Genomic DNA, 123981 nt, shown 5'->3' with positions numbered 1-123981 from the left:
TATGTAGGTTTCAGGTATACATTTCTATAGTACATCATCTGTATCGTGTGTTCACCACCCCAAGTCAAGGTGTTTTTTTTTTCAATCCCAAAGGTAATTCATGAGTCCTTAAATTCACCTTGGCTTATATAGCTTAATATAGGGAAAATGCTGCCAGGTTTTTCAGTCCTTTTGTGCATGCTTCTGTAACAAGAGGTTTGTAAATGTTGAGAGGAAATAGTGCTACTTCCTGCAACTCGACCCTCCGTAGCTAGCACCGTCCCTAACCCCGCCAGATCGAGGCTGTCCTTAAGACAGCTTGTCCTTGCTCTCCCCAGAGATGGTTTAACAAAGGACAGGCTCCGTATTCCCCTGGGGTGAGCCAAATAGCAAGTCTAGGGGTGTTAGTAGAGGCTGTGGTTTCAGCAGTGATGCATTCTCCCTGGCCCAGAGTCAAACATGCATTTGGAATTATCACTGGATCTGATATAACGAATTCCCTCTGTGTAGTTTGGTATGAGAGAGACAGTAACAATGTCCAGGACAGCACACGTGGCCAGAAATCTCTAGTTGTAGTCTCCTGAATGCCAGATGGCTAGCCAGCTCTGACTGTCTAGCAATGGATAACATTCATAGAAATATTAGTATAGTCAGTAATTTTAGCCTCTTGCCAAAGTCTTTAAAAACAATCAAAATAATGATATGATGAAGATGAGTAGCACCAAAAAGACCAGTCATTGGGGAGAATTAGGAATGATCACCATCTTTATAACCACATACCCATGTTACCTGGATGGAGCAACTAGTGTCCCTCACTTGGATAAGGACTCTTCATGTATTCTGGCTTATTGGAATGAAGAGGCTTGTTTTAAGTTCCGTGAGAACTTCACGATTGGCAGTTTACAGAAGCAAGCTCAAACCTTAGAAAAGCTCAGTGGTTGTGTGTGTGTGTGTGTGTGTGTGTGTGTGTGTGTGTGTGTTGGGGGGGGTGAAAGTCGACCGAAGTCTCTGCACCAAGAGGACAGCGAACGAGCAGCTCTTCAGGAGCAGTGCTCTGCAGGCTTGGGGACATCCTGGGCCTAGACTCCTAGACTATGAAAGATTTTTATGCTCTGAAACTATTGGGCAGATTTTGTCCTTTAAAGGACAAAGCCTCTGTGAATGAATGCATCCCAGAGAAACAATTGGTGGTGGCCGTGGGTACTGCCCTGCAAACCTTGGCTGTAGGAACAGTCCACCCCCAACGTAATTCCAGACAAGTAGATCCCCTTCTCTCCCCCCACACCTGCAGTTTCTGTTAATAAACATACTGGACGTGGAGCTTAGTGAATGATCTGTATTCTAATCAGCATTACTGTCATGCCGGGTGTGCTGTTTCTGAGAAAGAGAAATGGGCCCATTTGAAAGATTCAGTGGGGAAATAGTTAAGGATCAGAATTGCATGAAAAGAGAAACTCCTTCAGTATTTATAGTGTTATGACACCCTAGAGTACTGTGGTTACAGCTGAGCCCACCTGAAATGAACTGATTGTTAACGATGCTGCTTGGATAGGTTTCTCTGATGCTGCTCAAGTCGAGCCTTGAGTGTTTCAGGGACACAGTTGCTTGTGTCGCCTCAGCCACCTGCGTGTGTGTAGCATACGGTAAACTTGTGCTAGCCAAGTAATGTTTTCCTTCCTTCCTGAAGTAATTGTCGTGTTCCACTGCACCATCTGCCTAGCAGAAAGACTTCTACAAACTTTCTCTTATGCAATAATCCTGGTACTTCGAATTTTTTTTCTTTATTGATTTTAGAGAGAGGGAAGAAGGGGGAGGGAGAGAGAGATAGAAACATGGATGAGAGAGAACATTGACGGGCTAACTCCTGCATGCCCCCCACTGAGGATTGGGTCCACCACCTGGGCATGTGCCCTGACTGGGAATCGAACCAGCGACCTCTTCGTGCATGGGTTGACATTCAGCCGCTGAGCCACACCGGCTGGGTAGTAATAAAATATTTTTAGCAAGAGAAAATTTCCTACACTAGTATATTCCACTGCCAGAAAACAAGGTTCTCTGGAATACTGACCATCTGCTTAATAGACTATATTTCCATTGGGTTGGACATTAGATTTTTATTATAAAACTCAGCCAGTATAAACAAAAACATGTCCGAGAAGCACAATTTTAAGTAGGATGTTTAAAAATTAATGTTTTGTCAGATTTAAGGGTCTCTTTAACCTAGGTAAACTAGTTTATAAGAGTTAACTTTATTTTAACCATATTTTGGTACCCTGCATTTAAAAAAAGAATTTCCTCGCCCTGGCCGGTTTGGTTCAGCGGTTAGAGCATCGGCCTGCGGTCCAGAGAGACCTGGGATCGGTTCCCGCTAAGGGCACGTACCTCGGTTGCGGTTTGTCCCCGGCCCTGGGTGGGTTGTGCAGGTGGCAGCCACTCGATGTGTCCCTTTCACATCGATGTTTTTCTCTCTCTCTCCCTCCCACCCACACTATGTGAACGAAAAATGGAAAAATGTCCTCGGGTGAGGATAGAAAAAAAAAAAATTTCCTCAAAGAAGCAGTGGATGATAGACTTTTGCTTGAGGCACCTGTTAGGAATCTGTTTTCTCAGCAGCAGCTTAGCAAGTGCGCCATTTTATATTAAACATCGCAAAGCTGGCGCAAGGGGAGGAGAGCTGAGCTCATTTGCTGCTGAAGAGAACGCCGTGTGCTCCTGTGAGTGTTTGCTGTGACTGATGCAAACTCTGTGACATCAGCTAAATGTGGTCCTGTTGCTAATGGCCGTTATCCCTACTTCAATGGGCACTGAGTGTCTCGCTGGAGCATCGGCAGCAGGCCAAAGCTGGACGCTGAATGAAGACAAGTTTCCTAGAGCTTGTGGCTGCTTCCGACTTGGGCGTGTGACTTATTACTACTCTAGCCCTCCTGATGGCACCTTCCACGTCTAGAAAATTCATGCTCTAAAGGCAGCTTGAAAACCAGATCTCTTCTAGTTCCCGATGCACCCGAAAGCCTGTATTTTCAAGGTGGGGTCACTGACAAGACAGAACTTGCTACAAGCTCAGCTTGTGCTTCTGTGGTCTGTCCGGGGGGTTGGACAGTGTGAGTTGTTAGGGCTTTTGAGCCTTTTCATTTGAGTAGGTTTCTGGGTCTGATGTTACAGACTAAAGGAAACCCAGGAATGTTTATTTAATATTAAACTTAATTTTCAATGTAACTGGCCTAGCAACATTAAAGGGGATTTCTAAAACCAACTCTAAAGCCAACATTTTGCACTGTTTCTATACTTGTACTCATGTTTTCTTATCAACTCAGACGCAGACACAAGGCCTTTCAAATGGAGATTTAAAATTACTGCCATTTATGTAAAATAATGTGCTGTGACCAAGTTATTTAAATGGAAAATAAAGTGCTTTACTTAAGGAAAGAGTTGGTGTTTCCTGATGTGTCTCCAGAACTTCTTTGCTTCAAGAAAAACCTGCATTGTAGCTGGGCTGTCTCTCTGGCGACCTGGATGTCCCCAGCCTGTGGACCTAAAACTGTCATATTCCTGGTGGTTACTTTTCCAGTTTTGTAGGTTGGGGGTACTGCTTATTGGGCATTTTGTTAGCAGTAAACTTTAAAATCCTATCTTTAAGCTGGCCCAGCAAGGCCCTGGCCGGTGTGGCTCAGTTGGTTGGAGCATCATCCTGTACACCAAAAGGTTGCAGGTTCCATTCCCAGTCAGCTGATTGATGTTTCTCTCTCTCCCTTCCTCTCTCTCTCTCTCAAAAACAAACATGTTGCCCTGGCCGGTTTGGCTCAGCAGTTAGAGCTTCCCGAGAGACCCAGGTTCGGTTCCCGCTAAGGGCGTGTACTTCAGTTGCAGTTTGTCCCTGGCCCTGGTTGGGTTGTGCTGGTGGCAGCCACTCGATGTGTCCCTTTCACAGCGATGCTTCTCTCTCTTCCTCTCTTTCCCTCCCACTCTATCTGAACAAAAAAAATGGAAAAAATGTCCTCGGGTGAAGATTAAAACAAAACAAACAAACATGGCCTTGGGTGAGGATTAAAGATAGCCCAGCAAGAAACCTAGGTTATTTACTACATTTTTTCCCTATGTCTCCTTAGAAGGTTCTGTAAGTAGGTAAAAAGTTCTTGCTGGCTCAATCAGAATACAGCTGCTAAAGACTCAACTTCTAAATGATGCTTGGGGTGAAATAAAAATAAAAGAAAGTGTAAGAGAAAACTTAAGCTCCGTTGGTTTACTCAGGCCCCTTGCATGTTTACTTAAGGGAATCTGTACCGGCTCGGTATGCAAATAAAATTGGTATTTGATTTCTAGGTGCTAATATCAGGCAATATTCTACAACTGTACTACAGTTAAGAATAAACAATGATTTAGATGGAAAGAGATTAAATACGAGTTACTTTTAGTTCCATTTTCTTTAGTGGCCATTAGACTTAAAATGTTTTCAGATGACTGTGGGGACAGGGATATTGCAGAAGAAATAAAGTTCAATTTAGGGTGTTTTGCCATATCCGAGTAAACTACACATCTTCCATAGAAAAAGGGCGTAAGTCATTTTGCAGGTGGTATAGCTATAGCTAGATTTCGCTTCCAGGAAGTAAGAGATTATAACAATTTACCGAACACAGAATTGTACTTTACCAACTCATATTTTCAACTTACCAAATGACAGTTACCTCAGGGCTGCAGGGGACTTCCTCATTTTACTCTGCATTCATCTGCTGCTTGGATTTGTTGTAATAAACATGTTTTGTGATGAAAAATTTTTCTAGCAGATAATTCAGTTCACAGAGGGGAGTGTCTTTATAGTCTTTAGCACCTTAAAGTTTAAAACATTCTTTGAATTCAAGATAAATATCTTGACATATAGATCAAACTGAGCCGAGGCCTAGAAGCCAAATCAAGTATTACTTAGAAGTTGCAATTGGGAGCATGAACAGACATTTTAAAATATGTTTTTATTGAGTTTTTTAGAGAAAGAAGAAGGGAGAGAGAGAAACATTGATGTCAGAAGCACCGATGAGGCTGAACAGGCATTTTAAATACATTGCTGGACTTCCCTTCTTGCTTATCAAGGTGCACTGAAGAGAAGTATCTTTGGTGCCCCAGTTTCTCTGAAATTAGGATGCGCTGTTACCCTTTGCAGCAGCTGCAAAGAGGGCCTTCTGATAGCTGGTTTTCCATCAGGGGTAGGCAAAAAGGACGGAGTCTGGCAGAACGCCAGTGTGGATGCTAAGGTACTAGATGCCTGGCCACGTATGACTCCTTTTCTAAGTGCTCACTGCTTTTAATTTCTATTTAATTAAAGTCACAATTATCAGGAACTCACATTATGCTATAAGTATACATTTTCCTCCACAAGCTCAGGCAAGCAAACACCTGTCCTTTTGAAAGTTTATGATGCTAAAAATACACACGATGCATTTGAACAGTGGAACAGGAACAGTTCCTGTGGATGACCCTGCAGTGATAAATGCTTTAGTGAACTGATGAGCAACCCGAGAGATAAAAGAAGTACGAATTCAAAAATAATTCCTTTGATCCAAGAAGTATCTGTCAGAACATGACCAGGTAGAAGCATGGATATGTGGGTGGGTGGAGCTAAACATATTAGGGACCATGGACATTCCCGTCCTGAGCACGACACTGGCTGTGTCCACCGCACACCAAGGACTCGTCTTACACAGGGGCCGAGCGTCTGACTGCAGGACAGCCAGGAGTCACGGGGCCAGCGGCTGGAAGTCGGGAAGAATTTCAGCTACCTTCTTACGAAGTTGCTCTCGCCTCTCTTCTCTTACTCTTTCCTCTTTCATAAACTTTGCAAACTTCTTCCATGTCTGAAATGTGATCCAGAGAATCCTCCTTTAAGAAAAAAAAGGAAAATACATGAAATACCAAGGAAAAGTTGACTTTCCCTCTGAATTACATTACATTATAAGAGCACTCCTTATGTGAATAGAACACAGAAAAAAGGTACAGAAAGCACAACTGGAATTCAGACTGAGAAATGCTGTGAAGAACATAAAGCAGCAGAGTGGGTGGGAATGACCAGCAGGTTGTTTTGTTTTCCCACAGATGGTCAGTCGCCCTTGTGAGAAGGTGACACTCACATACGGACATAACCGTTCTGCTCACAGGGACTGACAAGACACCCAGTCACCGAGGGACGTGTGTAACAGCATTTAGAGCATTATCCTGTACAAAATGCTTGAAATGACAAAACAGGAAAAAATATTGAGCATCTTATTTCCCAACGAATCTGCATTAAATAAAATGTCACTGTATTATAGATATGAATATGGCATAGAGTATGATTTGACTTATATAAAGTTCCAAATCAGGCAAAACAAAGTTATATCTTGAAGGCTGCGTGCTTAGAAAGTAAAAGTAAAAAAAAAAAAAAAAAAAGAAGGCAAAGAAATGCTCCTCATAAAAGTCAGGAGGGTTTACCTTTAGGAGGGAAGGGCTGGGCCTTTGATTGCAAAGAAGTCAATAGAGACTTCTGGGAGCTAGCCATGTCCGACTTCTCGACTCTGGTGGTGACATGGCTGTCCCTTTACTGTAAGTCATACAGCTGTACTTGTATGATTTAACCACTTTTCTATATTTGTGTTACATTTCACAATGTTAACAAATTGAACTTACAAACCTATGTGACAAAAGAATACATACATTTGCTTAGTGCGTTTCATGTATTTCACATAACTTTATTCTCCTGCCAGTCCCGTGAGCACAGAGGACAGGCAGCGTCCTCATGTCGAAGATGGGACTCTGGGTTCCAGGCTTTACTGTCTTGCTCTCACCCACGTGGTCAGTGGGTGAGCTGGAATGCCCACCTCTGCCTGGTGTCACTGAATGCCCAGCTCTCCTAGCCCCTACCTCATCTTCCCGGACTGTCCCGGGCACTGAATGCATTGCAGGGCACTGTACATGCGTGAGTGACTGTCCCCCCAAAAGCCTCACCGGTCACTGTGCTCCACTGCAGTCCTGAGCTTGCTCTGAGAATCCGCCCCGGCCTCCCTGACCACGGCAAACCAGGCCCTGAAAATCTTCCTTCGAAGAAAGTGTATACACAGCTTTTGCACTTCTTCCTCCAGGTCAGTCACGTACTAGGGATGAGGAAAGGAACGGAAGTGAGTCAGATGTCACAAAGAATTAGAGCAAAAAAACACGACAAAAGAGAAAACTGAAACAAACACAAGACAAAGGAACAAAGGCCACGGGAGGCATAAAGAGAAAACATGGCAGCCAAGAAAAGATCCTCCGTCGTGTGGTAAGGAAATAATGGAACCAGAGGGGCAGGAACAGGTACAAGATTGAGAGGGTCGGTCTCTAGTAAAATCACCTGAGCAATTATGGGATAAGAAATGCTATAAAATTGAAAGCTGGTATAATGACACATTATAATTTATAGAGATGAACAGTGTGAAAAAAAAACATGCGTAAGATTTTATACCAACAACAATTTGACATTTTCACAGTGATTTCAAAGCAATGAATTGGATTGACGATTTTATGTTTTTCTTGAGAAAGCATAAGGACTGGACATCTGGGTTGGACCCGATCTTCTCACACAGGACAGTAGAGACCTGTTCTGAAAGCCCCCTCCCGGCGGCCTTACCTGCAGCCAGCTCCCGACGACCCTCCGAAGCAATGTTTGCGAATAACACTGGTTGGCCTGGGCCGTCCTCCCCGCCAGGCTTTCCCGACTGCGCCGGAGCCAGGCCAGCAGGCATTTCCTCTGCAGGGCCACAGAGTGATATTCTTCGGCCACCTGAACGATTTTTTAAAATAAGAAAAGGAAAGTATTCCTTACATCTTAAATCATTTAAGGAAACACACATTCCCTTGGCAAATGATGCTGCAAACCACATGGAGGCAGTTACTAGAGAGAATCATCTTAAGGACATTCAGCCTGTGTCCCCAAAGCTCTGCCGACTGACCTGCTACGTGGGGGTTTGGATTCATCTCATGCATGGCCTTTCAGCGCTGGCTCCCTAAAGACCACAGTGACTGACTGGTTATCAGGGAAGTGGAAAAACAGCCTCCAAAGCCATTATTTCTCTTGCACTGTGTTTTGAAGTGGGTGGCTGGCAGCATTCTCAGCTTGTTCTGCTGGAGCCTAGACAGCAACTCCATAACAAACCTCTTTTTTATGTACTTAGCCACTGTCTAATTGAGGAAATGCCAATACTTTCAATTAGTTCTATAGAATGAGCTGTCACCAGCACTGAAATTTAGACATTATCAATAAACCACAAAACCATCTGATAGAAAACCATCTGATGAATAATTTAATGTCTTACCAATTTAAAACACTCAGAGCATCATTCTATCAAAATAAACATACAACTCAGAGTTTATAGATTTTAAAAAAGAAGGGTTATATTCGTTCAAGAGGTAGGAGGGAAAAAAATCCTTTCCTCTTTGTCCTCTCCAATTACACCTTTCTCTAAGCCTCGTCTAGCCACCCGGCACTGTGACTGTGACTGACCACGCGAATCTCTTGGCAGTCACCTCTTGGTCAACATGATCATCACAGGAGGTCTCCGTGGCACCTGAGGGGACTGCCCTGACCCCTCCCAGTCCAGGAGCCAAAAGGCAAGGGCAGCCAGAGACTCACAGCCTCCTCCCCTCCCTTCCCGTCATCCTCTGGGAAAACAGAGGGGACCAGAAAGAAAAAGAAAGATTCTCAGAAGTTTCCTTAAAAGTTCTAAAAATGGTTGTTGGAATAAATGGACTATGGCATGAAAAAAAGAAAATTCTGAGATGCCCCAATTTAAATTACAGTGGCCGGAGAGAGAGGAGGACAGAACTGTTAGTCTGTCAATGGCTGCGCACTTCCTTCTGCTGCCTGTTGGACCTTCAGATTAACTTCCAGGTGGCTATTTCCGCAAGTGATTTCCGCTGGGCCCCATCTAACTCCAGGAGCCCACAGCCAGTCGACAAGAGTGAACATTTCTTTATGCTGGTCCCACTTCACCTTCTCCCACCCCTTTGCCTAGAGCTAATGAAAACTGCTTCAGACTATCTCTTTCTTCCCCCTTCTCCCTACTTATGTACAAAAATGCTGGCAAGCCCTGGCCAGTTTGGCTCAGCGGTTAGAGCGTTGGCCTGCTGTCCACAGAGACTGGGGTTCGGTTCCCGCTAAGGGCATGTACCTCGGTTGCAGTTTGTCCCTGGCCTTGGTTGGGTCGTGCGGGTGGCAACCACTCAATGTGTCCCTTTCACGTCGATGTTTCTCTCTCTCTCTCTCTCTCTCTCTCTCCCCCCCTTCCACTCTATCTGAACAAAAAATGGAAAAATGTCCTCGGGTGAGGATAAAAAAAAAAAATGCTGGTAAAACTCTGAGACCATGGACACACTGTCTTTTCTACCTAGCCCTGTTCCTGGTGACTTAGACTCTGTGCCCCGAGACCCAACTTCTTTTGGCTGGTATTTTGAACCAATAAAACCTTACTTCAAAAAAGAGTTTAGTCATGAAAGTTAACTTTTTTTTTTTTTTTTTTTAGCAGAGTACCATAAGTAATATTTTATTATTTTTTAAAAACTTATCTTTATTGTTGAATGTATAGATGTCCCGCTTCCCCCCCCCCCCCCCATAGCCTCCTCCCCTCTCCCCTCCTGCCTTCCCTACACTATTGTCTGTGTCCATTGATTATGCATACATGCATATAAGTTCTTTGGTTGATATCTTCCCGCCCCCCTCCCCACTTCCTTTTGAGGTTCTTCAGTGTAACAACCTATTTGTACTTAATCCCTTCACCTTTCTGTCCATCCGCCTACTCCCCCTTCCATCCAGCAACCAAATAAAAGTTCTCTGTATCTATGTTTCTATTCTGCTTTTTCATTTTGTTTACAGATTCAATTATTGATAGATATGCATTTATTGTTCATAGTTTTGATCATCTTCTTCAAGAAGACCCTTCAACATTTCATATAATACTGGTCTACTTGTGATGAACTCCTTTAGCTTTTTCTTGTCTGGGAAACTCCTTATACTTTCATCGATTCTAAATGATAGCTTTGTAGGATAGAGTAATCTTGGTTGTAGGTTCTAGCTTTTCATCACTCTGAATATTTCTTGCCACTCCCTTCTGGCTTGCAGTTTCTTTTGAGAAATCAGCTGACAGCCTTATGGGAACTCCCTTGTAGGTAACTGCTTTTCTCTTGCTGCTTTTAAGATTCTCTCTTTGTCTTTTCTTTGGGACTCTCTGTGCTTCTTGGACTTGTATATTTGTTTCCTTCACCAAGGTAGGGAAGTTTTCTGTCATTATTTTTTTCAAATCGTATTTCAATTTCTTGCTTCTTCTCCTTCTGGCACCCCCATGATATGAATGTTGGTATATTTGAATTTGTCCGAGAGGCTCCTCACATTATAATCATTTTTTAAATTTTATTATTTTTTCTTTTTGCTGTTCTGATTGGGTGTTATTTGCCTCCTTATATTCCAAATCGATGGTTTGTTTCTTGGCTTCACCTACTTTATTATTGATTCTCTGTAAATTACTCTTTCAGTTACTGTGTCCTTCTCTTCTGACGAGTCCTTTTTTATGCTCTTGAGGTCCTTACTAAGTTCCTTGAGCATCCTTATAACCAGTGTTTGGAACTCTGCATCTGTTAGATTGCTTATTTCCATTTTGTTTAGTTCTTTTCCTAGAGTTTTATTCTGTTCTTTCATTAGGGACATATTTCATTGTCTCCTCATTTTGGCTGCTTCCTTGTTTGTTTCTATGTATTAGGTAGAGTTGCTATGTCTTCTAGGTTTTGTAGGGTAGCCTGTTGTAATAGGTGTTCTGTAGGGTTCAGTGGCACAGCCTCCCTGATCACCCCAGCTGGGCCCTCGAGGTACACCCCTTGTGTGAACTGCACACCCTTCTGTTGTAATTGAGTCTTGATTGCTGTTGGCACATCAATGGGATGGATTCACTGAGGCTGATCAGCTGCAAGGACTGGCTGTGTCCACTGACCACTGACCTCGTGAGTACCTTGGAGGGTCAGCTGTGTAGGGTCCTACCACACAGAGCAAGGCTTACTTCATCAGGGCTCTCGTACTCACTGGGTCCACTCCTTGAGTGTGTCGTTTGTGGAGATGGTTGGGTGGTGGTGCTTCAACTTGGTCTGAAGCTGTCCACTGGGTGTGTTGGCTCTGGGGCAAGGTCAGCCACTGCCTGTGTTCTAACTGGGACCACCAGGCATAAGCTACAAAGCTATCTACAGATGGCTGCTTCTTGTGCTGGGCTTGGAGGTGCCCCAGCAAAGCCAAGCTGTGAATCAAGACTGGCTGCTTCCAGTGCAAGGCCTGGGTCACTTAGTAAGAGTGGGGCTCACTGAGGCCAGATGCTGTTTGCTTGAGAAAATTTAGGAAACTCTGAAGCAGGATCCAAGACAGGCCAATCCTATGGTAAAGCCACTGGGAATAACTTGGGTGGGCCCAAAATTTGGGTGATGCAGGGCCTCAGGGAATCACCAGGGTGGGACAAACAGTGTGAGCCAGGCTACTGGAATCCCACACATGGTGCCCGTCTACCTGCCTCATGGGGGAAGGGCTCACCAAAGGAACAACAGCCTCTGCCAGCACATCTGTCCAAGACAAAGCTGCCTCTCCAGCTCTTGCCCTAATGCCAAACAACTCACTTCTCTGTGTGTCTCTGATGCCTTTCAAGCTGCCACCCCAGTGCTGGAGCCTGGAGGGAGTGGGTCCGAGTAAGTCTATGTGCAGGTCCTTGAAGAGAAACTGACTGCCTGGGACTCCCTGAGCCTCAGCCTCCCTCTACCTCAATTCCCACTGGTTTTTACAATCGGAAGTTATGGGGACTCCTCTTCCTGACACTGAGACCCTGAGTTGGGGGTGGGGAGAGTCTGGTATGGGACAGGGACCTCTCACTCCTCAGGGAGGACATTCACAGCTGAGGTATCCTTCCTGACATTTTATCTGCCACACATGGGTGTGGGACCCACCCTTCTGTGACTCTGCCTCTCCTACCAGTCTCAATGTGGCTGCTTCTTTAATTTTATAGTTGTAGGACTTCCATTCAGCTTGTTTTCAGGCAATTCTGAATGATGGTTGTTCTATAGTTTAGTTGTAATTTTGATGTGGTTGGGGGAGGAGGTGAGTACTTCATTTACCTACACTACCATCTTGAGCGGAAGTGTGAATGTTAATTTTGTTTGTTTTTTTCTTTATTGATTTTAGAGAGAAAGGGAAGGAGAGGGAGCGAGATAGAAACATCGATAAGAGAGAATATGGACTGCATGCCTCCTGCATGCCCCCCACTGGGGATTGGGCCCACAACCTGGGCATGTGCCCTGACCAGGAATCAAATCGGCGACCTCTTGGTGCTCAACCACTGAGCCACACCAGCAGGGCTTTGTTTGTTTGTTTGTTTGTTTTTTATCCTCACCCGAGGACATTTTTCCTTTTTTTTTATCCAGATAGAGGAGGGAGAGAGAGGAAGAGAGAGAGAGAAACACCAATGTGAAAGGGACACATCGAGTGGCTGCCACCCCACACGACCCAACCAGGGCCAGGGACAAACTGCAACTGAAGTACATGCCCCTAGCAGGAATTGAACCCGGGTTCAATTCTCTGGACTGCGGCCGACGCTCTAACCGCTGAGCCAAACCGGCCAGGGCTTGTTTGTTTTTCTAATAAGCACATGTGAGTTTAAGGGAAAATGCTCAATAACCCTTCTGAGGAAGGTGTTATAAACAAACCAGAAATTGTGTAACTGGACCCTTCTCCTTTGTTAAGTTTTTCTATACCTTCCTTGGAAGCCAACTGTGATAGGTGAAGAAGCTATCCCTCCTTCTTACTACCCTCCCGACCTTTTCATTTTACTTTTTATTATTTCACTTTCCACTGGTGCTGGCACCTACATACGCCTGATTCCTACGTGACACAAAAACTGGGCCCGGTTCTTGGAGGAAGATGGTGCTGGGCTGCACTGCAACTTTGTAACCAATGTCCTGTGTGACTTTGAGCAAGTCAGAACTCTTCTCTAGGGCTCAGTTCCCTGATCTACAAAGTGAAAGTGATGGAGAGGATTATTAACGTTCTAAAATTATATTATCTTGTTATGATAGGCTGAAGAGTGGCCCCTCAGGGTTGGCCTTGTTATGATCCCTGGAACCTGTAAATAGGTGACCTTACAGGGTAAAAGGGATTTTGCAGATGTGATTAAGTGAAGGATCATTATCCTGGATTATATGGGAGAGTCCTAAATGTAATCACAAGGGTCCTTAGAAGAGGGAGAGGGGAGGATCAGGGCGAGATTAGCATGACTGAGGAAGAGGCTGTGAGCAATGGAATGCAGGTGACTGTGAGAAGCTAAACAAGGCAAGGAAACAGATCCTCCCCTGGGAACCCCCAGAAGGAACTGGCCCTGCTCACAGTTTGACCTTAGCCTATTAAGTCTGTTTGGACTTCTGACCTCCGGAATTTTAGGATACTTAATTTGTGTTGTTTTAAGCCACTAAGGTTGTAGTCATTTGTTAAAACAGCAATAGGACACAAATATGCTTGTATGAACTACAGAGGTGATTCTCAAAATAAGGTGCTCAGACCACATGCATCAAAATCTCACCCAAGGAAATTATTCACTGCTTTTTTAGATAGAGTGGAAGGAAGAGAAGGAGAGAGAGTGAGATATCAATGTGAGACAGACACATCAACTGGTTGCCTCCCACGCAACCCCGACTGGGACTGGGGATCAAACCTGCAACCCAGGTACATGCCCCCAACCGGGAATTGAACCCACGACCCTTCAGCCCAAAGGCCGATGCTCTACCCACTGAGCAAAACTGGTCAGGGCTCTCCTGGGCTACTTTTTAAGAATGCAGATTTCAGCCTGGCTGGTATGGCTCAGTGGACTGAGCATCGTCCCATGGACTGAGATGTCCTAGTTCAATTCCTGGTCAGGGCACATGCCCAGGTTGTGGGCTCGATCCCAAGTAGGGGGCGTACAGGAGACAGCCGACTGGTATTTCTCACATCCATGTTTCTATCTCTCTCCCTTCCCCTCCCCCCAAAAAATCAATAAAAATATTAAAAACATTTTTTAAAATGCAGATTCCCTGATACCTGTCCTCTTTCCCCATCTCCCATCACAGCTAACAATCCAGACTTACCGAAAATACTTGGAGGTGGGACCAGGAACGTGCATTTTTTTTAAGTTCTCCAGATGGTTTTGTGAACAAGAAATTTTGGAAATGTTACTTTCAGATCTGTGATTTTCTGTTTCTATTTTAATTGGGTTTTTCTATATTTAAAGCATATAATTGTTATTTTGAGCTCAAACTCCTGTTTCTATTTTTACATTCTTCTGAATAAATTTTTAAAAATTTAATTTGATTATTCAGCCATAGATTCTATTTCATTTCTAAATTTCATACCTTTCTTGATTTTACTCAATCAAAACCAAAGACCAAAAAGGAAGAGCTAATCCTTGTCTGCTTTTCCTTTGTGTATTAATAGTTAACAATAAAGAAATAGATAAAAGCCAGATAAAACTAGGAGCACTCAACTGGATAGCAAACTATCTGATATAACCAATCTTTGGGGTAATATATTATAAAAAGCAAATTTCAATTCAAATGTCAGATTTCATTTCCAGATTCATTCACTGAGAAGACTGAGGAGTCAGCCTGCCCACCTCACTACCAGGAAAAAGTCAAAGCAAACCAGCAATGGCTGGAGGCACAGATGGGTCCAGGCCTCCAAATAGGATGGATCCTCCTGCCCTCAGGCCTGATCACCACAAATGAGCCCCCTCTTCTGGAACACTCAGGAGTTCCAGAACCACTGGTAAGGAGGCTGAGGACAGACAGGGTCAGGGACATGGGAAGATAGTGGGAAAGACATTTAGGGAAGATAAAAGGGAGGAAAGAAAGTGTGAAAATAGGAAGAGAACAAAGAGAATGGTGACTAGACAGGGTAGGCAGGATAAAAAGTAGCTCAAGTCACGTTCACAGAGGTATAACCTGCAGCATTACTCGATTTAGTGGGACTCTTATGATATAAAGCATTATTGTTCATCTTTAATATTGTTTTTCACAACCAAAAATACTAGTCTTATTTTTCAGTATTAACCTGGCCAAATGTGTAAATAAGAGTAGTCATAACTGGTACACATTACTGGGCTTATTATTAACTAGAATTCTAAAGGTAACATTTGATGCATTTTGAGCTCCATGATCATTTAGTTGAATGATCTATGCACTAGATAAATTTGAATTTCAATGGTATTCAATTTCATATATCTTTTGTGGCAGAGTAGACTGCTGTTCCCTATAATAGAATTATATAACCATATTCTTTGTGTATGATTTCATAGTGCCTCCCAATGGAGTAGATGAGCCTCATTCACCCTTGAATGACTTTTAGTTTAGCCCTATGAGTGGCTCTGGCCAACAAAATGTCAGTAAACATGATACAAGCAGAGGTTTCATATGGGTTTATATACAGGGTTTGGCCTTTGTACCTCAGACATTTGTCAGGTGAAAAGCTCGCCCGGAATGACTGCTGGAGCCAGAAAGAGAGGCTGTGGAGAGGTCCGAACCCAATCTACAACTGGTCCACAGACATGAGTGAGAAATAAATGCTTGATGGGGGCTAGCAAGCATTGGGGGCTATTCGTTATGCAGCTTTACTGCAGCAGAAACCTGACTAACAAATCTTACGGTAATTTTTTTTTTCTTTATTAAACACTGCTAATAATAAGAGAGGCCTCTATTTGTCTTACCTTGGAGGTCTTAGTAAAAATTTTACTCTAGCTTTTTTCAACCTATTCAATTACAGAATTCTTTCTCTACATTGGAAGACCAAATCTAAACTCTTATCCCAAACAAATAAATACACACACTCAATTCATTTATCTTTCTGACTTTGAAATCACCAAACAATACCCAAACCCTAACTGGGTGTTTATCCTATTTGAAAAGGCCATTTTCTAATTGAGGGGTAAGAGTGTGACACTATACCTGGAGGTTTTGCTTGCTCTGCATTCTCAATCTCTTCCACGGCTCCAGACCTTTGTTCTTCAGTAACACTCTTTCATAGTGCTCTTTGGCTATTGCTTCCAGCTGCTGGTTCCTCTGAATTCTTTTCTGCTTCTCTAGTTCTTTCTGAAAAAAAAACATTAAGAAGTAAAAATGCTGAGAAGGAACCCAAATGGCAACATAGGTGACTCCAGAATTTCCCTTCTTCAGATGCACTGAATACACAGCTACACACATAGCAATTCCTTCTGGAAGAAATCCAGAAACTAGCTGAGTGACTTTCATATTGAGTGAATGAGAAAATACCCACTATAAAATAGGTAGAAAAAGCTGAGATACACACTGGCAAAAACTCATCCTTGGCACAGCACCATACAATAAGGAGGGGACCCCCAACTGCTAGCTTCTCTGAGAGGAGGCAAAGGGTTTGGATTATACATCTAGAACACCAATTTTTAAAACAACCCAAAGGATACCCTCCCCAACACTGACCTCTATAAAACAATGACACTTATGTCCAAAAGACACACAAAACTACAGCAAAGAAACAGTTCTTAATGGATGGGTGAGATTCCCCCTAGGGTTCAGCCTTAAGGGAGCAGGCAAAAATGCCCATCTCCTAGTATTCCCCTGAAAGAGGTTTGACTGCACACTTTACAAGCAGCTGCCTGAGGGTCTGGTTTCTAATTTAGCATGCATCTAGAGGCTGGCTGAGATCCTCCCCTGAGCCTGGGGGATCAGTGGGCACTTACCTCACCTTCCCTTTTAACTTGCTCCAACAATAAAAGCAGATTGCCAGCATTTCTAGAAGAGGCTTGTATAAACATCTGGCACCCCAATTTTTGTGACTGCCATCTGAGGGATGGGAGTATGAATCACCTGGCTCTGACAGCCAATGGAGCTTATATTCTTAGTCCCACAGGATTATAGCAAACAAAGAAGCAATTTTTAAATGAGTGTAGGAGTGCACCCCCTCTACCCCACACACACCAGTGGTTATCCACATGGGCTCAGTGCAGAAGGAAAAGACAAAAACACACATCTCCTGGTTTCTTCCTGAAAGGGGCTTACCTAGATACATTCCTAGCTAGTGTCTGAAGGTACAGCTTCAAATCAGCTTACATCCAAATGTTGACTGATACCCTCCCTTTTGGGACACTGAGAGATCTTGGCATTTGTTCAACTATTATTCAACTATTGGGAGCTACTAAGAACAAAGACAGCAGCTTGGATGATCACAGGGGTTTGAGAGACAACCAGGAGCCTGGGCAGAGCTGACTGACCTCCTACACAAGACCACTCCATCAAGGTGAGAAGATGTGGCTATTACATCTAATGCACAAAAACCAACACTGAGAGTCAAGAAAAAATGAAGAAATGAGGAATATATTCCAAACAAATGCACAAGATAAGTCTCCAGAAACCAATCTTAATAAAATTGAGGTATTTGATTTACCCATTAAAGAGTTCAAAATAATAGTCATAAAGATGCTCACTGAGGTCAGCAGAGCAAAGCATGAACAAAAAGAGAATTTCAACAAAGGGATAGAAAATATTTTTAAAGTACCAAACATAAACATACAGCTGAAAAATACAATAATTGCACTAAAAATTCAATAGAGGGGTTCAACAACAGACTAGATCAAGCAAAGAAAGGAGCAGCTAACTTGTAGAAAGAGCAGTAAAACATCCAATCAGCAGAACGAAAAGAAAAAGGAATGCAAAAGAGTGAAGATGGGACACCATCATTGAGGGGACAAATATATTCATTATAGAGTTCCCAAAAATGAAGAGAGAGGAAGGGGATGAAAGCTTATTTAAAGGAATACTTGCTGAAAACTTCCCTAACTGGGGAAAGAAACAGACACCTGGATCCAGAAAGCCCAAAGAATATAAAAAAAAGATGACTAAATAGACACACCATGATACATTATAATTGGACTGTCAAAAGTTAAAGACAGAGAGAATCTTAAAAGTAGCAAGAGAAAAGCTTACATATAAGGGTACTCCCATAAGACTATAAGTGTATTTTTCAGCAGAAACCTTGAAGCCAGAGGAAGTGGAGTGATATATTCAAAGTGCTGAGAGAAAAAACTGCCAACCAGAAATGCTGTACCCAGCACAGGTGTCCAGGATTGAAGGATAGCTAGAGCTTCCCAGACAAACAAAAGCTGAAAAAGTTCATCACCATTAGACCAGCCTTATATGAAATGCTAAAAGGATTTCTTCAAGTTGAAACAAAGGATGCTAATTGGTAACATGAAAACATATGGAAGTATAAAACTCGCTGGTAAAGACAAACATACATAAATTCAAAACACTCTAATGTTGTAAATGGTAGGAAAATCACTTATAACTCTAGATAAATGTTAAAAGACAAATTGTTAAAAATAACTATAATAAGTTAATATATAAACAATATAAAAATATGTATATTATTATGGCATCAAATATATAAACTGGGGAGGCGAGAATATAAAAATAGAGCTTTTGTATGCATTCAAAGTTATCAGCTTAAAACAGACTGTTATAGCTACAAGATATTTTATGTAACACTCATGGTAATCACAAAATATAAACCTATAGTAGATACCCAAAAAATAAAGAGAAAGGAATCAAAGCATAGCACTAAAAGAATAATCAAATCAAAGGAAGAAAGAGATCAAAGGAACTACAAAACAGCAAGAAAACAGTTAACCCTATGACAATAGTAAGTTCATGTCTATCAATAATTACTTTAAATGTACATAGATTAAACTCTCCAATCAAAAAATATAGAGCCCTGGCCAGTTTGGCTCAGCGGTTAGAGCGTCGGCCTGCAGACCAATAAGTCGCAGGTTCGATTCCGGTCAAGGGCACATACCCTGGTTGTGATTCGTCCCCGACCCTGGTTGGGGTCCTGCAGGAGGCAGCCACTTGATGTGTCCCTTTCACATCAATGTTTCTCTCTCTCTCTCTCTCTTCCTCTCTCTCCCTCCCACTCTATCTGAACAAAACTGGAAAAATGTCCTCAGGTGAGGATAAAAAAAAAACACATAAGAGTGGCCGAGTGTATAAAAATACAAGACCCAACTGTATGTTGACTATGAGAGGCTCACTTTAGCTTTAAAAACACACAGATTAAAGGTGAAGGGATGGAAAAAGATATTCCATGCAAATGGAAACTAAGAGAGGAGTAGCTATACTTATATCAGACAAAAAAGACATTATCCACAAACTGTAACAAGAGACAAAGAAGGTCATTGTATTAGGATAAAGGGGTCAACTCATCAAGAGGCTGTGGCAACTGTAAATATTTATGCACCCAGTATCAGAGCACCTGAATGGAGAAATGACAACAATACAATAATAGTAGAGGACTTCAGTAACACATTTTAAACAACAGATAGATCATCCAGACAGAAAATCAGTAAGGAAACATTGGACTTAAACTACATGTTAAACTAGATGAACCTAACAGATACATACAGAACATTACATCCAGCCACAGGAGAACACACATTTTCTCAAGTACACATGAAACATTCTCCAGCACAGATCATATGTTAGGTCACAAAACAAGTCAATAAATTTAAGAAAATTAAAATCATATCAAGCATCTTTCCTAACCATAATGTTATGAAATTAAACATCAATTACATATTTATTCTCTATCCAGAAAATCTCCCAAGTTGATTTCACTCACTTCCAGGGCATAAAAAACATTGACATGTTTTTGACTCCCAGACTCCTTACTACAATCTTGATGTCCAGGCTTATATGTTCACCGCCTATCTGACATATTTATTTGGATATCTAACAGGCACATTTCACATGCCTTTACTGCAGCGGTTCTCAACCTGTGGGTCGCGACCCCTTTGGGAGTCAAATGACCCTTTCACAGGGGTCACCTAAGACCATCGGAAAACACATTTTTCCGATGGTCTTAGGAACCGAGACACCGCTCCTCTATCCGTCTCCAGGCAGGTCCGCCCACATGCAGGAACAGCCTGAAGAACTGTATTAAAGGGTCGCAGCATTAGGCAGGTTGAGAACCACTGCCCTAGTGGATCCTGCAGAGGCCTTCTCAGCATCCTGCAGCTCAAATATCACCTCTTCAGGGAGTCCTTTCCCCCCTTGATTCCCCCATTACACTGTCCCCTCTCTACTTCCTTAGCTATTATCTTATATATTACCTGTTTTTCCCCAGCTAGCATATGCATTTTTGAGGGCAGGGCTGTTGTCTGTCTTCTCCACTGCTCTATTTTAACACCTAGAACAATGCCTAGCACATAGTATGTGCCCGAAAGATATTTGTTAAATAATGCTTGTTAAGCAATTATGGAAGACTTCAAATCTTACCTGGTCTTCTCTGATAAATTTATCTTTTCAACCACAAACTTCATCAACTGTCTATCATTCAAAAGAATATTTATACAACCATAAAAGTCATTGAATGATAGTATTACTAGAAAATAAGCTTTTTAACAAAAATGAGCAATGAGATGTTAAGAATTTAGATTTTTACTTTTAAAAGGTCATTGTGTGCCCTGGCCGATTTGGCTCAGCAGTTAGAGTGTCGGCCTGTGGACCAATGAGTAGTGGGTTTGATTCCAGCCAAGGGCACATACCTTGGTTGCAATTCATCCCCAGCCCTGGTTAGGGTTGTGCGAGTGGCAACCGGTTGATGTGTCCCTTTCACATCGATGTCTCTCTCTCTCTCTCTCTGTTCCTCTCTCCCTCCCACTCTATCTGAACAAAAATGTCCTCAGGTGAGGATAAAAAAATAAAAATAAATAAAAGGCCATTATGTGAGACCTATGAGTGGCCATGTTACTGCTGCACCTGACACTAAAGGACACTAAGCCACCACTTGGACCATCACTGACCTGTCCCAGGTGGTACTTCCTGCCATCACTAGCTACAATGGCTCCCTCTCTGAAGAATGAAGTACATCTAGGTCCAGGGGAATTGCAGGTAATAAAGATCTTTCATAGAGGACAGGCAAATCTTGATCCTGAACCACTTTTTCCTGAATCTGGAGGACAAATAGGTCATGAGCTTTTTCCTGAGAAATTCTTCCAGTTCCTTTATCCTAAAACTGGTATCATAGGACTTATTATGTATTTTCTATCCAAAGAAATATATGTGAGTGCCCTAGAGACCTTCTCTACCAAATCAACAGTAGGGTTGCTTATCTATGTTAATAGAAAATATGGTATCACTACTGAACAATTTACTGATAAACTTAAGCAAAAACGTGCCCAACTAAAAGAGGTGAAGCGGGCTTCCATCAGGGACATCCAGATGTAACTGACTTTGAGAAGTCACAGCAGGCACAGGTTCAGAAATGTCATTACCTTTTTGACGTACAGAGGAATAATACTGCTATGGCCTTGGAAGATGCTTACTGTGAACGGTTCTATAAAATATACAAGGAGGTAAAGAATCACCTGTGCAGAATATGATGCATCAAAGGAATAAAACGGCAGAAGATAAACTGGGTGGAGGAACACACTGGGCAGAACACCTATGCCAGAAACAAAAGGAAACAAATGCCAAGTGCATTTTAGATCTAAAGCTGCTCACAAAGAATGCTCAAACACAGCCAGTCTGTAAATGCATCTATCTCAATCGAGACAGACACAAACAGCTGATTTACTAAATAGAAACTAGTCTGTGTGATAAAAGCTTTTTGTTTATTGTTGGGGACTAAAGTTACATTTTACCTTCCCTAAAAAGATTTCCTTTTGGTACAGTGAGGGAAATAAAGTAGTAACCTATTGGTCAGTAATGTATTTCTCATCCTTCTTGCTCTGCATAAGCTGCAATCTTCCAGCAAGAAAAAGCTGGACAGACAGCGAATTAATGGTTTTTATGAACCAATCAGAGAATGAAGCCATCACAAATCTGGAGAGACAGGCACCTTTACAAGACACAGGATCCAACATTTGCTTATCTGAGGCAGAGGCCACCATACACCATATGAGCCGATTAAACTAGAAATTTTGGCAAATTGCTGGAGACCAAGGGTGGGCCAGCGTGAGAAAGGTGAAGCTCCTGGGGGGTGGTCACAGTTATAGGGAGGTTCTCCACTTTTTGCAGGCCTTTGTTCTAGGAATTCCACCAGGCTCTCAAAGTGAGAATCAAGGGGAGTCCAGATAAGTTCCCACCATGGTTCCAGCTGGCAGGGAGAAAAAGTAACCACTGCAAAATCTGCCCAGACCATTCTCCCTTAGGGAAAAAAAGGCTTCATCTGCAAGTAGCACCACTCGAAGGCACTAGTGGAATGCCACTGCAGCTGGGGGAAGGGAACTCTGTCCAGACCAGTACCCCTATCTCATCTAAGTGGAGGAGGAACCTCACAGAGAGAAAGCCTTTCAGGTCACAGGCTGTACAGCAGATACTGAAAGAAGGGAACAGATGAGTAGGGAAAATTTCTACTCTGAAAGTAGGAGCAGAAATTCTCCCGAATGCCCAATATTGTGCACACCAAACAGTGAGACTTAATTAGAACATTAGAGAATGCTACCCCTCGGCCACACCCTACCAGTGCTAACAAATTTCCAGTAATAACAGTGGAGTACAGCTGAGAGAGCTGCAAGAGACAGAGTCTCTCCGGGGAACAGTGCGAAAAGAAGTCCTACGGCCAAAAGAGGAGACAAAACAGTCACTAGAGGAAACTGAAGTCTATGGTGCCCATAGCAACAACAAACTTCAACAATGGTAATCATATAATTAACACACTTCAAATATAGGCCAACTCCTAGCTAGATTAACACATTTCTCCACACTAAAGACCTGTTTATCTCAGTTTCTATTTTTCTGTAAAACGTGTCTGGCTTGCAAATATATATGTAGCTTAATATGTCAAATATATATATATGACATACCAAAACACAAAAAAATAAAGCCTGAAAAGATCAATCATCAGAAGACGACCTCAGATATGACAGAGATACTGGAAATATCAGAGAGAGGTAATTTGAAATAATTTATGATAACAGTGAAGGCTATAATGGAAAGGGTAGTCATCATTCAAGATCAGAGAGGTAATATTAGCAGAGACATGGACAATATAATAGTCGAATGAAAATGCCAGAAATTAAAAACATGGTAACAGAAATGAAGAGGGCTCATCTCTACATGTTACACAGTTAAGAAAGAATCAGGTAACCTGAAGTTAGGTCAGGAGAATTATACAACTGACAGGCAAAGAGAAAAAAAAAAAAAGACTGAAAAACACAACTGAGCATCCAAGAGCTGAGGGACAATACCAAACAATGTAACACAAGCATAACTGGAATCCCAGAAGGAAAAGAAAAAGAATGAGGAAGGTGAAATATTTGAAGAAATAATGAGTAAACATATTTTTAAATAACTCACCACATATCTAAGAGACTTAGAGACCACCGAGTAGGGTAAAACCAACCAACCAACCAACCAACCAACCACACATAGACATATCATATTCAAACTAATGAAAGCCAAAGTCAGAAAAATTCTTAAAGGTAGCTGGGAAGGGGAGGGCACCTTACCCATTGTTATGGGCTGAATGTTTGTGTCCTACCAAGAGTAATATGTTGAAGCCCTAACCCCCAGTGTGGCTGTACTGGAACACAGGGCCTCTAAGAAAGTAATTAAGGTAAAATGAGGTCCTAAGGGTGGGATTGGTGTCCTTATAAGAAGAGAAACCAGAGAGCTCATGTGCTCGCTCTCTTCCCCTCTAAGTGCATGCACAGAGAAAATGCCACTGGAAGACAGTGAGAAGGTGGCCAGCTACAAGCCAGGAAGAAAGCCCTCACCAGAAACCAACCATGCCATAAAAAGATGAATTTTTATTATTTAAGCCACCTACTCTGTGGTATTCTGTTATGGCAACCTGAGCACACTGACACCTACAAAGGAACAAAGCTAAGAAATCAAGCCAACTTCTTGGTTTTCTTGTCAGAAACCAGGTAAACAAGAAGGCAATGAACTAAAATATTTAAAGTGTTAAAAGAAAAACCGTCAACCCAGAATTCTATGTCCAGCAAAAATATCCTTCAAAAATGAAGGAGAAATAAAGACTTTCTCAGACAAACAAAAACAAAAGGAAATTTACTACCAACAGACATATCCTACAAAAAAAAATGTTAAAGAAAGTTCTTCAGGCAGAAGGAATAAAATATAGGTTAAAATCTTAGATCTACACAAAGAAATAAAGAGCATCAAAAATGGAAGAAATAAAGGTAAAATATAATCTTTAGCTTATTTTTAATTACACCAAAACATAACTATTTAAAGCAATAAAATTAAAATGGTATTGGAGATGTGTGTGTGTGTGTGTGTGTGTGTGTGTGTGTGTGTGTAAAACACATGAAATGTATGGCAATATTGGTGGGAGACTGCAAGGCAAGAATGTCTTCTCTCACTACCTTGCACTGCAATACCTAGCTAGTGCAGTAAGGCAAGAAAAATAAGTAAAAATCATACAGATTGGAAAGGAAGAAATAAACCTGTCTTTATTAGCAGACAATATGGTTACCTATACAGAAGATTCCAAGAATCCACAAAAACATCCTAGAAATAATAATTGAATTTAGCAAGGTTGCAGGATATAAGGTCAACATACAAAAATAAACTATGTTCCTACATACTAGTAATGAATAAATAAAATCTACAATTCTAAAAAGACACCATTTACAATAGTAACACAAAAAGAAGTACTTAGGTATAAATCTAACTAACTAACTAACTATATATATATGTATACACACACACATGCATATATATATATATGTGTGTGTGTGTGTATATATATATATATATATATATTCTGTGGAAAGCTATAAAAACATTAGAAAAAAAATCAAAGATCCAAATAAATGGAGATATACCATGTTCATAAAGACTCAATGTTGTTAGAGGACTTCCGGTCAAGATGGCAAGATGGTGGCATAGGTAAATGCGGTACCGCGTCCTCCCACAACCACATCAAAGTTACAACTAAACTACAGAACAACCATCATTCAAAACTGCCCGAAATCAAGCTGAATGGAAGTTCTACACCTACGGAATTAAAGAAGCAGCAGCAGCATCAAGACTGGTAGGAGGGCGGAGGTGCAACAGGCTGGTCCCACACCCACGTGTGGTGGATAAAAATCAGGAGGATACCTCAGCTGGGAAGGTCTTCCCTGAGGACTGAGGGGTCCCCGTCCCACACCAGACTCCCTGATCAGGGTTCCAGTGCCAGGAAGAGAAGTCCCTATAACTTCTGGCTGGAAAAACCAGCAGGAACTGAGGCTCAGGGAAGCTGATGTGGCTGGAGCCCCAGGCAGCTCCTTAAAGGGCCCGTGCACGGACCTATCAGACTCTCTTCCTCTAAGCTTGGAAGGGAGGCAACTCGAGGGACGCCAGAGACATACAGGGAAGAACTGAGCTGTTTGGCATGGAGCGAGGGCTGGAGAGGGGGCTTTCTCCGGGACAGACGTGCTGTCAGAGGCCTTGTTCCTTTGGTGAGCCCTTCCATGGGGCGGCAGAGAGCCGCCATATCTGGGACTCCAGCAACCTGGCTCATACTGGTAGCCCCGCCCTGCTGATTCCCTGAGGACCTGCCCCACCCAACTTTCAGGCCCACCCAAGCTGTTGCCAGTTGCTTAACCATAGGATTGGCCTGTCTTGGATCTGGTTTCAGGTTTTCCTAAATTCTTTCAAACAAGCAGCATCTGGTCTCAGATAGCCCCATACCTCTCATTAAGTAATACACAGAAACAAACACAGGAAGGCAGCCAAAATGAGGAGACAATGAAACAAGTCCCATATGAAAGAACAGAACAAAACCCCAAGAAAAGAACTAAGCGAAATGGAGATAAGCAACCTAACAAATGCTGAGTTCAAAATACTGCTTATAAGGATGCTCAATGAACTTAGTGAGGGCCTCAAGAGCATAAAAAGGGAACAGTCAGAAATGATGGATGCACAGTCAGAAATGAAGGAGGCATTAACTGAAATAAAGAATAATTTACGCAAATTCAATAGTAGAGTATGTAAATCCAAGAAGCAAACCATTGATTTGGAATATAAGGAAGCAAAAAACACCCAATCAGAACAGCAAAAAGAAAAAGGAATCCAAAAAAATGAGTATAGTGTAAGGAACCTCTGGGACAACTTCAAGTGGGCCAACATTCGCATCTTGGGGGTGCCAGAAGGAGAAGCGAGAGAACAAAAAATTGAAAACCAGTTTGAAACAATAATGGCAGAAAACTTTCCTAATTTGGTGAAGCAAACAGACATACAAGTCCAGGAAGCACAGAGAGTCCCAAACACGATGAACCCCAAGAGGCCCACACCAAGACACATCATCATCAAAATGCAAAAGGTTCAAGACAAAGAGAGAATCTTAAAAGCAGCAAGAGAAAAGCAGTTAGTTACCTACAAGGGAGTACCCATAAGGCTGTCAGCTGATTTCTCAAAAGAAACTTTGCAGGCCAGAAGGGAGTGGCAAGAAATATTCAGAGTGATGAAAATCAAGAGCCTACAACCAAGATTACTCTATCCTGCAAAGCTGTCATTTAGAATCGATGGCCATATAAAGGGTTTCCCAGACAAGAAAAAGTTAAAGGAGTTCATCACCACCAAACCGTTATTATATGAAATGATGAAGAGTCTTTTTGAAGAAAAAGATAAAATACATGAACAAACAAAATGGCAATGAATACATATCTATCGACAATGGAATCTACAAACAAAATGAACAGGCAGAACAGAAACATTCTTATAGATACAGAGAACATTTTGTTGGTTTCCAGATGGGAGGGGGTTTGGGGGAATGGGTGAAAAAGGTGAAGGGATTAAGAAGTACTAATTCATTGTAGACTGACAAACCTTAAAGGGAAAGGGGGGGGGGGGGCGATAAACCAAATAACTTATATGCATAACCAATGGACACAGACAATAGTGTGGGAAAAGGTGGGAGGAGGGTGGGAGTGGGGAGGAGGGGGTCAATGGGGTAAAAATGAGGAACATCTATAATACATTCAACGATAAAGATTAAAAAAAAAAGGCTCAATGTTGTTAGGATGTCTATTCTTCCAATTTGATCTACAATTCAATGTGATCACAAGCAAAATTTTAGTACATCAACAAGATTAGTCTAAATTTTATATAAAACAGTAAAAGAACCAGAATAGCCAAAACACTGTAGAAAAGAATAAAGTGGGAGAATTCCCATTTAACATATTCAAGATATACTATAAAGTTACAGCAATCAAAGGCAGTGTGGTACTGTTAAAGAAATATACATAAAGATCAATAGAACAGAACAGAGTGCCCCGAAACAGACCCACACAAATACAGTCAACTCTTTTTTGACAGAGGTATAAAGGTAATTCAAAACAACTTAATATTAGGAACCACTAAAATTAAATGGAACAGATGTTAGAAAATGTTACTTTAGAATCCCTATTGTAGTTTTTAAGGGAGGTAACTGGACTGTTTCTAGAGATTTCTTAGGCTGACTCAGCAAAGGATGAATTACAGTATATGCCTTTTGCTGCATGGACAAGATGGCCCCTTCTGTGGAGATGCCCTGTCAGTCTTCTTCCTCAGACACTCCTATCATTACCCAATGGACTCATAAATAAAGTGGCCATGGTGGCCAGGATGGAGGTTATACAAGGGCTCAGCAATGCAGACTTCATTCATCAAGGCCAACTGGCTATGGCCACTGCTGAGTGCCCAGTCAGCAGCAGAGACTAACACTGAATCTCCAATATGGTACCACTTTCTGGGTTGACCAGCCAGCTATCAGATGGCAGGTTGATTATATATATTAGACTGTTTCCATCATAGAAGGCACAAAGTTTTTTTCTTACTGGAATAGACAATTCTGATCATGGAACTCACTTTACAATTAAAGAAGTGTGGCAAGGGGCCCATACACATGAAATTTATGTCCTCTACCTTCCTGAAGCAGCTGGTCTGAGAGAATGGTGGTATGGTCTTTTGAAGACTCAGCTGAAGTGCCAATTTGGTGGCAATACCTTGCAGGTCTGGGGTAAGGTTTTCCAGAGAGATGTATATGCTCTGAATCAGCATCTGATATATGGCACTATGTTCCCCACAGCCAGGATTCACAGGCTCCAGGAATCAAGAGGTGGAAGTGTGAGTGGCACTACTCATGATTTCCTCCAGTGACCCACTAGCAAAATGTTTGCTTCCTTTTCCTTCGACTTTATGATCTGACAGTCTTGGTTCTAAATGGGGGAATGCTTCCACCAGGAGACAACGATTCCATTGAACTGGAAGTTAAGAATGCCACCCAGTCATTTTACACTCCTTATGACTCTAAATCAACAGGCAAGGAAGGAAGTGCTGGCTGGGGTGAATAATCCTGACTACTAAGGGAAAATGGACTACTACTCCACAGTGGAGGTAAGGAAGAGTATTTCTAGAATACAGGAGACCTCATACGGTATATCTTAGTATTAACATGACCTGTGATTAAGGTCAAAATAAAACTACAATGCAATCCACACTAGACTACTCATGGCTCAGACCCTTCAGGAATGAAGGTTTGGGCCACCTCACCAGGTAAAAAACTGGTGACTAGTAGAGGTGCTTGCTGAAGGCAAAGGGAAGAGTGGGTAGTGGAAGAAAGTGGTTATAAATACTAGCGACACCCACTTGGCCAGTTACATAAATGAAGACTGTAATTATCATGGGTATTCTTTTCTTATTTTGCTATGAATATATTTGTGTGTATATATATCTTTGTTTTCTTTCCTCTTATTCTCTCATTATGTTACATAAAATGTATTGGATTTATATCATGGTATTTAAGTATTCATTTTACATTATAGTATTTAAATTATGGGATATCAAGGAGGAGAGTAAACATCACTCTCTTTACCTTGTCTTCTGGGGCAGAGGTTAGAGCATTTCTGATTGTATGCAGGATAGTTGTATCATGCTAGGCAGTATTATGATATTGTTATTGTCTTTATTTGAAGATTAGGTTGGTTTAAGATGTGTATGGATACCTAATTGACAATGGGGTGAACTTGTGATGGTTAATTTTATGTGTCAACTTGCCTGTGCTACAGGGTGCCCAGATTAAACATTATTTCTGGGTGTGTCTGTGAGGGTATTTTAGGATGACACTAATATTTGAGTCCATGGATTCAGTAAAGTAGACTGACCTCCCAAATGTGTGGGCATCATCCAATCCTTTCAGAGTCTGAAAAGAAAAATAAAACAGAAAAAGGAGGAATTTGCCCTTTTTTGCTTCCTGCTTTCCTGCTTGAGCTGGGACATTGGTCTTTTCCTGCCCTTGAACTGGGATTTGTACCATCAGCCCCCCTAATATCAGGCCTTCAAACTTGGGCTGAAATTTTATCACTGGCTTTCCTGGGCCTCCAGCTTCTGGACAGAAGATTGTGGGACATCTCAGCATCCACAATCATGTGAGCCAATTCCTTATAATAAACCTCTTCATATATATCTTATTCATTCTCTTTCTCTGGAGAACCCTTATACAATTTCCAATTCAAATCTCTTTTCCATGAAAAATGCCTCTAATTTCTCCCAGATCTTGCCTTGCAGGACTCTCTTGATCTCTCTTGGTCTGGAAGGCACAAAATAGTATATGCTACACTATACCATCTCTGACAGGTATGTACTTTAAGGCCTCATCTTTCCAACTAAAATTTAATGATCTTGAAAATAAGAGATTTATTTCTTATTTCTTCTGTGTGTATTTTCTTCCATTTGTTCATTTGTTTCTTCATTTATTCACTCATACAATACATTTGCTGAGTTCCTACTATATGCTCAGTAAACTACTAGTCAATACAATAGTGAGCAACATCAGACTGCTCCCTCTACTCTTAGGGAGATTATAGCTTAGTTGGAGATGCAGAAATGAATAAAATAACCACAGAATAGATGCACAATTAAAGCCCTGGCAATGCTTTGAAGGAAATACACTCAGAGTCCACAGAGAGTGACCTAAACTAACCTTGGGTGAAGAGGAGGGTGGGGCAAGGCAGGAAACGCTAATCTGGAAGAGTCATATTGAGCCAAGATCTAAACAATGACATTTTCACTAAATAGAGAAAAAGGGTGGAGGTGAGAAAAGAGTGTTCTAGACAGAAGTTCTGTGCTGGGGAAAGTGCACAGGGCCACAGCATTGCACACAATAGGCTTCAAGAGACAGGCAGCTGACCAGACACTACTAACCAGTTTTTTCAGTCTCTTCTCTTCTCGTTTTTTTTCAAGTTGAGCCTCCTTTTCTTCTGCCTCCCTCTTCTGACGCTCTTCCTCTTGGGACTTTAACTGAGCCTGATCAAGATTAGAATTTATAAAAATTAGAACCTTTAATTTGTATGGAAATACGATCTTTTAAACTGAGGTTGAGGAAAGTATCTACCAAAGTGTCCACCCTGTCTCTGGAAGAAGCTTACACTTTGTGATAAAAGTAGAAAACCCGACCAACAACAGGTGGTCAGTTGTGTAACTTGAAAGTTTCTCCAAAGAATCATCTTCTCCTTGAGATGAGACTAAACATGAACAAAACCATTAACTTTTTATCATAAAATGATTACTTTCTAGTTCTCATTTTCATCTGTGAAATACAAAGTTTAAACTATATATAGTGTGGGAAAAGGTTTTCTTTCATTTCACCAAAAAAACCCTCAAAACTGTTTGTACTATCTATTTTGCCTTAGTAGGCATAAAATTTACTTTTGACAGTCCAGGTCAAAACTTCCAAAGATAAGAACTGTCCACCTTTGTAAACTTGTCAGGTTGGATATCTACCTGTAATATATTAGCTTTGGTTATGTGTAAACCTTCCAATTTGCTAGTTCCCATCAACTGTTGTAACATTTCCTGCTATACTAATGGTGTTGATGTTTTTTCCCTTTATTATCCTAAAATCGTTACAGAGTTTGGGCAGTAGGCTAAAAGCCATTTCCAAAAGTTGGTATAACTCGACTGTCTCACAGGCTAGGTTGAATTTTTTAATAAAGACCCATACAGATCCTTTTCCGCGCCTCAGTTTGCATTCTTGATTTATTACCAATTTCTCCTCTTCTTGTTTTTTCTTTTTCTCTGCCAAGATCCGCCTACATTCAGCTCGCTGAGCTGCTCTCTCTTCCATAGCTAAAAAATAGTAGGAGTTTCAATATCAAAAATATAAGGAACACTGCAAAACAAATGTCTCTATTTTACAGTAAAATTTAGTATGATTAAGGTTTTCTTTTAAGTGGAGTGTTCACAATCAGAAAAATGTGTATAAAATTTCTATAAAATATAAATATATAAACTGTAGGTATGTATGTATATCCCCTCTGGGCTAAAGACCTATAATCTCATCCTCAGCAATGATGAATAATTTGAAGATTGTTTTTATTCACATTTCTATTAGAATAACTATTTACTGCCCTGACTGGTTTGGCTCAGCGGTAGAGCTTGGTCCTGCGGACCAATGAGTCGCGGGTTTGATTCCGGCCAAGGGCACATACCTCAGTTGCAGTTTGTCCCCGGTCCTGATCGGGGTCATGTGGGAAGCAACCAGTTTACGTGTGTCTCTCACGTTGATGATTCTCTTTCTCTCCCTCCCACTCTATCTGAAGATAAACAGATAAATATCCTTGGGTGAAGATAAAAAAAAAATAGGGAGCGGAATGGGGAGGAGGGAGGGTACCTAGTGGGGGGAAAGGAGAAACATCTGTAACAAAAATAAATTAATAAAAATTAAAAAAAAAAAGAATAACTGTTCACTGGTTTAAATAAGGTAATGTGCCTCAATGGTACTTTTAGTATATGTAACCCAGAAGCCAGAATTTCAATTTGATAATTCCTTTAATGAATGTAGAAAACATTCATTATATCTAACAAATATTTTGAGAATAGAATTACTCCCATTGACTCTATTAATTTTTCCTAAGTCACTATACATATATCTGGATATGTAACTACAATAATCAAACTAAAGTTTAGTGTCACGATGAATACATTTTAATTTAGTTTTAAGGCCTGGATATCCAGATGGGCAGGAAATGGAACTGTACTAAGCATTTGGAGAACTGGCATCTGAACAAATTTGAGTGTCAGACTCCTGTTCTTGACAGTCTATTAAATATCAATCCGGAAGAAGCAAATGTGCAAGATGGTCTGATAATATCACTGTCACCGGTCAGGACTTTCACAGGAAGAGGCACATGGGTGGGAGGAGGATCTAGTTCTGACCCTTAGTCAGCCAATGGTTACTTTCGGTTCCTTGTGCCATGTTTTTAGGAAAGAAAATTTAAGTGCAAGCTTTAAGAATTAATCAACAAAAACTCAGCAGGCTACGTCTTTCAGACTGTAAGTGTGTGCCTCGCTGGGAGAGTGGGGGAGCCACAGAGTGGGCGAGAGGCTCTCTTCAGGAGGCAGAAACGGACTGGGGGATAGAGCGAGAGCCTGAGAAGCAGCGCCTCCGCGAATGTGCTCTTCCCCATCTTTTCTGGAGCTAGTCATTAAAGACTACTCGAAAAGCAGCGTAGGTGCTAAAATATGCTCACTCATTGATCAAATAATTTTAAAAAACCATCACACCAAACTGAGCACTTTTTGATTCTCCTCAGTGGTGGACAAAGATGGCACAAAGTGCAGTCCTGGCAGTCAGTGCAAAGGCGGCTCATTCTGTCATTAACAGAAATAAACTTCAGGCACTGTGTCCTTCAGATGACATCATTTTTAGTTAGGGCAGCAATCTTGCCATAGGTGAAAATCAGATTTACAAAACTCAGTCTAATTGCCAAAGTGCCTGCCACCACTTACAAACATATGAACAGTGTTTGACTAAGGATCCAGTGAAAACAATGAGCAGATTCATTAGGTGGGTTCTGAGGAATGCTTCTCTTCCAATAGTATTGTTCAGTTTAAATAACAATTTCTATGTTATAAAAAATTGTATTAGCCCTGGCCAGTTTGGCTCAGCAGTTAGAGCATCGGCCTGAGGACCAGAGAGACCTGGGTTTGGTTCCCACTAAGGCACATGCCTCGGTTGCACTTTGTCCCCAGCCCCGGTTGGGGTCCTGTGGGTGGCAATCACTCAATGTGTCTCTCTCACATGGGTGTTTCTCTCTCTCTCTTCCTCCCTCTCTCCCTCCCACTCTATCTAAAGATAAATGCAAAAATGTCCTCAGGTAAGGATAAAAAGAAAATTGTATTAAATTAAAATGTGTGGTTTATAGATTTCATTATTAATTTTGTTAATCCTCACCCAAGGATATTTTTCCATTGATTTTCCATTGAGTGGAAGGAAGAGAGAGAGGAAGATGGAGAGAGAGAAACATTGATGTGAGAGAGAAACATCGATGTAAGAGAGAGACATCAATTGTTTGCCTCCCAAACGACGCTGACTAGGGCCATGGAACAAACCTGCAATCCAGGTGGGTGCCCTTGACCAGGAATCAAACTCGAGACCCTTTGGTCCATGGGCTGACACTCTCACTGCTGAGCCAAACCAGCCAGGGCTAGATTTCATTACTAAGCGCCTATCATCAAGGCATAACTCATTATAAAATGATATACTGATGACATAAATTGCTATAATCTGATCAATATTTTAACATTAACAAAATACAATGATAGGTGATCTTTATTAATGATTATTCTTAGCACCTATTCAGAGTTTTCTCCTTTGTGTATTTGTCCCATTTTAAAAATCACAATACAAATCTCAAAATACAGGAAAATGATACACCTCTCGGCAATATTTTTTTCTTTTTATATTGACTAGAAAGGCCAAATATTGCCAGAAGAGGCAGGAAAAAAGCCGTGGAGCTCTCTGGTGTACTCTACTTCTCACATGTCCACCCACCTTAGACTGAACAGGTTCGGCCAAGCCTCCAAACCCAAGAGTTACCCAAATTCACCACACTCTGTTCCACAAGGGAAGAAAACCACACCAAGGCCAAACCAAGACAGCCCTGCCTTTAAGTATGGGATGGGGTGTCATCAGCTTCCTTGGATTCCTTTTGGGTCCAGAAAGATAATTTCGGGAGTCACGCCTCCTACCTTCAGTCCCAGGGGAAGCAACAGGAGAACTAGAGAAGGAAAAAAAAAAAGAATTTAGACCAATAACCCACTTTGGTCAAAGATTTGCACCAGAAGAACTCAAAGAATTTTTAAAACTTTTTTTTTTATCCTCACCCGAGGACACTTTTTCATTTTTTGTTTAGATAGAGTGGAAGGGAGAGAAAAAGAGAGAGAGAGAGAGAGAGAAACATCGACGGGAAAGGGACACATCGAGTGACTGCCTCTCACACGACCCAACCAGGACCAGGGACAAACTGCAACCAAGGTACATGCCCTTAGCAGGAACCGAACCAGCGTTTCTCTGGACTGCAGGCCAACGCTCCAACCACTGAGCAAAACTAGCCAGGGCAGAATTTTTAAAACTTTAATTAATCCTTTTTCTCTGAGACATCCACACATTATCACACCCACTAGATAAATTGGTGTAACAAGGCATGGAAATGTTGAGTGACTGGCCTGAGTCTAGAGTGTGAGTCAGGCACTCTGACTCTCGTCCCAGTGCTTCAAGTCAACAGATGTCACCCACTTCTCATCCTACCATTTACCACACATATTGAGTATGTCTCAAGCACCTCTGAACCCATCCCAAATGGCTTTTTAAAATTTTGGACTTTTATTCCAGATTCAAAGATGTTTACTTTTATCCAAAACAACTATAAATTTAAGCCAGCCCCAGGGACTTTTCCATTTGGACCTAATATCATCTGACCTGGCTTCTCAGCACTAAATATAATCAGAAAGCCATAAATCAAGCTAGACCAAGTAAGTATAGTTCTCTTTTACTGGTATAATAACAGAGGTCCTTAAACAAAGCCAGCTGCAGTACAAATGTAACTGTATAAGTAAATCCTCCTAGGCAGCCACTTGCCTTAAAGAACTATTTTTATCTGTCATGACCAATTACATTGCATGGGCCTCTATAGTCTGAGAGCTTACAACAAAAGAAAAGCAGAGATCATGGAGTCCAGAAGCTAGGCAGAGTTCAGGAGCCCATCTACCACAAAGTGAAAATCTCCAAATAACGAGTCCAGAGAGTGTTCTGATACCATGGACGTACTTTGAAAGCACCTGGCTGGTTCTTTTTGGTTCTTCTCTGGGGTTGGACAGCAGGCGGCTCTGTGCGTCAGTGACTGCTGCTTTGTGCTCTGCTGCCCGCTGAGCCTTCGCCAGCCTCTGGCTTTCCTTCAGCTCCAGAATTATTTTGTACTGTTCCTGAAGTTTCTTCTTTTGCTTCTCAATCAGCTGTTGCTGGAAGACATGGCGGTTGTGAAAATGACCCATGCAAATGGGTTTTGCTTTCTGGCTGGTGGTTCTGAGCTTCTCATTGCTGTCAGGCTGTTGGGAGGGGTCAACATCCAAGGTCTTATGTGGCTTACTGTCAGATGTGTTCAGAGAGACATTCTGTGGGGGCACTTGCAAGTTGCTGTCTGTTGGTCTTCCTGGGTCAGGACTAGGCATACAACCACTGCTCCCTGAGGGAGGCTTTTCCCACAAAAGGGATATGGCAGTCACCTGAGAGAGAAGGAAAAGGTTATCTAGCTCAGCTATTTAAAGGACTGTGTTGATGAGATCCAAGTTCATGTAGTCAGCATTGTTCTGTTCATTGGCACAACTGGCCTGCACCCCGGCCAGAGCTCCTGGCCTGGCCATCTCACGGGCCACCAGCCTTCTCTCTGGGAGCCCCTCTTAGAAAGTGCACCGCCGCCACCAGGAAAGCTGGGTGGGAGGGTGACTATGGCTGGACAAACCACTGACATGGGCCGGACATCTGTAATCAGAAAAATGTGCTCTCGTAGATTTCTAATTTGGATAGTTCAAATTAGGCAATATTACTCCAGATATATATCACAGGAATTTTAATCTGCATGAATTAACTCTAAATTTTGCAGAAAATTGGAAATTTTATGGCAAAGAATATAGACTTTCTCAGGAATGTTTGAAAACTGATGGAATACCTTTACAAATGAGTAATAGCTCTTTATAATAACTCTTTAATAAGAGTTATTTCAATGCTTCTCTTGCCACTAGTAAATTAATCACAGGGTATTTATTTATTTCAAAGATTAGGCCTGGATTAAAGTTTAGGGTCTCTAGTTATTCCCAAACAATCTGTGGGAACTATTGGCAAACCCAGGATCAATGGACAAATATCTTTATTACATAAGAATAATGTTACCTAATAATATTTTATATTAGCATATGGCTTAATAGTTTTCAAAGCTTTTTCATTTAAATTCATTTAACAGACTAAGGTATAACAATTACAAGTTCTATACTGAAGAAAAGGAAACAGAATTTTTAACCAGAAAAATTTATCCTGGCCAAAATAATTCATAGTTAAAATGTCCCTTCTGAACGGTTTGATGTCATGGTCTAAGGTCTAACCAGTTTTTGATTCTGCCATCTGCAGTGGTATAAGAGGAAAATCCTGTGAACTGTCTTATATATATATTAGAAGCTTCTAGCTTTAACAGGGTGCCATACTCATGAAAGACATTTTTCATGACGGGAATATTTTCTATAGATTCAGCTGAAGTGAAAGATGTGGTATGTGGAAACTCTGACATGTTAAATACTTTTAAAAATAGCCTTACATTTCAGAAATGTCAGCGGACATTTATTCATGAGAACACCTGCTTAAGTAATTTAACATCAAGCAGGGTACATGTTTTGGGCCCTTTTAAACTTTGTGGTAATGATACATTATTAACCCAGCAAGGCTGCAAAAGCTTTAAGTACAGCAACAAGATTTCTTTGGGATCGTGGTTAACTTTTAAGGTGAAAATTAGAGAAAGAAAGAAAAGCTTACCAGTACAGATTGTACTTAATAGAACAGGACTGAACAGTCTGGCTTAATTAGAGAAAATCACCTGTTAGCTAACTGATAATTTCACAGTACAATATATGTGTTTGAATTCCTGTGATTGTGTAATTAATGAGCATCTAACTAAAGATTTTATATTTTCATTTGTTCATGTTATACTATATACTCTGGGAAAGATTTTATCTGGTAAGAGTCTGCTATAGCCCTTACTTTTCATTTGCTCTATTATCCTTTCTTGCTATAATATATCCTTGCTATATTATCCTTTCTTGATAAATTCTTTTGTTTTTTATTTCAGAGATTTGGAGACCCTTTTTCTTGAGTCTAAATTATGTATGTATATAGTAATTTTTCTGTTTTACACAGGAAAAAAATACTTCTGCTGACTTTTTTTTTATTTTTTCATTTGAAGATAATAACAGTGGAACTTTGTAAAGTAAAAGGTTCCACACAGCTATTTCCTAAGATAGAAGACTCTCCTGGGTCTCAGTGGAAACAAAGTTATCTAACTGACATAAAGGTAGATAAATTGCCTAGGGGAAGGGACCAAAATGTTACATAAGTCCTAGTAAGCATCCTCATGATCCCCTCTTGCTGAGGACTAAGCTTAAATTAAAACCAACTATTTGCTAGCAGTAGTCAGGGTAAAAAGCAAGGCTGGGGACCCGCTAGTGCTCAATTTAATTTCAACATCTGAGTTAAGTAGTTAACAGCATTATGTGGAGGGGTGCAGGGGCAGGGGTGGAGGGGTGCAGGGGCAGGGGTGGAAATGAGCAGGTAGAGCACCTCCTCTGAAAGGCTTTTCAAATACAAGTACAATTATGAAAGGAAAAACTGGTAGGACTGCCTTAATAAAAACTGTGTATACCACCAAACATCATAAATAAACCAAAAAGACAAATGACAGAAAAAAAATTGGGCAAAATATATAATATAAAAGCATCAATCATCTTATAAATATAAAGAGTTCCTATAAATAAGAAAAATATATATAATCAAGTAGAAAAATGGGCAAAGGACATGAAGAGACAAGTCACTATGTATCTATCTTACTATATCCATTTTCATCTACTACATATATATGTAAATAGACAATATAAAAAATGGTTAACCTCAGTAGCAGTAAAAAACAAAAAAAACCCTGCAAATGTTGAAGTAATAAGATAAAACTATTTTACCTGTTAACTTGTAAAAATGAAAAATATGTTATCAGGCAGGAAAACAGGGCATTTCCTAGGGTACAAACTTTCTGGAAGGGCAGTTTGATCATAGTCTTTAAACTGTACATTCTATTTTTAGGTATTCATTCAAGGTAAAGCATTATGGATGTGTGCAAAGATTTAGCTATAGGGATGTTCATTGAAGCTTTGTTTACAATAGTGGCCAACTGGAAACAACTTAAATGTCCAACAATAGAGAAGAAAATAAACAGATTCTAGTTTATAGTTCATGCCAGAATACCATGCAGCCATGACACCGTAACGGCATAGAACCATAGTCCTTAACCAGTGGGCATTCATCAGGATCACCTGCAGAACTTTAAAAAAATACAGGTGGTGCTCCACTCCCAGAGATTCTGATTTAGTGGTCTGATTCTGCAGCATATTCAGTTAAGAACTACTGTTGTAGAATACTTACTGACTTAAAAAAAATTCTCATGTTATGTTATGAAAATGCGAAAGAAATTTTTTAGAAAGACAGAAAATTATTTTTAAGAAGAAAAATACATAACCGTCCTTTTCCTGTATTATGGCAGACCAACGTTCTCAATGATTTGACTGAAGAAAAATTTAAAGCTAACTATAATATTGAAGAGAAAAATCTACACATACCTGAATAGAGAAAAAGATTAGATGGCTATACTTCAACATGTTACTGGAGATTATCTCCAAATGATGAAATTATAGGCTATTTTTCTTTTTTTCTCTGTCATTTTCTCCTACCAAATTGCTACAATATATAGGATTTTTGTCACTAGAAAAATGAAAAGTTAAACATTTCCCTCTTATAAGTCACAAGGCTCATTTAGAAGGAAAATGTCTGATGATCAAATAAGAGGAGTTCAAGAGTTGCAAACAATGCATTATATTATCTGTTACTGAAGGAGTCTTTCTCTTCATTGCTTTAAATTCCTTCTATTATGTCCCTAGTAAGTTTCAGCTATACAAAAATTTATATTATATGATTATAAAAAGAAGATGCAGTTTAAGAAAATGAATGTTGACTGAAAGTTAACCTTTGTGCATTATATCAGCTCTCATCTTTAGAGAGCCTTGGCAAGGCAATCTGACAATGCCTAACACAGCCCAACATACCCAAATGCAAAGCTCAAATGCAAGTGATTAATAAGCAGGAAGAACAAGCAAAAGAAACGCAAAGTACCTCTCCTATAGGTGGCTCCACCATGGCTGTTGCCTCCTCAAGTAGACTGATGCCTGATGACCCAGTTGCACTGAGTTTCCCTAGAGATGCTGCCTTCAACAGCTCATCCATTTTCTTCCTTGTTTCCTCCTTTGTTAGAGCCAGCTGTCTCTTGAGCATCTCTGCACGATGCCAATGTTGCCATTCTGCAAAGTGGTGCCGGAGAACTTGCTTCCGGTTATATTCGGTGGCCAGTTGTTGTTTTCTAAGCAACAAAGCACTTCCATTAAAAAAAATAAGCCATTTACACGTTGTTACTCAGTGATATAAATGAAACACAAGTCCAAAGGAGTCCCAGAAATGCTCTACTTAGCTCTAGCTTATCCTTTCATTTAAGCTAAATGGAAACTGCTTTATAAAATTCCCTGGTGCAAAGGGTCTGCTCATAGAAGGCGTTAGCATCTCAAGACATTAGCTCAGAAGAAAAAGTGACTGTTCTGTTCTATCATTGTCACAAAGACACATTACATTTTTTGATTACCATAAAATAGTTTCTGAGAGCTTTGGGAGAGGAAGGAGCAAAAAGAATAGGTATATAAATAACTACTTTTTAAAAGATGAACACAGGAGGGAGATATCCAACTCTGCTTGGAAAACTAAGGAAGACAGAAGTTTGGGAGGAAGGGAAATAAACAAAACTTAAGTGAGTTGTCAACAACTAGGTATAAAACTTATAAAAATCAACATGAAACCATGAAGGTAGATCTTAGGGAAGGAGGACTTGGTCAGGGAAACGTTCTCTAAAAAAGAAGGACTCGCCCTGGCCGGTTTGGCTCAGCGGTTAGAGCGTCGGCCTGCGGTCCTGAGAGACCCGGGTTTGGTTCCCGCTAAGGGCGCGTACCTCGGTTGCAGTTTGTCCCCGACCCTGGTTGGTCGTGCGGGTGGCAGCCACTCGATGTGTCCCTTCACGTCGATGTTTCTCTCTCTCTCTCTTCCTCTCTCTCCCTCCCACTCTATCTGAACAAAAAATGGAAAAATGTCCTCGGGTGAGGATTAAAAAAAAAAAAAAAAAAAGGACTCATTTATAGACCCTTAAACTAGATGAATGAAGGTCTGCCTTGTGAAGATAATTGCTAAACACGAGACGTGTGAAAGGCAAAGGTAGGCACTTGCTCTCATGGAACTCCTTCCCAGGCTAGTAGGCATTCAGGTTCATTCTCTTTCTAAGGAAGAGCTCCTTTTGATTTCAGGAAACTTCATGAACCTTAGGGGAACTGACTGAGTAGAATTAGGAACTGCCAGCTACATTCCCTTCCCAAAGGGACTCTCCATTAGGAGACACTTTGGAAGTGACCAGTTGAGAATTCAAGCTAAGAGTTCTCTGAGCTCCATAAGTGGATGATTACTGTCCCTGAAGAAGTCAGGTATAGAGCTTGGAACTTATATTGCATCAGGGGTCAGCTTCGAAGTTTAAAACCTAATGTTGCTTAGATACCTACTTGATTTTATCTTATAAAGGGGAATTGAGTAAGTTCGCTATAATGCCATTTGCATATCCATTTCTGTTAAATAAACATAATGCTTAACTCTTCTCATAGACTTTTGGGGGTCATAACAAAAAAATCATAAAGTTCTTAAGTGAATGTGTCAGGAGAGCATTTCTACAGTTCTTAAATACTTAAGCGACTTTTAAACTTTTTGATTGCCACCTACACTGTGACTCAATATGCAAGTTTATGTGCATGTGTACATATATGAAACAAAACGATATATAACTGAAACAAAATTTACCCTTCTACCAGAGATGCACTTGGATATTTTTGTTCTAATATGTTATATTTCTTTAAAAAACATAGCTCATCTTGAGCCTGATTTCAGGACCCACTAATGAACCCATTAGTTTGAAAAAGACTTGAGTCACAGATTTTAACCTATGTCAGAAGAGTTGGATCAAGCAACCAATTAGTGAGAGTAAAATTGATTGAAATAATGAATTTCAGGATAAACACTAACAGCAACTCTGCTAACAGCATTTTTCATTATATTCAATTGCTACTTTCTAATGAATTAATAATAGGTATTCAATAAATACTTAGTGATTGATGGTTTTTGTAATGAAAGTACAATATAGGTAATAAATATTTGTATTTTATTTTACTTTGATGAAAATAAATCAAGTATCTAATAGACTGAATAACTTTGGAATAAAAATTTTAGAGGACATAAGAATAATAAATCAGATAGCAACACAGGTAAAAGCAAAGCTCCAAAAACCCTATAGCACTTTATATAATTAAGTAAAAATCATAAGTTTTCACAGGAGAGAGGATGTACAATGCTGTGATTAATGTGAAATTCTATTTACATCAATCTGCTCAGAAAGGAGGAGTGTGCAATTTACCTGATGTATTAATGTCATGTTTTTATTTTATTATTATTATTTTTTAATAAAAGGCTATTCGCACTTGTGCCTGTTTTTTCCCCCTTTATTGATTTTGGAGAGAGAAGAAGTGAGAAGGAGAGAGAGATAAAAACATTGATGAGAGAGAACATCAATTGGTGGCCTCCTGCATGCCCCCCACTGGGGAATGGGCCCACAACCTGGGCATGTGCCCTGACCAGGAATCGAAATGACAACCGCCTGGTGCATGGGTCGATGCTCAACCACTGAGCCACACCGGCCAGACTAATTTCATGTTTTTAAAGCATAAACGGCCAAAACAACAATGAGGCTTTGACTCTCAGAAACTATTTGGACACTATGAAAAGGCAAAAAGAAAATTATTTTTGTAAGTATAACAAACACACTAAATAGTAAGTAAGGAAAAAAAATGCATGTTCACTATAGTGCTTAGAACCTACTCTGTAATGGTTGTGGAGGCGACATAAAGATGTATTTAAGAAATGTGTTTGCACCCTGGCTGGTTTGGCTCAGTGGCTGGAGTGTCAGCCTGCAGACCAGAGAGTCCTGGGTTCGGTTCCTGCTAGGGGCACATACCGGAAAAAAAAAAAAAAAAAAAGAAACATGTTTGTGGGTTAAGGTCCAGAGACAAGGCTGGTTCTACTCCAGTGCCCTTGCAGGTCATTTCAGCAGAGTGACACTATTCCTGATAAGCCAACATCTATACTTTTAAAAGATGACACTAAAAGCATTAATTTTTCTGCAAGTGAAAAATCACTTAAATTTCTTTTTTTTTATCCTCAACCGAGAACATTTTTCCAGTTTTTGTTCAGACAGAGTGGGAGGGAGAGACAGGAAGAGAGAGAGAGGGAGAGAGGGAGAGAGAGTGAGAAACATCAACGTGAAGGGACACATCGAGTGGCTGCCACCCGCACGACCAACCAGGGCCAGGAACAAACTGCAACCGAAGTACGTGCCCTTAGCGGGAACAGAACCTGGGTCTCTCCGGACCGCAGGCCGACGCTCTAACCGCTGAGCCAAACTGGCCAGGGCCACTTAAATTTCTTAAAAGCTCAGCCAGATGTGATTTACTTGGGAATGCTAACGTAAAGAAACGGTTTCAGATACAGTTCCCAAATAATCATAAAATGAAGAACAGAGTCCCCACATGGAAAACTCCCTGTCCCAGTACACTGCCAAGCTGAAATCTGGGAATTTCTGGCAAGAGTATATAAACTGATCATTACAATTATATAACTGCACGCAGAGAAAGGCTGCCTCTACAGACCTAAGAATATAAAATATAAAAGGTTCAAGTAGGAATTTAACTATGAACCCTGATGCTTAGAACCAACACCTCAAATGATACTTAGCTTAGTGGTTGGTTTGTATTACAGAACCAAGAAGTCAGAACACTAACTATATATGGAACACTGGACAAGTGACTGAAAGTTTCTAAGCTTTAAATTCCTCCTCAAAATGATGTCACCCTAAAAAAAAAAGCCCTATACTACCTATGCTATAGGAATTTTTGAAAATAAAGATCTAGCCCTGGCCAGTTTGGCTCAGCAGTTAGAGCATCGACATGCGGACCAAAGAGTCGTGGGTTCAATTCTGGTCAAAGGGCACGTACCTGGGTTGGGGTTCAGTTCCCGGCCCTGGTTGGGGTGGTGCGGGAAGCAACCAGTCAATGCGTCTCTCTCATATTAATGTCTCCTCGGATGAGGATTAAAAAGAAACAAAGAAAAGAAAAAAAAGATCTAATCAATAAAAAGAAACTAAGAATTCGAACAAATTCTCATATAAGGTAATAACACTATCTTAGGACAATTCTAGATACCTAAAGAGTGTCTTGTAATTTTTAAATGGAAATGAGAAAAAAGAGAGCAGAAGCTCATGAACACGGACAATGGTGTGGTGATTGCGGGGAGTGGGTAGAGGTGGAGAAGGAACAAATGAGGAAATGAGAAATGACCAATAAATAACCACACACTAGTGATCTGACTGCATGCTGAGATCTGATGCAGAACATAAGAACATCAATGATACAAATAGCTGCATTGGGGATGAGCAGCTTCAGCAGGAATAGGAATAAAAAAAAGCTCATGTATTCAGTAATGCACTAGGTAGCCCCCAGGGAAAAAGTGGAAGATAACACAGTTCTGTTTTAGAGCTTTAAAGTGAGCCAGGCACACGTACTTCGGTTGTAGTCTGTCCCCGGCCCTGGTTGGTCGTGCGGGTGGCAGCCACTCGATGTGTCCCTTTCACGTCGATGTTTCTCTCTCTCTCTCTTCCTCTCTCTCCCTCCCACTCTATCTGTACAAAAAATGGAAAAATGTCCTCGGGTGAGGATAAAAATAAATAAATAAATAAATAAAAATAAAAATGAGGGTTATGTTTAAAAAAAATAAAATAAAATAAAGTGAGCCAGGCAATGCAAGTCTTGTCCTCCTGCCTCTCTGACAGACACATCAGGAGCTTTACAGCTTCAGATGCCATTCAGTTTCTGCCTCTCACCTGGATACCCAGGTGAGCATGGAGGGAAGGGAAGTCTAACACGATTAACAGAGGTGCTCCACAAATGATTGCCCTAAAGAATGCTGGAAATGGGGACTACCTGACACCTTCATTCCCACCGACATTTCTTGGTTTCTGCTTGCAGCAGCTGCCTTTGAGCTTTTTTCTCCACCATTAATAACCTAACCTTCTTTGAATAAAATCACCCAACTTAATATCCTAAACCAACTTCCAGAATAAAGAACAAGATGCAGAGAGCCAGGGATTGGTAGGAAAGCAGCACAAAATAATGGTCCTTTCTTTTCATCTGTTTCTAGCATAACTTGTCATTTGTTAATTACTGGTCTTATTTTTTATCTGCAACCATCTAAAGTAAATTACATATAGGTGAAAAACATGGTTTGTCTTAGGGAACCATCGCTTGGAAGCTAATTAACATAGGCGCCATGTGGTATAGGAAAAAGCATTTGACTCAGAATAAAGAAGACCAGGATGATCTAGACCTGGACTAGCTGCTCTTAACTTTATGCCCTTGAGATAACCATTTACCCTCCCTGGGCCTTACTTCTATCATCTGTAAAATGAGGGGCTGGATTAGACAAACATTTAGGTGCCTCCTTGCTCTAAGATATTTTTGCTCTAAAATTTTGTAGTAAAATATTATTACAAGTAAGTTTTCATTTCTTGCAGTTAAAAAACAAACAAAAAACGTAGTACCCATTTTGAACATTTAAAAATAGACACCTGAAAATAGTTCACAAATATGACAACAAGTTCTGAGATCTTAATAAAAATTGGCCCATTATGAAATCCCTATTTAGTGTTGATATATTTAAACAGTTTAATTGGCATGGAATCTCAAGTTCTTTCCATTTTTCTGCTACAAGTTTCTTCTGGCATGTGAATTTCACAGGTCACTGTTAACTTTAACATCTCGGTTTCTACTCCCATTATGCCCTCACTCATTCTCCCCTTTTACAACACCTCCAGTTTCCCTTCTTTTTCCAACAAATCCTTTTTCAGCCATTCCTTTTCAGTTAGACTATCATCCCAATCCCTTATATCAATCACCAGGTCCTGAAAATTTAGAAAAGAATTATGGAAAAGTTCTCTATGATGACTTTTAAGTTTTTAAAAATCCTCACCAGAAGACATTTTTCCATTTATCTTCAGATAGAGTGGGAGGGAAAGAGAGAGAAACATCGATGTGAGAGAGACACAATGACTGGTTGCCTCCTGCACGACCTGACCAGGGCCGGGGACGAACCACAACTGAAGTGCATGCTCCTGACCGGAATCAAACCTGCCACTCTTTGGTCCATGGGCTGACACTCTAACTGCTGAGCCAAACCAGCCAAGATGACTTCTTTTTTTTTTTTACTAAAGATTTCTCCCAGCATACTGTAGAAAGTAAAATTGACTAGGTCACCCTCCTGCTTAATAACCTTCAAGAATTTGTCTTTATCGACAAAAGAATATCTAAACTCTGGGCATTCAAGACCTTTGGCAAGTTGAACTTGACAACCACGTGCTTGATGATCTCCAGCCAATCTGGAGAGCCATACTCCATGCCATCACCTGGTCTGCCCATTTCCACCTAGGAACATCCTACCTATTGTGCAGAGCCCAGCTCAAGACCCATCTTCTCCATCAAACCCTTCCCGGCACTCTGTAGGAGTCTCCTCAGTCACAGTGACACTTCTCTCTGCTAAGGTCACATCAGAAGGGGATGCATCATGCAGTTTATAATGCTACTCAATATCGCTACTGTTTCTAGGTCTTGCTTTCCCCACAAAACTGTGAGCTCTTTGAGGACAAGGGCCATGCATCAGTCTCCCATCACAGGGATGTACAACTCCAGGGGGCGCCATTCCCAGTGCTTCCACATACCATTCATTTAGTTTTTCACCTGAATGAATTAACAGAGTTGCTGGCAGAGAAGTGAGCAAACAAAAAAACATGACCTGCCCTCTCCCAGATAAATTGTTCCTTCTACGTCTGTGATTTGGATTCAAGAATGCAAAGTTAAACTTGGAAATTAAAGGAACAGAATGTATTTAATTTTAAGATGAGGAAGCAAAGAAAGCTTTACTTGAAGACAACTCTGTCATTCACAAGAATAAGAGGGAGTTGATGTAAAGGTGTCAAAACCTCTACATAAGATGAGGAACAAAAGATGGGGGAATGGGAGCAATCATTCTTGGCAGGTCTGCCCTCCCAGATGGATGTTCCCTGTGTCCCTAATTAATATTCTATGTGCAGACAGTGATTTCTACCAATGTGAATTACTGGCATATATACCAAGCTCTGTCTTTTGAATTGTAAGACAGTCCAAGTGCAATGCTACTACATCAGAGGACAAGGGAAAAGGCATAATACTTGCTTTCTTTAAAAAAAGAAAGCATGCGCATTAGAATATTTTAACCAATTTTTTTGCTTATAATTTTCAGTTAAATTTTTCTAGCTTGAGATGCAACACAGGAAAAGTGATTAGCATACTCTAATAAGCAGACAAGATGATTCCAGTGAATAGCATTTTGAGAATTCATTTCTGGATTCTTCAGGAGGAGGGCTGTCCTAGATAAATATACTAGAAGGATTTTCATGGTATAAATGACTGTACCTGTTTTCTTCCCTAAGCTCATTCTCCATGGCTTGTGTCTCCCGCTCCAGCTTCTGAGATCTTGTGTAGTCTCTCCAGGCCCTCAGGACCTTCAGTTGAAACTTCCAGTCAGACAGGGTCCCCGCTTTCCCCAGCTTAATCCTGTGATCGAGAATCAGCTTGTGCCAGGCAGAGAAATAGCGTTTTTGACACTACAATGGAAACATTTGGAAAATCACCACTGATCAGTGCTAGTATTGCCAACAGGTAATAGAGCCCTCTCCTTAGATTCCCCTCTCACACCTTTTCTTTTTAAAAAAATATTTTTATTGATATTTTAGAGAGAGAGAGAGAGAAATCAAAACATCGATGTGAGAGAGAAACATCCATGGACTGCCTCCCGCACACCCCCCACTGGGGATTGAGCCTGCAACCCAGTCATGGGATGATGCTCAATCTACTGAGCCACACCAGCCGGGCTCCCTTACACATTCTCTAGCAAAACCAGGAGTTGTTGTCTTGGTGGAAGGGAAACAGACCAGGCACAATTAATTATGCTAATAATGACAAGAAATATTCAATCCTTGCATCTGAGGCACTCTCAGCCTTGAGGCTTAAACTAAAATACTTAATCCTCACTGTAAGGCATCAGTTCTATGGGGAGCTGGGGTAACAGTCACATCTAAGATCTAAGTTAAAGGGCTTGTTTGAGAGGTTTGAAAGACCTGCTTCTGACAGGATCTCCCCTGCCAGTCTGTCTTGGAGTTGAAAATACCAACCATTTAATTCATTCCTGTTACTAACTCCTCAAATGAACATGGGAGCTCCCATAAGGACAGAATGGGTTTTCTGGTCTCCGAGAACAAGACAACTAAAAACAATAGCTTCAGCTGGGCTACCACTAACCATGTTAGGGCCTTGGTTGAGCAGGCCTAGAGAGAGTAGATACTCAAGCTGCTTGCAGTATTCCACTGTATGGGTGCGACAACAAATCAGCCAAGGTCTGCTGACCCTAATGATGTCCTAGAGAAGTACTCATGACCCCAGTCTAAGATAGTCTCTGAGATCTCGTCCGTGTCTGTATCTTCTATCTTCACAGCAAACTTTATATTCCTAGTACATCAAATTACTTTCATCTCTTGGCCTTACACCAGCCACATTGTTTCACACTTTTCTATCTATGGTCATCCTAATGTCTCCATCCTTCTCTGCCCTCTCTCTGCCTGACTACATCAGGAGTCACCTCTCTTAGGACACCCTCCTATGCTTCCCAAAGGTCAGTGCCCTTCCAGAGCAATCTACACTTTCTTCAGTCAAAACATTCAACACACTGTATTAAATTTTTTTTCTTTATTGATTTTTAGAGAGAGAGAAAGGGAGAGGGAGAGAGATAGAAACATCGATGAGAGAGAACATCGATTGGCCGCCTCCTGCATGTCCCCCACTGGGGATCAGGCCCAAACCTGGGCAGGTGCCCTGACTTGGAATCAAACCAGCAACCTCTTGGTGTATGGGTTGATGCTCAACCACTGAGCCACACTGGCTGGACTCAACACACTGTATGATAATCACCTGTTCACTGGTTTCCACTAGATTGTGAGACTGGAAAGAAGGACCTAGGTCCCATAAATGGGAATGGAAAATCTGGGAGCATTACCAAGTGTAGGGAGCACTAAACTAGAAAGTAACCTCATCCGAAGTGCCTTTGTGGGAGGTATGAGAGATGCCTGATGACCAGCATCGAGAACTTGGTAGCCTTACCAAGGACAGCCCAATTTATTGCTCCTTTCTTTATAAAAATACTTATTTTTCACTATTTCAACACTTAGTAAGCACCCACCACTGTGTTTGAATTTGGGAACTCTGAACAAAGTTGTTTAAGATATAGACTTTTGAGGTGATATAGGGAGAGAAATATATATAAATTAAAAGACCAGTAACATAAGGGAGCATATGCTAGAGTTTTTTAGAAATAGGCCACTTGGCCAGAAATATTTTCTATGTAGGAAACCAGTCATATTCCCATTTAGACAAACTACAAAATCTTTATTTCCCATCAGGAGGAATCATGGAAAACTTTTAAAGGCCCTGGTTCCCTTTCTATTCTGTCAAACGAGGGCACATTTTCTGGACCTTTACCTCAGATTCCACCTAAGAAGGAAAAGACGGCGTTAGAAGAGAGGAGTGGAAGAAGGGAAGTTTGCTGAATACAGGAAACCCTTCAGTCATAACAAGGAAGAGACACACAGTTGCCAGGTGGAGGAGGTATGCATTTTGCATTATCATCTGTTTATCCCACAAAATACAGCATGAAAAAAAGGGGTTCACTTGTGTGCCTTGGTCAAAAGAAAATATCCTCTAATTTAGCAGATTCATTTAAGAGATTCCTCTTGAATGACCTGATTTTTAACTCCTGAAATATTTCTAACGATAAAATAGCACACATATAATCCCCTCTGACAACAACACTATTAATAGTGTCCTTCCTGGATTTCTACATTCCCTTTCCCTGTCAAGTTCAAAGCACCTTACATGTACTATTTTACTAATTCATAGACTACCATTAAAACATGGAAACTGCCGGTATCATTATAACTTACCTTCCAGTAGAGAAGGGTTAATGACTAAATTCACAAAGTAAAGCATCAGTGGTACACCTGAGACTAAAACTGAAACAATCAGGAATCTTTTTTTTTTTTTTTTAATCCTCACCCGAGGATATTTTTCCATTTTTTGTACAGATAGAGTGGGAGGGAGAGAGAGGAAGGGAGAGAGAGTGAGAAACATCGACGTGAAGGGACACATCGAGCGGCCGCCACCCACACGACCAACCAGGGCCGGGGACAAACTGCAACCGAAGTACGTGCCCTTAGCGGGAACCGAACCTGGGTCTCTCCAGACCGCAGGCCGACGCTCTAACCGCTGAGCCAAACTGGCCAGGGCACAATCAGGAATCTTGATGACCCTAATCTCTTAGGCGAAAAGTCCATCCTCAAAGAGGAAGGCAAATTCTTTGCTTTTTTTATACTGAAAGAGAAAGAACTATATAACTTACTATATGGGTAGAAAAGCTGCTAGAGCATATCTGAATTTAAGATGGAAAAAATCTGAGTTAATAAATTCTACCATCAATCTACTGGTTTAAAAATACATACATTTAGACCTTGAGAGCAAAATGATCCATTTTAAAGGTCTATAATTCAGTTTCGCTACACAGAAGTTAATAGCAGCAAAGTGAGAGATTCACACAGCAATTGCTTTCTCTTTTTTTCCCCTAGGGCTAATGTTGTCCTCCCTCCTTTTCAAAATTAACTTTATTGGGTGACATTGGTTAATAAGCTAATATAGGTTTCGAGTACACACTTCTATGATAAATCGTCTGTATATTGTATTGTGTGTTCACCACCCAAGTCTCCTTCCATGACCATTTATCCTCCTTTGCCTTCTTCTACCTCCCCCCATGCCTCTCTTTCCCTCTGGTAACCACTATACTGTTGTCTGTGTCTATGAATTTTTGTTTGTTTTTCTTGTTTGTTCCTTTGTTGCTTTCGGTTTTATACCCCACATATGAGTGAAATCACATGGTTCCTAACTTTTTCTGTCTGACTTATTTCGCTTAGCATGATATCCTCAAGATCCATCCATGTTGTTGCAAATGGCAGCTTTCTTCAATATCAGCTTACTATTGTTTTTTCCTGTCTACTCAAAAAGGCAGCCCCATTAAAATTTTAATAAAAAAATAAAAGTATGAATCAAGAATAGCTGTTTGGTTATTCTTGATGCATAGCAGACGTTATTCAGGCAAACAGGAGTCCCATAAATGTGCTTAGAGAAAAATATCCAGGAAAGGAAAATACTCTCCGTCTTCCCAGGAGATGCAAGCACTCTGAGTGATTCAGAAGGACGGGAAATGGCACCGCTCCATAGCCATGATCTAGACCCGTCCTATCACCCAGCTGAGTTCCTGCTGCTCCCAGGCCTGTTTCTACTCTTCAGCTCTACACTCTGGAACTACAGTAGTACTTTATCTCTTAGCTCTGGTATTTAAAATCATAACCAGGTTGGAAAAAGAATGCATTCTGTTTAAGCCAAAACTTAATGTTTTATTTATTTATTTTTTTTATTTTTATTTTTTATCCTCACTCGAGGACATTTTTCCATTTTTTGTTCAGATAGAGCGGGAGGGAGAGAGAGGAAGAGAGAGAGAAAGAAACATCGATGTGAAGGGACACATCAAGTGGCTGCCACCCGCACGACCAACCAGGGCCGGGGACAAACTGCAACCGAGGTACGCGCCCTTAGCGGGAACCGAACCCGGGTCTCTCTGTACTGCAGGCCGACGCTCCAACCGCTGAGCCAAACCGGCCAGGGCCAAAACTTAATGTTTTAACTAGCCAGACAACTAGTCTGACTTCTCTCCATTTCATACCTACTTCAGTTATTTCTGCACCATGGTTTTATACCTGTATTTTCAAATACAGGAGTGGGGAAAAGTAGGTTAACAATAATACTGACAATACAATAATACATTAATTAATAAATAAGTAATACTACAAGAATAAACTCCATGTTTCCTGTACTCACTACTTTAAAACTACTTTTGCCTACCCCAGTATGGTCATGCATTCTTTTACTAACTTCCATATCTCTTTACATAGTTGTAGTGATAATTAAGGCTAGATACAGGTCAATAAAATACTGAAAAATCACTGTGGGAAGGACTGTTCCTAAGTATATATCTATAATAATTTTGAAAATAAAATAGTATAAAATGAAATTTGGATACTTTTTTTTTAATCCTTACCTGAGGATATTTTTCCCTTTATCTTCAGATAGAGTGGGAGGGAGAGAGAAAAAGAGGGTGAGAGACAGAGAGAGAAGTATCGATGTAAGGAATACACATCAACTGGTTGCCTCCCCCAGGGCCCTGACCAGTGCTGGGGACTGACCTGCAAACAAGGTACGTGTCCTTGACCAGAATCGAACCTGCAACTCTTTGGTCCATGGGCTGACACTCTAACTGCTGAGCCAAACTGGCCAGGGCAAATTTGGAAACTTTTTAAGTGAAATGCTTTTCTTCTCTCAAAGTCTTCTACAAGACATCATTTGGTCATTAAGGATTCTGCTCAAAAGAAATGACAGTTCGCCCTGCCAAATTTATTACCTGCACTGGAGTTGCCCTCATGTTGGCAAGAAAGATCTTCCTGAAGTGTAATCACACTGCTGTTACTGGGAATGATTGACGTTAGGGGGAACAGCAATTTGCTATCTAATCTTCACTGTAATTTTAACCCTGTCACTAGAGATGCTTGTTCTGATTAATGAAGTAGGTAACTCATCAAAATTCCTCAGCTACTTCCCTTTTGTCAGAAAGCTCAGTGATAATTGCATCAAAATTCTCTGCGTGGAAAAATAAACAATGAATTGTAAAGAGGACAAAAATGTCAACAAGTTTACAATTTATTTCTGCCGAATGGAACTAACTGTGGTGCCACTGGTGGTCTAGGGAAGTTGGCCAAGGCGTGGATGATAAGAATTAAGCTACCCTCCCCCAAGGTGCTAACTGACTCCTTTTTGCTCCCAGGCCAAAAGGCCAAAAGGAGCACACAACCTGTTGCTACATGAGGGAACAAGCCCCAACTTCTTTTTTTCCTTTTGGGGACTAGTAGAGCTAGGCAAAAGACCCCACAGACCATATGAAGTGTCTGGGGGTTTTATATTGGCAAAATAAATGCCCCAGGAGGGAGAAGCACAAAAAAATGGTACCTTGTGAACCATCCTACTGCTAATTTTTATAATTTTTATTTTATTTTATTTATTTATTTAAAATATGCTTTTTAGAGAGAGAAGAAGGGAGAGAAAGATAGAAACATTGATGTGAGAGGGAAACATTGACTGGCTGCTTCCTGCACGCCCCCTACTGGGGATCGAGCCCGCAACCTGGGTCTGTGCCCTGACTGGGAATCGAACCGGGACCTCTCAGTCCTTGGGTTAATGCTCAATCCACTGAGCCACACCAGCTGGGCTAATTTTTATAATTTTTAAAAGAAAACAGAGGAGATCATTGTGTCCCCTAACCCCAACCATAGATGCTCCTATAGCTAATCACATTAGGGAAAACACACTCAGTTCTGAGCCTGCAGTGCCAAGGCTCGACATGCTGTTGAGTTCCATGGAGAAGCCTAGAGGCCTCAACATTGACAACCATTGCTGTGTGAAATGCTACCTATGTCTATTGGCTGTAGACAAAAAGTTACTTTTGTTATATCCTGGAATATGTGATGCTTATTTTACTTCTGTATTTAAATTTATGTCCTTTTCTTTTTTTTTAATTTAAAAAAGATGCTAATTACAAAAATGTAACAAACACATCCAAAAGTAGAACAGAAGAATTAAACCCCTCACTCAGCTTCAAGAATTATAATCCTGCCCTGGCCGGTTTGGCTCAGCGATTAGAGCGTTGGCTGCGGTCCAGAGAGACCCAGGTTCGGTTCCCGCTAAGGGCACATACCTTGCTTGCAGTTTGTCCCGGGCCCTGGTTGGGTTGTGTGGGTGGCAGCCACTCAATGTGTCCCTTTCATGTCGATGTCTCTCTCTCTCCCCCTGCCACTCTGTCTGAACAACAACAACAACAACAACAACAAAAAATAGAAAAATGTCCTCGGGTGAGAATAAAAAAAATAAAAAAAGAAGTATAATCCTATTATAACCAATGTCACTCCAATAAATTTCATAAAAATTTTTAAAAAGTGAATGATCTGCCTAGGTCTGTTTGGCTCAGCAGTTAGGGCATTAGCCTGCAGACCAGAGAGTCCCGAGTTCGGTTCCCCCTAAGGGCACGTACATCGGTTGCAGTTTGTCCCCGGCTCTGGTTGGGGTTATGTGGGTGGTGAACACTCAATGTGTCTCTCTCACATCAATATTTCTCTCTCTCTCTTCCCCCCTCTTTTCCTCCCACTCTATCTAAAGATAAATGCAAAAATGTCCTTGGTGAGGATTAAAAAAATGAATTATCAACATTTTGCTAATCTTACTTCATCTCTCCTCTACCTACTTTTTTTCTTCTGGAGTATTTAAAAATAAATCCCAGACATCAGACATTATATCACTTCATCCATAAAGGCATCAATATGTATTGCTAACATAAGGACATTTTATAAATTCTTGATTTTGTTGAGACGTTTCAATACATAATACTGCTGTAATGAGCTCATTTCTGCTTCACTCTAGGAGTAGAGTCTAAGAGAGTAATTGCTGAGTCTCGCCATACAGTAAATTCTCAACCAGTAAAACTCTTTGGGGTCTTTTAAAGAAGAATGGCTGTAACACAGCTATAACCTGACTATTCATTAAGATAGAGCTCCTTTCCCAGCATAGCCTGAACCAATTTTCATGACCTCATTTTTTTTTTTTTTTTTTTTAAATCCTCACCTGAGGATTTTTTCCACTCTTCTTCAGATAGAGTAGGAGGGAGGAAGGAAGGGAGGAAGGGGGGGGATGGAGAGAGAGAGAGAAAGAGAGAGAGAGAGAGAAACTTGCCTCCCGCACAACCCCAACCTGGGCTGGGGACCAAATCGCAACCCAGGTATGTGCCCTTGACTGGAATCGAACCCACGACTCTTTGGTTCATGCGCTGACGCTCTAACTGCTGAGCCAAACCAGCCAGGTCATGACCTCATATTTTTAAGAGGGAAGGCAGACCTGCCACTCTTTATCACCTTCTCTCTCTTTCCTTCCCCTTCTAGACCTTCTCCACCCCTTTATGAATCCCCACTCCCTGGCCTCTCTCCCCTACCCTCAACCACACACATACATAAGGCCACAAGTACAGCTTACCTCAGAATATATAGACAGATGCTCGACTCACCTCCAGTGTAGTCCAACAGTAAGACAATTATGTGATGTCATTTGTTCCTCACCCATATGGTTCTCAAGATCCTTATAAACATATTCACCTGAAATGTCTAGTGTTTAGGGGAAAAGGATATTCTACTCTGTACAAGTTTTAGAGGATGAACTTGATTTATACTAAAGTTTCTTTTCTTAATTTTTAAAAAGCAGAATTTAGTTTTTTCAAAAGAAAAAAAAATCATATATACATGAATGAAACCCATGGGCTCAAAAAAGTCTTCATGTTTGAAAAGCAAACACCAGCGCAAAGTTTTGGCAAACTGGCCCTCACTGTCCCTTCTGTGAGAATAGGACAGCTGGGTTCCTCATAGGATGGGGGTAAGGAAGAATATAACGACAAAATAAACAACCACCTTACCAACCCTAAAACTGTACTGGGAAATTATCCAGAGACTTGGCTATATGAAGTAACATATAATAATGCTTCAAATCCTAAAATGTATACCACACATGGTCCTTGGCAATAAGCTTAGAGGACAGTTTCATGAATCCCAATATTCTTCATGTGTGCCTGACATTTCTCTTTCCCGCAGTTTTATTTGCAAAGAGGCTTTTCCTTCATTTCCTTCCCCCAAACAGACAACACTGCTGAGAAGATGGTTGCTATGTTTCAGTTCAGAAATGGTTTTGCTTCAGTAGTGTGTAGGCAGTCTGATAAAACTAAGATCTTCGGGAAGGAATCATGGTATATAAATGAGGTATTTAACTACAGTTTTCATCACCTTGTCAGGAAAAACTCCAGGCTTCTTTTCCATATATATCCATGTTCCTTTGGTTTAGTTTGGGGTGGCCTTATGGAAGGCACAATGCCACAAACATAACATTAACAACGACTTCTCTGGGTCATTATTATCTTACTCTCTATCAGAAAAACCCAATCAAATAAGCAATTTTGTTCCCCCATAGAATGAAGACTCAGGTTACTGTCAACCCATCTTTCACAGTTCTCTTCAACTTTCACAAGCAGTAAAGATCAGAGACTTTCTTATCTTATTAAGAAAACATAAAATGTATTTCAGAATAGGGTCCAAAATTAAGAAGACCATTTTCCAAATAGTGTAAGAATTTCATAGTTAATCCCTTGTTGTTTCTGCTAATTATCAATGACATGCAGATTGCTGAATCTCCCCAAGAGATTTCACTGCAAGATCAAAGAAAAAATAGGACAGGCTAGAAGTAGAAAATTTCTATGAAAAAATAGATTAAAAAAAATAAAACAAAGAGACCTAGAAATGAAATAGGTGGGAAATGCATGAGTAGGGCTGCACCTCAACTTGTGTTTTAATGACAGCCTGCTCTGTTGCTCTCAGAAAGTCTCCTATTAAATAACGTGCTACAGATGTGATGTAAAGAGATTGTTTGAGGAGCAAACATACTCCAGAGTCAAAGCAGAGAAAGTACAGGAATTAAAAGAGCCCGAACCAGAGCAACTTAAAAACAGATTCTTTAAAGTCCTCCTGCAAATACTCCATAGAGTCAGCTGTTGGGTTTGTGCCAGTGACCCATTCGGAGGGTGCTGACAAGAACTTCCTGTTATTTAGCCGCTCACTGAAGGCAGCTAGGCATCTTCCCCCCTTTTATCCTGGGGCCATATTTAGGCTGCTGAGTATCCAAGTTTCATTACCCAAGGGCAGCTTCGGGTTCCTTTAGAACCAAGAGAATGAGCCCACAGGGCTTGCTGCTCTGGTGGCATTTACCAGAGGACCATCCTGTCTCCAGCCCAGTCTATGTAAAGCTTGACGAGTATGGTAGGTAAATTTTTCCCATGTCTCAGATACACCCATATACACCGGGGAGACCTAAACTGGAGTTTCCCTAACAATAACCACATTGAAGGGGAAGGAGAAGAAAAGAACTAACCTAAGTAACTTTGGAAAATAATATTTTGGCTAATAAGGCTGGAAACAAAACTAACTGTACAAATATTATACTCTAGTTAGTAAATTTGTTTCCACAGCTATATGGGTTAGGAATTCAGAAACTACTTTATAATATACTGAACAAGCAAGTAAATATATTTAGATAATAAGCTTCAGCTTTCTCACTATCAAAGAAAGAAGTTCTAGACAAGCACGAAGAAAAGGCTACACTGCAACCTGTGGTGCTGGGTTGGGGTTGAAGTTACCATTATGAACTCATGATCATTTTACTATCTATTAGATAGATTTAGAAATGAGTTACACATAAGGAAGGAGGAGGGATAGCATGACCCCTGTGTTGCTGCACTGGATTGGAGGTACCAGTGTGAATGCATGGATTGTAATATGCACGGTGACAGGCAGACACAGAAATAAACACAATGTGTGTGCATGTGTGGTTAGGATGCACACACATATTTCCCAGCTCTGTCTGCTCAGAGGGCCCAGAAACAGTGACACTCCAGGAGCAGTGAACATGACTAATTCCAAGACCTTGGTTTCCAAATACTGTTCTCCAATAAAGGAACCAGGGTTTCACGTAGAAGTGGTTGATTCCAGGGTTAGGGCAGAGAAAACACAAGATGAGTCTTAAACAGCTTGTGGTGACAGAAAAAAATGAAAGTACCCCCAAAAAGATGAAAGCATTATGAAAGGGCAAAAGAGTCAACCTGAAATATTTCCTAATGGCCAAAGTCAGAACAATCTGAGTAACAGAGTAAACAACAAAAGTATTAGATTATAACCCAGAGAATAAAATAAATATCCATTAACCTATACTGATACAAATAAGTAATCAAATAAATGAATACATAAATAAATGGGAGAGAAAGAACAGTTTTTCTTCAAGAAGAATTTCAATTTATAAATGGAGAAGAAATGAGGGAAATACAAAATTATCATTAGACAAATACCACATTATATAATTGTTACGGGCAAGATCTATCAGTGGATACTAAAATTAATGGGTGAAAGATTAAGGATAAGCAGGATAGTTGCATAGTTTCACAATATTTTCTCTAAGACATTTATGAATTACAAAGGGAAAACAGTAACTTTACAGTGGGGAAATTCACCAGATACAATCTTAAGTGATCGAGGATAATAGCAGCAATGAGACATTATTAACATTATGTACCCCTGTATGATGTGCTGAGAAGGGCAGAGCCTCCCTTCTAGTAGTATTCTTACCAAAAACACGTAATCTCAATCTAAGCAGAAGAAAACATCAGAAAACCTAAATTGAGAGACATGCTACAAAATGTCTGACTAGTACTCTTCAAAAATGTAAGATCATAAAAGATAAGGAAAGACAGAAACTGGGAGGAGACTAAGGAGATATAACAACTAAATGCAACATGAAATTATGGACTGAGTCCTGGAACAGAAAAAAGACCTCAGTAGAAAGACTGGTGATATTCTAATAGAAGCTATAGTTTACTTAATGTATTTAATGATATTATACAAATGTTAATTTTCTAGCTTTGATAATTATACTATGCTTATATAAGATATTAACACTGGGAAATCTGGGTGAAAGGTATTCAGGAACTCTGTGCACTATTTTTGTAACTACTCTGTATGTCTAAAATTATTTCAAAATAAAAACAATAAAGTGTAGGTTCAAATTAAGCAGATTCTGTGACAAAGTGGAGATAATTAATTCATCATTTCTCATGTCTACATACACTGGCTGGTCCATTTAAAACTAATTAATTTGTTTTAGCAGGGCACTAAATTTGTAAAACTCATGTGTCTAAAATTCATACCTTAGTACTTTTATTTATTATTTATTTTATCCTTACCTGAGGACATTTTTCCATTTTTTGTTCAGATAGAGTGGGAGAGAGAGAGGAAGAGAGAGAGAGAAACATCGACGTGAAGGTGACACATCGAGTGGCTGCCACCCACATGAACCAACCAGGGCAGGGCACAAACTGCAACCGAGGTACATACCCTTAGCGGGAACGGAACTTGGGTCTCTCTGGACCGCAGGCCGATGCTCTAACCGCTGAGCAAAACCGGCCAGGGCAGCACTTCTATTTAGAACATACGTTATTTCTTCTTGTACAGTTGACTTCAATAACATTTGAAAGTTAATCTAACTGGGAACACATGTCCTATTCACATCTCACTGGCTAGGAAATACATCATGGCACTTTTTCTTTATGCCCCCTGAGTACTCATTTCCTTTCCTATTTTCCTTCAGATCTAGACTGTTACTGCAGGAGGACACACTAACTCCATCAGTCTCACGAAGGACACAGCATCTAAGAGTCTGCCAATCTCTCTGAAAATGTTAATTGCAATTCTTAACACGTCCTCCTACCATATCTCCCTTTGTTCCTAAAGCCAAAACTCTGACCAAACTCTTGCTGTTTTATATCTGAATAATTATGACTTCTCGCTCTCTTTTTTTTAATCCTCACCCCAGGATATTTTTCCATTGATTTCTTTCCAGATAGAGTGGAAGGAAAAGTGGGAAGGGGAGGGGGGAGGGGAGAGAAAGGGAGAAATATCGATGTGAGAGAGACACATCGATTGGCTGCTTCCAGCACGACCCCCTGACCAGGGCCAGGGATCAAACCGAAGTATGTGCCCTTGACTGGGAATTGAACCAGCAACTCTTCAGTAGAGGGCCAATGCTCTAACCACTGAGCAAAGCTGGCCGGGGCAATATGACTTCTTGACCATCAGTCTAAAACGCCACAATCAAATATGTCTAGTTTTTAATTACTCAGTTGTGCTTAGTGCTACTTTGTCCCATCTCTGATGGAGCCCTTTGTCATTTATGCTTATAATTATAATTCCCACCTGGTGATTTTCCTTGAAAGTTTGGATTAATAACGCTTTCAGTTTTTTCTTTCTTTCTTTTGCCATTTTTTCTTCCTCCTGAAGAATATGAACACCTTGAAATAAGCCTTGTTCTGAATGTTTTGGAGAACTTTCTTCTTGCTTTTTCTTCTCTCTGTTTTTAACAATTTAAAAATACATACATGAACAGTAGACTTAACAATGAGTAATTACAACAGACCATAGTGGAATGAATACTGAATTTATCATCAGAAGACACAGATTTTTAGATCTGGCTTTACAGCTACATAGTAGGGTGATCTTTTTGAGCCTTAGTTTATACCTTTTTAAAATAAAATACAGATAAAATGAAATCAAGTTGTTATGATGTACTCTGAAAAGTAGAAAGTCCTATAGACTTCTAGTAAAGTATTTTTATGGAGTTTAACATTAAGTGATACTTTGAATAAAATTTGAGAGTTTGGACAGCTACATGCAAAAAAATGAAACTAGACCATCAACTTATACCCTACACAAGAATAAACTCAAAATGGATAAAAGACTTAAATGTGACTCATGAATCCATAAAAATCCTAGAAGAAAATGTAGGCAACAAAATTTCAGACAATCATACGCAGCAGAATTTCACTGATACATCACCTAAGGCAACAGAAACAAAGGAGAAAATGAACACATGGGACTACATAAAACTCAAAAGCTTCTACACAGCAAAAGAAACAACCACCAAAATGGAAAGGCAACCCACTCTATGGGAGAGCATAATTGCCAATGATATATCAGATAAGGGGTTAATTTCCAAGATATACAGAGCGCTCATACAGCTCAACAAAAAGAAGACAAAGAACCCAATTAAAAAATGGGCAGAGGAGCTGAATAGACACCTCTCCAAACAGGACATACAAATGGCTAAGAGACATATGAAGAAATGTTCAACATCACTAATCATCAGAGAGATGCAAATTAAAACAACAATGAGGTATCACCTCACACCTGTCAGAATGGCCGCCATCAACAAATCATCAAACAACAAGTGTTGGCGAGGGTGTGGAGAAAAGGGGGCTCTAGTTCACTGCTCGTGTGAGTTCAGACTGGTGCAGCCACTATGGAAAACAATATGGTGTTACCTCAAAAAATTGAAAATTGAACTGCCATTTGACCCAGGGATCCCACTTCTAGGAATATACTCTAAGAAGCCTGAAACACCAATCAGAAAGAATATATGTACCCCCATGTTCATAGCAGCACTATTTACAATAGCTAAGATCTGGAAACAGCCCAAATGTCCATCAGTAGACAAATGGATAAAAAAGCCGTGGTACATATACACAATGGAATACTATGCAGCTGTAAGAAAGAAAGAGCTCTTATCCTTTGAGATCACATGGAGGGACCTGGAAAGTATTACCCTAAGCGAAACAAGCCAAACAGAGAAAGACAAGTATCATGTGATCTCACTTATTTGTGGAATATACTGAACATAACAGTCTGAAGAACAGGGTAGTCCCAGAGACGTGGAAGTGGGGTACAGACTGACAATCCCCAGAAGAGGGGTTGGGAGAGGAGAAAAACCACAGAACTTATATGCATGTATGCATAACCAATGGACATGAACAACAAAGCTGGGGACAGGGCAGGGAGAGAGGGAAGGGGGGTGTCAATGGGGGAAAAAGGAGAAACATCTATAACAAAAATAAATAAATATAAAAAAAAAATTGAGAGTTAACAACTACTATGAATTCTCTAACATAAATTCTCTCTATTCTTATAAGGGAGGCACAAAAAAAGGACCCTCAGGTAAGAAAGGAATGAGATTTTTACAATACAGCTTTTACAAGGTTTGTAGGGAGAAAGATAATAAAAGAATCCAGTGTTATTGAGTGCGAAAAGAATGGAATTTATAGTAATTCTGAAAGAGCTGTAAAGAGAAAATATAGAACTTAAAACAAAGCAAAGTCTTTCAAGCAAGTAACAAGAGTCTGTTAGTAACTTCATTGCTCATCTATCTGGTCATCCTCTTTCCCACCTACCTGTCTATTCTTTCTCCTCCAGGTTATCCCTCTCAAATTCACACAAGCTCATAACCACCGTCTTCTTATTGGGGTATATTAAACTACATAAGTATGTGTAAAACTATATATACACACACACATTGTTTATTTATTAATAAACACACACACACACGCACACACACTATTAATGATGTAGTAAACATAACACGAAGTCAGGAATCAGGATTCGTGGGCTTGGGCCACAAACCAGCTGTGAAAACTCAGGCAAGTCCCCTAGTCCTTCTTTTTTTTTTTTTTTTTTTAATCCTCACCTGAGGACATTTTTCCATTTTTTGTTCAGGTAGAGTGGGGGGGGGGGGGGGAGAGGAACAGAGAGAGAGAGAGAGAGAGAAACATCAATGTGAAAGGGACACATTGAGTGGCTGTCACCCGCACGACCAACCAGGGCCGGGGACAAACTGCAACCGAGGTACGCGCCCTTAGCGGGAACTGAACCCGGGTCTCTCAGGCCCGCAGGCCGACGCTCTAACCGCTGAGCCAAACTGGCCAGGGCTAGTCCTTCTTAACTTCGCTTCACATTTGTGTAAACTCAGATTGAGACGAAGATGTCCAAACACTCTGCGGACATTAGCTCATTAATTCTCATATCTCATACAAGGGGGCATACATGTTATGTCTTCTTACTAGTGATGCTAACCATCACTTGATTAAGGTGGATTCTCTAGTACAAAGCTGCTATTTTTCCCTTTGTAATTAATAAATCCCTTAGAGGAAAATACTTTGAAACTATTTAATGAAGCAGATTTAGGATAGCTTACAAAATAAATTAAAAAGTCCTATTAACAATACAATTTTACTGAATTTTTCCAAACTTACCAATGACATTATATTAGATGGTTATAGGGAGGTCATAGTGGACATTTAAAGAAATACAGTTTTAATACCATGGATCTGATTTTTTAAAATAAGTATCTGTTACGAAAGTATTATCTGCTCATTTTGAAAAACTGGAGAGGTATAAAAGCCATCGATACTTCCATACAGAAAAAAACAGTGATAACATGTCAGTACTGATTTACTGTGGAAGCACTGTTTATTAATTTCTCCACTATTTATTAATGTCTATTTTCATAAATAATATTACTTTAACTATCTTTGTGCACAAATCTTTGTCTGGTTTCTGGTCATTTTCGTAAGGCAGTTTCCCTAGAACTAGAAATTCCCAGTCATGATAGTAACATTTTTATGGTTCTTGTTGGTTATTGCCAAATTGCTTTCTGGAATGTTTAAATCAGTTTATCCACCTAGACGTACAGCACAATATCTGTCTCACTGTAACCATGGATAGGATTTTAACTCTTAAAAGAAATGACTGGTCAGTGAACATCTGCTGAGTGCCCACTGGAGCAGAGCTTCCTGCTACCATCAAATGTTACTCACTTCACAATTTATTTTAGGTCAGCCTAGATTTTTCAGGGCTTAAGAACAATCTGAAAAGCAAGGCTGACCTCAGCAAGAACTCACTAAAACACTGGTGATTGCTTTCTAAAAGGAATGGTGTCTGAAGGAGGCCGGAGACTGGCACTTAAAGTGAAGCCCAAGCCCACTGCCAAGTGTTTCAAATTGGGTAGGATGAGAGCAATCAAGAACACAGGGGGGGAAGCTGTGGGGCTGATGAGGGTGGAAGGGATTCTCTAACAGGCCTCTCTGGCCTCTCGGTTTGCGTATTCAGTCACTACAGGCTCTTTAGTCCAAGGCTTTTGCAGTTCATGCATCAATGCTGTTTCTTCGAATAAATGCATCAATTATTTTATTTATTAAGCTCATTTTCATGAGGATACATAACAGTACTAAATCCTGTGAGAACCATTTTGATTTTCCTCTTACGTCAGATATTTGTTCTTTATCGGTGGCTGTAGGGCAATGGTGACTCTCCATGTGATCATCAGAAGATAAGACAGACTTCCGGTCAAGATGGCGGGTAGGTAAACGCGGCATCGCGTCCTCCCACAACCACATCAAAGTTACAACTAAACTACAGAACAACCATCATTCAAAACCGCCTGAAATCAAGCTGAATGGAAGTCGTACAACTACGGAACTAAGAAAAAAAAAAGCAGCCACGGCGGCGCGAGGGGGTCGGCGGCGAGACGGGCTGGTCCCACACCCAAGCGTGGTGGATAAAAATCAGGAGGCTCCCGCGCTGGGAAGGTCCTTCCTGAGGACTGAGGGGTCCCCGTCCCACACCAGGTGCCCCGTTCAGGGTTCCAGTGCCAGGAAGAGAAGTCCCCATAACTTCTGGCTGGGAAAAACCAGCAGGAACTGAGGCTCAGGGAAGCTGAAGCGGCTGGAGCCCCAGGCAGCTCCCTAAAGGGCCGGCGCACAGACTTATCGGACTCTCTCCCTCTAAGCTCGGAGGGGAGGCAGCTCGAGGGGCGCCAGAGACATACAGGGAAGAACTGAGCTGTTTGGCACTGGAGCCAGCGCTGGAGAGGGGGCTTCCTCGGGGACAAACGTGCTGTCAGAGGCCTTTGTTCCTTTGGTGAGCCCTTCCCGGGGGCGGCAGACAGAAGCCATATCTGGGACTCCAGCAACCTGGCTCACACTGGTAGCCCCGCCCTGCTGACTCCCTGAGGCCCCGCCCACACAACTTTCAAGCCCACCCAAGCTGTTGCCACTTGCTTAACCATAGGATTGGCGGGTCTTGGATCCTGCTTCAGGTTTTTCCTAAATTCTTTCAAACGAGCAGCACCGGGTCTCAATGAGCCCCATACCTCTCGTTAAGTAATACACAGAAACAAACACAGGGAGGCAGCCAAAATGAGGAGACAAAGAAACAGGTCCCAAATGAAAGAACAGAACAAAACCCCAATAAAAGAACTAAGCGAAAGGGAGATAAGCAACCTAACAGATACTGAGTTCAAAATACTGCTTATAAGGATGCTCAATGAACTTAGTGAGAACCACAGTGAACTTAGGGAGGGCCTCAAGAGCATAAAAAAGGACCAGTTAGAAATCATGGATACACAGTTAGAATTAAAGGAGGCATTAACTGAAATAAAGAATAATTTACACAGCTTCAATAATAGAGTATGTAAATCCAAGGAGCAAACCATCGATTTGCAATATAAGGAAGCAAAAAAATCCCCAATCAGAACAGCAAAAAGAAAAAAGAATCCAAAAAAATGAGGATAGTGTAAGGAGCCTCTGGGACAACTTCAAGCAGGCCAACATTCGCATCTTGGGGGTGCCCGAAGGAGAAGAGAGAGAACAAGAAATCGAAAACCTGTTTGAAACAATAATGGCAGAAAACTTTCCTAACTTGGTGAAGGAAACAGACATACAAGTCCAGGAAGCACAGAGAGTCCCAAACACGATGAACCCCAAGAGGCACACACCAAGACACATCATCATCAAAATGCAAAAGGTTCAAGACAAAGAGAGAATCTTAAAAGCAGCAAGAGAAAGGCAGCTAGTTACCTACAAGGGAGTACCCATTAGGCTGTCAGCTGATTTCTCAAAAGAAACTTTGCAGGCCAGAAGGGAGTGGCAAGAAATATTCAGAGTGATGAAAACCAAGAACCTACAACCAAAATTACTCTATCCTGCAAAGGTGTCATTTAGAATCGATGGACATATAAAAACTTTCCCAGACAAGAAAAAGTTAAAGGAGTTCATCACTACCAAACTGTTATTATCTGAAATGATGAAGGGTCTTTTGGAAGAAAAAGATAAAATGTATGAACAAACAAAATGGCAATGAATACATATCTATCAACAATGGAATCTACAAACAAAATGAACAGGAAGAACAGAAACATTCTCATAGATACAGAGAACATTTGTTGGTTGCCAGTTGGGAAGGGGGTTGGGGGAATGGGTGAAAAAGGTGAAGGGATTAAGAAGCACAAATTCATTGCTAGACTGACAAACCTCAAAGGGAAAGGGGTTGGGGGGGTGGGAAGAAATAAACCAAAGAACTTATATGCATAACCAATGGACACAGACAATAGTGTGGGAAAAGGTGGGAGGGGGGCGGGAGTGGGGAGGAGGGGGTCAATGGGGAAAAATGTGGAACATCTGTAATACATTTTACATCCAACAATAAAGATTTGGAAAAAAAAAAAAAGAAGATAAGACAAGGCACAATTAGCAAACATGCATAAGGAAGGAAACATGTTAAACCTTAAAAACCTTAAAAATGTTCAGGTAAACCTCAGAGATACAAACTAACCAATATAATACCTATGAAAAGTGCAAAATATATTGAAAATGATGATACCCCTCAATGCTGAGACAAGTGTGGTAAACTGGCCCACTGCCAGCAAGTGTATATATAAGGTCAACCCATTTGGAAAAGAATTTGGCAATGTTTCAAGAGTCGTATAAAGGCCTATACCATTTAATTCCGTAATTACACTCCTGAGAATATAATTCAAAAGAATAAAAAAGTTCTGCCCAGCAGGTATGGCTCAGTGGTTGAGCGTCAACCCCTATACCAAGAGGTCGCTGGTTCGATTCCCAGTCAGAACACATACAAGAATCAACCAAAAAAAAAGAATAACAAATTAAATGTACTTTACAGTTGCAATTAAATATGTAAGGGTACCAAGACCAGGAAAATACATGGAAAAGTGAAAATAGTTCATTTGTTAAGATGGTGAAATTGTGCATGATTTCTCTGTTGTGTTTTGTAATTTAATGTTTGTGCATTTTTTAAAACTTCAGAGTACTTCCAAAATGACTGCTTAAACAAAAAAACTCTACACCACTCATCACAGCTGGCTTACATTTTCCATGCTTCTTCCACAGTGCGCCTTCGCTCAATTATCTCCCTTCGCAGCTTTATCATCTCCCTTTGAATCTTCTCCTCCTCTTTCTTGGCCTCCAGAGCCTTCCTTTTCTTCTCTTCTTGCACCAGATACTGAGCCTCTAAGAAGGCCGATTTTTTCAGGGTCTTTTCAATTCTCTGGCGCTCCAGTGCTTTCTCTCTTCTTAAGCGATTTTCTTTCACCTTAAGGAGAATACAAGGGTAAAATGCAGCCTTTCAAGTAGAAAGCAATTTGCGAAACCATAGAACACATTTTGAATTTCAGACTATACCCATTCTGCTCCAGAACCCACCATTTATCAGAAGAATGGAGGGAATTCATTTGTTTACGTAAGGGCCAATTCGGAATTTTAAATGAAGTCAGGTAAGATGACTCTCAAACAATTAAGGAATAAGCTGCACCCATGGAAAAGTTGAAAATCTAAGGGTCAGCTTCCAGCTTCTGAAATCTTATTTAGTAATGACTTCCCACCCATAAGATTTTCCAAAATATACATTACTGCTGTTTATTTAGGCCATGTCTGCATACTAATTACAATTTTGAAATGATTAATATTTGGAGGAGGCTATATTATGAAGGATAGATCAGTGATTTACAGATAGTCCCCAACTTATAATGGTTCTACTTACAATTTTTCGACTTTAGAATGGCACAAAAGCTATACGTGTTCAGTAGAAACCATACTTCAAATTCTAAATTTTGATCTTTTTTGGTCTAGTGATAGGTGGTATGACACTTTCTCGTGACACTGGGCAGCGGCAGAGAGACGATTTGCCCTCCTGTAGGCAAATGTAAGTGTCCTGAGCACGTTGAAGGTGGGCTAGGGTTGTAAGTTAACGTACTAAACACATTTTTGACTCATGATATTTTCAAGTTAGGATGGGTATATTGAGGTATAACCCATTATAAGTCAAGAAGCATCTGTATTGCCTTAAGGAATACAACAACCCTTTATTCATTTCTATCACAATTTATATATTGTATATTGATGATTCTGGATCATATTTTAAAATAAAAAACCATGAACTTCACAGGTATTTCTGAATAAGCAATCATATTTTCAAAATCTATCGATTCTTTAGAGATGACCAGCTATGGATTAAGGAGTGGTCCTTTCTCTCCTGTTTCACTTAACTTTACCCTTATCTCACCCTCCAGTCATGACTTTTAAGTAATGGCTACCTTTTACTGAAACGTCTTTCCTCCTTTTTTTTTTTTTCATCATAAATCTAAACTAGGATATACATCTACCCAGTTTTTCTAACATCCTCACTGCTGATTAGGAATACCTTATGGTTTAAAGCAATCAGAAATTCAGTGTTATAAAAAGATAGCAAGCATATATAAACATTAGTTCTGGTTCAGTCTATGTTCTGGACTTGTGGCAAAGGGTTGGTCATTCTGATTTCCTGAAGCTCCTCTACAAAGTGTTGAGATGCATCTTTTTCCTGAAACCTGCTATTCCCTTTAGAGAAAAGAAAGTTTCCATATGCCTTTCTAATTCAAAACAGCTGAACTAGATTTAATTCAGATCTGTCCTCCCTTTCAAATTATAATTACAAAATGCGTGAATTTTTCAGTTGTCTAGAAAAGAATGATCATTATAACATTCAACAGAATATTCATGATATTAATATATTGATGTCTCAATTCAAAAACCAAATTCAAGCAAAACCTAATCTACATATTTATAGTAGGAAGTACCACATTCAAACTAATAAAGTTTAGCCTATCACTCTATTGGTCAAATTCAGTTATTGCTTTTTTGGGGTTTTCTTAAATAGTTTCCTATCCTCAATTTATGGACATTATTTTTCTTCTGAATTTCTTATATTTTATTTTTATTCTTTCTAACCAAACCACAGATGGCACCCTTTTTCATAATAAAGTTTCAGTCTTTATTTAAGCTTATTAAATGTATTATACAAAGATTGTTTCCTGTTATCCATTTTAATTTTGTTTTTCCCTCCCACCTGCTTATGTCTTATCTCCATGGTAAGACGAGGATCCTTCTGCTGCTTCTTGTCTTGGTTTCCATTCATTTCAAGATCTTCCAATATCCCAGAATTCACCACATCTTTATGGAGCAGATGGTCTATAAATTTTTGAACAGTGGTACTTTCCTCTTCTTCCTCCAAATAGCCGCAGAAATCTGGGGAAAACAGAACAGTGACAAAAAAGAAAAAAAAATTAATTTTAATATAATTTTCATGTTCATATAAACAATCCTGCTACTGTGAGTATTCAATAAATAGTAACTGATAATGCCAATTGGATGAGTATAGTCCTTAATAATTAACTACAACAAAGAGGAAAAACACCTCTACTCCTGAAGAATTACCTTTGCCCAAATCACCAGAGACTCCCTTTACTGTCAAATTTAAAAGACATTACTTGAAGACCTCATTGTCTTTTTAAAAAATGGCCTAATACAGTTATAATGAACAAATAAACTGTAAATATGTAAAGTTTACAATAAATTCTGACATACACATATACCAGTAAACCATCAGTACAATCAAGATAATGAACATGTCTGTCAGCCCCACAAAAGTCCTCAGGCTTATTTGTAATCTCTTGCTCCCACATTTCCCCTTGTTCTCTGTCCTATTCCAAGCAACCACAGACCTGCTTTCTGTGACTATGTTAGGTTACATTTTCTAGAATTTTGTATCAGTTAAATCATACGCTCTGTACTCTTTTTGTTTTTCAGGATTCTTTTACTCAGCATAATTATTTTGAGATTCATCCATGTTGTTTTAGTAATAGTTTATCTGTTTTTACTACTGAGTAGTATTCCACTATATGGGTATACCACCATATATTCATTCATTCATCTGTGGATAAACATTTGGGTTATTTCCAGATTTGGACTACTACAAATAAAGTTGTTATAAACATTTGTGTATAAGTCTTCGTGTGAATATACGCGTTCTCTTCTTTTGGGAAGAGAAACTTTTAAAGAAAGTGACGAACTGTTTTCTAAAGTGGCTATATGATTTTACTTTCTCACTAGCAAAGTAGTAGTTTTCTAGTTCCTCCACATCCTTATCAATACCTAGCATGGTTGGAATTTTAATTTAAACCATTTTAATAGGTGTTTACCTATAAGTGGTTAGTCATGGTAGTTTTAACTTGCATTTTCCTAATGACTCACAATATTGAACATCTTCCTTGTTAATGTTCTGTTTAGTACACCACATAGTTCCATACATTAATAAAAATGGGGTCTTGAGGTCTCCAGTTGTTATTGTTGAATTACTTTTTCTCCCTTATGTGAAGTTTTTGCTTCACATATTTTGGGATCTTCTTTTAAGTATACGTATTTTTGGTAAGAATCCTTTTTAATGGCTACATAGTTTTGTTCAATTTTTTAAAAATATGTTTTTATTGATATTTTGAGAGAGAGAGAGAGAGAGATAGAAACATCGATGTGAGAGAGAAACATTGATTGGCTGCCTCCTACATGCCCCCTACTAGGCACTGAGGCTGCAACTCAGGCATGTGGCCCAACCAGTAAAGGAATGGGACCACTCAGTCCACTGAGCCATACTGGATGGGCTCAAACAAACAAAAATCCCAAAAAAGAACTCTATAAGCGTAAGATGAATGAGGCCTAGTATGATACTAGGGGTAATAGCCAGCCTAAGAGACATGACTAGATCTATCAGCACCATATAAAAGGAAGTAATAATTTCACTACATTTCATATATGTTTCAGAATAAATACAAAATACTAAAATGCCTCACTTTAATCACATTAATAAACTAGATAATATCCAGAGGTGGCAACCAGGATAAGATCTAGAAACAATAAGATAATAAAGAACTGTTGAGAGTACTGGTGTTATTTAATCTAGAAACAATGAAGTATATGAGGGATCAGATATGATTACAGCTCCCACAAAAAACAAAGACTGTTATTTAAACAGGGAACAGAATATTATTTCCCTTAGCACTAAAGGGTAAAAGTTCGAGGATAACATTTGAATTCTCCTAAGAGAGAATGCCACCAAGATTGGAGCCTCATAACTCAATGGGCTCCTCCATGGTGCAGGTTCTCTATCCTGGGAGGTATTGGGGCCGAAATTATATCACCTCATGTTAGGTATACCAGAGAAGGACTGCTATCTGAGAAGGTGAAGAGACTAGATCAGACTAGGTCATTTGGGATTCCTAAGCTGGGGATTTTATAGAGTCCTAATAAGGGGGATGCTGCAAAGTGAGTTCACCAAGGAAGGGTATCTAAGTATTGCATGAGGAGCTGCCATCATGGTCACTATGACTACCATATACTCAGGGGAAAGAAATCTCAGACTGTTTGGCTACATTTAAGGAATCATCACAAGTTAGCTATTTAACTTTTCTGACACTAGTTCTATGTACAATAATTTTCCTTATAAATATATATGAAGCATTTTGTAAATATAAAATGACATACAAGTGGTTAAATGTAGTCTCCAAAGTAGTCATCTAAAAATATATAGGAGATTCCAAAATGGCAGCAGAGTGAATGGAAACTACAGAGACCATCTCCCAGGACCAGGATGGAATTACAACTAAAATACAGACAAATTGTGGGGGGAAAGCAACAGCAAAGCATCTGCAGAGAACCCATATAACCAGGGACAGGAAAAAAGGACACTGAATCGAGCCTGGTAGAATCTGCGGACTCAAGTGGGCAGGTTGGAGCCCACAGACAGCAGCTATTTTAGCTATGAGCAGCTCCCTCAAGCCAGCTCCACAGTGCAGAGGGCTAGGACTGAGCACTAAATTAGCTACCACCACTCACCTTGGGTTCCAGCAGAAGAAGGGCGGGCTGGACTGCAACTGTGTGGACTATTGAAAGCTTGGAGAGCAGGGAGGGCATTGGGAGTTTTGTGTATAATCACTCCCTTATAGGACAGTGGCCATATTACTCAAAGAGCCCCGTCCCAGAGCCCTGGAGAGAAGCAATGGCCCCTCCCTTGGAAATTAAACTCCACCAAAATGGGCCAGAGAAATGAAAATTGAGGCTCATTAACAGCCAGCATCTGCCCCACCCTCTAAAAATCCTCTTACACTGAACACCTGAGGGATTTTTTCATTCAGCTGAGGGCTACAACCCAAGGCTTATCAAGTAACTGTGACAGCCTTCAGGAAAAAAAGCTAGAGAATAACTGAAACCTTTCCTGGGCTTGTAAACCTGCCCAGAAAAGTAAGACTTGACAGTGGTGTTTAACCGGGCCCTCCCACACTCATCTAAACCCAGTAGAGGGAGCCACAACCAGCGGAACTCCAACACCCACAGGGAAAATTTGGCAGGCTCAAAGACCCACTGAGATAGCCAAAATAGTGAAACAAAGAAACAAATCTCAAATGAAAGAGAACTCTACTGAAAATGAAATAAATGAAATGCAGTTAAGCAAGTTATCAGAGGTAGAGTTCAGACTGATGATAATGAGAAAGTTCAACAGCATGAATAAAGAGCTCAGAACCATGAGTAAAGATATAGAAAAAATAAAAACCAACCACGTGCAAATGAAGAGTGACATAGCAGAAATAAAGAACACACTGGAAGAAATAACCAGCAGAGTAGAGGAAGCTGAGAACAAGATCAGTGAATTAGAAGACAGGATAAAAAAAAAAAAAAAAAAAATCACTCAATCAGAAAACCAAAAAGAAAAAACAATTAAAAAACAGGAAGACAGCTTAAGAAAATTGTGATACAACTGAAAACACAACAACATTTGAATCATAGGCGCTCCAGAAGAAGAAGAAAGTGAGCAAAGGTTAGAGACTATATTTGAAAAAATAGTGACAGAAACTTTCTCTAATTTGGTGAAGAAAGAAGGCATTCAAGTTCAAGAAGCACAGATAGCCCCAAGTAAGAAAAACCCAAACAGGCCCACACCAAGACACATAACAATTAAAATGCCAAAAATTAAAGACAGAGAATCCTAACGGCATCAAGAGATAAGCAACAGGTTACCTACAAAGGAAACCCCATAAGGCTATCAGCTGAGTTCTCAACAGAAATAATACAGGCCAAAAGGGAATGGCATGAGTAATCAAGGTATGAAAAACAAGGATCTGAATCCAAGACTACTCTATCAGGTAAGGCTATCATTCAAAATAGAAGGTGAAATAAAAAGCTTCCCACACAAAAGGCTAAGGGACTATATCAGCCCCAAACAAGTACTGCAAGAAATGTTAAACGGACTGCTGTAATTAGTAGAAAAAGTAGGAAAAAAAATTATAACCACACACACACAAAAAAAATGGCAATAAATAAGTCCATATCAATAATCACTTAAAATGTAAATACACTGAATGCTCCAATAAAAAGACACATAGTAGCTGACTGGATAAGAAAGCATGACTCACATATATGTTGTATACAAGAGACCCACCTCACAACAAAAGACTCCCATAAGTTGAAAGTGAAGGGATGGAAAAAATCTTCCAAGCAAACAGAAAGGAAAAAAAAGCTGGAGTAGCAATGTTCACATCTGATAAAATAGATTTCAAAATGAGGCCACAACTAGAGACAAAGAAGGCCACTACATAATATTGAAAGGATCTATCCAACAGGAAGATATAACCTTGGTAAACATGTATGCACCCAATATAGGAGCAACAAAATATATTAAAAATCTCGGAAGGACTTCAAAGGAGAAATCGACAGCAATACAATCATAGCAGGGGACTTCAACACCCTGCTGACATCACTGGATAGATCCTTTAGACAAAAAATTAACAAGGAAACAGAGACTCTAAATGATACACTAGATCAAATGGATTTAATAGATATCTACCAAAAATTACACCCCAAAACTGCAGCATTCACATTCTTCTTGAGTGCACATGGGACATTCTCGAAGATAGACCACCTGTTAAAACACAATCTAAGTCTCTACAAGTTCAAGAAGACTGAAATCATATCAAGCATCTTCTCAGATCACAATAGCATGAAACTAGAAATCAATTACACAAGAACTTGCAAATACAGCCCTGGCCAGTTTGGCTCAGAGGTTGGAGCACTGGCCTGCGGACCAGAGTGTCCTGGGTTCAGTTCCCGCTAGGGGCATGTACCAATAACAACAACAAAAAAGAACATGCAAATACATTTGAACACACGGAGGCTAACTAGCATGCTATTAAAAAATTAATGGATTACCAAGGAGATCAAGGAAGAAATTCAAAACTTCCTGGAAACCAATGAAAATGAACACACAAATCCAAAATCTATGAGATGCAGTGAAAGCAGTTCTAAGAGAGAAGTTCATAGCACTACAGGCCTACCTCAGGAACAAGAAAAATTTCTAATTGACTATCTGACCTCACAACTTAAAGAACCAGAAAGCAAATAAAAGAAAACCCCAGAGCAAGTAGAAGAAAAGAAATAGTACAGATAAGAACAGAAATAAATGACAGAGGGACCAAAACAACAACCAAAAAATCAATGAAACAAAGAGCTGGTTCTTTGAAAAGATAAACAAGATTGATGGACCCTTAGCTAGACTTACCAAGAAACAAAGAGAGAGAACCCAAATACACAAAATCAGAAATGAAAGAGAAGTAACACTGCGCCACAGAAATACAAAAGATTGTTAACAAATACTATGAACGCCCCGGCCAGTTTGGCTCAGCGGTTAGAGCATTGGCCTGCGGTCTGGAGAGACCCGGGTTCAGTTCCTGCTAAGGGCATGTACCTCGGTTGCAGTTTGTCCCCGGCCCTGGTTGGTCATGCGGGTGGTAGCCACTCAATGTGTCCCTTTCACATCGATGTTTCTCTCTCTCTCTCTTCCTCTCTCTCCCTCCCACTCTATCTGTACAAAAAATGGAAAAATGTCCTCGGGTGAGGAAAAAAAAAATACTATGAACAATTATATGGCAACAAATTGGACAATCTAAGTGAAATGGACAAATTTCTAGAAACACATAGTCTCTCAAAACTGAACTTGGAAGAGATAGAAAACTTGAACAGCCCAATAACAACTAAAGAAACTGAAGATGTAATCAAGACTCTCCCAGCAAACAAAAGCCCAGGCCCAAACGGCTTCATGGGGGAGTTTTACTGAACATTCAAAGAAGAACTAACACTCATTCACCTCAAACTATTCCAATATATTCAAGAAGAAGGAAGACTTCCAAACTCTTATTATGAGGCCAACATAATTCTAATTCCAAAACCAGAAAAAGACACTACCAAGAAAGAATATCCCTGATGAACATACAGGCCAATATCCCTGATGAACATACATGACCAAAATCCTTAACAGAATACTAGCAGATCGGATCCAGAAATACATTAAAAAAATTATTCACTGTCCGGCCTGTGTGGCTTGGTGGTTGAGTGTTGACCCATGTACTAAGAGGTCACTGGTTCCCTTCCTGGTCAGGACATATGCCCAGGTTGTGGGCCTGGTCCCCAGTGGGGGGCATGCAGGAAGTAGCCAATCAGTGTTCTCTCTCATTGATGTTTCTATCTTCCTCTCCCTCTCACTTCCACTCTCTCTAAAATCAATAAAGAAAAAAAAAATTTATTTTAAATTATTCACCATGACTAAGTGGGATTCATCGCAGGGATGCAAGACTGGTACAATATTCACAAGTCAATAAGTGTGATACACCACATAAACAAAATGAAAGGTAAAAAACATGTGATCATATCAATAGATGCTGAAAAAGCATTCAACAAAATCCAGCACCCATTTCTGATAAAAATGCTCAGCAATTTGGGAGTAGAGGGATCATATCTCGACAAATAAAGGCCATATATGAGAAACCTATAGCCAACATCATACTCAATGGGCAAAAACTAAAAGCATTTCCCTTAAGAACAGGAACAAGACTAGGATGCCCACTTTCACCACTCTTATTTAACATAGCAATGGAAGTCTTAGCTACAGCAATCAGACAGGAGGAAAAAATAAAAGGGATCCAAATAGAAAAGGAGGAAGTGAAACTGTCATTATTCACAGATGACATGATATTATACATAGAAAACCCTAAAAACTCCATCAAAAATCTGCTAGATTTAATAAACAAATTTGGCAAGGTAACAGCATACAAAATTAACATCAAGAAATCAATGGCATTCTTATACACAAATAATAAACTCACAGAAAGAGAAACTAAAAAAAAAAAAAAAAATCCCATTTACCATTGTAGGAAAAACAATTTAGATACCTAGGAATAAACTTAACCAAAGAAGTAAAGGACCTATTTGCAGAAAACTACAGGACATTGGAAAAAAAAATAGAGGAAGATATGAAACAGTGGAAGCACCTAGCTTGTTCATGGATTGGAAGATTAACATCATTAAAATGTCCACACTACCCAAAGCAATCTATAGATTCAATGCAATTCCTATCAAAATACCAATGATATATTTCACAGAACTAGAACAAATACTTCAAAAGTTCATATGGAACCAAAAAAGACCCCGAATAGCCACAACAATCTTGAAAAGAAAGGACAAAGTAGGTGGGATCACATCCAATATCAGATTATACTACAAAGCCACTGTAATCAAAACAGCCTGGTATTGGCACAAGAACAGGCAGATAGATCAATGGAACAGAATGGAGAACCCAGAAATGGACCCAAGACATTATGCTCAATTAATAATTGACAAAGGTGGCAAGAGCATACAATGGAGTAAAGACAGCCTCTTTAATAAATGGTGTAAAAAAAATTGGACAACTACATGCAAAAAAATGAAACTAGACCATCAATTTACACCATACACAAAAATAAACTCAAAATGGATAAAAGACTTAAATGTGACTCATGAATCCATAAAAATCCTAGAAGAAAACGTAGGCAACAAAATTTCAGACATCATACACAGCAGAATTTTCACTGATACATCACGTAAGGAAAACGAAACAAAGGAAAAAATGAACATATGGGACTACATCAAACTAAAAAGCTTCTGCACAGCAAAAGAAACAACCACCAAAATGGAAAGGGAACCCACTATATGGGAGAGCATAATTGCCAATGATACATCAGATAATGGGTTAATTTCCAAAATGTATAGACTGCTCATACAACTCAACAAAAGGAAGACAAAGAACCCAATTAAAAAATGGGCAGAGGAGCTAAACAGACACCTCTCCAAACAGGACATACAAATGGCCAAGAGACATATGAAAAAATGCTCCAAGTCATTAATTATCAGAGAAATGCAAATTAAAACAACTATGAGGTATCACCCCACATCTGCCAGAATGGCCGCCATCAATAAATCATCAAACAAGTGTTGGCAAGGGTGTAGAGAAAAGGGGACTCTAGTACACTGCTGGTGGGAATGCAGACTGGTGCAGCCACTATGGAAAACACTATGGTGTTATCTCAAAAAATTAAAAATTGATCTGCCATTTGACCCAGTGTTCCCACTTCTAGGAATATATCCTAAGAAGCCAGAAACACTAATCAGAAAGAATATATGTACTCTCATGTTCATAGCAGCACTATTTACAATCACTAACATCTGGAAACAGGCCAAGTGTCCATCAATAGATGAGTGGCTGAAAAAGCTGTGGGACATATATACAATGGGATATTATACAGCTGTAAGAAAGAAAGATCTCTTATCCTTTGAGATGACATGGAGGGACCTGGAGAGCATTATGGTAAGTGAAATAAGCCAATCAGAGAAAGAATAACTCCACATGATCTCACTTATTTGTGGAATATAATGAACAAATAAGGTGATAAACAAAATAGACCCAGAGATATGGAAAGGAGTATGGTTCAGAGTGACTGACCATAGAGGAGGTGGCTGGGGAAGATTGATGAGATAAACAAACTGAAGAACTTATATGCATGTATGGACATAGGCAACAGAAATAGACAACAATGCTGGGTGGATGGGGAGCGGGATGGGGAGCAGGATGGGGGAGATGCTGTCTATGGGTGAAAAAGGTGAACATCTGTAACAAAAATAAATTAATAAAAATTAAAAAAAATATATAGGAAGAAGCACTCTTAAAAAGCATTATTTACTATTATAATCATAAGAATGATAAATAATAGAATATTTTAATTTAAAAACCATCATGGATTCACTGAGGACATAGATAAGTAATTTAGATTGAATCAAGAAATATTACAGCCAATTATAAAACTAAGCAAAACAGAGAAAAGTCAAATAACACTTATTATACAAAACAATTAAAAAGATTTCTTAGGGCCCCGGCCGGTTTGGCTCAGCAGTTTGAGCGTTAGCCTATAGACCACAACGTCCTAGGTTTGATTCCGGCCAAGGGCACATACCTAGGTTGCGGTTCGTCCCCGGCCCCATTGGGGTCGTTCAGGTGGCAACCAGTTGATGTGTCCCTCTCACATCAATGTCTGTCTATCTGTCTGTCTGTCTCTCTCCCTCTCCCACTCTGTCGAAAGATAAATGTAAAAATATCCTTGGACGAGGATTTAAAAAAAACATTTCTTAGGTCAAGATGGCAGCGTAGGCAACCGCGGTATCGCCTCCTCTCACAACCACGTCAAAATTACAACTAAACTATAAAACACACATCCTTCAGAACCACCTGAAATTGAGCTCAATGGAAGTCTTACAACTACAAAATTAAAGAAGAAGCCACATCAAGACTGGTAGGAGGAGTGGAGGCGCAGATGGGCTGGTCCCACACCATGTGGCACATAAAATCAGGAGGGACACCTTGGCTGTAAAGGTCTTCCCTGAGGAGTGAGGGGTCCCTGTCCCACACCAGGCCCCCCAGTTCAGGGTTCCAGTGCCAGGAAGAGAAGTCCCCAGAACTTCTGGCTATAAAAGCCAGCAGGAAATGAGGCAGAGGCTGAAGTTGCTGGAGTTTCAGGCAGCTCCTCTTAATGGGCCCACACACAAACTTACTCACACTGTAACCCTCCAGGCTCCAATGTGGGGGAGGCAGCATGAAAAGCACCAGAGACATACGGGGAAGAACTGAGTTGTTTGGCTTCAGGGTGAAAGCTGGAGAGCCCTTCCCCCATGAGGTGGGCAGACGGGCACCATATCTGGCACTCCAACAACCTGGCTCATACTCTTTGCCCCACCCTGGTGATTCCCTGAGGTCTTGCCCCTCCCAGCTTTCAGGCCCACCCAAGCTGTTTCCAGTGGCTTTACCATAGGAATGGCCTGTCTTGGCTCCTGTTTCAGATTTCCCTAAATTATCTCAGAAAAGCAGCATCTGGCCTCAGCGAGCTCCATAGCTTTCACTAAGTAGCCCCAGGCCTGGCACTAGAAGCAGTCAGCCTTGGTTCACAGCTTGGCTTTGCCTGGGCACCTCCAAACCCAGCACAAGCAGCAGCCATCTGCAGATCACTTTGTAGCTTATGCCTAGTGGTCCCAGGTAGAACATAGGCAGTGGCTGACCTTGCCAGCACACCCAGTGGAGAGCTTCAAATCATGACAAAGCACCACCACCCAACTACCTCCACAAGTGACATACTCAAGGAGAGGACTCAGTGGGTACCAGAGACCTGCTGAAGTAAGTCATGCTATCTGTGGTGGGCCCCTGCACAGCTGATCCTCCAAGGTACTCAGAGGTCAGTGGTCACTGAGCACAGTCAATCCTTGAAGCTGATAAGCCTGAGTAAATCCCTCCCATTGATGTGCCAACAGTAATCAAAACTAAAGTACAACAAAAGGGTGTACAGTTCACACAAGGGGTGCACCTCAAGGGAAGCTGTGCCACTGGACCCTACAGGACACCTGTTACAATAGTCCACCCTACAAAGCCTAGGAGACATAGCAACTCTACCTAATACATAGAAACAAACACACAGAGGCAGCCAAAATGAGGAGACAAAGAAACATGTCCCAAATGAAAGAACAGAACAAAACTCCAGGAAAAGAACTAAACAAAAAGGAGATAAGCAATCTAACAGATGCAGGTTTCAAAACACTGCTTATAAGGATACTCAAGGAACTTAATGAGGGTCTCAGAAGCATAAAAAAGGACCAGTCAGAAATGAAGGATGCGCAGTCAGAAATGAAGGAAGCACTAACTGAAATAAAGAATAATTTACACAGATTCAATAGTAGAGTAGGTAAAGCCAAGAAGCAAACCATTGATTTGGAATATAAGGAAGCAAAAAAAATTCAATCAGAACAGCAAAAAGAAAAACGAATACAAAAAGGAGCCTCTGGGAAAACTTCAAGTGTACCAACATTTGCATCATGGGGGTGCCAGAAGGAGAAAAGAGAGAGAGAAAGAAATTGAAAACATATTGAAAAAAATGACCGAAAACTTCCCTAACTTGGTGAAGGAAACAGACATAAAAATTCAGGAATCACAGAGTCCCAAAAAGATGAATCCCAAGAGGCCCACACCAAGACACATCATCATCAAAATGCAAAAGGTTCAAGACAAAGAGAGGATCTTAAAAGCAGCAAGAGAAAAGCAGTTAGTTACCTATAAGGGAGTTCCCATAAGGCTGTCAGCTGATTTCTCAAAAGAAACTTTGCAGGCCAGAAGGGAGTGGCAAGAAATATTCAGAGTGATGAAAAGCAAGAACCTGTCCAGTCAAGATGGCGGCGTAGGTGACCATGGTGTCGCGTCCTCCCACAACCACATCGAGGTTGCAGCTGAACTGCAGAACGGCCATCATTCGAAACTTCCTGATATGGAGCTGAATGGAAGTCCTACAGCTGCGAAATTAAAGCAGCAGCCACATAAGGACTAGTGGGAGAGGTGGAGGCAGATGGGCTGGTCCCATGCCCACTTGTGGTGGATAGAAGTCGGGGGGACACCTCGGCTGGGATGGTCTTTCCTGAGGACTGGGGGGTCCTTGTTCCACACCAGGCACCCAGCTCGGGGTTCCAGTGCCAGGAAGAGAAACCCCATAACTTCTGGCTGGAAAAACCAGCGGGAGCTGAGGCTCAGGGAGTTAGATGCAGCTGGAGCCCCAAGCAGCTCCTCTTGAAGGGCCTGCGCACAGACTTGTTGGACTCACTCCCTCTGGGCTTGGAGGAGAGGCGGCTCAGGGGGCACCAAAGACATGCAGGGAAGAACTGAGCTGTTTGGCATTGGAGCGAGGGCTGGAGAGGGGGCTTTCTTCTGGACAGGCGTGCTGTCGGAGGCCTTTGTTCCTTTGGTGAGCCCTTCCCTGGGGCAGCAGACAGCCGCCATATCTGGGACTCCAGCAACCTGGCTCACACTGGTTGCCCCACCCTGGTGATTCCCTGAGGACCTGCCCCACCCAGCTTTCAGGCCCACCCAAGCTGTTGCCAATTGCTTAACCATAGGGTTGGCCTGTCTTGGATCCTGTTTCAGGTTTTTCTAAATTCTTTCAAACAAGCAGCATTTGGTCTCAGATAGCCTCATACCTCTTATTAAGTAATACACAGAAACAAACACAGGGAGGCAGCCAAAATGAGGAGACAAAGAAACACGTCCCAAATGAAAGAACAGAACAAAACCCCAAGAAAAGAACTAAGCGAAATGGAGATAAGCAACCTAACAGATGCTGAGTTCAAAATACAGCTTATAAGGATGCTCAATGAACTTAGTGAAGGCCTCAAGAGCATAAAAAAGGACGAGTCAGAAATGATGGAGGCATTAACTGAAATAAAGAATAATTTACACAGATTCAACAGTAGAGTACGTAAATCCAAGAAGCAAACCATTGATTTGGAATATAAGGAAGCAAAAAACACCCAATCAGAACAGCAAAAAGAGAAAAGAATCCAAAAAAATGAGGATAGTGTAAGGAGCCTCTGGGACAACTTCAAGCAGGCCAACATTCGCATCTTGGGGGTGCCAGAAGGAGAAGAGAGAGAACAAGAAATTATTCAAATTATTCAATAATAGCAGAAAACTTTCCTAACTTGGTGAAGGAAACAGACATACAAGTCCAGGAAGCACAGAGAGTCCCAAACACGATGAACCCCAAGAGGCCCACACCAAGACACATCATCATCAAAATGCAAAAGGTTCAAGACAAAGAGAGAATCTTAAAAGCAGCAAGAGAAAGGCAGCTAGTTACCTACAAGGGAGTTCCCATAAGGCTGTCAGCTGATTTCTCAAAAGAAACTTTGCAGGCCAGAAGGGAGTGACAAGAAATATTCAGAGTGATGAAAACCAAGAACCTACAACCAAGATTACTCTATCCTGCAAAGCTGTCATTTAGAATCGATGGCCATATAAAGAGTTTCCCAGACAAGAAAAAGTTAAAGGAGTTCATCACCACCAAACCGTTATTATATGAAATGATGAAGGGTCTGAAATACATTCAATAATAAAGATTAAAAACAAACAAACAAACAAAAAAAACAAAACAAAACAAAAAAAAGAAAAGCAAGAACCTACAACCAAGATTACTCTATCCTGCAAAGCTATCATTTAGAATTAATGAACATATAAAGAGTTTCCCAGACAAGAAAAAGCTAAAGGAGTTCATCACCACCAAACCAGTATTTTAAAAAAATTGTTTTTATCCTCACCCAAGGACACTTTTTTTTCCTGTTTTTGTTCAGATAGAGTAGGAGGGCGAGAGAGGAAGAGAGAAAGAGAGAAACATTGAGTTGAAAGGAACACACCAAGTGACTACCTCCTGCACAATCCGACCAGGGTCTGGGACAAATCAAAACCGAGGTACGTGCCCTTGATCGGAATTGAACTCGTGACTTATTGGTCCACGGGCCGACGCTCTAATCACTGAGCCAAACTGGCCAGGGCCCAAACCAGTATTATATGAAATGTTAAAGGGTCTTCTTGAAGTAAAAGAAGATAAAAAATATGAACAACAAAATGACAATAAATACATATTTATCAACAATTGGATCTATAAACAAAATGAGTAAGCAGACTCATAGATACAGAGAACATTTTCTTGGTTGCCAGATGGGGTAATAGGTGAAAAAGGTGAAGGGATTAATAAGTACAAATTGGATGTTATACCAATGAACCTCAAAGGGAAGGGGGCTGGGGGGGGGGGGTAGGGAAGAGATAAACCAAAGAACTTATATGCATAACCAATGGACAAAGACAATAGTGTGGGGAAAGGCAGGAGGGTGAGTGGGAGTGGGGAGGAGGGGATCATTAGGGGGAAAAGGAGGGACATCTGTAATACATTCAATAATAAAGTTAAAAAAAGAAAAGAAAAAAATATTTCTTAGACACATTAATTGGATGTTAAAGCTTAGACCAATCAGATCAGTTCTTACCATCAAACTTGTCATATTTCAAATGATGATCGGCTTCTAACACAGGAGGGATACTAGACACACAGTCTTCAGCTTCCGCATCACTTGCTAGTTCCTGCTTAAGTTTGGTGTCTAACCAGTCATCGACCAGCTCCTGAGCTATCAATAAAACAAAAACATCCTTTTAATATTTCAATTCCTTCAGGACCTTTGACCACTGATCATGTGTCATGTACTGTCCTAGATGCTAGGAAGACAGCAGTGAACAAAACAGGAAAAATAAAACCTACCACCATGAAACTTATATTCTACTGGGGAAGACAGACCATAAACAAGTCAGTCAGAAAAACAGATCAGGGGCAAGAGAAATGGTGTACAAGAAATGGAAGACAAGTGTTGATAGTTTTAAAAAGGACAGTCAAAGGAGACCTCATTGAGCAAAGAAGGGAAGGAAATCAGGGAGTGAGCCATGTGGCTATGTAAGGGAATATTATTCCATGCAGAGGGAAAGTCAGTACAAAGGCCCTAAGGCAGGAGAGTGTCTACTGTATTGGAGAAATAGGAAGGAGGCAGTGTGGCTGAAGAGGAGTGGGTGAAGGGGTATGGGGGAAACAGTAGGAGATGAGGTGGTAGAAGTAATGTGGGGATCAGGCTTAGAGCAGTGGTTCTAGATTAGGGTGAAATCATGCTCCAGTGGACATCTGGCAACATCTGAAGCCTGCCTTTATTTATTTATTTATTTATTTATTTATTTTAATTAATTTTTGTTACAGATGTTTCTCCTTTCCCCCCCACTGACTCCCCCCTCCCCCTCCCTCCCTGCCCTGTCCCCAGCTTTGTTGTCCATGTCCATTGTTCATGCATACATGCATATAAGTTCTGTGATTTATCTTTCCCTCACCACTCCCTCTTCTGGGGATTGTCAGTCTGTACCCCACTTCCACGTCTCTGGGACTATCCCATTCCTCAGACTGCTTTGTTCATTATATTCCACAAATAAGTGAGATCATATGATACTTGTCTTTCTCTGTTTGGCGAAGCCATTTTCGATTGTCACTACTGAGGGAGGTGATACTGGCATTTAGCAGGTAGAGACTAGAATGCTACTAAACATTCTATAATGCACATGGCAGCACCCACAACAAAAATGATCTGGCCCATGGGGGAAAAAGGAGAAACAGCTGTAACAAAAATAAATTGATAATAATAAAAAAATGGTCTGGCCCAAAATGTCCATAGTATTGAGGTTGAAAACCCATTCTTTAGAGTCTTGACACCATTCCAGGTACTTTGGGTTTTACTCTGGATGCAGTGGGAAGCCACAGGAACGTTGTGAGCAAAGAGATTATTCTGACTACTATGTTAAAATAGACTATAGGGGGACACACACAGAAGGGCATACCAAGTGGGAGACAAATGCAATGATCTAGGAGAGGGGTGAGGGTGGTCTGGACCTAGAGTAGAGGTATTAAAAATGATTACATTCTAAAAAGTAATGTTTGAGGTAAAATTGACATGATTTGCTGATGTACTGGACATGGGATGTGAGAGAAAGAAATCTACAAGTTTTTGGCCAAAGCAATTCCAAGGATGGAGATACCATTTACTAAGCCAGGGAAGGCCAAGGGAACAGTAGGTTTGAGAGGAATATCAGGAGTTCAGTTTTGAGGTGCTTATGAGACAGCCAAATAGGGATATCAAATAGGTATTGGCTAGACCACTCTGTATTTCAGAAGAGAGGTCTAAGCTGAAGAAATAAATATAGGTGCTGTTGGCTTTCAGATGGTACTTAAAGCTATAGAAGTGGATGAGGTTGCCAAAGGAGGAAGATGGATAGAGACTTGTTCAAGGACTAACTCTGAGGAACTCCAGTATTTAGAGTGTGAGGAGATAAGGTAGAACCAAGAAAGCAAACTAGGAAGGAGTGGTCATTGAAATAGGAGAAAAAAACAGTGTGACATTCTGGGAGCCAACTCCATCTGGATTTCTCTCTTTATGACATCCAGAAAATCTTCTTAAATATATGTGAGAAATGCCTACTTTAGCGTTACCTTCATTATTATCATCATTATCAAACAGTTCTTATGGGAAGGACATGGAAGTTTCAAAGAAAAAAAATATCAACGTTCATCATTATGATCATTATCACATAGCTCTGAGGGAATGGAGTGTTTCTATATATTAGATGATGCTAAAAGGTACCTAATATAGATAGGAATGTATGATATGTAAAACAGGAAAAAAAATGAATCAAGGTAGTAGAAAGTAAGTGTAAAAAGTATACTAGCAACAAACACTGGCTTTCAGAGCAAGGCAGGGAAAGGAAGCAGATCTTTATTGAGTAACCTGTGTATGATAATTCAGATATTTATGTGCATAATAACTTATGTATAGAAAAATTCAGATCTGCTAAACACTATTCATTGGGAGCTAGGGGTTTACAGTAATCCCCACCCCCTTATCCATGGGAGAAATGTTCCAAGACCTCCAGTGGATGCCTGAAACAGTGGATTGTACCAAATCCTATGTGTATTGTTTTTCCTATACACGCACACCTATAATAAAGTTTAATTTATAAATTAGGAGGCACAGTAAGGGGTTAACAATAATTAATGATAAAACAGAATAGTTATAACAAAATATATTGTGATAAAAGATATGTGAATGTGGTCTCTCTCTCTCTCAAAATATCTTGTTCTACACTCACCTTTTCACTTAAAGAAAGCACCTACGGCTTCTTTCACATATCCGAATTGCCAGCATCACTACCCTTTTTTAAAAATAATTTTTCTTTATTTATTTTAGAGAGAGAGGAAGGAAGAGGGAGAGAGATAGAGACATCGATGAGAGAGAACCTTGATTGGCCGCCTCCTGCATGTCCTCCACTGGGGATTTGGCCCACAATCTGGGCATGTGCCCTGACTGGGAATAGAACTGGCAACCTCTTGGTGCATGGGTTGACGCTCAACCACTGAGCCACACCAGCCGGGGCCAGCATCACTACTCTTGTACTTTGGGGCCATTATGAAGTAAAATAAAGGTTACTTGAACATAAGCACTGTGATACTATGACAATCCATCTGATAATCAAGACAGCTACTAAGTGACTAATGGGCAGGTAGCATGGATATGCTGGACAAAGGGATGATTCACATGAAGACGAAGCAGACAGTGAGCGATTTTATCATGCTACTCAAAATGACATGAAATTTAAAATTTATAAATTGTTTATTTCTGGAATTTTCCATTTAATATTTTCGGATTGCGGTTGACTACAGGTAACTGGAATTGTGGAAAGTGAAACCACAAATAAGGGGGGACTACTGTACTAGGAAGTGTTCCAAAAGCACACAAATGGGAACTTCCCTTGGAGTGCTCAACCATAGGAACGCCTCATGTTGGATCAGAGGGTACAGAAGGCTACCTTAAAGCAGAATTTCTCAAAGGGTGCTCCTCAGAACACTAGTTCTTGTAGAATACTAATAGATGGTTGATGAGAGGAGAGAAATGGATAAAAGCCTTAAAAAAACATGTTCTATCCATACACTAGTACTTCCTAACGTGGTCACTAGTTTCTCAGGATATTAATAGGTATTTCTGTATAAAAAGAGTTTTGTGATATAGGAAGCTTGGGAAATAGGATAAGTAAACTTTTAAGTTTAAACTGCAGGACTTCTCAGAAACCTTAACAGGCTAAAGTATATCGTGTATTCCTATTGGTGGAATGGAAAGTAGGATGGGAAAGACATGCCTTGCCACTTCTGAATCAATCTCTCTCCATCTCCAGCCCTACCAACCTCAAAGACCAACCACCATTCCTGCCGCCCAGACCACTGCAACGGCCTCCCACTGGTCTCCCCTTTCCCTCTTTTTCTCCCCTATAATCCATTTTTCAGACATTTAGAAAATTGTCCTTTTACACCTCTGCTTAAAACCTTTCAATGATGTCTCATCATGCTCAGAATAAAACTAAATTCTTCCCCAGGTTTATAAGGCCCTGTGTGACGTGTCTCTGCTCACTTCTGCAAGCTCATCCCCATTGGAAAGCTCCAGCCACAATGGTCATCCTTATTTCCTTAAGCTTGTCTGGACTTTAGCTCCGATGACAGCTTTCCCTCAGCCTGGGATGCTCTTCCTCCCCCCCTACTCAAATGGCTCCTTCTTGTTATTCAGGTCCAAACTCGAATGACTTGTCACTATCTGATCATTTTTTTTCTAATTTTCTCTATTCCCACACTAGAATGTATACTCCACGAAAGCAAAGGCTTTGCCTGTCTTGTTCATTACCTGGTCCTCCAATGCCTAAAATAGTTCCTGGCACTGAATAATATTCAAATATATGTGTGTTGAATGGAAGAAGAAATAACCGGAATAACTGGAGACATAAATAACCCAGATGGAAGTTGACTTCCAGGACATGGTACTGACTTTCCTTCTCTCTCTCTGGCCTCTCCTTCCCAGTCTTCTCTGCTGGTTCCTCCTAATCTTTTTGTCCCTAAACAGTGGAGTTAGGGCATCAGTAACCAAAATACTAAATTCCAGAGGAATAAATGCTTTGGGGAGGTAGAAAGGTTAGATCAGTTTCAGACTCTTCATAAGGTACAAAGTTGATTTATAAACTAGCAGTCAAATTCTGTATGATACTAGACCACATGAATAGGCTGCCCAACGTGCCACAGGACCGATACCTTCCAACACTCACCAGTTAACTATGTTACGTCAAACTGCCTCTGGCTGCGGCTCTATTTGAGAAGACAAAATGGGCCTTAAATACAGCCTTACTTGTAATACCGGAGTTAATTCCAGAGTAAATTAGCTTCAGGGCAGTAAAAATAAACAAAAATTAAGAACAAGAGAAAGAAAAGCTTTCTTTCTGTTCTTGGAAATTCATAATAGATTATGCTTTAATAAGCAGTACTCCAAAGAATTGTTAACCTTGAAGCAAAAAAATGTATTCTCTTACCTTCTGCATAGATTTCAGCATGATCCTCTATTTGCTCAGGTGTTTCCAAATCTACAATTTGGCCCCAAAGCCTTCTGGATAAATCTGAATTTCCAGCAGAAAATGCTTTTGAAACTCCAAATTCTGAGGCTTTCTCCACTCTCTTAAATATAACAGAAAAAAAAAAATCCTTTAAGATGACAACTTTGTTCACGGTCAAAAAATTTCTCTTTAACCCTCAATAATTTGATTTTTACAAGCTACTAAAATGCTTTCACTTTTCCTTTTTTTTTATCCTCACCTGAGGACATTTTTTCATTTTTTTTTTTGTTCGGATAGAGTGGAAGGAAGAGAGAGAGAGAAACATCGACGTGAAAGGGACACATCGAATGGCTGCCACCCACATGACCCAATCAGGGCCAGGGACAAACTGCAACCGAGGTACATGCCCTCAGCAGGAACCAAACCCGGGTCTCTCCAGACCGTGGGCCGACGCTCTAACCGCTGAGCCAAACCGGCCAGGGCTCATTTTACCATTTTTGAAGGAACTATGAGACTTAAACATTCATCCCAAATAATTTCATTCATTAAACATGAAATTAATTATAGCATTTTTACCAAGTTTTAACAGGTGTTCACAATGTTTATATTGAACAAAATGTTATTTAAGCTTTACATAACTTTTAGTTGAGCATTAGTTAAGGGACTCTGACACCTGAATATTTTATTTTACATAAAAAATATAATACTTTATTAGTTTCCATGCAACTAAAATTTACATACGAATGTGAACCAGAGCTGTACAGAGTAGCTATACTTCCTCAAATTACTACCCCAAAAGAAAAATTCCACCATATAGGCAAACGATAGGTGCAATGAAATTGGGATAGAGTCACCGAACTGTAGTCTTCAGAATATTTTAACTCAACAGTAACAGTCTAGTAAAAACATGGGGATTTGGGGAGATTGGTGGAGGCGGACAAACTTTCTGGGCATTTCGGCTTACCTGCATGGTACAGAAGAACTTATTTTACAATTAAACCCCTGTTTTTCCCCTCCCCACAAACCTGCTTTCCTTCATGCCTGCTGTGTTCCCAGTCTCCTAACTCAGGTAGTGACAACTCCATTCTTCTAGTTCCTCAAAAACCTTCTTGAATCTTCTCTCTTTCTCTCACAAACACACTCACTCTCACCCCACATATAATATATCAGGAAATCTATTTTCATAATATATCTAGGATCTGATCCCTTCTTGTCACCTCTACTGCTATTACTCTGATGCAAGGCACCACGATTTCCTGACAGGTTTTCTACAATAGTCTCCTACCACAGCAGCCAGAGAGACCCCTTTAAAATGAAAGGCATAACATGTTAGAACTCTACACAAAACCCTCACATGATATCCTATTTCATTTGGCTCAGAATAGAGTCTGAGTCCTGATAACGTGCATTAAGGTCCTGCGCTGTCAGGCCTTTGTGAGTTCTCCAACCTCCTCCTCTGCTATTCTTCCCATTGCTCCCCCGACTTCAGCCACCAGCCACGCCGACCTCCTGTTAATTCCTCTTCAAATATACCAAGCATGTTCCCACCTCAGGACCTTTGCACCGAACTTCCCCTCTGTTGACTGCTCTCTCCCACATATCCATGACTTTCCCTCACTCCCACCCCAAGTCTTGGCTCAAATGTCAGCTTTGTAGTAAGACTTTCTCTGACTACCCTATATGGAATTCTAACCACCCTGCTTCTAGCTCTCTCTATTCCCTTTCTGTTTTGACTTTTTCTATAGCACTTGTGACCTTATAACATATTTTGTCATTTGTTCTCTCTCCTAAGTGGAATGTAAACAGGAATTTCGTCTTTTGCATGCATGAAACTCCTGCACCTAGAACAGTGCTTGGCATATAACAGGTGTCCACAAATATTTGTTCAAGAAATGAATAAATGAAATATTGATTCAAAAAAGCCGCATTTTCCTATAGTTTATATTGTTACTTGACGTATTCTGAAAATGACTTTTCCTCTTGCCCTTCATAGAATGACTGGTAGTACCTTTGCCAAACTTGCCATGGGCTTTACATTTTAAGTTGTTAAGGGTTTCATATATTAAGTTTAAATTAGAAGCAGAGGAATAAAGTTAGAAAGTCAAGGGTGATTTGAAAAAGATGTAAAAAATAGAACACATAGGAAAAGACATGAATCAGAAGAAAACATATCTAATTGGGGTTAGTCAAGAAAATAGCATTCACTCTTTATGAGGCAGCTCTGGAGAGATCTATTTTCCCACGTTATTTCTCAGGCTCTGCTGTGGTGGTACATGTCATTTATTGGATGGTTACAATATGGCTGGTACACAGTCCTTCCCTGTAGGGTTCTTAACTTCTAAGACAGCAAGATGAATTTCACATATATTGTATGTGGTTGTATGAATATACACAGAAATGTAAATAATGTACAAATAAGTCGATATACTTTAATTTTTTAATTAACACGCACATACAAACATAAATAACAAAAACAGGATTGTACACTTAGTTCCTCAGGCTATGAGAAAAGAAAAATCTTTGTATGATGTCATCCCACCTGAGTTGGAATTAGTACAGATTTTCAAAAAAATATATTTACCTGAGGATATGTTTAGAGAAAGGAAGAAAGGGAGGAAAGGGAAAGGGGAGAGAGGGGGAAGGAGGAGGAAAGAAGAGAGGGAAAGGGTGAGGGGAGAGAGAAACATCAATGTGAGAGAGCAGCATCAATTGGTTGCCTCCAGTACTCGCCCTGACCTGGGATCAAACCCACAACCCTATGGTGTACAGGATGACACTCCAACTAACTGAGCCACACAGCCAGGGTTAGTGCAGATTTTAACAGAGGAGGCAGACCACCTAGGAAAATTTTCCAGGGGCTGAGAGAAAAAAGAAAGAGGTTGACCACTCTAGAATTCCATGAAGACTTTAAGGGAACTTACAGACTGAAACATTCTTAGGCATCAGCAAGACAATACATCTCCACGCCCAAAAAGGGATGGGGCTTGTTATACATAGCCACGTAGTACAGGCTAACACAGGTGGCCTGTAAGCCAGGGACTAATAAATGTGGCTTGTAGCCATGTGGCAGGTGCTTGTTAAGAGCACTAAACTTAGTGGTCCCACTTATCTAAGCAAAAATATCCCTTCAGGTGAAAGGAGCCAACTCCTTCCAGGGGGAACTGGTGGTCCGCTTGCTTCAAAAGGTGGCACCTGTTGCATTTAGTACCAGGAATCATATCTCCTAACAGACACAGGAGGAGAAAGAATGATTTTGGTCTACCTTAAATTATATTTCAGTGAAACAAACATTGTGTCCATTGAACTACTTATTCTTTAAGCTAGTTTATTGAATGGTAGCTCTGTTACCAGCTCTATAGTGAACATTAAGAGAAAAACAAAGCCATAATCTTCTTTTTTGAAAGAGTTCTTTTTTGTTTTTTTGTTTTTTTCATATAACATATGCAATAAGCAACTCAAACACAGTTAGTTACAAAGCAATACAGGGTGACTGAAAAACAAAACAAAACACTAAATACCTTCCAAAGTGTATTACTTAGTAGCTATGTTATATAAGTATATAATTTGTAAAGAAACTATCTCAGTTATTTCCACAATCTTACAAATTCTCAGTACAGGCATACCTTGGAAGTATTTTGAATCTGATTCCAGACCACTGTAATAAAGTGACTATCACAATAAAGTGCACAAATTGTGGGGTTTCCCAGTACATATAAAAGTTATGTTTACACTATACTGTAGTCTTTTAAGTGTGCAATAGCATTATGTCTAATAAAAGCAATGTACATACCTTAATTAAAAATACTTTATTGCAAAAAAATTTCTTTATTGCTAAAAAATCCTAACCATCATCTTAGCCTTGAGTAAGTCGTAATCCTTTCGCATTGAGTCCTCCCTCAATGTTGTTGAAATCGTATTATCTGTGAAGTGCAGTGAGGCAGAGCACAGAAAACTGAGGCTGCATGCGTTCGTCATGTGCCAAGGTGCACATCAATCCTCTCGCCCATGCTAGACTCCTCTGTAGACTATCGATGGCAGAAACAGCAGCCACAATCCACTCCCTCATTTCCTCAAGGCCAGGAGGTACGAACATGAGTTTCTTAAATGTGCAAACTGCATATAACAGTTTGGAGAGTAATATATGTTTTAAAGTGCCCACTTCTTTTTCAGTTACTCTGTATACAAGAAACATGCTTAACACTGTGTATGAATGCTAAATAATTCCAAAGAGAAGCGCATTAGAAAATGGGATTAGGTGGTTGAGGTGAGGGGCAGTTGTTCATTGAGATGGGCACCTCAAGCTGAGCTTTAAGGGAAGGATCTGAATTAGCCTCCCAAAGAGGAAGGATATTCCAGGCTGGGGGATCAACATGAGTCACAGCAAAGGGAAGTCTTATCTAATGGAGGGGAAGATCAGCCTGACAGGTAGGCACACAGATTATCAGTAAAAGGCTGTCAGAGGTAGACTGATAGAGGACCTTAAATGCCAGTCTGGATTTAGAGTTTCATCTGATGGCATGAAGAATCAGTGAAGGTTCAAGATTGAAGAACTGACATGATGAAAATATTTAAAAAGCTCAAAGTAGCACAATGTACTGGAGTAAAAAGATGAGTCAGCTTATCAAATCAGGATGAGGATGAACTATAACCTGTGGTGGACAGTTGCATTTTTGGTGAGCTACCCCAGGACTCATAGTTCTACCAAGCATCCGTCTGATTCTAAGTGACTTCAACATCCCTGAGGAACATCCACCCACATTCCAGCTTCAGAGTTTGCTTGGTTTCCTGTTTTCCAACAGCCTTTCTTTCATTGCACTTTAGCAACCTACTGACAAGATCATCCCGAACTATGTCACAGAGAATTTTCCATTGGTCAAAGCAAATGATGAAAACCTCCTCTCCAACAGCAACCTCGAATCCATGTCCCTCTTTCACTCCCCCTCCACTACATTGCTGTTGCACCTAGCCAAGACCTCCACTCATCATATGCCTCCTTCTTCTCCCAACCTGAGAGTCCTTTAAAGGGTCCCCTTCCTTTCCTACTCTGTGTGGATATTCAGTTACTATCTCACATAAGCCTCACATCTCTTTTTTTATTTTCATCTTTTAGGAACTGTTTATTTTCCATCAACCTTATTTCCATTCTGTTAAGAGTCTGTGGAAGAACAGCTTAAGACCACTCAGTGGTTGTTTCCACCCATTCAGTGGCCTGAGCAGTGGGGGCTGCAAACCAGGCTTCAGTGGCAGCTGAGCACTCGTCTTCAGTAGGAAACTGCTGACTGGGCCCAGTCTGCCACCCGCAGCTGAGCGGCAGTGAACTCGGGAGCTGGAGCAGTCCATTCACCCTGAAATTCCTCCTTGGTCACAGCCTTTTCAGCCGTGGCCTGCTCTTCCTTTTCAGTCTCCTCAGGATCTCTGTAGATCAGGCATGACCTCCCATGGGTGGTCACGGGAGATGGTGTCACGCATGCGCAGTACTTCCCGGGCCCACATCAGGCCCCCTGAGCCCCCTTGTTGTTGCAAAGTCCACGTAGCACAGGGGAGAGTCTGTGTTACACAGAGCAGTGGTCGGCAGGTTAACATAAGCTGCCTCTGTGAGAGGCTGATGCCCAGCCCTGGGATCAGTAACCACCAGAAGCCTCTGCTCCCGGGAGGCTGGTAGATCTGGTTGGTGAAGGTTCCAGGAGTGAACTGGCCAGCAATAGGAGGGGCTCCCGGGGCAGCAGCAAACTTCAGCACAGCTCGCTGGCCTGTTCCCATACGATATGACACTGACATAAGCAGGGTTTTCGATGGCAACAATGGCACGAGCTGCCAGCAGGAGCTTCTCCCAGGTTCTCTTCAGATTTATGATGCAGATGCCATCGCTTTTCCTTTTATAGATGTATGGTTCCATGTGGAAGTCAAGGTTGGTGCCACCTAAGTGGGTTCCTGCCGCAAGGAATTTGAGGACATCCTCCTCCTTCATTTGCAGGGCATCCAGGGCTCCAGACACTGCGAAAGGTTCCCTTTAAGTTATGTGGGAATGAGAACAACGACGTAGGGGACCCTCTTTGGGTAGCGCAGAAAGGAGCCTCACATCTCACGTTCCTTCGCCTTTCCAATGAAAACTTTCAAACCTGGATCAATCTGATCTACCAATTTTTGGTATCACAGAAAATTATGCTTACCTGCTTCAGCCCAGTCCCCAGTGCTGTAGTTACACTGACTTCCTTTTCTGTTCTGAAGATAGCCCTTTCTCAACCTTCGCCATGCTCCACATCCCCCGCCCCCCTTAACAAGGCCTTGGCTGATTTTGAGAGAGTGGTCCACTCAAGTGGATTTTGAAGTCTTGGGTCCAGAGGTTATAACTGTTTAGGGTACACACCCACAGTTGGGATATATTAGGGAGCAAAATCAGAAAAAAACAGAGAAGTTAACAGAGAGGTAGAAGAAGCAAGAGAAAAGAGTGTTAAAAAAAAGTTAATGAAGGAGAGGATTTCTAGAATAAAAAGTGTTAACTATAGCAAATGAACCTTTAAAAGTTTGAGGACAAAGAAGAGACCATTAGATTTGGTAAGTCATTTACAACAAGTTTCTGTGGAGTGGTAAGAAATAGCAACTATAGTAAAATAATTGTGGACACAAGAGGATAATAAAAATACAATGGCAAGGAGTCCAGGCTACATATCCAAAGAAGTTAGGTTATTATTATTTTTTTTAAAGGGCATTGTATGGCAATCAGAAGGGATGGAAGGGTCAAATGAGGACTTACTGGATTTTTTCAAGATGAGAGATTTGAGGACATAATGGAAAAAGAGCTATTGCAGAAGTTTTAGAGGAATGATAAAATCTAACCAAATGAGGACTTACTAATTTTCTTCAAGATGGGAGATCTGAGTACATAATGAAAAAAGAGCTATTGCAGAAGTTTTAGCGGAATGATGAAAATCTAACCGAGTCAAACTGGCTAACAACATGGAAGAGGAAAATGGTTCCACCTATATTAGCAACCCCCACTATGTGCCTCCATTACATCCTTAATTCTCCCAACAGCTTTAAGTTGTTAAGCCCCAACTGAACTATAAACTCTGGGAAGGCAGGGACTGTACCTGCCCTGTGCACTGTATTATCTCCAGTGCCCAAAATAGTGGGCTAGCACTTAGTAGGCACTTAATAAATACTGGGTGGATGAATAAATGGTTAACAATGATACCTGGCCTCGGTTCTATCTGGCTTGATGCTCATAATGTCTATCAATTTAGATAAGTAATAACTCTTCAAAATACTACCAGGCAGAATATTTTCCCAGAAAAAGCTGCATGATTTTAAACCAAGTGGTGCACAAATGAATTGAGTATGGCAAGTTGCCAAATTGATACTCAGATGCATGCACCTCAAGTAGTTTAATGGTATTTTCAACTTAAATGGTAGTTAGACTCAAAAATATACATATCAGGCCTGGAAGTGATTTCAGAGGCTATCTAACCTAATCCTCCTACCCCTTAACTGAATGCTTAAACATATTTTCCATTAGTCCTAACATTAAGTGACCATTTAGAATTCACTCGAATACTCCAGTGACAGAAAACTTATAAAAATGCCACTCCATTTTTGGATTGCTCTAGTCATTAGAAGATTCTTACTTGTGATGCATGCATAGCTTTTAACTATTGTATTGGTCCTGGAGGTTAATGTAACTACAGTACACAGTCTTTCCAATGATCTGAGGAAGGCCTCTCCTAAGGCTTCTCCTCTCCTTGCCTAAAAAGTATAAAACTAAGGCAACATATATAGTCACATGGGAACAAAAAGAGCAAAATAGAGACCTATTTGTATCCTTTTCCATCTGATTATGTCTGACTCTTAATTCTATCTTAATTGTGCAGCATCCTTACCTTAATCCAGTGGTCCACACTGTCAGGGTCAAAAGCAGGCTGTAGATAATATATTCAGATATTAATACAAAGCAATGTCATTATCAACTTAGCCATTTTAATCTTTCCTTCTGACTAAAGAACATGAAAGTGTCCTTTATTCTTTCCCCAAATCATTTCATTAGAAACTTCAGCAACAAAAGAATACAGAACAATGATAGGAGAAAGAAACATGGAGCCTTCTCTGGGATATCTTCTGAATGTGTTTATCTCCTGCCTAGGCCTATAAGGTTCTGATTTAATTGGTCTGGGGTAGGACCCAGGCATGAATGTTTTTTCAGGCTCTCCTGGGTTAAGAACCAAAATAGAAGAATGCTAGGTATAAAAACCCAAACAAGTACTGACTAGCCAGATTTATTTAAGTGTCACAGAAGCAAATCTGCTTCGAGAAGGGTATACCCTTCTCCTTAGGCCCCCCTTTTTTAGGAGTAGCCTGTAGCAAGAGGCTTTCCTATCTTACAGTAGTGATATTGGTCCAGTAAGAACTACGGGGTGCAATGAGAGATAATCAATCGTCTACTGTTTTACAGAGCAGAAAATGAAGTAGAAATCACATAAATTTCTACCGAGGTCATTCACATATTAATCTTTATTCTCTATAATATTCAAAAGCTTACAAAATTCCCCCCCAATAGTCATTTAATGAATAGAGGTATTTGTTTTGCTAATAATTCAGGTGGGTTTTTAAATAAATAAGGAAATATTTAAGCATGGAGGAGGAAAAAGTATAATACTCTTTCACTTACATAACACTTCACCTTCAAAGCACCTTACAAAGAACTAATTAATGCTGCTGTACTGCTGAATAATTTTGTTACTGCAACAAAGAAAGCTGATCCTATTAAAGCACAACTGAACTTTGAGGAGCTCTTGTGTTTTTACCTTTTCATCCTCTAGGCAGTAACAGTGAGCACTGGCAGCAAAAATCCTTCCTTTGGAGTCCTATGAAATTGTCCCAAATTTTTACCTTTCATCAAGTCTATATCCACGATCTATTTGGGATCCAATGGAACTGGTATATTACAATAGAAGCAGACTGTTTCCAACTCTAATGGCCCCACCTGCACCCTCCAGTATCTGGGGCAAGATGCTCACCAAGTGGAACATATCCAGTGTGTTATTTAGCTGGTATATTTGGAATAACTTGCAAACACAACTGCCTAGGACCCTCAAAAAGGCCACATGTCTATAGATTGTATTTTTAAGAAAGTGTAACTTAAGGGTAAAAACAGCTGGTGAAACTGCTCTGGAGCTAAAATCTGAGAAGCCAGCTCCATTTTGGTACTCACCTACTTTTAAAGCATTTCTTTTTTGTGATTGAAAGAGTCTGTGGAAAGCACACATCGTGTGACTGATTTTGCACGTCATTTACATAGGCTTCCAGTTTAAATTGGGGCTATTGGTTTTCCATGGATTGTTAATGCATCCAAGGAGGGAACAAATATAAAGAGGGTCTATTTTTTAGATGATGATTGAATTTAGAAATCTAGAATCAAGTATTGATCCATTCAATATCCACTTGCATTTCTGAGTTCATTTTAGATATTTTGGGTAAAACTAGAGGGATAGGAATGTGAGGCTGAGATTTCCCCCTTACAATAAAGATCTGTTCCCTATGATTTGCAAAATATAAAAATAAATGTGCGGGAACTTCTCTAAACTTGTGGGGGTGGTAGTAAGCAGGAGGCGAAAGAGTTCTTGAATTCTCCAACTGAATGGGCCCTACCACACATCCCCGGTTTGTAAAAAGCATTAGATGGACACAATTCTTCCACGATGCTTCCCACCAAAGCCATAAGGTACCCAGACCCCAGAGTTCCTAGGCCCCTTCACTGGGACAATGCTGGCTCCAGGACGGTAAAGGCAGGGGCGGACCGGGTAAGGAAGCGCTTGGTGGAAGAGGGAGAAAGCACTGGCGGGGACACGGCTGGCCTCGGGGCCGGTCCCCGCCCCCCATAACTCCCGACTGGGATGGATCACCTCGGGACTCAGCTTCCTTGTAATTTGTTTCCAGCGATTCCGCCCCGTCCTCTTCCTTGAAGAGGACCCTTCTTGGGGCGCCAGCAGCATTTTCCAGGTTCAGGCCCGGACCTTGGACGAAGCTGAAACAACCGCTCCTCGGCCCAGTCCGCCGCCGGATCTTCCTGGGAATTGTAGTTCCTCCGCCCGCAAGCAAGGTACGTCTGGGGCGCCGACGAACCACCACTCCCAGGAGGCTCTGCGCAGGCGGAACGCGTTAGCCCAGTTACCCCTAGCAACCGCAGCGGTCCCTGGTCCTCCCTTTCACCAGAGTTCGCTTTGAGATTGCCTTTGCCTTTTACTGGCGCCTGGTGATTACGAAACGCTCCCTGATTGGCCCTGCATCCGAGGCGGTGGTTTAGGAGGCCGAGAAGTCGTCAACCAGACACGTGGGAGCGCACTGGGGGTATTTGAAAGGTCTCAAGACCAAGAAGGTAGGGAGGTGTGTAGGTGAGTGCCCCTCTCCCTGATGGTGTGGGGACTACCACGGGTGGATGAGTTGCGTCGCTTCCAGACTCTTGTTGTGTTGTACTCCCACCATGTTTCCCCTTTCCTTTTCTGGGTCCCCCGGTGACTTCCGTAAGTCCAGATGCTCCCGAACTCTAAACCGTGTGATCTTTCACCGCAAATCTGAGTGAAAGGGGCCTCCTTTCGACCGGCCTTTGCGTAAGGGACACGTTGTCTGTCAGCCGGCAGGTTTTTGCCGGACTGTCCAGAATACTCGAGAGGATTGGGACGATCCCGAATTCCTGAGCCAAGCTGTTCGCGGGGTCTGGAGATAGCTCGTGGAGTGACGATAAATCCGTCCCTGTTGACCGGGCGTAGATTTTCCTTGGGCAGTCCGTTCTGGAACACAGGGGTTCCAAAAGGCAGGGTAGATACGCAGAGTGGGAGCTGTGGACCCAGCTACTCTGTGGCTGTGACCTCAGGCAACCTGTTTAATAACTCTCTGACCCGGCAAAATGGGGGCGAGAGTACCTACATCACTGGAGTGTGGTAACGATTTAAAAATCAATGTATGTATAGAACTTTGCCAGGAAACGTAAACTAAAGTAGACCTGAGATCGGTGAAAATGAGATCAGGAAAGTCGTGCCCTTAGACTTTTGCAGCGATCTTACGACCCGCTCTTTGTCTTCAGTGCCCATCAGAAATGGTTGATTAAATTGTGTTACATCTGCTCTGGCCAGATAGCTCAGTTGGTTAGAGCATTGATCTGATAGGCCAAGGTTGCAAATTTGATACCCGATCATGGCACATACAAGAATTAACCAATGAATGCATAAATAAGTGGAACAACAAATCCATCTCTCTCTCTCCTTTCCTTTCTTTAAAATCAATCAATAAAAAGAAAGTTTTAAAAAAGTACATCTATTTTAAAAAACTGTGTTACTTCCAAACTGCAATGTCATGAAGTAGTTATTATTTTTTTTTTTTAATCCTCACCCGAGGACATTTTTTCCATTCTTTGCACAGATAGAGTGGGAGGGAGAGAGAGGAAGAGAGAGAGAGAGAGAAACATCGATGTGAAAGGGACACATCGAGTGGCTGCCACCCGCACGACCAACCAGGGCCGGGGACAAACTGCAACCGAGGTATGTGCCCTTAGCGGGAACCGAACCCGGGTCTCACCGGACCGCAGGCCAACGCTCTAACCGCTGAGCCAAACTGGCCAGGGCTGAAGTAGTTATTTTAAAAGAGTAAGTTAGCTCTGTGTTTCTTCTTGAGGAAAGATATCCATTGTGTATTCCTGGGAGAAGTGCTTACAGTATATTGCCCCCACACACACTTTTTTAAATTAAAAAAACACCCATTCTCATATACAATTATGTTTAAATGTTTGTATGAGAATGGAGAAAGTTTGTAGAGGCTGCGAAAATGGATGGAGGCAAAGAAGGGCGAAAAGGTAAAAGAAGAACAACAATAATAAGAACATTATAGCAAAATAGAATATACGACTATAAAATTATATCCTAACTTTAGAGTTCATATGTAAACATTGGATATGTTTATTGACAGGATTCAGGACTTCTAATAGGCTACCAGCCTATGAGAGTACAGCCTCTAAAACCAGACTTCTATGATTTAAGTCCTGGCTCTGCCACTTCCCAAATGATGACTTTATTAGCCTCAGTTTCCTCATCTGTAAAATGCTCATAATAATAGCATCTGTCTTATGCGGTAAATATGATAATACACATTAATGGAGTTAATACATAAAGAACAGTGCTTGATACTTAGTAAATGCCCAATAAATGATAGTTGCTACTATTGTAATTATGTCTTTATTTATTTATTTTTTTTATCCTCACCCGAGGACATTTTTTTTTTGTTCAGATAGAGCGGGAGGGAGAGAGAGGAAGAGAGAGAGAGAGAAACATCGACGCGAAGGGACACATCGAGTGGCTGCCACCCGCACGACCAACCAGGGCCGGGGACAAACTGCAACCGAGGTATGTGCCCTTAGCAGGAACCGAACCCGGGTCTCTCTGTACCGCAGGCCGACACTCTAACCACTGAGCCAAACTGGCCAGGGCGTAATTATGTCTTTAAATAGGTGAAAATAACTTGTTAAATTTTATTGTGATTACTAACATATTCGGACTTTGGTCTACAATCTTATTTCCTATTTTCTGTTTTTGGTGTACTTTTTGGTCTCTTCTTTCTTGCCCTTTATTGTATTAACCAACTTTTCTTTATCCACTTGTGCCCGTCCCCAATGGGTTTGGAAATTAGGCGTTTGGTCACATTTGGTCATTAGTTTTGTAATGGTTACTTGATGAAATTTTTTTTTTTTATCCTCACCGGAGGACATTTTTCCATTTTTTGTTCAGGTAGAGTGGGAGGGAGAGAGAGAGGAAGAGAGAGAGAGAGGAAAACATCGACGTGAAAGGGACACATAGAGTGGCTGCCACCTGCACAACCAACCAGGGCCGGGGACAAACTGTAACTAAGGTACACACCCTTATCGGGAACCAAACCGGGTCTCTCTGGACCACAGGCCGACTTTCTTTTTTTTTTTTTTTCTTTTTAATCCTCATCCGAGGACATTTTTCCATTTTTTGTACAGATAGAGTGAGAGGGAGAGAGAGGAAGAGAGAGAGAGGGAAACATCGATGTGAAAGGGACACATCGAGTGGCTGCCACCCACACGACCAACCAGGGCCGGGGACAAACTGCAACCGAGGTGCGTGCCCTTAGCGGGAACCGAACCCGGGTCTCTCAGGACCGCAGGCGGATGCTCTAACCGCTGAGCCAAACCGGCCAGGGCCACAGGCCGACTTTCTAACCGCTGAGCCAATCCGGCCAGGGCTACTTGATGAAATTTTAAAATACATACTTAAAGTTGAACATTATTCATTATCTCTCTCCACCCATAGTATAAGGATTTTAGAATAGTCTACTCTGAATAGTCTTATCTTCAGTTACTGTGTTCTAGAATATTCTCTGTATCTTCTGAGTTAGTTCAGTGCACCATATTGTTTAGGAGTCCTTTTGACTTTTTGTGTGCATATACTTGTAGAGTGTATATGGATTTAATTTTTTTTTTTTTTAATTTCAGAGAGAGGAAGGGAGAGGGAGAGAGATAGAAACATTGATGAGAGAGAACATTGATTGGCTGCCTCCTGCATGCCCCCCACTGAACCCTGACTGGGAATCGAACCAGCGACCTCTGGTGCATGGGTCGATGCTCAACCACTGGGCCACACTAGCCAGGCTGAATTTAATTTTAAAAATACAACTCATATGCATACATTTAAACTCTTTACCCAACTTAAATATGTCAGATGAGACCATTTTTGGAGTAAGGGGAGGAACCAGCAAATCCTTGTCTCTAGCCCTTTTCTGAAAAACTCCAGACCGTGTAGTTTCTTCCATTCTCATGTGTTTGTGAGGGTAAGAAATGCTTAACTTATTGCGGTATATAATAATCATGGTCCAATCAATTTTCATTAGTTCTTATTTGTGTTTCAAAACTTACTGTTGTATATTTGGTTAATTTCAATATTCAGTCACAATAACAGGCATTGAGTCATTAACTTTAAAGTGCGTTTCTCATGTTTTTGCTTTCCCCTGATTCAATTCCTCAGAACTTACTTAGATTGCAAAATGCAGTTTTTAACTTTGCTACAAATGGCTTCAGAGTTTTCTTAGTTTAAAATATATTTTTATCACTTGAAATCAGACGGTTATGTGTCTTAACTGATAAATCAATAAGGAATATGATTGTGTAAACTAATGACTTCTCATATTTTCTAGAGTATGTTCTTATTATAATTAATATAAATCACATAAAAGTAATTTATATTTATATACTTTTTTGGATAGAAACTTTATTCTTTTAACAGTTTGAATGTGTAATAACAGGGCTTTTAAAAAATAGCTTTTATGTTACTCTTTGTTAAAACAACATTTTTAGGTTAATAGTCTCCATTTCTGTGGGTTTCATTGATACTTAATTTTATGTCTATCTTTGTGATAATTTGAAATAATGAAGTTAGAGTTATAGAAAATTGACCAGGCTTTCCTCACTTATATTATTTTTTTTATAATTCATATTTAGCATGAAATCTTTTATTGGACCATGCAGAAAGTAGTTATTCTTATTTCTAAAATTCTAGACTGTATTGACTATTTTATTTCAGTGTAAGAATTTATGACTCCCAAAAAAGTAATAATTACATTCCTGAATATTGTTTAACTAATGATAGATAATGCTTATTTGTTTGGTAACATCTTAAGCAGTTGTTGATCTTCAGAAGTGGAGCTGAGAACTTGCTTCATTAAATAATAATTAATTAACAGCATCCCAAAAAGTAATTGATAATTTTTTCTGTTTTTTTCCACCCTGTGTATCTATGGAAGTTAGGAAGTATATCTTAATTTTTTTCTTTCATCACATATTTTTCTTTCCCATTTATAAAAATAATGCTAAATTGCTTATGAGTTACATGTATGCTCCACACAATTTCTCACCTCTCTTTGGGCACCAGGTAAGAACAAATTGGAAAATACCTTTCAGGCATAATCTCTGTTTATGTTTTGTTGTATATTTCATACACCAGAATGCTGTTTTGAAACCTGTTTTTTTCTTTTAACTACATATTAGACAAAATTGCTATGTTGCCCAGTATTCTCTCAAATTAGATAAAAATAGATCAAATTAATAACCAGTATTTCCTAAATGTTTGACTTTTCTCCACATTTGCAAGGCTGAGAGCGAGCCTTGGCTTTATAGCATTCTTTCCATGATTAGTCTTCACTTCCGTCCTTCTATTTGTTTGGATTTCATCAGGTCAGATAAAAATTCTATGAATGAATTTAAATGTGGTTGATGTTATCATATTGCTCTGGGACTTGGGGAAGGTATCTTATTCTCTCTGTGACTTTCCCATTCTCCAATTCCTTATATCTAAAAAACAAACAAACGGAAAAAAAAACCCTAGACTGGAAGTAGTGATAAACATGCTCTAATTAATTTTTTTGTAGGTTGCTGTCTTTGTAAAATGTTTAGCCTTTAGATGTCATAAAACTTCTTCTGAATTTGATGCTCTTTTCTTACCAGATCTGGAGAAATCCTTCAGGATGAAGCTGAGTCTTACCAAAGTAGTTAATGGCTGTCGCCTAGGAAAAATAAAAAACCTAGGCAAAACAGGGGACCGCACCATGGACATTCCAAGCTGCCTTCTGTACACCAAGACTGGCTCTGCTCCTCACCTGACCCATCATACACTGCATAATATCCATGGGGTTCCTGCCATGGCTCAGCTTACACTGTCATCACTGTGAGTATTAGACCCAACCATTCAAGTTTCAGCTTTGGCAACAGCTTAGTTACCTTAATAAGATACAGTAAAGCAAAATACTTTTTTGCTTATATATATAAAATTTGTGGATTTTTAGAATGAAATCAGAAGAAATATATCAAATATTATATATCATTTGTCCCTAATCTGGAAGCCACAGCCAGACCTCCATGTTAAAACTGCTTCACTTTTCCTCTGAATCCAAGATCCCATACGGCCCTCATTGCCTCTGCTCCCAGGGGTAAAGGGCAGGAATGCTCTAGAAGCCTAGGGACTGCCTTCATGCACCAGCCTCAAACATTTCTCTGTCTCTGCACGTGTACTTGCATATACTACTTATGGAATCAGAACTAATGAATAATGTGCTTATTGACTTTATGATTAATTGGACAATCTGCTATAGGATGAAATGACCTTAGTATTGTGTTAATAATAAACTGATTTTGAAAAGGCAAGGAGAGGAAGAAAATCCAGATATTCAGGAATAATTGAACTAGGATAGTTTCTCTTCTCACAGAATCACTTGCAAATTGAAAACCTTTTCTTTGGCTAATGCACCTAGCCTGGTGAGTTGGGACTCTTGAGTAATGGTGTATTTGTTGTTCAAGACTACATTTACTGTCATGTAGCATGTTTGGGTGAGAAGAGGGCTTCAGTTGTTATTAGAGTGCCTGTGGAATGATTCATTATTATGTTATTACTTTTCTGTTTCACTTACAGGGCAGAACATCATGAAGTCTTGACAGAATATAAGGAAGGAATTGGGAAGTTTATAGGTAAAATTAATTAAGTTATTTGTGTGTGCCTTGTGATATATTAATTTGGAGTTTAAAGGTGCTGTTTATTTGATCTTTCACTCATACATTTATTAATTTAATAAGCATTTGTTGAGCATCTAAGAATCAGGTATTAGGGATTCAAAGATGAATAGGAACCAAATGTGGCTCTCATGGAATCCGGAGCCTAGTTGGGATAAAGATAAACAGGTAATTCCAGTAGAGTGTGGTGACTATATTTGCAGGATTAGGGATATGTACATGTATCATGAGAGCCAGAAAGAGAAGCACATAACCTGTAGGGTACATGTGGAAGGAGGTCAGAATAAAGAAAGAATTCTTGAGAGAGAAGATGAGGGGGCACCTTAGCTGGGTCAAAGAAGAGTAGGAGTTAGCCAGGTCAGGAGATGGTGGTAGTAGACAGGTGTGGGCAGACATTCCAGGCATAGAGCAAAAACCTAGAGGGTCTTTGAGACACTGCATGGGACATCCCTAAGATCCAAAGTAGACTTGCCATGTTTGTGCCTAAAACAAGGCAGAGGACAAGGAGTTTATATACTGCTATATTCTAATATGTTAATGTTGTCTCTTGTTCCAAAATAGGATTATAAATGCAGTATGTGTCCACTTATTTATAGGAAAAGCTTAGCAGTGACAGCAGTGAACAGATTCTTTTGTAAACCACCTTCTCCTAAAGCTTTTTGCAATATCTGAGACACCTGAGTGAATGAAAACCCTGTTGCTATGGGTTATTCAGTGCTCTGCTTCTGAGGGCAACAGCATGATTACTTGATTGTCACAGGGCCCTATATTTCAGTAGAGGATTTTATGTAATACTGTTTTTCTTTATCTGAGACCAGTTTTAATAATCAGCTTTAAAGTATAAAAGTACATAATTAAGTGAAAATAGCTAATATAAGCTTTCTACAGAAAATTGTAGTAATTGAAATTGTAGAAAATAAAGTGGAGAACTGCAGAGATCTTTTTTTTAATTTGCTTCTTTTTTTTGGTTTGGTCTTTTTTTCAGTGAAATCCTAATTTTTTCTTATGCAAATGCAGGTAGCCTATGAAATTTAAGCACATATGGTTTGCTAAACACTTTTTTGGATTTTTTTTTTTTAAACATCTATCTTTTTACTAAAGAACCTAAGAAACTATCATCTCCAGTCAATGAAACTTACTGAAAATGAGACTCATTTGCACTATCATATAGCTTCCCTTTAATTCTGCCCCTAGGGACTCAATGATATGGGATGGCTTTATCATTAATGAGATTACTTTTTGATTAGATCATTTCATCTTTTCATGAGCTAGTTCCCTTTGCATAGTATGTAAAATGAACATACTTGATACTAAATCTTTTTTTTTTTTAATTTTTTTTCTTTATTGATTTTTAGAGAGAGAAGAAGGGAGAGGGAAAGAGAGATAGAAATATTGATGAGAGAGAACATCGATTGGCCGCCTCTTGCATGCCCCCCACTGGGGATTTGGCCCATAACCTGGGCATGTGCCCTGACCAGGAATGGAACCGGCAACCTCCTTCCTGGTGCATGGGTCGATACTCAACCACTGAGCCACACTGGTCAATACTAAATCTTCAAAGCAAATCAAGTAAGCAAATCAAGTTGGGTCAACATGTCATTAAACATTGTATCTCATACTTTAAGATATGCCTTCCCTTTGTAGCTACTCACTATGTCATTAGAAATGAACCTTTACAGTTAATTCTTTTAGTTTAACAGGTTTCAAAGTAATCTTTTCATTCATGTTGACAGGCCTCCTGTAATTTTAAGATAAAATATGAGCAATCTACTGTGCTGGGTGTTGTTTTATCCAGCAGTACATACCATGAAGCTGCTCTCTATTATGATGCTATGTAATTGTTAATGGAAGTGCTTTCAAGGGTTCTTTTTTTATATTTATACAGGCATGCCAGAATCACTCTTGTACTGTTCCCTGCACGATCCAGTCAGCCCCTGCCCAGCTGGTTATGTGACAAACAAGGTGTGTTCTCAGAAGTTCCTCTAAGGCTGCAACTTTGTCCCAGGAAGTCAGTCTTTTGTGTCCCTCAAATACTAGGATCCTACTGCCTGGGGTGTTGGCCCATTCCTGACCTCTATTTTCTTTGTCTTTATTTCTATGAATATAGTGGGATGGGGTAGTTTATAGGAGTTAAAGGAGGTCTGCCTGAGGATGGAGTTAAGGTAAGGAATGTATCCTCAGCTTTCTCATTGTTGCAAAACTTTTGGGCTGGAAAAAGGTGAAGTACATTCTAAAAAAAGAAATTGCTATGATGGTAGAAAACAGTAGTCTTTTGATGCCATGCTTTATTTGCAGTTTTAACAACCTCAGGAAGAGTGGGGAAAGTTGCTGATGAGTGTTATCACATGTATAACTATATATAGTAGAACCTCAATGTAATACTGCTTGTTTTTAGAAAAAAAGTGGAAAAGGCTGGGTCCACAGCCAGAGATTTTTATCTAGTGAAGAACAGTATCAAAAGGACTTCATTAAAAGTTTTTACCTGAGACATGACCCCATTGCATTGTCCTTGCGGACAGCATTTTGGCAAGGATTCAGTACAGGGTGGGCAAAGGAAGTGTATAGTTGTGAGTACACAAAACACAGAATTTATTCCTGTATATTTTTCCATATGAACAACTGCAAATCCCCTCTTGCCCACCCTTGTATATACCACTACTTTACAAATGCAGTTTTTTTCCTGCACTCACTTTATTGATGTCAACAATATCTATTCGTCTTTCCTAAAATTACTATTTTAAATTACTCTTCTGCTTTAAACTTTTTATTTTTTAATTTGTATTCAAAAGAAAATATTTTAATGTCAGTTATCTGGAGAGAGGATTAATTTAAACATTTATGCCAAAATAAAGACTGTATGTTGCCTCCCCATCCAGGTCTTTGCCAATTTCTTTTGGGATGAGAGGTTCTATAGGAGTAACCAAAGGAACAGAGATTCTTATGTGCTATGGGATTTATGTCTTAGCACATAATCTGTGTGTAACTCAACTTGGTAAATACTTAATCATGTGTGGGGCCCTAGTCTGTGCTTTTGGGGCACAGACATGAATTGGGATACCCTAGGCAGACAAAGTACAATAGTGTGTGAAGGGCTATCATTTTTTTTTTTTTTTTTAATCCTCACCTGAGGAGATTTTTGTATTTATCTTCAGATAGAGCAGGAGGGAGAGAGGTGGGAAGAGAGAGAGAGAGAGAGAAACATTGATGTAAGACAGGCACATCGATTGGTTGCCACCCACACGACCCCAACAATGGCCCGGGACATACTGCAAATGAGGTACATGCCCTTAGCGGGAACCAAACCCAGGTCTCTCTGGTCTGCGGGCTGACACTCTAACCACTGAGCCAAACTGGCCAGGGCAAAGGGCTATCATTTCTATAAAAGAAGTATGCACAAATTTCTGAGAGAATTTAGAATGGTGAGGAAATTGACAGGGAAAGTTTGGGGAACACATTAGAGCAGGTGATATTTGAACTCTGTGTCTTGAAGGGTACATAGTATTTTAGCAGGCAAAGAAGTAGGGGAAGGGTGTTTCAATCAAAAGGAACAATGTGATCAAAGACAAAAGAATCAGAGCCTTCAGTGTATTCGGGAACAGCATTGGTAGAGTGGGGTTGGGGAGATTGGAGGACTGGGCTTCTAGAAAAGTATAATAAAGAATTCCTGGGGGCAAGCTCGGAAGTTGGCTTGTATGGCCACTGAAGGATTCTCTCTGAGCTATGAGGTTCTTAGAGAATTTGGAGTAGGGTATAGGAAACGTCTTTTACTCACCATGTCTAGGACATTGAATTGCTACCATCTCTCTAGTTGTAAGGAAGAATTAAATTCAGAATTACTTTAGCATTCTATTTATATATATTTTTTTGCCTTTTATTCTTTGTGTGTGTGTGTGTGCCCTGACCAGGACTCAAACCTACAACCTTTTGGGGTATGGGATGGTGCTCTAACTGAGCCACTCAGCCAAGGCAAGCAGAGCACTTATGTTTTATTTATTTATTTTTTTTATCCTCACCCGAGGACATTTTTGCATTTATTTGCAGATAGAGCAGGAAGGAGAGAGGGAGGAAGGAAGAGAGAAACATCAATTTGAGAGAGATACATCAAGTGGTTGCCACCCACATGACCCCAACCGGGGCCGGGGACTAACTGCAACCGAGGTATGTGCCCTTAGCAGGAATCGAACCTGGGACTGTATGGTTCACAGGCCGATGCTCTAACTGCTGAGCCAAACCGGCCAGGGCTGCCTTTTACTCTTACTAATTTTCCATCATCTTGTTCCTTGGCAGTCTGTGTCTGTGTGGGGTGTAGGAGGACGAGTGGAAATGACTGCTTCCAAGTTCATGGCAATTCAGCAGGCCCTTCAGCCAGACTGGTTCCAGTGCCTCTCAGATGGAGAAGCATCTTGTGCAGAAGCAACTTCCATAAAAAGAGCCAGAAAATCTGTTGATCGATCGCTTCTGTTCCTGGATCACTGTCTCCGGCTATGGGAGGAGTCCGAGGTAAAGCTGTACATCTCACCACGCCTGTTTCTTTGAAACTCTCGCTAGTTGACATTCCATGATACTGCTTTTCCTGTTCTTCCTACTTCTCTGCTCCTCACTTCTTGGTCTCTTCTTTGCTCTTCCATTTTTTTCCCCCTGAACCATTATTATTGCTCTCTAGGATTCTGAGGTTCTCTTTACATTCCACTGTATAAGTTCTTACTAGGCAGGCTCCCCTTAGCTTTTTTATTTCTGAATAGTTCTAAAATTGTAGGTACAATCAAGATCACTCTGCTTAGCTTCAGAATTACATAACTACAGGGCTTTAGCTGTTCTACACTAGAATATCCCTCACGTGCACCTTAAACTCAGAAGAAACCAAACTCCATATCTTCTCTCTTCCTTTTGCGCTCCCTCAATACTCTGTCTCAGTTTTTGGCAGCCACCAAATTCCTTGGCCCAGAAATTTGAGTCTTTCAAGACTCCTTTTGATACTTGATTTAATCTCCAATGTTCACTCCTCTTTGATTCCATCTCCCTAAATATGTCTAGAATCTGCCCTCTCATTACCCTTATCACCTTTAAGGCATCATAACCTCAGCATCTCTTATGTAGACAATTACATTTTAATTGTTCTTTCTGCCTCTGTTCTTCTTTCCACCCAATCCATATTCAGCCCTGCTATCTGAGAGATCTTTGTAAAGCACAAATATGAACCCGTTGCCCACTTTCCTAAAAGAATTTGGTGTTTCTCCACTTCAGCACTTACGTGGCATGGACAGCCTGCAGAGACCTGGCCTCTGCCTGTTCCTGCACCCAGGGTGGCCTGCTTTCTCCTGTGGTTGGCACTCTGGCTCTTCTGAGTTACTCGCAGTTCCCTGAGGCATCATCCTGTTTCATGTCATTGTGCCTGTACGCAGACTTCCTTCTGGACTGTTTCTTCTTCTTCTCAGCCATATTTCTTCTCTTGCTTTCAGATCCAGCTCATTTAATCCCACTCTTCATTCTAGAAAACTGCCCCTGACCCTTCTAGGAAGTTCTTTTCATCCTTTGCCACCCCTTTCATTTGTATGTAGTTATATTATAGCCCCAATCATGCTGTACTGCAACGATCTATGTGTTTGTCTTTATTAAATGTTGATCTCTTTAAGCTCAATTTGTGTGTTAGTTTTGTGTCTTCATCATGTAGCAAAATACAGGACACATAGTAAGCCCTCAGTAAGTGCTTGCTGACTGAGAATGGTTAAAATGGGTGGGGAAGAAGCTGTAGCAATAAATAAGGGCTCCTGACAGCAGAGTTAATGACGTTGGAAAAGGATGCATTCACTAGGAGAAAGCAGAGGAGGCGGGAGCACAGAACAGTGATCAGAGAGGACCAGTGTCTGAGGACTTAGGTGGCGTCCTCCTGAGCAGTGATCAGATCTCACTATGACAGGCTCATTCATTTTGAGGAACATTGTTATTTTGAGTTACCAACAAAAATATAATTTGACTAATAAAGTTAATAGACATGAAATAATTAGAGGAAACTTACTGGTCATTCTGAATAGAGCTCTCAGTATCTGAAATAGGAGTTTAGCCTGGGACACTGCTGCGGGTCTGAATTGTTAGTGTTGCTCACCAGCCATTGTTTTGAGCCAGTAATTATCCTTGTAGAAAGAGTAATGTTTGATTAGTAGAAATGAAGACAGAGTATGACAGAACATGTTTATTAGAAAGGCCAGAAGGGCCTCAAGTCTTTCTTCTGTGTTACAGCTGCACCATTTCATACTATTTCTGTGTGTTGGTCAATGCTGAGGTTCCTCTCTGTACCCCTAATGTTTATGTTATTGTCTTGGTATGATTATTAACAGTGCCCCTTTTACTCTTTAATGCGTTCCATTTTAGACAATAAATTATGTATAATCCTACTTCTTACACCCTTGAAAAGGAGTTTCCCAAATAGGACTGTGTTAGTCCTATAAAGGGGCAAGCCTGTGTAACTGTCTGCATACAGCTTTTCCTCTCCTATGATTGCTTCCCCTCTTTTTCACCGGATCCTCTTATTCTGAATGCCCTTTGGTATTAAAGCTCCTCAGGGTTCTGTTGTTGGCTTGCACTGTGTGTGTGTGTGTGTGTGTGTGTGTGTGTGTGTGTGTGTGGTTGGCTTTCTTCATATATTTTCTAGGCCAGAGATGGAAAATGGGTTTCATCCCGAGGTGCTTGGAGCTGTGCCTGGCTGCATCAGGAAGAGGGTGGTCTGTTAGTCATGGAAGCAGGAGTAGGGAGTGGCAGCCTTGTACCAAGCATCTACCATTCTCGCCTGGGCACTTGCATTTGTGTCACACATGTCCATAACCTTAGGCCTGTACAGTCTATATACCTCAAACTCAGAGCACACAAAGCAGGATATTCATCTTACCTGAACCTCACTATTTTTTTAGGATTCCCTGTCTGCTCTTCTCAGCATCTCCCTGGACTCTGCTCTTCTCAGCATCTCCCTGGACTTCCAAAACAGGAGCCAGGATTCATCCTAGACTCTTCATCCTCTCCTTGCACAGCTACTCAGTTGTGTTCATTGTATGTCCTGATGAGGTTTCAAGTCCCACCTCCTTTTCACCCCACTGGCACGGCCTTAGTCCATGTCCTTTTTGTCTTTTACCTGGATTGTTACAGTTGTCTCCTACCCCATCCTTTAGTACTCCCTCTTAATTCACTCTCTACACAGTATCCAAAGTGTTCTTTCTGGAAGAATAGTCTGATTGTGCCCCTCCTGCTTCAACTAAGAAGTGAAATCCCCTCTTCACAGCCTGCCAGGCACCTGCCTCACCTTTCTGCTCTGCCAGAGAGCCACTGTTGATTTATGTATTTCCTTGCAAAGCTTATTTTTACAGTTACCTACACATAATTATTACATGTACCTATATGTGGTTTTTATAACACATGAATATGATCATCTGTTCAGAAATTTCCTTGTTTCTTGCCTAACAATATCTTGAATATCTTTTCCTGTGAGTATATTTATAGGAGAAATTTGTAGAAGTGGGATTTTAAGATATAAAGATGAAAACACTGACATTGTGGTAAGTGTTGTGTAAATGCCTTCATGAGGCTGAACTAATTTTTAGTCTCTAGTTATTGGGGGTATCTAAGTACACTGATCACTTTCACTTCCACTATGTTATCTTGAAGCTTTTTTGTCAGTGTGTTGGGCAAAATGGTATCTAGTTGTTTCCAATTTGCATTTTCTTCCTGTGAGGTTTAGTAAGCTCTCCGTATGTGTACAGGGCACTTACATTTCTTTCTCTTAAGTTCACATTCACATACCTGCCTAGATTTCTGTAGGGTTGTCATTACCTTAGAGGATTTTTGGAGCTTTTTCTATGGTGTAGATATTTACCTATTCCCTCAAAGAGTAAATTCTCCTTTGCCCTTGTTGATACTGTATTTCACTAGAGAAGTTTTAGTGTTTTTGTGCTCAAATATGTCAGCCTTTTTCTGTAAGCTTTAGGTTGTTTAGGAAGGCCATCCTTATACCAGGATTTTAAAAATATTCAATATATTCTTCTAATACTTTTATAACTATAATTTTTATGTTTAGATGTACTTTTAAGGATGGTATGCAGTAGTTTTTTTGTTTTTGTTTTTTTTCCCTCAAATGGATGGTCAGTTGTCCCAGCCAAATAGCTTCGAAGTTTCTAAAGTTGTCTCTACTAAGAGACTTGGTGGTGACCTCAAGCAGGCCTGGATAGTCAGTTAAACAAGTTAAACTGTTCCTTTGTCTTTTTCTTCTTGTATCTGCTCAGCATGCATTTAATATAAGCTAAGCATGGCTGCATTTGTTGATTGCCGCAGTTTCTCCTGTCTTTTCTTACCTGTATGAGTGGCTTTCAAGTTGTGCTCTTTGAAATCCTAAAAGCCCCCGGGGCAGAGGGAGCACCATTCCCCTGCATGCTTCAACAGCAGCAGCTTCACTGAGATCTCGTCTGTCCATTGGGCTTCTGTGTGAGGCTCATGTAAACAAACGGAAATTGTTAAAAACATTCAATCCGTTCTTAGGTCCTTCAGAAAAGTACCATCATTGGAGTGATTGAAGGTGGAGACGTGATGGAGGAGAGGCTGAGGTCAGCACGAGAGACGGCCAAGCGGCCTGTAGGTGGCTTCCTTCTGGATGGCTTTCAAGGGAACCCAACAACTCTGGACACTCGACTGGACTTGCTGTCATCAGTTACCGCAGAGCTGCCAGAAGACAAACCGAGGCTAGTGCTGCGTAATGTTGCTGGCCAAGCGTCATGGGCTGCAGAACAGGACGCCAGGGGTTGTGTGTTGTGCAATCTACGTGGACATGGCTTTTGATGTTTTATGTCCTTTCTGGGCTGAGTCTGCTGAGGCTGACCATAGGGAGTTCCCATCAAGGCTGTCCTGTGCTTTCAGAATGTAGGTCAGAGGACAGTTGCCATATGAATTAGTTTATTTGATGTTCATTCTAAGTGAGAGCAAGTGTCAGACTGTTTTCCCTCATTCTTGTGCCAAATACAGATACTCTTCTTGATTCATTATAACATGGTTTCTGGAGATAGGTATAAAGCCATGTGTAACTCTGGCCTTACTGAAGGAAAGTTGAGGACAGATGTGGGATGCCTCACAGAATGAAGATGGACACTACAAATAAGGACCTTTAAGAAGTTCATAGATTTGAGGCAGTATCATTTTTTGAAATTGAGGGGACCAGCAACACTAGTGGGGTTGGTTCTTTCAATAAATCACAGGTTTAACTGTGTGCTGATGAGAAGAGGCGATCTACAAGATTCAAAGCTAAAAGTCCAAGTTTCTAAGTGCAGCTGATGATTTATTAGACTTCCCCACATTTTTTTTAAAGACTTGTCTTTTTTCCCCCTTTGTGTGAATATTCATGCTCTTTCCTGCAGATATAGTGAGAGATCTGATTATGGTGTGTGCTGCTTTGTATCCCTCGGGCTGTTGGCTGGTATCTAATATATGTGATTTTACCGCTTTTCAAAAAATCCAGGTATAACTTGCAGTAAAGCATATGAATCTTATGTAGAGCTTGATGGCTTTTTACACACATACACGCCTGTGTAAACACCAGCCAGAATGACATCTTTTCATCACCCCAGGCAGCATTTGCCCCGATTTTAACCTCATTCTCTGTGTTCATTGCTCCCCCTCCCTAGTTTATTCTGGTACAGACAATTTAGTGCTAGTATTTCTAGTCATTTTCTGGACTTCTCTGAGTTAAGTGCTCACAGATGTCTGTTACTGGAGTTGAAAACTGGGATTATTTTTCTTTCGGTAAGTTGGAGAGGAGGTCTAAAACATTACGTTACTTGAGGGAAACTGTAGTCAGAAAAACCAGCGTATATTTAAGGTTCTGGTTGTTTAATATTACATAAGCCTTTCTTGGACTTCTTTTAGAAATCAGAGAGTCTGTAAGCTTTTCTCTGCCAGTTCATAAAAGGAACTCTGAGTAGAAAAACAAACATGAAAAACAGCAGCCAACCAGCCCTTATCTAGTGCATCTCCCCAAGTTGTTTTAGTGGCAAAACCTGGTTGAGTATTAATATTCTCAGAATGATTTGCCCATTACTCTAAAATTACCATCTCATTCCACCATGCAGACATTGTATTAATGCTGAAAATATGAAAAAACATAAATAAAGCAAACTAGATTCCTAGTTTCTATGGGCAGAGTTGAAATTCTGAGAGCAAGAGTTGCTTTGTAAATGAACCTATAAAGTAGGTTTTATCCAGTAGGTAAAAATGTCTTTCTGGAACCAATTGTGAAAATGAATTATGGGCAACATGCAGTTAAAACATGGAAGTATTTGAGGGGGAAATAAAGCACACAGCTTTGCATTCTTAAAAAGTCTATGTGGTGGTATAAAGTTCACTGTAGGACTAGGGTGGTTGTTCAGAACAGATGAGAGCAGAAAGAAAATTAACCTTTATTGAGTTTCTCTTTGGGGCCAGAAACTACACTATGTGCTTTTTCAAATATCTCATTAATTCTCACTGTGAGGTATGTATTAATGCTCTTATTTTTAAAATGAGAAAACTAAAACTCAGAGAGGTTAAGAAACTTTCCCAAAGAACACAGCAAGTAAATTAATAGCAGAACTGGGATCCCAGCCCAGCTTCCTCTGCCTCCAAAGCAAAGCTTCTTTCTACCACATCTTATTATTTGCTGCCTGCCACGCTAACCATGACTGATGGTTTTCATTATTATTTTAATGCCCTCTGGAAAGACTCTGATTCCTGGCATTGTCCTCATGTCACTGTTCTTATTTTCACAGGCTCATCTGTGGTGTTAGCCGGCCAGATGAGGTGCTTGAGTGTATTGAAAGAGGAGTGGACTTATTTGAGAGTTTTTTCCCTTATCAAGTGACCGAGCGGGGATGTGCCCTGACTTTCAGCTTTGATTTCCAGCCGGATCCTGAGGAGACATGTAGGTCTTTTGAAGTTAATCTCAGTGTTATCCTTAAGTTTCTTCTATTTCCTATCAATTTTTGGCTTGCGATTCAAGCCAGAAATATGTGCATACTATAAAGCCAGCCTTTTATAAAGCTCCATCTTTGTTTCTTATCTGTATGCTCTGGCATGTAGGTCCTCAAAACCCAGGTACTTAATACTATGCACATAACTCATCAATATTAGGAAGTAATTTTGTAATAAGCAGAAACAAAATACAAAACAAAACCTCTTCTATTAACAGCCTGAAAAAGACCATTCATAGTGAATAGTGATGAAAATCTAAGAAAATAAAACCTTTGAACTGGTTGGTAAAAGTTAATTCGTTTTTTCACAAAAGAGTTTTTGTCTGCTTTTTGCAAACCCTGTGCTATTAAAATACAGGGAGCCTCACCCCCTCTGATCCTAGTGCTACTTTTGCTTTTTGTCTTTGTCTGCACATGGAGATGTGAAAGCTGTTTTCCTCTGCTAATATTGCTTTGAAGCACTGCCATTCTCTTTTATTGTTTAGTTATTCAGAAGTCAAGAAAATCAGTTTCAGATCCTGACATTTAACTGGCAGTAGTAAAGGAATTGGGATACAGACTTTGGCCTGGGGTCCCTTGAAGCATTTCATCTACCCAGTTTTTCAGAAGGTCGTGGCATGCCCAGTGTTCCCTCTGGCCTTCAGAGGTGTGCATTCCTTTCCCTTCCTGCTGTCCTTTGAACTCTTGCTCTGTCACGGCCAACCTTACATTTGACTCTGACTAGAGACTTCCTTTAAAGCTTCATTTTATTCCCCATAAGTTATCAAAATTTTTTTTTTTTTTTTTTTAATCCTCACCGGAGGACATTTTTCCATTTTTTGTTCAGGTAGCGTGGGAGGGAGAGAGAGGAACAGAGAGAGAGAGAGAGAAACATCGACGTGAAAGGGACACATCGAGTGGCTGCCACCCGCACGACCAACCAGGGCCGGGGACAAACTACAACCGAGGTACATGCCCTTAGCGGGAACCGAACCCGGGTCTCTCCGGACCGCAGGCCGACGCTCTAACCGCTAGCCAAACCGGCCAGGGCAGTTATCAAAATTTAATTCAGAAGATGTTACACTTTTATAAAGCAACTTAAGCATTAATCTAAATAGAATTACTCTGGAAACAAAATAAATCAGATTGGTCAAATTCTTATATATATGGAAGTCAATTTTATTGTACTTTAGATAGACGAGAATGTAATGTATGTGGCTAGGTATACCATAAACACTATAAATGTTCATGGCTTTATTTACAAGTTTAATTATTTTCACCAGGACATAGGTAACTATTAGTCATTCTGTACCATGAATATGCACAACTCTGAAAAAGGACCTGATATTGAGTTCTCTGGAACAAGCAAGTTTTTTTTGGCCAGAGAAAGCTTTTCCTTTATGATTAGGAAAATTAAAATAGTTCGAACATTTTATTAACACATTATTTTTCACATTTGTGTATGTGTGTATAGTAATTTATAGTCCTTTGCCAGTTACAAAGTGAAAATTACAAAGGAATTAATTGCTTAATGCAGGCAGCAGTTCCTTCAGTGACGAGGACTTCCCAAAGGCCAAGGCTTTATGGGATTCCAAATCACCACGCAAATTCATGGCAGCAAAAGTATAGCCCTGTGTTCAGTGCTTGGGTCATATTCATCTTTTTCTTTGACTTGGACAAAATTACCTTCCTAGGACCATCTGCCCACTCTCCTTGGGCCAACCCTGAGACTGTTATTACTCGTTCCCAGAAATACTTATCTACTTCTCCTGTTCTCAAGGCAGCTGGTTCTCTGCACGGGAACTAGTGCTGCTTTTGTAACTCCAGGTATGTTTTTCCTTAAAGCAAAGAGTTCAAGGGAACAATTCAAGTCCCCATTTAATTTTAGAAAATCTGAGTTCCCTGGAGGACTGGAATGTTTGTACAGAGTACATAACTTTAAGCCATATTCTACTTTTAATCTATTTGGAACATAGGCAGTTGTAAAGCCCAATTAATTTGCATGTACATTGTGATGAGACATAACTTCAACACACATATTTATTCACACATGCACACTAAGTGGTTTTTAAAATCATTTCTTGACAGTAAGATTACATTGTATACTTGTAACCATAATTTGTTTAGGCATTGTTGAATCTCTAAATTTTGATATTATAAATTTATAGATAATGGATCATTGATCATCTTTGGACATATTGCTGTTTTTCTTGTGTCATTTCCTTAGGATAAACTCTCAGGAGTGGAATTACAGGGTCAAAGGGCATGAAATAGTAACTAAAATAAAATTCTCCCAATGGCCACTCTTTATCTGATCTTCATTCAAGGCTTTTTGTTGGTTTGTCCTTCAGTGTTACAACAGAATGGGACACAGGAAGAAATAAAATGTGTGGATCAAACAAAGGAAATGAAAACAACCAGTTGCAACCATGAAATGACATCATTTGAAATTAATCTGAAGGAAAAAAAGTAAGGAATATTTTTTAAGTTTAGATTTTGATTTCTAACTTTTAAATTTCAGTTTGTTTTAAAAGTTTACATAACTGTTCCCTTTTCAGTTTATGACTTTATAAAATATTTGAGTATTTAGCCCTTCTCAAATTCAGTTCCAGAAAGTCTTTTTTTCTGTGGATGAGTTTGTATACTTGGTCTTGTTAGAAAACCTAGGCTAGATAACTTGTTTTAGAAGAGCTGTCGTAAAGATTAGACCAAATCCATCGTTTGCTGCTTTTTACTCCTTCTAATTACTTTATTTATTTATTAAAAAAAAATTTTCTTTATTGCTTTTAGAGAGAGAAGAAGGGAAAGGGAGAGAGAGAGCAAAACATTGATTGGCCACCTCCCCCATGCCCCCCCAATGAAGATTTGGCCCACAACCTGGGCACGTGCCCTGACTGGGAATCGAACCAGAGACCTCTTGTTGCATGGGTCAACGTTCAACCAGTGAGCCACACTAGCCAGGCTAATTACTTTATTTTTTATTTTTTTTAATCATCCTCACCCGAGGACATTTTTCCATTTTTTGTTCAGGTAGAGTGGGAGGGAGAGAGAGGAACAGAGAGAGAGAGAGAAACATCGATGTGAAAGGGACACATCGAGTGGTTGCCACCCGCACAACCAACCAGGGCCGGGGACAAACTGCAACCGAGGCACATGCCCTTAGCGGGAACCGAACCCGGGTCTCTCCGGACCGCAAGCCGATGCTCTAACCGCTGAGCCAAACCGGCCAGGGCCAGGCTAATTACTTTAAATAATGACTGCAGCCCTGGCCAGTTTGGCTTAGCAGTTAGAGCATCGGCTGTGGACGGAAGAGTCGCAGGTTTGATTCTGGTCAAGGGTATGTACCTGGGTTGCGGTTCGGTCCCCGACCTCAGTTGGGGTCATGCAGGAGGCAGCCAGTCGATGTGTCTCTTGCATCGATATTTCTCTCTCTCTTTCCCTTCCCCTTCCTACTCTATCTGAAGATAAATGGAAAAGTGTCCTTGGGTGAGGATAAAATAAAATAATAATAATAAATAAATAAATACTGCAAAATAAGGATTTCAAGGTAAAACACAGCAAAGTTTTTTTCATTTTAAGCAACTTAAGTCATCTTGGTAATATATAGATTATGAATCTTAAATTCAATATTTGCCTCTTTGAAGAACAAATCAGGATGTCTTGTAACTATGTACGTGTTTGGTTGAAAGTGGTAATCATTAGTGAGCCAGTGAGTGGTTCATCTGTGAGTTTGGTACACTCACGTTAGTGTGTGGTGTGTTTGGTCTTATATGAAGGGGCATTCTAGGGACTCGGGCTTATTAGTGTCCATGTAGTAATAGTATAGACTTGAAAGTTTGTGAAAGAACATGAAAATCCTTGTTTTTATTTCTTCTATAGGGGCTTCTTGATTGTAGGTTTGAAATAATGAGGTTGACCACATTTAACTTCTTGAAAAATAGCCAAGGAGATTCATTTCTATTAAAAATTTTTTTTTATTTTTTATTGACTTTAGAGAGCGAAGAAGGGAGAGGGAGAGATAGAAACATCGATGAGAGAGAACATCAATTGGCCACCTCCTGCATGCCCCCCACTGGGGATTGGACCCACAACCTAGGCATATGCCCTGACCGAGAATCAAACTGGCGACCTCTTGGTGCATGGGTCAATGCTTAACCACTGAGCCACACCAGCCGGGTTTATTTCTATTTTTAAAATGTTAGGGTAATATAAATGATTACTACTAAAATTCTCTGTGTGTTGTAGATTTAGCTGGAAATTGTAGTTTTCTTGTTATCAGCAGTAGACTCGAAGTTACAGAGACTTGGAGTTTGGATCCTAGCACTGCTCATGCCTATATGACATTGAGCAAGTCATTTGACTTCCTTTTAGTATCTGATAAAAGGTTATACATATACAGTGCTTAGTATGTGCTCGGCAGTGTCCAAGCCTTTTACTGTACTAACTCATTTAATCCTTGGAATGACTATAAGGTAGGCACTGTTGTTACCCTTATTACCATTACAGAAGAGAGAACAAAGAGGGAGGTTAAGTGACTTGCCCAAGTGAGTTCTGAGCCAGGAAGCAAACCCAGGCATCATCGCTTCAGAGCCCTCCCTATTAACCCACTTAGTGGTCTTCATCAGTAAAATGACAACAAAAATGCCTATTTCCATGGGTGGTGGATAAGATTCAATGGGACAGTGTATGTGAATGTGCTTTGTAAACTGTAAAAAGCTATGCAAGGAAAAGGTCAGACCATGTCTTCTGATACTAGTTCTAGTGGCAAATAGGAGGAATGTGCCTTTGTAATGTGACCCACAGTGCTCAGGCTGAGACAGTGATCACAGGACTCTGTGCTGCTTCTTTGTAAGCTTCAGACTAGGAGGTTATATCCAGCCGAGAAGGACTGCTGAGTCTCCTGGCTCACTGTGCTCTGTTAAGTTGCCACATTGCCATCTTAAGCAGGTGCCCAGCAGCACATTTGCCAGTGTTATTAGATTAACTATATTGGTTATGCACCAGCAGAATAGATAAGCCTAGGTTGTGGAGTTCTTGTATTCCTTGCTTTCTGGAAATGTCATTCTAACTTCCTTTCTCAGGTACCGGGAGGACTTTGACCCATTGGTGAAAGGGTGTTCCTGTTACTGCTGTAAGAATCACACTCGTGCGTACATCCACCATCTGCTGGTGACCAATGAACTGTTGGCCGGGGTCCTGCTAATGATACACAACTTTGAACACTACTTTGGATTTTTCCACTCTATCCGGGAAGCACTAAAAAGTGACAGACTGGCACAGCTGAAAGAACTCATCCGCAGGCAAGCATCTTGAGACCTGGCGTACAGAAGCCTAACTTCGCAGTGAGCCAGTACCACTGTTGTAATGTGGGAAGAAGAGACCAAGAAATGATTTAGCTTTCATCATTTATATTTGAGAGTAAGGTCTGCTCAGACAAGGAACGTCTGTACCCAATTCTGCCCACATGAGGCTAAAGAGATTTTCTTCTAAAGACTTAAGTGACCTGGATTGATTAGAAAGACATGAACCATGAACTTTAATATTTCTGTGCTAACTCTTTTAGTCAATAGAGATTTGTTTAGTCAAAGACAAAAGCTTTAGCTGTGAAGAGACAGCCTTGAAGTGGCAGTGAAGAGATTCTGAGGGTTCACTGAGATGGATTGGAGCTTAAAGGGAGTTGATTGGTCATGAGTAACATGACCTTGTGGACACATGTCTGTTGACTGGAATCTGCTTGATTGAAGAGTTTTCTTTAATTCCATGCCCTCTTTTGGATTCTTCTGCCTTCTAAGCTGCCCCAGCAGTCCAGTCAGTCAGAAATGGCTCTTGCGACTTAATTGGATGCGCCTCTCCATGGAATGTGGGGCTCACACATTGCTCCTATGACCACTTGCCCCTGGGCACACTCCTTCGTTTGGCTACATGGTCTGTTTGTGACTTGCCTCCCTAGAGCGAGCTGGAAGTTTACCTAGCTGCATCTGGTTGTACAGGTCCACTATAGTGTGCCCTTCGGGTTCATTAATAGTCTTACCACACAATAACTGTAGCACCATCACTTGGGGAGATTCCTTCACTATGTGTTCACTTAGACAGAGCTTTGGACTGGCAATTAGAGGATTGGGTTTCAGTGCTACTCACTTCTTCATGCCTGTTTCTTCCTGAATAAATGGGGGTAGGCATCGTGGATAGGATTAAATGAACTTCTAATATTCCACCTGGCTCTGATATTTGGGGGACACAAAGTTGTAGGTCAGAGTCATAGCCTTACTTGTCTTGTTTACTCTCACTATTGGCCTGATGAGAAAGCAGCTGTTCCAGGAGTTAGGCAATAGTGGACATTTGAGAGCCTGAAAAGAGGCTTGGCCTGTGGATTTTGAGGTGGTTGGCGAATCGGCATTAGCAGGTCCTGAGGCTGGAAAGACCTTCCCAAATCATCTCTGATTCTGTGAGTTTTTCTGCTCTTGCCAAAGGAGTGACATTCATGTTGATGGTGTGACAGGTGACTTTGTGCGTATGTGTATGTGCTCTTCTGTATTTATGAAGTTTTCTGTAAGAATATACATGCACAACCCTGACCAGTGTGGCTCGGTTGGTTGGGCATTATCCAGTGCCCTGAAAGGCTGCTAGTTGGATCCCCAGTCAGGGCACATGCCCAGGTTGTGGGCTCTATCCCTGGTGGGGGGCATGCAGGAGGCAGCCAATCAATGTTTTGCTCTCACACATCAGTGTTTCTCTCTTTCTCTCCCTCTCCCTTCCTTTCTGTAAAAATCAATTTTAACAAATCTTAAAAAAAAGAATATACATACATAGACAACAATAGAACCAAAAAGATGCCTTTGTTTTGTTTGTGGGAGTGTGAAATATATTTGTTTTACGTTGTGCTATATTTTGCTGTTTGTTCATTTTAGTGGGTGTTATTAAACACTTAAAAATTGTTATGTGGTTACTAAATTTGTATATGTTGGATGCTCAGCTATATGGTTTTCTTTTAGTAGTGGTATAGGCATGTCCATGAATTCTGTTTCGGAATTCATGGACATTCCCATAACCTCTCCTACATGAATGGCAAGGGTAATTGTGAAAGACAGAATCTCTGTTCTCAAGGATCTGATTGTTTTGAAATATATTGGATTTGACTTCCTCATATGTTTATATTCCTGTTCAATGCCAAGTCCATTGTGGGAGTATTAATAATTAATAATATCCCAGAATTTGTATAAAATGTGAGTTTTATTTATGTTCAAAACACTGAAAGTTCTGTCCAATATCATCCATTTTTCTGGATCTTTTTCTTATTAACATATTTGGAAAAAAAGTTTCTTTAATGTAAATCTATTAAAGACAATAGCCAATAAATATTTTTAATTAAAAAAATAGACTGGCTTGTTTCTTGTAAATAGCAGTGAATCTATACAAAATATTAAATTTCCATGGTACCAGAAATGTTCTCTAATAGAAAAAGATTTTCCACATTTATTCTATATGTAGTCATTGTTTTAAGTGCACTCACACAAAATGCAGAACCCAGGGAGAGTCAGGGATGCACCTGTCTCTTTAAATTATGTAATTAGGGACATTAAGGCTATGCTTAGCACATCATAAAAATAATAATAACCACAATCTTTGGAGCATTTTTAATGTGCCAGGCACCTCAGTTAATGCTTTCCATATATATCTCATTGATCCTTAGAGCAAGGCTGTGAGGTGTTGATTTTATTCCTGTTACTGAGTTTCAGGAAGGTTGAGTAACCTGCCTGAGGGCCTACCAGGAATTTGTGGACTGTTGAGTAGTTTGCCTAAGGGTCTCTCTACCACTAGTTAGCTCCCAGGTTAGACTTTGGCTCCATCTGACTAAAACTCAACAGTTAACCATTGCACTGAATAAATAGCTTCTTGTGACTTGTTCCTGGGTTGAAGGGACTAAGAGAAGCAAGGACTGAATAGAGGGGCCTTCTGACCTTGGAGTATAGGGTACTTCTGGAGCTTTGCTGTATGTAGTTTGGTCCTTGCTCCCACTCTAACAGGGAGCAGCTGGCACTGCTATGTGTAGCCCACAGCACCCCGCTATCACCTGTAGGTCTCAGTGCTTAATGCGAATTGCCATTCCATATCCCCAAGTCCTCACCCTGTTTGGGGAATACTCCCACCTCAAATGGTGTTCAAAGGGTTTGGGTTTGTGGGAGTTGCATGTGGGCTCTTGGACAAGAAATGGGAATCTGAGGTTTCCTACGTGCTTGGGGGAGGGATACTGTATTATTCTTTGGGAATAAAGGGAAAGATTCTTCTAAAACATTTTAAAATCAAATACTACTGTAATTAAAGAATTTTAATAAATACTTCAAACAAAGGCTATCCAAAGGTCAAGAATAGAGGGTGTGAGCAACTCATCCAGGATGTTTTTCCTGTTGCAGCTTGGAGCTCACTGAGAAACTACAGAGTTAAATGATTATTTTATGCCTTCCTGATTAGAAACAGGCTGCTCTCTGCAGTTTGATTAGTCTTGCTCGTAGCTACGGGATTACAGCTGATTAAAACTGACAGTGCTGTGTAGGGCAGGGAGCCAGGAAGGTCAAACTTACATGCTGAGCCAGCCACCAGCAAGGCTCTACTGTTACCTGAAGGTTTGGTGTAATTGGCATTCATTTCAAAATTCTTTTTCTTTCTTTCTTTTTTAAGTTTACAGGTCTCTTTCTCATTTTACACCTTTTTTCTTCCTTGTCCCCATAAGAGTCCCTGACTTATGACCACATAACTCAAATAACAGTGAGCAGAGAAGAGCAAGCCCAGTGTAAGCTGTGTGGAGTCGGCTCACCGTACGACCTCACTGCCCACAACAATCCTGATCTATGTCTGTGGTCCAGGCAAAGTTACTAACAGCACTTTACTGTCAGTACCCTAGTTTGGACAAGTTATATGGCCACCCTAGTAAGTGGTAGAGACGGCCAAACCGAAGAGAGCACAGGTGTCTGTCCAAATCGGACAGCTGCTACCCACTGGCTCACTTTCGCTGCAGGTCCAGTGCTGTCAGATCTTCCAGTCTCGCAGAGAAGCCAAATCTGGGTCTTCAGGTGAAATCTCACCAGTTTTAAGCGCTGGATCAATTTTTAAAAAATATTCTGCTAGCCAA

General features: G+C 40.5%; 2 protein-coding genes and 2 pseudogenes across 2 annotated transcripts; 2 read left to right on the top strand and 2 right to left on the bottom strand.

Moving 5' to 3' along the window:
• Positions 1–5705: 5705 nt before the first annotated feature.
• Positions 5706–97333, bottom strand: CCDC191 (coiled-coil domain containing 191). The gene is made up of 17 exons (XM_036243200.1): positions 97238–97333; positions 95219–95257; positions 87321–87462; positions 82379–82516; positions 68193–68371; positions 66178–66401; positions 59379–59532; positions 46759–46949; positions 39239–39482; positions 35090–35544; positions 33928–34040; positions 31025–31107; positions 30184–30285; positions 15967–16110; positions 7607–7759; positions 6949–7094; positions 5706–5847 (listed from the first exon to the last, which is right to left on the bottom strand). Exons 1-17 carry the CDS (start codon positions 97325–97327, stop codon positions 5706–5708), a joined length of 2739 nt encoding a protein of 912 aa, XP_036099093.1. The 5' UTR covers positions 97328–97333.
• Positions 20794–21628, top strand: LOC118617567 (annotated as a pseudogene).
• LOC118617565 lies at positions 92512–93594 on the bottom strand (annotated as a pseudogene).
• Positions 97334–97657: 324 nt separating the features above from the next.
• QTRT2 (queuine tRNA-ribosyltransferase accessory subunit 2) lies at positions 97658–121370 on the top strand. Its single transcript, XM_036243085.1, has 9 exons — positions 97658–97710; positions 102841–103060; positions 103802–103857; positions 105785–105861; positions 108187–108399; positions 112420–112619; positions 114675–114826; positions 117206–117323; positions 119936–121370. Exons 2-9 carry the CDS (start codon positions 102861–102863, stop codon positions 120165–120167), a joined length of 1248 nt encoding a protein of 415 aa, XP_036098978.1. The 5' UTR covers positions 97658–97710; positions 102841–102860; the 3' UTR covers positions 120168–121370.
• The last annotated feature ends 2611 nt before the right edge of the window (positions 121371–123981 follow it).

This window comes from Molossus molossus, unplaced genomic scaffold (assembly GCF_014108415.1).
Source record: "Molossus molossus isolate mMolMol1 unplaced genomic scaffold, mMolMol1.p scaffold_m16_p_5, whole genome shotgun sequence".
Lineage (NCBI taxonomy): Eukaryota > Metazoa > Chordata > Mammalia > Chiroptera > Molossidae > Molossus > Molossus molossus.
The sequence above is the reverse complement of the archived record's forward strand: the minus strand, read 5'-3'. Positions and strand labels throughout refer to the sequence as shown.

Coding starts and splice junctions, on each gene's coding strand:
- CCDC191 (XM_036243200.1), bottom strand. CDS start 97,327: ATGCTGCTGGCGCCCCAAGAAGGGTCCTCTTCAAGGAAGAGGACGGGG. Junction 66,402..68,192: donor TGGAGATAAGACATAAGCAG/GTGGGAGGGAAA, acceptor ATTCTCCTTAAG/GTGAAAGAAAATCGCTTAAG. Junction 39,483..46,758: donor GAGCTTAGGGAAGAAAACAG/GTACAGTCATTT, acceptor TTTGTTGCTTAG/AAAACAACAACTGGCCACCG.
- QTRT2 (XM_036243085.1), top strand. CDS start 102,861: ATGAAGCTGAGTCTTACCAAAGTAGTTAATGGCTGTCGCCTAGGAAAA. Junction 103,061..103,801: donor CAGCTTACACTGTCATCACT/GTGAGTATTAGA, acceptor TTTCACTTACAG/GGCAGAACATCATGAAGTCT. Junction 117,324..119,935: donor ATTAATCTGAAGGAAAAAAA/GTAAGGAATATT, acceptor TTCCTTTCTCAG/GTACCGGGAGGACTTTGACC.